General features: G+C 43.8%; 1 pseudogene; it reads left to right on the top strand.

The window, feature by feature from the left end:
* The first annotated feature begins 72,067 nt into the window (after positions 1-72,067).
* LOC126274496 (5S ribosomal RNA) lies at positions 72,068-72,185 on the top strand (annotated as a pseudogene).
* Positions 72,186-144,179: the final 71,994 nt, after the last annotated feature.

The raw sequence follows: 144,179 nt of genomic DNA, 5'->3' as shown, positions 1-144,179 counted from the left end.
GTGCCATTGGTTACACGTCTTGTTCGCATTGACGGTATTTCGAATAGTGGACGTTATATTTAAGATGTGTTATGACCCGTGGCTCTACCGTTCATTCGATCCCTGCGAAACCCTACATTTCAGCAAGATAATGCACGACCGCATGTTGCAGGTCCTGTACGGGTCTTTCTGGATGCAGAAAATGTTCGACTGCTGCCCTGGCCAGCACATTCTCAAGATATCTCACCAACTGAAAACGTCTGGTGGCCGAGCAACTGGCTCGTCACAAATCGCCAGTCACTGCTCTTGATGAACTGTGGTATCGTGTTGAAGCTGCATGGGCAGCTGTACCTGTACACGCCATCCAAGCTCTGTTTGGCTCAATGCCCAGGCGTATCAAGGCCGTTATTACAGCCAGAGGTGGTTGTTCTGACTGACTGCTGGAACCAATGTGTCTCTTATATATCAATGATCCAGCGTTTTTTAGATGGGGCTACCTAGAGTTGCATTTGCAAGAGGAAACACAGAAAATGTACAGTAGGAATAGTGCACAGTCCGAGTAGTCTGCTCCTGACAAAGTGGATAGTGAATGTCTTCGAAAGCTCGAATTTTTATTCCGACATGACTCGATTTGAACCCTGACGAATTTTTATACAGTGTGGGGTAACTTGCAAAATGAAACAGGGACTAGCCGCCTAGCAAATTTCTCAAATGTTTCAAGTGGCTCTGAGCACTATGTGACTTAACTTCTGAGGTCATCAGTCACCTAGAACTTAGAACTAATTAAACATAACTAACCTAAGGACATCACACACATCCATGCCCGAGGCAGGATTCGAACCTGTGACCGTAGCGGTCGCTCGGCTCCAGACTGTAGCGCCGAGCGCCGGCACCAAATTTCTCACATCATTTCTATTCCACGTAGCCCTGTTAACATTTTCGAGCAGACCGGAAGTCACCTTTCTCTTTTAGAACGGCATCGCATTGTCACCAAACCATTTCGACGATAGGAAGTTACAAGAGAACAACAAAGTATAGATGATAACTTGATTGCGTGGAGAAGGCGTTGCAAAAATGAGTTGTTTGTCATTCGTGATCATCGCACGGAGACCGTCGTAAATTTTACTGCCAGTTTTCCGGACACAAGATTTATTAGCAGGCCAGAGAGCTGTAAAGCAATTCTCATTTAGTGCGGCCGGGCAGTAAACGCAGGGAGTCACAGAGCATGGCGAGGCCGGACATGGCGTGAGCGACGCTGACAAGTAGCTACTGAACATGCTTGTTTACGCTTACGGCTGTCAGAAATTATTTCATTATTTTTATTTATTGTATCTACTAATTCAAGTATTGCTCAACTTCAGACAGCTGGGAGCATTTCACATATCAGTGCATACAGTGGTTCACACATAATTGCATACATTCCGTACGAAACACCAGAGACTGGGGTCGCATTACTCACAAATCTCAAACGCTAATATTCACACAGATGTAAATGTAGCCCACAATTCACACACCAAACGAGTATGAACAGTATCCGTGTCATACATGGCGAAAATTATTTAAACCGACAATCCCGGGAGATTGCACGGGACACCGAAACAAATAATTTTTCGAATTTCATCTTTTCCTATGATGCTTTTTTAAATCGGTAGAGGGAGTTTTCTTTGGATGAAAATTAATTCTGGAAGGTTTCATAGGACGTGTTTTCGTGAGAGGACAAGAAATAACACTAGCAGGATCTGATTCTTTATTTTCAAGACACAACAACACTAAGGCAACACAACTACTTCAATTACAGTAGAGGTTCAAAAATATTTCCATTGACTTGTAAACATAGGTTACACCGGTGTGTCATGTTCTGTCTAACACATTCAAAGACTGCAGGAGTGTCCTTAATGACTATTGTTGTCGCTACTATGCGGGCAACCAGATCCTCTTCAGATTCAGCTGGTGTCGTGTAAAATAGGTTACACATCTCTCATTATACTAAAGAGGAGAGAGGGATCAAATCAGAGAATCGAGTAAGGCATGGTACAGGACCACCACGAACAATCCACTTTCCTGGAAACTGCCAGTTCAAGAATCGATGCACCGTGTTACTGAAACATGGTGACGCCCCGTTATGCTGGAACATGTGTCGTCTTGTAGCGAGTGGCACGTCATCCACCACCTCTGGCAAAGAAATTGTAATAATGTCTGTCATTTAATGATCTAGATAGGAGATATGGCTCAGTAAAACAAATACCAACAACATCTGCCCACACATTTGCGCGGAACAGCAATTGATAAGCGTGAGTAAATGTTGCACGTGGGGTTACCTCATTGAGAACATGCTAATTGTGTATGCTGAAGATTTCATCACACCCGAACGTTGCTTCACCTGTAAGCCGCACACGGGGTGGAAATGTAGGCTGCATTTGACAGTTTTCCCGGTACTACTGCGGAAATAGTGAATGGGATAATCATCCGGGAGCAGCGTATGCTGTAAGTCAAATGGACTAGCATGAAGGATGTTCCTTACTTTTGTCTGATTCATTCGCATGTTACGCGCAATTGCACGAGTGCTGAGAGCGATTAAGCACTCTACCGGATTAAAAAATGCTCACGGGTAATTTTGACGTTAGAGAAAAATGTTTATTTTAGTGACTAGTGCAACTTCTCAGAGATCGTCGGCTTAAATAATTTTCACCCCGTACAGCCCACAAACAAAGAAAAAAAAAAACAAGATAAAAACGACGGCAACATATTTTCTCACGTTCGTGTTGTCCCACTTGACAGTTGAATAACATGTTAAACACATTGCCACGTATGTTGTGCAAGCGTCTTCAACTCCGAATAACTATTGCAACCAACATTCTTCTGAATCTGCTTATTGGTTTCATTTCTTGGTCTGCCGTTACAATTTCCACTCCCACGCTTCCATCCAATGCTAAATTCGTGATCCTTTGGTGTCTCAGAATCTGTCCTGTCAGCCGAACTCTTCTTTTGGTAAGCTGTGACACAAATTTCTTGTCGCTGCTATTCTATTCAGTACCTGCCCATGTAATCTTCAACATTCTTGTGCAGCTCCACATTTCACAAGCTTCTATTCCCTTCTTGTCTAAACGGTTTATCGTTCATGTTTCACTTCCATACATGGCTACACTTCAGACAAATAACCTTCAAAAATGACTTAAGTCTACAAACGATGTCAAAAAATTTCTTTTCTTCATAAATACTTTTCTTGTCTACATTTTATATCCTCCCTACTTCGGCCACCATCAGTTATTCTGCTGTCCAAATAGAAAAATCTATCTACTACTTTAAGAGCCTCGTTTCCTAATTCCCTCATCATCACCTGACTTAATCCACCTACATTTAATTACCCTTGTTTTGCTTTTGCTTATGCTCATCTTATATCTTCCTTTCAAGACACTGTACATTCCGTTCAACTGCTTCTGCAAGTCTTTTTCTATCTCTGACAGAATTACAGTGTCATTGGCGAACCTTAAGGTTTCTATTTCTTCTCCCTGAACTTTAATTAGTACTCAAAATTTTTCTTTGGTTTCCTTTACTGCTTGATCAATGAACAGACTGAAAAACATCGGGGACAGGCTACAATCGTGTCCCACTCCCTTCTGACCACTGCTTCCCTTTCATGCACCTCGACTCTTATAAATGCCATCTGATTTTTACACTAATAGTAAATAGTTTTTCACGCCCTGTATTTTACCCGTGCTATCTTCAGGATTTCAAAGAGAATATTCAAATCAACACTGTCAAAACGTTTCTGTAAGTATAAAATGCTATAAACGCAGATTTGCCTTTCCTTAAACTATCTTCTACGGTAGGTCGTAGTGGCATTATTGCCTCGCATTGTCTACATTTTTCCGTAGTCCAAACCGATCTTCCACAAGGTCGGCTTCGACCAGTTTTTCTACTCTTTCATGAAGAATTCGTGTTAGTATTTTGAAACTATGACTCATCAAACTGACAGTTCGGCGATTTTAACACCTCTCAGGAACTGCTTTGTTTGGAACTGGAATTATTACGTTCTTCTTGAAGTCTGGAGGTGTTTCGCCTGTCTAATGCATCTTGCACACCAGGTGGTAGAGTTCTTTCATGGCTGGCTCACCCAAAACTATCAGTAGTTTTGATGGAATGTTGTCCACTCTAGGGGTCTTGTTTCTACGTGGGTTTTGCAGCGCTGTGCCCAGTTCTTCTCGCAGTATCATCTTCCATTTGTATAATATTGTCTTCAGCTTCATCTCCCTTGTACCGACCCTCCGTATGTATGTATGTATGAATTAAATCGGGGACCTAGAGACGACGGAGACGCTTCGTCTCGCTATAGCCCTCAGTGGTTCACAACACCACAACAGGCCACAGCAGTCCACCACCCCATCGCCGCCCCACACCGAATCCAGTGTTATTGATTGGTTCGGCCCCCAGTGGACCACCCCCCCCTCCCCCCACCCCAAGACTTTCTCACACCAGACGAGTGTAATCCCAAATGTTCGCGTGATGGAGAGTTTATGGTGTACGCGTACGTGGTTCAGAATGACACTGAGCACTATGGGACTTAACAGCTGAGATCATCAGTCGCCTAGAACTTAGAACTACTTAAACCTAACTAACCTAAGGACATCAAACACATCCATGAACGAGGCAGGATTCGAACCAGCGACCGTAGCGGTCACGCGGTTCCAGACTGAAGCGCCTAGAACCGTTCGGCCACACCGGACGGCTCGGGTACGTGGTATCGGTGTTTGCACAGCTATCGCCGACACAGTGTAACTGATGCGGAATAAGGGGAACCAGCCTGCATTCCCATAGGTAGATGGAAAACCGCCTTAAAAACCATCCACAAGCTGGCCAGCACACTGGACCGGATTAGTGCCGGCGACCGGCACGCCTTCCCACTCTGCAAGCAGCGCGTTAGACAGCGGGCTAGCGACCCTCCATATACTGCATCCACATTTCAGATTTACCTTCGTTGCTTCGTACTGGTTGCGTTTAAAAATGTTTAAATGTATGTGAAATCTTATGTGACTTAACTGCTAAGGTCATCAGTCCCTAAGCTTACACACTACTTAACCTAAATTATCCTAAGGACAAACACACACACCCATGCCCGAGGGAGGACTCGAACCTCCGCCGGCATCATCCGCAAAGTCCATGACTGCAGCGCCCTTAGACCGCTGGGCTGATCCCGCGCGGCACTGGTTTCGTACTTGATATTCATACAGCTATTTATCTATTTTCCAAAAGTCTCTTTTATTGCACTGTAGTTGGTATCTATTTTTTCCTAGAGAAACATTATTCTAAATTCTTATATTTGTCGTGTAGCCATTCCTGTTTAGCCATTTCGCATTTCCTATCAATCTCATTTTTAAACATTTGTATTCCCTTTCGCCTGCTTCATATATTTCATTTTTATTTCTCCTTATTCAAGGATTTCTACTATTGTTTACCTTTTTAAATATTCGATCATCTGTTGCCTTTACTCTTTCATCTCCTAAAGTTGCCCATTCGGCTTCTAATCTATTCTTTTCCCTGTTCTAGTGAACAGTTGCTTAATGCTCCCCCTAAAACCCTCAACTTATCCAGGTCCCATCTCCTTAATTTCCTACACTTTTAAATTTCTTCAGTTTTAATCTACATTTCATAAGCAATAAGTTGTGGTCAGAGTCCACATTTGCACCTGGAAATGTCTAACTAAATAATAAAATTGTGATGATTATGGAAGAAATTTGAATGTTATCTTTGAAGCTACAAGGAGATGGGTGTTTTTGTCAGAAATGCGCTGCGTCTTATTGAAACAAAACATCGTCAATGGTCTGTGAGAAATTGCTTTCTTTCCAGATCGAAAAACAATTCGTTGCAAAAGATGTTCATTTTATTTACGATATTTTAGGCCTGATTTTAGCTCTCAACGGGAAACGCCAACTGCTTGCACGTTTTTGAGTCACTCCTTTGTGTTATTCAGGTAGTGTTATTCTGGACTAACGCCGTTTTACTTTCCAAAACTATGCATATCTTGATGTGAAACATACAGCAGTGTATCACCACTATTGGCTGTTTGTATATTTCTACCTACATTTGCTGCGTATGTTTTGTGTAGTGTTGCCAACTTTACATACCAATAAAACGAGGAAACGCAGGTTGTATATATACCGTTGGAAAATGAAGTCTTGTGAATCTTCGGTCAGCTGGGGGAAAAGCCATTGTGCCACCATGCAACTAGTGGTTAACAAACCAAAACTTTGGACCTTCCTCTTTCCTTCGGTATGTAGACTGTTCATGTCTCTTTTGTAGAAGGTGTTACAAAAAGGTACGGCCAAACTTTCAGGAAACATTCCTCACACACAAAGAAAATATGTAATGTGGACATGTGTCCGGAAACGCTTGCTTTCCATGTTAGAGCTCATTTTAACTTCTCTTCAAATCACATTAATCATTGAATGGAAACACACAGCAACAGAATGTACCAGCGTGACTTCAAACACTTTGTTATAGGAAATGTTCAAAATGTCCTCCCTTAGCGAGGATATATGCATCCACCGTCCGTCGCATGGAATCCCTGATGCGCTGGTGTAGCCCTGGAGAATGGCGTATTGTATCACAGCGGTCCACAATACGACCACGAAGAGTCTATACATTTGGTGCAGGGACTGCGTAGACAAGAGCTTTCAAATGCCCCCATAAATGGAAGTCAAGAGGGTTGCGGCCAGGAGAGCGTGGAGGCCATGGAATTGGTCCGCCTCTACCAATCCATCGGTCGCCAAATCTGTTGTTGAGAAGCGTACGAGCACTTCGACTGAAATGTGCAGGAGCTCCATCGTGCATGAACCACATATTGTGTCGCACTTGTAAAGGCACGTATTCTAGCAGCACAGGTAGAGTATCCCGTATGAAATCATGATAACGTGCTCCATTGTGCGTAGGTGGAAGAACATGGGGCCCAATCGAGACATCACCAACAATGCCTGCCCAAACGTTCACAGAAAATCTGTGTTGATGACATGATTGCACAATTTCGTGCGGATTCTCGTTAGCCCACACATGTTAACTGTAAAAATTTACAATTTGATCACGTTGGAATCAAGCCTCGCCCGTAAAGAGAACATTTGCACTGAAATGAGGATTGACACATTGTTGGATGAACCATTGGCAGAAGTGTACCCGTGGAGGCCAATCAGCTGCTGATAGGGCCTGCACACGCTGTACATGGTATGAAAACAACTGATCCTCCCGTAGCACTCTCCTTACCGTGACGTGGTCAACGTTACCTTGTACAGCAGCAACTTCTCTGACGCTGACATTAGGGTTATCGTCAACTGCACGAAGAATTGCCTCGTCCATTGCAGGTGTCCGCGTCGTTCTAGGTCTTCCCCAGTCGCGAGTCATAGGCTGGAATGTTCCGTCCTCCCTAAGACGCCGATCGATTGCTTCGAACGTCTTCCTGTCGGGACACCTTCGTTCTGGAAATCTGTCTCGGTACAAACGTACCGCGCCACGGCTATTGCCCCGTGCTAATCCATACATCAAAAGGGCATCTGCCAACTCCGCATTTGTAAACACTGCACTGACTGCAAAATCACGTTCGTGATGAACACTAACCTGTTGATGCTACGTCCTGATGTGCTTGATGCTAGTACTGTAGAGCAATGAGTCGCATGTCAACACAAGCACCGAAGTCAACATTACCTTCCTTCAATTGGGCCAACTGGCGGTGAATCGAGGAAGTTCAGTACATACTGACGAAACTAAAATGAACTCTAACATAGAAATTAAGTGTTTCCGGACACATGTCCAAGTAACATCTTTTCTTTATTTGTGTGTGAGGAATGTTTCCTGAAAGTTTCACCGTACCTTTTTGTAACACCCTGTATACTGTGAAATACAAATTAGTTACGTTTGCACCAGTTCTTTAAGTAACCCTGTATATAGGGCGCGCACTATCTCTGACACAGAGAGTCTACCCCAGGAATTGGAACATCTGAGAACTGTATTTCGAAAAAATGGGTACTCAGAGTGGCAGATCCAACGTGCTCTCCGCCCAACCACTGCATCACAACCTGTTGAGATGGATGAAGTCACGAGGGAGGAGGTAGGCACTGCATTTATTCCATACACAGGCGCAGTCTCGGGGAAAATCGCCCGCATTCTGAAGAAACACCGGATCGGAACTGTGTTTTGTCCTCCGAATAAAACTCGTGCACTGGTGGGGAGCGCCAAAGATGACCTCGGTTTGAGGAAGGCCGGCGTGTACCAGATTCCGTGTCAATGTGGCAAGTCGTATATTGGTCAGACGATGCGTACCGTCGAGGATCGATGGCGTGAACACCAGAGGCACACTCGACTGATGTATCCGAGCAATTCGGCGGTCGCTGAACATTGTTTGTCGGAAAATCACGCTATGGAGTATGACCGCACGAGGATTCTGGTACAGACGTCGAGATACTGGGACAGCGTTGTTAGAGAGGCCATCGAAATTCGCACCAATGACGACCTCATAAACAGTGACTGTGGCTATAATCTTAGCAAGTCTTGGGAACCAGCGATTGGGTTAATCAAGAGTAAATCGAGCAAACGCATAGTTGTGACTACCACGGCGGACAGAGCCATCACACCGACGTCATCTCAGACGCCGTCACAATCTGTTCCACCGCGCTACCGTGGCGCGGGGCGCGGACGGCGGAGGGAGCGCGCCGCGGGCGGAGGGTATTTAAATCTGCCGCCGCCGCGACCGAACCCAGTTCCCCCTGAGCAGCCATAGCGTACGGATCTCCGTGCCGGCGCGTTCAGAGGAGCTCAGTCCGTCAGTTCACCTGATGATGGCGACATGTTTGATCGCCGACACTATTGACCGGCAGTACACCCGTGGATATTTTGATTAACCCTGTATTGTTCAAGCAAGTAGTGGAGCAACGGAGTGTCCGATCATGTGCATCACTTTCTTCGTAAACAGCTTCCAGAAGGCTGTCTCTATTTTCTTCTCTGCAAAGCACAGCCCTGTGGCTTTGAACTATGGGAGCATGGGTTGAGGAACACTTAACTCCTCTCGCCCCCTCCTACTTCCCCCAATCCTGAACGCTTCCTCAGTTCACCACAAGTTAGTCCAATTGGGTACACTAAGGGCACCCACATATGAGCTTTGGATCGAGCTCTGACCAATATCTATGGGCAGGGGAGGCAGCCTGGCTGTCACGTACCTGGATAGCCCCGCAGGGCTTGTGATACTTTGTAGTGTCTTTAGATGCTCATGGCCCTCCTTTTTGAGGACGAGACTGTGATATTCAAAACCTGTAGCGACTGCTTAGTTTTTCTTCGTTGGTGTTCAGTGGCAAGTCCAACTTTCTAAACTTACTGAATCCACTATTACAAAACTGTCCGTTTAGACATTCAGTGTGTTACATCTTTTAAATGTCCGACCTGCTGAACATAAGAATTGCAAGCTCAGACCGGGCGAGATAGTGCAGTGGTTAGCACACTGGACTCACATTCGGGAGGACGACATTTCACGTCCGCTTCCTGCCATCCTGATTTAGGTTCCCCGCGATTTTCACAAATCGCTTAAGGCAAATGGCGCGATGGCTGCTTTGTAAGGGCATAGCCGATTTCCAGCCCCATCCTTCCACAATCCGAACTTGGGCTCCGTCTCTAATGATCTCGCTGTCGACGGGACATAAAGCATTCCTATCCTGCAACCGCAGGAAGAATAGAAAACAGAGAATTTTTTTCAGTATGGTACAGTAGAACTCTTTTAGTTGATTTTGTGTTGTACAGCGTGGGACTTGTAGTATATAGAGCTGTTACCTCTGACAACAATGACTCTTACCCGCCGGCCTCGGTGGCCATGCGGTTCTGGGCACTTCAGTCCGGAACCACGTGACTGCTAAGGTCGCAGGTTCGAATCCTGCCTCGGGCATGGATGTGTGTGATGCCCTTAGGTTAGTTAGGTTTAAGTAGTTCTAAGTTGTAGGGGACTAATGACCTCAGATGTTGAGTCCCATAGTGCTCAGAGCCATTTGAACCATTTGACTCTTACCCGACTGAGTATCGAGTCGAACTGACCTGGGTTACAGATAAGGGTTCATCACTCCATGCAGCTTCAACTCTGTGCCGATGTTCACCAGTTATAGTGCTTTGTGGGTTATGGCGTGCCAGTCACCTGGTATATAAAGTCCTGTTGAAAGCTGAGAATTTTTCCGGGTTGTATGGACGTGGTCCATGGAACTCTTCAATCCCTCGCGTTTCGTCCATGGCTACGTTGGACATCTTCGGAGGTGCTCCTGGTTGTGCTGAATCTTGCCAACCAGGAGCACCTCCGAAGATGTCCAACGTAGCCTTGGACGAAACGTCAGGGATTGAGATTTCCATGGACCACGGCCATAAAAACCCGGAAAAATTCTCAGCAGCTGAAACATGCGGTCGTGAAAGCCTTCATTGTCTGAGTCCTGTTGAAAGATAACATTGCGGAGTCACTGAAGAAGGTTAGGGTCACAGGCCTTCATTTGTCTGTCTATGCGAATGGAAAGACATCCCGTAGCATCACGCCAGGTGGAATCGTATGACGATGGTGATGCTGTACGCGGAAATGGAACTCGACTGAGAAATCAAACGTGGCATGCTACTCCTATGCACGCTCAACTACATATGTCTGCTTCCGTGTCAGGAGAAACCGCAACAATGGTCACCGTACCGACTTTCTGTATTGATCCAGCCGTCAGCACACTGTCCGAGTGGATATCTGTCTTTCTACAAACAAGCCTGATACCTGACTCAAGATAAATAACGTAGCTGTATGACCCTGAATTGCTGAGTGTACAATACGTCTGTCCTCTCTGGCGCTAGTCGAGTGGTGCTGTTGAGATTCTGCATGGCCAGTGTAGCCTTCCTGAACCCTTTGACTCCATATTCCTATCGGAGTATTGGGACCTCGTCCAACACGAGCACCAATGTCGAGGAAGGATATCGTTAGTCTCGACAGTACACGCTCCTACTGCTGGCGAATTACAACACGTGTCTTTGGGCGTTTCTCCGTCTTACTTGAGGTAAAAACTGATTTGCTCACAAACGACCAACATTCATATGCGATTTCTGAATGAGAAACTCGCTGCGTAATTTTTCATTATACACAAATGTTGATTGCACTGCTACTTTCTGCTTCGCAGTTACACTCAAATGCTAGTCACAAGTTTGTTGTGTGGCCACCATCTGCAAAAAGTACAAGTATATTCGTTTTATAAATTTAAACGCTTATTATCTCACTGCAATGTATTTTCTTTGGTCCAGATGTGTTTCACCTTTTGCTATGCATTTAATCTAAAATGATCCAGTTTTGTTATTATATGCCATATTTATTATTTAGAAACCCGTTCACGTGCTGTTCGTTTTTTTGGCTGAACTCTGTGTTACCTCTCATCTCGTCACAGTTTTGAGGTCACACTGTCAGTTCATTTAAGAAACATAGATACATTTTCACGTTACGATCTTTTTGTTTCACTATTTTGTTTGCTAATTTCTGCAGAACAACAGCGCGGTCTATTGCGCCATGTCACGGCTCGCCCCACCACCACCCCCCCACCACCACCCAGTCGGAGGTTCGTGTAAGTTAGATTAAGTAGTCTGTAAGCATAGGGACTAATGACCTCAGCAGTTTAGCATTTTTGTCCCATAAGACCTTACGACAAATTTCAATTTTTTTTTTTTTTGCGGAATACTTTATTAGTCTGGCACTATCTGCACATTTTCTTACGAGAACGGTTATTTGTATTCACCTGATGTCTTTTTTTTGTTTTGTTTATGTAAGTGTTGCCAACCTAGCGAAGTATATGATGAAACCTGTACATTTCTGTTCTCTTTTTATCTGTGTGGAAGTGAGTGGGTGAGTGAATGAGTGAGTGAGTGAGTGAGTGAGTAATTGAGTGTGTAAGTGCGCACCTGGAATGTATGTATGTATGTATGGAAGGTTGTTTTTTAAGATATTGTGGAGGTTGGGGTGTTATTAGTCAGAAAGGGTGGATACAGTAAGCTGAGCCTGGATGCAATTGCTGTTAGAGAGCGGTCGAAAGCTCTAGGTGTTCACATGATCAGACTCTAAAAAAAAAAAAAAAAAAATACGCACATATGCGCTTACTCACTTACTCACTCACTCACACACTCACTGAACCACACACTCACACACAGACAGAAAGAAAATAGAAATGAACAGTCGGTAGGTTGCTTCATATATTTCGTTACGTTTGTTTAGTAAACACAAAAAGATAAGAAAAGAAACAGCAATTGAACATAGTTGCGACTCAAAATCACAGTTCCATGTTAGAGTATCTGCAGCTAATGCTAGACTAGTAGTAGTGTTCTGCAACTGTTAGTTTACAAAGTATGAAAACAAAAAGATGGTAACGTGAAAATGTGTCTATGTTTCGCAAGTGAACTGATTGTGCGTCATCTATCCAGTGACCGACCAGAGGTAGCAGACTTCAGGCAGAAAAACGAGGCTGTGAACTGGTTTCTAATCTACAATTACCGCATATTAAAATAAAACTCTATCGTTCCAGATTAAAGCCACTGAAGAGGCCTTAATGCAATTGATGAAACGCTCCTAGAGCAAAAGAAATATACTGCAGCGAGACATAAACGATTAACTTTATAAAATGAATAGGAATGCCAATCGTTTGCTTATGAAAGGACAAGGTACGCTTGAAGCCAATGCGATTGTTGCACGTCGCCTTCATGAAGTAGCAATTTTATTCGTCAGCAGTGAAAAGTAAATAACTGTGGGCGAGATTTGTATTCGTAACAGACCGAAGATGCTTGTATTTCGTAAGAGTTACGGTCTCCTAAAGTCACCTTAAAGCGAGATATAAGGAAACGTCGCAACTGTTGAAGTGATGTGACAAATGATTGGTGGTCTCCCGGATGAGAGTGAGAGCGTGCGACACTGACTACATGGCTCGCCGTCGTTCAGCGGTGCTGCGAATCTCTGGACGCGGTGCAGCCTGCCGTGGTTTCTCCCGTGCCGCGGGGAAATCGTCTCGTGGAATCGATTAGAATGCGGGCCCGTCTGGTCGCTAGACGCAGAGGCAGCAGCCGTACCTCTCTGCCGTAGCTGACCACGTGACCGCCGCCCCGCGGATTTCGCCCACCGCATTCGTTTCGGAAAACCGCGCCATTGATCCCGAGTAAGAAATGTAAATTTAATCAGGGAGCACTCCTTACACACTGTGTCGGCCTATCTCGATGTTCAAATGGCTCTGAGCACTATGGGACTTAACATCTGTGGTCATCAGTCCCCTAGAGCATAGAACTACTTAAACCTAAGGACATCACAGACATCCCTGCCCGAGGCAGGATTCGAACCTGCAACCGTAGCAGTCGCGCGGTTCCGGACTGAGTGCCTAGAACCGCTAGACCACCGCGGCCGGCCTATCTCCATGTGACATTAACAAACCGCCTGTGACTCATTGATTACACTGATTACCATGTCTGACCAAAAGTATCCTGACAACCTATGTAACGCCGAATTGACTAGTGGATGTCACGGGGGCTTAACCGCCAGTACAAAAGGAGGAACGTTGTGTTTTCGGCAGAGAAGCAGTTACAGTAGAATGGATCGCTCAGAGAGGCCAGTGCCTTCGAATGTGGGCTGTCATTGGATATCACCTAACAAGTCCATCTGGAAAATGTCTGAAATCTGGTTTCGCAGGACAGAGCGGATCAGTTTATAGTTGTGGAAAGGGGCCAAAATCAGTTACTGTCTGTTGCACAAAACATACAAACTTTATTTTCCTAAAACACTTAATCACACGTGCTCTTAAAAGGATTCAAAAACAATACGGCTGAAGGCCCGAACACAAGTTATTAAATTTGCCTTAAGGTATACACACGAATGAAGGCCTTACTTAAAAGTACCCCCCCCCCCATGAGCCATGGACCTTGCCGTTGGTGGAGAGGCTTGCGTGCCTCAGCGATACAGATAGCCGTACCGTAGGTGCAACCACAACGGAGGGGTATCTGTTGAGAGGCCAGACAAACGTGTGGTACCTGAAGAGGGGCAGCAGCCTTTTCAGTAGTTGCAGGGGCAACAGTCTGGGTGATTGACTGATTTGGCCTTGTAACAATAACCAAAACAGCCTTGCTGTGCTGGTACTGCGAATGGCTGAAAGCAAGGGGAAACTAGAGCCGTAATTTTTCCCGAGGGCATGCAGCTTTACTGTATGATTAAATGATGATTGCATCCTCTTGAGTAAAATATTCCGGAGGTAAAATAGTCCCCCATTCGGATCTCCGGGCGGGGACTACTCAAGACGATGTCATTATCAGGAGAAAGAAAACTTGTGTTCTACGGGTCGAAGCGTGGAATGTCAGATCCCTTAATCGGGCAGGTAGGTTAGAAAATTTAAAAAGGGAAATGGATAGGTTAAAGTTAGATATAGTGGGAATTAGTGAAGTTCGGTGGCAGGAGGAACAAGACTTCTGGTCAGGTGACTACAGGGTTATAAACACAAAATTAAATAGGGATAATGCAGGAGTAGGTTTAATAATGAATAGGAAAATACGAATGCGGGTAAGCTACTACAAACAACATAGTGAACGCATTATTGTGGCCAAGATAGATACGAAGCCCACACCTACTACAGTAGTACAAGTTTATATGCCAACTAGCTCTGCAGATGACGAAGAAATTGAAGAAATGTATGATCAAATAAAAGAAATTATTCACATAGTGAAGGGTGACGAAAATTTAATAGTCATGGGTGACTGGAATGCGGCAGTAGGAAAAGGGAGAGAAGGAAACGTAGTAGGTGAATATGGACTGGGGCTAAGAAAATGAAAGAGGAAGCCGCCTGGTAGAATTTTGCATAGAGCAAAACTTAATCATAGGTAACACTTGGTTCAAGAATCATAAAAGAAGGCTGTATACATGGAAGAAGCCTGGAGATACTGGCAGGTTTCAGATAGATTATATAATGGTACGACAGAGATTCAGGAATCAGGTTTTAAATTGTAAGACATTTCTAGGGGCAGATGTGGACTCTGACCACAATCTGTTGGTTATGACCTGTAGATTAAAACTGAAGAAACTGCAAAAAGGTGGGAATTTAAGGAGATGGGACCTGGATAAACTAGAAGAACCAGAGGTTGTACGGAGTTTCAAGGAGAGCATAAGGGAGCAATTGACAGGAATGGGGGAAAGAAATACAATAGAAGAAGAATGGGTAGCCTTGAGGGATGAAGTACTAAAGGCAGCAGAGGATCAAGTAGGTAAAAAGACGAGGGCTAGTAGAAATCCCTGGGTAGCAGAAGAAATATTGAATTTAATTGATGAAAGGAGATAATATAAAAATGCAGTAAATGAAGCAGGCAAAAAGGAATACAAACGTCTCAAAAAATGACATTGACAGGAAGTGCAAAATGGCTAAGCAGGGATGGCTAGAGGAGAAATATAAGGATGTAGAGGCTCATCTCACTAGGGGTAAGATAGATACTGCCTACAGGAAAATTAAAGAGACCTTTGGAGAAAAGAGGACCACTTGTATGAATATTAAGAGCTCAGATGGAAACCCAGTTCTAACCAAAGAAGGGAAAGCAGAAAGGTGGAAGAAGTATATAGAGGGTCTATACAAGGGTGATGTACTTAAGGACAATATTATGGAAATGGAAGAGGATGTAGGTGAAGATGAAATGGGAGATACGATACTGCGTGAGGAGTTTGACAGAGCACTGGAAGACCTGAGTCGAAACAAGGCCCCTGGAGTACACAACATTCCATTGGAACTACTGCCGGCCTTGGGAGAGCCAATCCTGACAAAACTCTACCATCTGGTGAGCAGGATGTATGAGACAGGCGAAATACCCTCAGACTTCAAGAAGAATATAATAATTCCAATCCCAAAGAAAGCAGGTGTTGACAGATGGGAAAATCACCGAACTATCAGTTTAATAAGTCACAGCTGCAAAATACTGACGCGAATTCTTTACAGACGAATGGAAAAACTAGTAGAAGCCGACCTCGGGGAAGATCAGTTTGGATTCCGTAGAAATGTTGGAACACGTGAGGCAATACTGACCCTACGACTTATCTTAGAAGCTAGATTAAGGAAGGGCAAACCTACGTTTCTAGCATTTGTAGACTTAGAGAAAGCTTTTGAAAATGTTGACTGGAATACTCTCTTTCAAATTCTGAAGGTGGCAGGTGTAAAATACAGGGAGCGAAAGGCTATTTACAATTTGTACAGAAACCAGATGGCAGTTATAAGAGTCGAGGGACATGAAAGGAAAGCAGTGGTTGGGAAGGGAGTGAGACAGGGCTGTAGTCTATCCCCGATGTTATTCAATCTGTATATTGAACAAGCAGTAAAGGAAACAAAAGAAAAATTCGGAGTAGGTATTAAAGTCCATGGAGAAGAAATAAAACGTTTGAGGTTCGCCGATGACATCGTAATTCTGTCAGAGACAGCAAAGGACTTGAAAGAGCAGTTGAATGGAATGGACAGTGTCTTGAGAGGAGTATATAAGATGAACATCAACAAAAGCAAAACGAGGATAATGGAATGTAGTGGAATTAAGTCGGGTGATGCTGAGGAAATTAGATTAGGAAATGAGACACTTAAAGTAGTAAAGGAGTTTTGCTATTTGGGGAGCAAAATAACTGATGATGGTCGAAGTAGAGAGGATATAAAATGTAGACTGGCAATGGCAAGGAAAGCGTTTCTGAAGAAGAGAAATTTTTTAACATCGAGTATAGATTTAAGTGTCAAGAAGTATTTTCTGAAAGTATTTGTATGGAGTGTAGCCATGTATGGAAGTGAAACATGGACGATAAATAGTTTAGACAAGAAGAGAATAGAAGCTTTCGAAATGAGGAAGTATTGAATCGGATTGGGGAGAAGAGAAGTTTGTGGCACAACTTGACCAGAAGAAGGGATCGGTTGGTAGGCATCAAGGGATCACCAATTTAGTATTGGAGGGCAGTGTGGAGGGTAAAAATCGTAGAGGGAGACCAAGAGATGACTACACTAAGCAGATTCAGAAGGATGTAGGTTGCAGTAGGTACTGGGAGATGAAGAAGCTTGCACAGGATAGAGTAGCATGGAGAGCTGCATCAAACCAGTTTCAGGACTGAAGACCACAACAACTTAAAAGTATTTAACATAAAAGCCCGGCTGAAGGCCACATACTGAACATAGAACAACTGTCGGCCTGGCTTACAAGGATTTGCAATAGAGCAAAATTCCCCTTTTTTTCTTTTAAGAAAAAATTAGTGTAAACATCAGTCTTCAAAATTTTAACTTAAGACGGCTGAAGGCCTTATTTTAAAATTAAAAGAAACTAGGCGGCTGAAGACTTCGCACTGTACTTGAGACAAAAATGAGAATCTTCAAACTACAGAACAATGGTGCGCAGAAGTGTTCCAAGGGTCGGCCTGAGGAGGTAACTCTACCCTAAGGCGAGGTGAGACAGGCAGCCAAGAATAAGATTAAGTAACCAGATGGCAACCAGACCCATAGACGGCTGAAGCACCAACCAACAACCTAATGAAATTCCTCTGCGTCCACCAACGGCACGACAACGGAAAATATGAGCGGAGGAGGAACATACCATCAGCACTATGTCTTCAAAATTGGCGTCTAAAAACACCCAAGGCACAACAACCACTCAAAAATAAGAAGAAACGCCAAAGGCTGTCAAACTACACGCGGTACGGACAGTATCAACACGGCGAGGAAAAACACACTGCGGAACACTACGAAATCCCGTCGCCGTGGAGACTTCCTCTCTGCACTGTCCCAACCGACCGACTGCCTGCTCCAGTACGCAGACAGCATTAACGTAACTTCTCAGTCGAAATTACGTAAGCTAGACACAGTCCCACGAAAACACTTCCACAAGACCTCGAACAACCGTAAAAGCAGTCACTGTGGAACAACCAGGACGAATGACAAGTCGACACACACAGAGACCCCGAAGTTGTCGGCGACCAAATATACGTCGTCTGATGAGACGACCAAACGAACAACCAAGGTCGTCCCCAATCAAGTGAAGTGTGTCAGCAACGGTCGGGCGTGTTTTGGCCGTCCGGACGTCATTGCAGCTCCATTCCGCCTCAACTCCGTGTCCGCTCGGAGCTCGGAGACACGGCGACCCGGGCACACTGGCTCGGACCCAACCAGGCACAGGTAACACTTGCCCATTGGCCACCCGCCATCTCTGCACGAGGAAGGAACCGACCCACGTCCGGCAAGATGACCAACTGACGAGGCCCAGAAACGGTTAAAAGACCAAATACACGTCGCCCGATGAGACGACCGGACGAACGACCAACCATTGGTCGTTCCCGCTCCAGTGTCCTTCCGTCGAACAGTGCATGTGTGTCGCCAGCGGTCGGCGAGTAGTGGCTGTTCGGACCACACTGGTGCTGCGTCCCGACTGAACTCCCAACACATGACGACCACTAGCGGTCGCCCTAAAGATAATACGACAGTGCTCTTATCGATAAGCGTTGCTGCTGCCACTTACGGGCAGGTAAGCCAGCAACTTAGTGAAGCAAGTAAATCGGATAAGAAACGAGGAGGCAATACCGTAAAGACAAGGTGACAAGGAATAAACGGCATGAACACGATCCGGGCACGGCTCAGTGTCAAAAATGGTTCAAATGGCTTTGAGCTCTATGGGACTTAACTTCTGAGGTCATCCGTCCCCTAGAACTTGTTGTTGTTGTTGTTGTCTTCAGTCCTGAGACTGGTTTGATGCAGCTCTCCATGCTACTCTATCCTGTGCAAGCTGCTTCATCTCCCAGTACCTACTGCAACCTACATCCTTCTGAATCTGTTTAGTGTACTCATCTCTCGGTCTCCCTCTACGATTTTTACCCTCCGCGCTGCCCTCCAATGCTAAATTTGTGATCCCTTGATGCCTCAAAACATGTCCTACCCCTATTCAATACCTCCTCATTAGTTACGTGATCTACCCATCTAATCTTCAGTATTCTTCTGTAGCACCACATTTCGAAAGCTTCTATTCTCTTCTTGTCCAAACTAGTTGTCGTCCATGTTTCACTTCCCTACATGGCTACACTCCAAACAAATACTTACAGAAACGACTTCCTAATACATAAATCTATATTCGATGTTAACAAATTTCTCTTCTTCAGAAACGCTTTCCTTGCCATTGCCAGTCTACATTTTATATCCTCTCTACTTCGACCATCATCAGTTATTTTACTTCCTAAATAGCAAAACTCCTTTACTACTTTAAGTGTCTCATTTCCTAATCTAATTCCCTCAGCATCACCCGATTTAATTTGACTACATTCCATTATCCTCGTTTTGCTTTTGTTAATGTTCATCTTATATCCTCCTTTCAAGACACTGTCCATTCCGTTCAACTGCTCTTCCAAGTCCTTTGCCGTCTCTGACAGAATTACAATGTCATCGGCGAACATCAAAGTTTTTATTCCTTCTCCATGAATTTTAATACCTACTCCAAATTTTTCTTTTGTTTCCTTTACTGCTTGCTCAATATACAGATTGAATAACATCGGGGAGAGGCTGCAACCCTGTCTCACTCCTTTCCCAACCACTGCTTCCCTTTCATGCCCCTCGACTCTTAGAACTACTTAAACCTAACTAACCTAAGGACATCGCACACACCCTTGCCCGAGGCAGGAATCGAACCTGCGACACTGTAGCGCCTAGAACCGCTCGGGCTCAATGTCAGTCCTCCTAAAGATGTCCAGGTCGACTGTTTGTGATCAGATAGTGAAGTGTATACGCAAAGGAACAACCACAACTAAACAGAGTTGTACGTAGTAGTGGAAGGATTCATTCGTGAGTTCCAAAGTGGCAATTACAGTCCAGCTAACACAGCGACGTGAAGAGCGGCTTCACGGGTCATTAGATGCCTGGACACGAGTGGCCGATGTAACGTATATGCAACAAATATGTAATGTAGCTACAGCCAATATACCCAGTTTCGTCAGTGAAACTGGACTCGGCGCGGGATTAGGCGAGCGGTCTTGGGCGCTGCAGCCATGGACTGTACGGCTGGTCCCGGCGGAGTTTCGAGTCCTCCCTCGGGCATGGGTGTTTTTGTCCTTAGCATAATTTAGGTTAAGCAGTGTGTAAGTTTAGGGACTGATGACCTTAGCAGTTAAGTCCCATAAGATATCACACACATTTGAACATTTTTGAAACGCCTCGATAAGCAACCTGAGCTATCTGTAAACGGAATCTAATATGCATAACACTGTGTGCGTGCTGTATGAGTGCCAGTTTCACAGCCATTTCAGCCCTCAACAGATCGATACATGAAAAGCTTAAAACTACTAACATTTGGATAATCTATCTGACTGCGTAATTGAATAAGAATTTACAGTTTATACAGAATCTGACTTGCGCAACGGAATTTACTGGATTAGAGCACATGACATGTTGTGGTTTGTCAGTGTCTCTGCTTTGGCCCTGATTTTTGCACTCACCTCCTTATATGACTGCCTTTTTCTATGTGGTTTACAGCAATTCGCAGCAGCAGCGGCTAAAACTTACTGAGTATGAATTTAATAAAAAGGAGTTTCCTTGGGTCCTGTTAACTACTAAATAACGTGTGAGGAGGGATTTCATAAATTAAGTCTTTTTAAAACTTCAGAAATTCTAATGACCAATAATAGATTGTGACATTTACGTAAGTTTCAATAATGGCTGAGTGCCAGATTAACAGATTATTTCAATTTCAAAGTTAGATTAACATTTAATAACCACAGCAGTTATATATTAGTTAGATGTGGAGAACAACTACTATTATTTGGAGGGTAAGGAGGCTTCTTTAACTGACAAACAAAACATCGGATTATAGCAAACACGGACTAACAATCGCGAACCTAGCCTTGCAATTGCGCTTCACGCTATGCTTGCGAATTTATCCTTGAGTTTTATCTTCAAGCATAGTTAAGCCTTCTAAATCTCCCCTAGCTATATAAATGAAATCAGGCCTTGAGTGTGGTAAGATCTGCCATCGCCGACGTGTGGGCGGCATGACACGTCTTCTGTGACCGAGCTCTCGACCGACACTACTCTTCCACTCTCGCACACAGACATCGTCTCACAACAGTGCTTAGAATCGCGCTCCTATGTTTCGCCCCCCAGGTCTTTACTATTGATATCTGAGTGTTTATTTATTTCCAGTTTTGCACAATGCAAAGAATAACCTTAAGTTGGCTATATTGTTTTCGATACTCAATGTAATATTTGATCAGTATAATGGAGAGTTCTGACACACTCCTTAAAACGGCAGTGATAAGTAACGCTATATCTTAGGCAGTGAGAAGGAATGGTTTGAGTTTGGCAAGGTGGCAACATGTGTAGAGCCAATAGTGAGGGACAGACGAAGTGGTGTTACGGTACGGATGTATTTTCCGTGGTCAGGGTGTGTCCCTTTGATGCACTTAACGCAACGATAAGTGCGGAAAGAAATGAACATGTTTAACAAAATTGTGTGTTGCACACAATAGAGGAACAGCTCGGAGACAGTCCGCAGCTCGTGATCGTGCGGTAGCGTTCTCGCTTCCCGCGCCCGGGTTCTCGGGTTCGATTCCCGGCGGGGTCAGGGATTTTCTCTCCTTCGTGATGACTCGGTGTTGTGTGAGGTCCTTATGTTAGTTAGGTTTAAGTAGTTCTAAGTTCTAGGGGACTGATGACCATAGATGTTAAGTCTCATTGTGCTCAGAGCCATTTCACAATGAGACAATTCTATCAGCATGACAAGACGTTCTTTTATAAAAAAAGTATCTGAGAAGCAGCGGTTTGTCGAAAATAACAGCCGGCCGCTGTGGACGAGCTGTTCTAGGCGCTTCAGTCCGGAACCGCGTTGCTGCTACGGTCGCGCTGCTGCTACGGTTGCACGGGCATGGACGTGTGTCATGTCCTTTGGTTATTTAGGTTTAATTAGTACTAAGTCTAGGGGACTGATTACCTCAGATGTCAAGTCCCATACTGCTCAGAGCCAATTGAACCAATTTTTTGATAATGACATGCTTTAAATGGACTAGGTTGCCCAGAGGTCCCAGCTGAACCCAATGGAACACCTTTGGGATGAGGTCTAACATCAACTTCCCTCCGCACCCCAGCGTCCAACATGACTACCTTCTCTGTTTTCGGTTCCTGAGAAGGGGTGGGCTACTATATCTCCACAGACATTCAGAGGCCTTATTGAAAGATTTCAGGCCGACACGCAGGCAAAGTGAGGACATACCGCATGTTAATGTCACTGAAATGTGGCCAGAGACACCTAATGAGAGAGTGTACTCTCTGTGCCAGTAAGACTAGCTAAGGCAACTGAGAAAAATGATCTTGCCGTATTAATGTTAGTCAACATTTTCTCTGGAAGAGCAACTGATCGAAACAGAAAATGCTCTGGACCAAAGAGCATCGGTTCGCTCCTACTTGCAGGGTTGGGCAGTAACATTGTGACCATGTATCGATTCCAGAGCTACAACATAGGTGAGGGTAGCAACATACAATCTGCTATTTAGGCTACTCGTGCAAAAGAATTTGCGAACACAGGAAGCCTGCTAAAATACACAATTTTAATAAATCTCAGTGCACAGGCTCTATCGTGAACCGCACACAGAACTCCATCTATATGTTGGATATATATGTTGCTTAATGTAATGGCCTTTTGCGAGGTACCCGGCTCCACGCGGTTCCCTTCACCATGTTCGCTAGAACAATGCTTGATTCGAACTGCATTTACTGACACCAACGATTCCTGTCTCGTTTCAAACTGAATGTTATTGAGAAGACATGATTCTCGTCCATAGTCTCTTTCGGTTAGGATCTCTTTACGGCCACTATTCTGATGCCGTGTTACGAGAGGCATTCAATAAATAATGCAACGCCTTTCTTTCTCGGCCATTTTCGGTTGAAAAAAGGCAAAATTTTGCTGGAACTATACAATGCCATCTGTAACGAACGCGCCTTCCAAGCAGGGAGCCCTCATTGAGTTTCTTTTGCCTGATAATCAGAGCATCGCAGATACTCATAGGAGCTCGTAGAATGTCTACGGAGACCTGACAGGGAACAAAAGCATGATGAGTCGTTGGGCGAGACATCCGTCTTCATAGCAACAAGGTCGCTCAAATCTGCTCCATCTCACTCGTGTCGGACGGTCGCACACAGCTGTGAGTCCTGCATTGTTGCAACGTTCGGATACACTTACTCTAGGTGATCGACTCACAGTGAAACACGTCGCTGCACAACTGGACGTCTCTGTTGGTACTGCTGATACACCCGTTGGAGCACTTAAAGGTGTCTGGACGCTGGGGTTCTCGCCGCCTAACAGAACACCATATAGAGCAACAAAAGAATGCCTGTGTGGAATTGATTGTGCGTTACGAGGCTGACCGAGATTATTTTTTGTCGAACATCATTGCGGACAGTGAAGTTTAGGTTGATCATTTCGTACTGGAAACAAAACGGCAGTCCATCGAGTGGCGTCACACAACCACTCCTCAGAAGATAAAGTTCAAAACCCCACCCTCAGCTGCTAAAGTCATAGCAACGGTGTCCTGGGACTCTATAGGAGTTATTCTTCTTGATGTCCCCCTTCATGGTGCAACGATCATACTTACGACTTCCATCTGTTTGGCCCAATGAAGAACGCATACAGGGTGGTGAGGTAGAGATACAGCAAGACATTGACTCCGAATCGGCCAGTGGAGTGGTAGCATGGGGGCATACAGGCCCTCCTAGTAAGGTGGCGCAGGGCCGTCGCATTGAACGGAGATTATATAGAAAAATAGGGTAAAGTAGCCAAAAGAATGGGTAATAGTATGCTGCACTAAAATCCTGAATAAAACTAACCTGCTTTCAGAAAAAAATGTACTGCATTACTTACTGCACGCACGTTGTTATATAGCTGTCAGTGGTACACCATTCCTTGTATACACGATGTGGACATGCAAATACGATAGTTCCTTCCTGCCTTTCTCTCCCGCCCCTAAGTCGAACCATCTTACAGCGCTAATTCCATACAACAGACTGGTACATACACAACCTTCACTGCCATGACTTAGTCAGCTGTGAAGCCTCGCAGGACCGCCTGGCACCAGTTTTACGCCATTCAATCAGCGCCTCTGAGGATAGGGTGTGTTTCTAAGGGAGTCAGGTTTGTCGCAATGACCTGAATATTGCCTCCTAAAAATAGACTAGCACAGGTGTACCACAAATTTCTCGTCATTCTGTTTTTCCATTTAATATAATTATAGAGAGTGCAACAGAAACAAAATCCGTACCAACAGGAATAAAAATTAGTGCTGAAAAGTAAATGGCTGTAATTTCCAGATGATGTAAATATCTGTGTAATTCAGAAAAGAACTTGAATTATACGTTTAATGTGTTGATCTTTCTGCTAGCCAAGTTTAAACAGAGGAAAAATAGACAAAAAATGATGATACATAATTTGGGCTGCAATATGACAGCAAATACTGAGATAATAAGTATGTTACACTGTCCATTCCATTTAACTGACCATGTATTTCTGCGTCACTTTCACTGAAAATTGTAATGTCGTCAGCGAATCTCATAACTGAAATCCTTTCCTCCTGAATTTCACTCCCTTTGCTCAGCCTTTACGTTAATTCCGTCATTACTCCTGCAATTCATAGATTAAACCTAGCGGTAGTCATGGACTGTTCATGCCATTAAGCAAATCCTGTAATTCTCTTTTACTTTCTCTGAGGGTAGCAACCTCATCAGTGAATCTTATCATTGATATCCTTTCTTTCTGAATTTTAACTCCACTCTTGAACCTTTCTTTTCTTTACGTCATTGCTTCTTCGACGTACAGACTGAGCAGTAGGGGCGAAAGACTACGTCCTTGTCTGACACCCTTTTTTGACGCGAGCTTTTCGTTCTTGGTCTTCCATTCTCATTATTTCCTCTTACCCGCCTTTCCCTATAGCTTACCGCTGTTTCTCTCAGAATTTCGAGCACCTTGTCCCCACTCTACTTTGACGAACGCTGTTTCTGAATCGATAAAATTCACTGAACGTGTCTTGATTTTCCTTCAGTCTTGCTTCCATTATCAAGTGCAACGTCAGATTTCCTCTGTATTGCCTTTATCTTTGCCAAAGCCAAACATCGTCATATAACAGATCCTCAATTTTCTTTTCCATTCCACTTTATATTATTCTTTTTAGCAACATAATCTTGCACTCTTGTAAAAAATGTGCATGATGTTTTTCCGAAAGTCAAATGGCATATCGGCAGACACGCACCTCCTGCATACTAACGGGATACGTCGTTTTGTTGCCACTTGCCGCAATAATTAAGAAATTTTGGTGGAATGTTACCTAACCCTCCTGCGTTGCTCAATCTGAAGTCTTCCAAAGCTCTTTTAAGTTCTGATTTTAATATTAGATCCCATACCTCTTCTATACCGATTCCTGTGTCCTCTTCTGTCACATCATCAGACAAGTCTTCCCCTTCATAGAGGCTTTCAATGTACTCCTACCTATCCGTTCTCTCCTCTGCGTCTAGTTAATGTCATCATCCTAGCTTTTAATTTCGCCTAAGATTATTTGACTTTGCTGTATGCTGAGTCATTCATTCCAGCAATCATTTCCTTTCTGATTTCTTCACCATTTTCATATAGCCATTTCGCCTTAGCTTACCACCAGTTCCTGTTTATATCATTCCTAATTGACTTGTATTTCTGTATTCCTGGATTTTTCCTGAACTTTTTTTGTGCTGAAGTATTCTTCTGTTACCCACAGTTTCTTCGCACTTACTTTCTTTGTACCAATGTTTTTCTTTCTAACATCTGTGATTGCCCTTTTTAAGGATGTACATTCGTCTTCAGCTGTTCCGTACTGCAGCATCTATAGCCTCAAAGTACTTCAAGAGTATATCTTCATTCCTTGGTACTTCTCTGTACATTCCTTCTTCCTGACTAGTCTCTTAAACTTCAGCTTACTCTACATCACTACTACATTGAGATCTGCGTCCATATATGCTCCTGGGTACCACCTTACAATCCAGTATCTGATTTCGGAATCTCTGCCTCACCATGATGTAATATATCTGAAATCTTCCCGTATCTCCCGACCTTTTCCAAGTACGCGTCCTCCTCTGGTGATTCGTGGACAGAGTATTGGATATTAGCTGAAATTTATTACAGATCTCAGTCTTTCGTTTCTCTCATTCCTGCTACAAAGCCTATATTCTCCCGTAACCCTTCTTCTGCTCATTTCCCTACAACTGCATTCTAGTACCCCATGACTATAAGATTTTCACCTCTCTTTACATGCTGTACTACCTATTCAGTAACCTCATATACTTTCTCTGTCTCTTCGTCTTCAGCTTGCGACGTCGGAATGTGTACCTGAACTATCGTCGTCGGTGTTGGTTTGCTATAGATTCTGATAAGAACTATTCTATCACTGAACTCTTCACAGTAACATACTCTCTGCAATGCCTTGCTATTCATAACGTATCCCACTCCCGTCATATCCATTTTCTGATGCTGTTGATATTACCCTATGCTCATCTAACCAGAAATCCTTGTCTTCTTTCCATTTCACTTCACTGACCCCTATTACATTTAGATTGATCCTTTGCATTTCCCTGTTCAAATCTTCTACCTCCCGTATCACGTTAAAACTTCTGACATTCCACGCCCCGACTTGCAGAACATCGTTCTTTCGTTGTTTATTTGATCTTTTACTCATGGTCACCTCCCCCTTGGCAGTCCCATCCCGGAGATCCGAATGGAGGACTATTCCGGAATCTTTTGCCAATGGAGAGATCATCATGACACTTTTCCTATTAGAGGCCAGAAACAATTTTCGTTACTAGGCGCTTAATGTTCACGGTAGAGAATATTCAACGTTTTCCGGTTTACTACACAGATTCTCCCTGGTTAACTCATTAGGGTTGCATTTAAACAGACTACAAGTCCTGTACGTCCTGCGTTGCAGGACAATGCCGCTATTGTGCTAGCGGCTTTTCCGAGTCGTTGCCAGTTCCTCGCCGCTAACTGCGATGCAACACGACTGGCGTCCAGCTGCGGCACATTACAGAAGAGGGGGAAATTGTTTCCTGCGTTATCCGAGGCGCGGTGCAGCAAACAACTCGTGACTGGGTGAGGGCGTCCGCGCTGGCATGTTCGCGGTTTTCCTCGTGCGCGTGTGACCTACAGATGCCAGCAAAACAAAGGACGTTCTCATGCGAGACTTCGTCACCTCACAGCACGTGCGAGGTCTAAATGGCTAGGGAAGGTTCATAACTATAACCGTAATTCACGCCAATTTTGCAGACTGAGTAGCACAGGAAATTGGAGACGAGATGCAATGACCACATGAAAAAGAAGTAAAATATTAAACGAGGAAATATGAATAGTGAGATTAATGTAGGTTACTTCTTTCAGAGAAGAAAACAGCAACCTGCCACTATTAATACTGCTATTTATTTAGGTAAACAGCGCCGTTACCAGTTTCGAACTGGAAAGGTCATCATCAGACGGCTGATCACATGATTTCCAAGATACACTTTACATTATTGTCCGTTTTCGATTTTCATTATTCCACTGTGGCTAAGTATTTTTGGTGTGTTGATGCCCTACGGTAGAAAAACAGTGTTAGAAGCGCCCTATGAGAGTTTGTAAATATATTCGCTTGACGATAGAATAGTTTCACATTTAAGTGAAAAGCACACAAATTTCATTTCATTGCTATTTATTAACTACTTATCAATTTCTGGTTTGTTGAGTGATCATCGTGCAAACAGGAGGAGGTCATATGACATTGTTGCTTGGCAGGCCCATAGTGTTGCCGGCCGAAGTGGCCGTGCGGTTCTAGGCCCTGCAGTCTGGAACTGCGAGACCGCTACGGTCGCAGGTTCGAATTCTGCCTCGAGTATGGATGTGTGTGATGTCCTTAGGTTAGTTAGGTTTAAGTAGTTCTAAGTTCTAGGGGACTGATGACCTCAGAAGTTAAGTCCCATAGTGCTCAGAGCCATTTGAACCAAGACCCATGGTGGTACGTTCTTTCTTCGGCAGAATGGCTTACTTCCTTCGCAGAACGCGGGTGTTACATCATAGCAGTGCCTACTGAGTGAAGATCATGGTAGTGAGTGCATGCAAGTTTTAGTGTTTTGTCTATGTTGATGATGAGAAACGGAAAGGGAGAAACCGTGTGCCGGCACACGTTCTACACTTCCCGTACCAATCTGTCGGACGTATCAAATCAAATCAGTGCTCTTTAAATGTTCAGTACTTCTCCTAAACTAAAGGACGCAAAACTAAAAATTAGGTATTGCTTTTATGTTGGCAAGAAACTGTTAAAACACAAGATAAACAAGTTGTGCGAAAAGATTACTGATAGGTGAATGAAACGTTCTGGAAATATCCCCTGGGTTTTGGCAAAGGCACGTCTCCGCTGTATTCTTTCTTCCTGGAGTTCTAGTTCTGCAGTTTCGCAGGAGAATATCTGTGAAGTTTTGAAGGTAAGAGACGAGGTACTGGAGGAAGTACAGCTGTGAGGAGGGGGCTAGATTCCTGCTTGGGTAGGTCGGATGGTAGAGCACTTGCGCGCGAAAGGCAAAGATGTCGAGTTCGATTCTCGATCCGGAATACAGTTTTAATCTGCCAGGAAGTTTCATTACTGACACCTATCCTGTTGTATTGCTGGATTAATTTTCTAATGTTTGCTTGATTAACATTGAGAAATTTTGACTCAAAGTAGAACTGTGCCATTTCGTGGAGGGTTAGTTATCTTGAGGTAAAAAGATTGCGTTTATACCGACTTAAGTTATTGATGCATTATGTTGCAGATCATGTTTTATGGTTTATGTTTCTTATATATTTTTCCAGTGTTTTAAAAATCCAAATAACATTATTGCATCGACATTACTGAAAATTGAGCTTTGGAATTCCGAACTGTAAGAAATTAATATGCCTCGTAATGTTAGCAAGCCAATGTTATGAGGTTCTACATAACTCGTATCGTGTGTACAGAATGTAACTGTGATTAATTTTCTATTATTCTCTGTTTTAAAGCGAAGTAAGGGGTGTATCCTCCCACTTGTCACTCTTGCCTAACGTCTAGTAGAAGGTAAGCACACCATTGTCTTGCTCTTTGTAGTCCTGTCTTTAATTGTGGAAGTAATTAACCTAAGCTATTTTTCGTATTTGTAAGAAAATGCGCCAGTATCCTTTACTAATACTTTGTAAAGCCTCTTTTTTATGTTTCATTTTGTAATAATGTTGGGAACGATTGGTTTTGTGATCTTTCGATTAGGCGCCATATGCGCACCACTGCTTACACATTTGTATTTTTTATTATCTGAGCCTTGCAATGTAAATTTCTTGTCAGGAAGTCCGATTACTGTTTCGTCTTTGTGTAATGCACGTTATTCCGCTCATTATACATCATTTTATGACGGCCCGCCGTGACCGAATTTCCGTGCTCCCCAATAACGACTCTCCGTCTGACTGCAAAGGAAAGAATGTTACCAGCAGGTAACTGCCATTTCCACCAATTAGGGGGTTTAATTTCAATGAAAATTGAAATTCTGATGTTATACACTCGGCTGACAAAAGTCATGCACATATATACGTAGATGGCGGTAGTACCAAGCACATAAGGTATCAAAGGGCAGTGCATTGGAGGAGCTGTCATTTGTACTCACGTAATTCAAGAAAAGGTATCAGACGTGATTGTGGCCGCACGACGGGTACTAACACACGTTGAAAGTGGAATGGTAGTTGGAGCGAACAGCGTGGGACATTCCATTTCGGATATCGTTAGGGAATTCGATATTCGAGACCCAAAATGTCAAGACTGTGGCGAGAATACCAAATTTCAGCCATTACTTCTCATCATGGGCAACGCAGTAGCCAAAGGTCATCATTTAATGACTGAGAGCAGCGGCGTTTGCACAGAGTTGTCAGTGCTAACAGACAAGCAACACTGTGTGAATTAACCGCAGAAATCAACGTGGGACGTACGACGAGCGTATCTATTAGGACAGTGCGAAGAAATTTGGCTTTAATGGGCTATGGCAGCAACGACTGACGCGAGTGCCTTTGCTAACAACACGACATGCCATCAGCGTATCTCCTGGGCTCATCACCATATCGGTTGCATCCTAGGCAACTGGAAAAGAATGGCCAGGTCAGATGAGTCCCTCTTTTAGCTGCTAAGAGCTGATGATAGGTTTCAAGTGTGGCTAAGACGCAACGAAGCCATCGTGCTAAGTTGTCAACAAGGCGCTGTGCAAGCTGGTGGTGGCTCCACAATTGTGTTCCCTGGTCCCACTGAACGGATCGTTGACTAGAAATGCTTGTTTTGGCTACTTGGAGACCATTTGCAGCCATTCAGAGACTTCATATACCCAAACAACGATGGAAAAATGGTTCAAATGGCTCTGAGCTCCATGGGACTTAACATCTATGGTCATGTCCCCTAGAACTTAGAACTACACTCCTGGAAATTGAAATAAGAACACCGAGAATTCATTGTCCCAGGAAGGGGAAACTTTATTGACACATTCCTGGGGTCAGATACATCACATGATCACACTGACAGAACCACAGGCACATAGACACAGGCAACAGAGCATGCACAATGTCGGCACTAGTACAGTGTATATCCACCTTTCGCAGCAATGCAGGCTGCTATTCACCCATGGAGACGATCGTAGAGATGCTGGATGTAGTCCTGTGGAACGGCTTGCCATGCCATTTCCACCTGGCGCCTCAGTTGGACCAGCGTTCGTGCTGGACGTGCAGACCGCGTGAGACGACGCTTCATCCAGTCCCAAACATGCTCAATGGGGGACAGATCCGGAGATCTTGCTGGCCAGGGTAGTTGACTTACACCTTCTAGAGCACGTTGGGTGGCACGGGATACATGAGGACGTGCATTGTCCTGTTGGAACAGCAAGTTCCCTTGCCGGTCTAGGAATGGTAGAACGATGGATTCGATGACGGTTTGGATGTACCGTGCGCTATTCAGTGTCCCCTCGACGATCACCAGAGGTGTACCGCCAGTGTAGGAGATCGCTCCCCACACCATGATGCCTCGTGTTGGCCCTGTGTGCCTCGGTCGTATGCAGTCCTGACTGTGGCGCTCACCTGCACGGCGCCAAACACGCATACGACCATCATTGGCACCAAGGCAGAAGCGACTCTCATCGCTGAAGACGACACGTCTCCATTCGTCCCTCCATTCACGCCTGTCGCGACACCACTGGAGGCGGGCTGCACTATGTTGGGGCGTGAGCGGAAGGCAGCCTAACGATGTGCGGGACCGTAGGCCAGCTTCATGGAGACGGTTGTGAATGGTCCTCGCCGATACCCCAGGAGCAACAGTGTCCCTAATTTGCTGGGAAGTGGCGCTGTGGTCCGACTACGGCACTGCGTAGGATCCTACGGTCTTGGCGTGCATCCATGCGTCGCTGCGGTCCGGTCCCAGGTCGACGGGCACGTGCACCTTCCGCCGACCACTGGCGACAACATCGATGTACTGTGGAGACCTCACGCCCCACGTGTTGAGCAATTCGGCGGTACGTCCACCCGGCCTCCCGCATGCCCACTATACGCCCTCGCTCAAAGTCCGTCAACTGCACATACGGTTCACGTCCACGCTGTCGCGGCATGCTACCAGTGTTAAAGACTGCGATGGAGCTCCGTATGTCACGGCAAACTGGCTGACACTGAAGGCGGCGGTGCCCAAATGCTGCGCAGCTAGCGCCATTCGACGGCCAACACCGCGATTCCTGGTGTGTCCGCTGTGCCGTGCGTGTGATCATTGCTTGTATAGCCCTCTCGCAGTGTCCGGAGCAAGTATGGTGGGTCTGACACACCGGTGTCAATGTGTTCTTTTTTCCATTTCCAGCAGTGTACTTAAACTTAACTAACCTAAGGACATCACACAACACCCAGTCATCACGAGGCAGAGAAAATCCCTGACCCTGCCGGGAATCGAACGATGGAATTTTTATGGATAAAAATGCGTCATATCATCGGCCCACAGTTGTTTGCGATTGGTTCGAAGAACATTCTGGACAATTCAAGCGAATGATATGCCCACCCAGATCGCTCGACATTAGTTCCATCGTTATAGGACACGATCGAGAGGCACAAAATCCTGCAACCGCAACACTTTCGGAGTTATGGGCGGCTATAGATGCAGCATGGTTCGTTATTTCTGCAGAGGACTTCCAACGACTTCTTGACTCCACGACGCACCACGCCGGCGAAAGGAGGTCCGCACTTTTGTAAACTTCGTCGTTAGTTTTGTAAAGGCCACGTCGCTACCGCTGAGGAGGCCGGATTGCCACTGTACTTAACGGCAGGTCGAGCTTGTGGGTTCGTGAAACGGCTTCTGGTGCCGTACACCGGAAGGATAATTTCTCCCTGCCACTGTTACAAACCTGTGCCCCAGGGCCAGGTAACAGAATAGGACAACGAAGTTCCTACAACACTCCAATAAATTTTTAACAAAGGGACACAAATGAGTTAAAAGGTTTACTTATCTTTGTGACTAGTTGAATCATGAAGTCGGCAATAATGCTTGTAATATAACACAAAGAAGACCCTCAATGGCTAAGTGCAAAAAATCGTAGGGAACCTGCAAAGTACATAGGAAATGCAATTTACAACAACTGTTGTTCACTTCTAAGGTTCACTATGTTGTTATTGGCAAGAGAGCCAACACCGTGTTACTAGAGAAGGCCGAAACGCACACGATTTAGCTCACGCAGGCTGGCGTGAGGTCAGGAACAGGACAAGGAAATTAGAATTTAGAAAAACGGACGTAGCTGGTGGAATACTTAACTTTAATCCATTAATGACGAACATCGGTCTGGACGGCACACGATTCACAATATCAATAGTAACTGATAATGGCGCCTTGCTAGGTCGTAGCAAATAACGTAGCTGAAGGCTAGTATCGTCTCGGCAAATGAGAGCGTATTTTGTCAGTGAACCATCGCTAGCAAAGTCGTCTGTACAACTGGGGCGAGTGCTAGGAAGTCTCTCTAGACCTGTCGTGTGGTGGCGCTCGGTCTGCAATCACTGATAGTGGCGACACGCAGGTCCGACGTATACTACCGGACCGCGGCCGATTTAAAGGCTACCACCTAGCAAGTGTGGTGTCTGGCGGTGACACCACACACTAAACGACATTCTCTGTCTAAGTCATCCCCGGACGATGATTTATAACCAAATGTGCGAGAGGTGCTCTCCTATCTTCCGAGTAGACTTCTGTACGTTGTCGTCTTGTCATTGGCGAATTATACTCGGCCAGAAATTGGCCAGAGTCGTCGTCGATATCTTCATCCTCAGCGCCGCCGGTGGTGCTGGTGGAACTCGCGCAAGTGGCGAGTTCATGGCACTGGCAACAGCTCGCATCTTTGCGCCTGTGGTGTTTATGTCCTAGCTGTGTCTTGTTCGGACGACATAGCACGCGCGATATTAGGACGTATCCCATGACTTTTGTCACTTCAGTGTATATTTCTTTGTCATACTGGTGGTGTGGTCAATAAAGCAACAAAGAATACAAAGCTTTATGCCTCGCCTAGGCCCGTCAACTACCACATTGGACTGTTGATGACTGGAAATATGTTGCATGGTGGGACGAGTCCCGCTTAAAATTGTATCAAGCTGATGGACCTGTACGGGTATGGAGCCAACCTCAAGAATCCATGGCCCCTGCATGTCAGCAAGAACTATTCAAGCTGTTGGAGGCTCAGTAATGCTGTGGGGCATCTGCAGTTGTAGTTATAAGGGTGAAGTGCTTGACCTTGCAGGACAGAGCGGATTAGGTTGTGGAAAGGGGCCAAAGTAAGTTACTGTCAGTTTCACTCAACATACAAACTTTATTTGTCATCACACAATATTACAACAAGGATGAAAAACACTCAAAACTTTAATCGACCTCCCTTAATTAACTTCAGATCGTCTGAAGGGCACACTCAAAATCCAAGACACAAGGCCAAAGCAAGAAATGGAAATACAAGGTTCTTCTGGGCTTTTCCCCCAAAAATACTTTCTAAATGTTCAATCTAAACAGGCTGAAGGCCTTAGCCAATTTAATTTTAATGGAACTTGGCTGGAGGCCACATATTAAGCAATAAGAAGAGTTACACTCAAAAGGCAGAAGGCCTTATTTTGAAACATTTCACGAAAAATTAATTTAAGAGATGTTGATACTTGGCTGAAGGCCACACATCAACCAAGTAACTAAAACCCTAACAGGGAAATTACTATGTAACACACAAGGAACGGCACTCAGAAGTTTCCACGGGTCGGCCTGAGATTGTAACACTAATGCCAGTTTATGTGAGACAGGCAGCCTGTACAATGACTTCTTAATCTGAAGGCAACCCAACCGGCAGACAGCCGACCGACCAATCAACAAGATCAGTACCGCTCCACGCAACCAGCAAAACGACCACAAGATTTCAATACAACGACACATAGAACGTTGGCGTCCACAAAGACCATCAACACCTCAGCTGTCGAACTACATGCCGCGCTGGACAGCAACAACACAACGAGGAAAATACACTGCCGAAAATTACGTCAACGATCAGGGCAGGTAACCGGAACGTCAACGGCCACAAGGCAGAAAATACAGCTGGTTAACTTCAATAACCTGGAATAAATTAAGTTAAACTCCACAGCGGGACGGCTGGAATCTTGGCCGACTTTAATACACACATGTTGTTGCTCGCGGGAATGTCCCAAAAGCGACAACCAGGATCACAAGAAAAAATGTAAACAGCTGAAGCTCGATAGAAGGTTAAGTGAGGACTCAACTTTCATGTCCAAGACCAGTGGGTGACGAACTTGGTAGCACTCGGAAGCAGCACGTTACCCTCCTATCGCAGGCGCCAACACCAGTGGACCCGGCCAAAGGACGAACGACGGAGACTTCCTTACTGCTCTACGCCAACCAACAAACTGCCCAGGCCTGGAAACGGTGAAAGGACCAAATATACGTCGGCCTATGAGACGTCCAAACGAACGACCAACCAACGGTCGTCCCACTCCAATCTCCCTCCGTCGGACAGTTCATGTGTGCCGCCAGCGATCGGCGAGCGCTGGCTCTCCGCGCCTCACCGACGTTCCGTCCCGGACGACTTCACTGGTGCTGCATCCCGACTGCACAGCTGGTCCGCCTCCAACTGACTGCCAGACACATGACGACCCGGAAACACTATCGGTCCCTCCAGAGATGGTACGACAGTGCACTTATCGATACGCGCTGCTGCTGCCGCTCACGGGCAAGCTAGGCAGGAAGTTAATGACGCCAGTAAATTGAATAAGAAAACGTGGCGGCATTACCGTAATAGATGACAAACCATAAATGGCATGAACGCCAGCCGTGCACAGCTCAATGGGACCCCAGATATGTTTAGATATGTGACACGTACGTAAGCATCCTGTCTGATCACCTGGATCCACTCATGACCATTGTGCATTCCGACGGACTTGGGCAATTCCAGCAGGACAGTGCGACACCCACTAGTCGAGAATTGCTACAGAGCGGCTCCAGGAACAGTTTTCTCGGTTTAAACACTTCCGCTGGCCACCAAACTCGCGAGACACGAACATTATTGAGCATATCTGGAATGCCTTGCAACGTGCAGTTCAGAAAGAGATCTCCATCCCTCGTACTCTTACGAATTTACGGACAGCCCTGAGGTATTCATGGTGTAAATTCCCTCCAGAACCATTACAGACGTTAGTCGAGTCCATGCCACGTCGTGTTGAGACACTTCTGCGTGCTCGCGGCGGTCGTACATGATATTAGGAAAGCGTACCAGTTTCTTTGGCTCTCCAGGGGATGAGTCAACGTTTCCACGAGGCTGCTAGTGGAGGAGGCGGTTGGTTCAGCAGGCAGCCTCCAGCAGCTGTGGGAGCGTCGCTTCTGGGCGGGGGCGCGGCCCACGGCAGCGCAAAAAGCGGCGCGCCGCGTCGCACCCAGGCGCGTCCTCGCTCAGCTGCCGCTGCCTGAGTCAGCGCGCTGACAGCTCGTGGGAGCAGCGACCGCCGCACCGCGTGTCGTTCGGATCCCAGGCACCACCACCAGGGGCAAAAACTCCGACACGGCTTCGAGGATCCGCGGGCCGTCACTCTACTCGCACGACGCTAATAATACAGCAGTGCGCGCCAATGCCTCAGCAGCAGGTCGCCGTTCTCAGTCAAGTTTCGAATTAACCTAAGCTAGATTTTCTCACTCTCGGATGGCTTTTACGGGTGATACGAGACGCGTAAACAGCACCGGGAGTCAGCTCGCCGGCAGTAGTCTAGAGTGGGGCAAGATCTCAGATAGTCGCGCGCTGAGAGTTTGGATCTCTCGAGAGTTGCTCGCCGTAGCTCTCAGGCGAGAAAAATTGTACCGCCATTGTCGAGACAGCTGAGAGTACTGTAGTCCGATCCACGAACGATGGAAATTCGCATAAGTCGAGAAATGGACGGGGTTGCATTGTTGCCGGTACTGATCGACAGTTGCGGTACGCCCATACACGTGCTTTGCAGTTGATGTAAGAGTGTATCCTGCTTGTGCAGAAACAGTCGCTTACCACCACCATCAACCAGGGCAACTCGAAACAAATGGAAGAGATTCAATTAATAACTCGCTACGACCTCGTTTGAAGATCGTATTGGGTACGACATTCACAGCAGAGCGCTCAGAACACCACTCTACGCTTATCTCAACGTTCATTGGCTGTCGGAAAATGCATGCCGTACGTGCACAGAACGAGCCTAAACTTGGCCGCCATTATGAGATTTTCACTCTGCAGCGGGGTGTGCCCTGATATGAAACTTCCTGGAAGATTAAAATTGTGTGCCGGACCGAGACTTGAACTCGTGTACCTCATCTCCTACATTCCAAACTTCACAAAAGCTCTCCTGCAGAACTAGCAGTCCTGGAAATGTAGGAGTGAGGTACTGGTAGAAGTAGAGCTGTGATGATGGGGCGTGAGTTGTGCTTGTGTAGCTCAGATGGTTGAACACTTGCCCGCGAAAGGCAAAGGTCCCGAGATCGAGTTTTGGTCCGGCACACAGTTTTAATCTGCCAGGAAGTTTCATATCAGCGCACACTCCGCTGTAGAGTGAAAATCTCATTCTGGAAACATCCCCCAGGCTGTGGCAAAGCCATGTCTCCGCAATATTCTTTCTTCCAGGAGTGTTAGTTCTGCAAGTTTCGCAGAAGAGCTTCCGTGAAGTTTGGAATCGAGGGGATGAGGTACTGGCAGAAGTACAGCTGTGAGGGTGGGGTGTGAGTTGTGCTAGGATAGCTCAGATGGTAGAAAACGCGTAGCGGAAGGGAAAGGTCCCGAGTTCTAGTCTTGGTCCTGCACACAGTTTTAATTTGCCAGGAAGTTTCTTGACCACCATTATTTGTGAGAATGCTAAGCGGTCATACTGCGTCGCAGACATGTGCCGTATTTCACATTTTGTACACTATCACATCCTAGTAATATACAGGGTGTATCAAAAAGAATCATCCGATTTAAAAGATAATCATAAATATTGTGTTATTTGAGATATGTGCGTGAACAACATCCTAAGGGAAAGGACACACTCTCGAGTTTTACGAGGTTCCCGCTCGGTAGTAGCAGTGTGCTTCCACTTCAGCTGTAATAAAAATGGTGTCGGGACAACGAAAAGCTTTTTGTGTTCTACATTTTGCGCAGTGCGGGTCAGTAACAACTGTTCAGCGTTGACTTTCGTATTAGGTATGGTGTGGATCCTCATACAGCACAGAGCATTAGACGATGGCTTGAATAATTCTGAGAAACAGGTTGTTTGCATAAAGCCAAACTGCCAAGCCGTCCCCGAGTATGTGACATAGACGTCGAACGCGTTCGCCATAGTTTCGCAAAGAGTCAGGCAGAAATCAGTTTGCCTTGCAGCTCGACAGCTCGACGTGCCCCCGATGTCCGCCTGGCGTGTGTCGCGTCGAACATGAAACCATATAAAATTCAGATACTGCAAGCTCTTCGTGAAGGTAACAAATAACAGCTTGTGGAGTTCTGTAATTTCGTTCTTGGCAAGATAGAGGACGGCAGTTTCTTCTACACTTAGTTTTTAGTCACGAGGCAACATTCCATTTAAACTGAAAGGTGAACAGTCATAATGTGAGAATATGAGGTACAGAGCAACCACATGAAGTTGTACAACAAGAGAGTGGCCCTACAAAATTTAATGTGTTTTGTGCAGTTTCACGGGAAAAGGTGTATGGTCCATTTTTGTATCCCAAGAATACTGTTACAGGAAGCTTATACAGTATTTGGATATGCTTGAGAAGTTTCTTTTTCCACAATTGGTGACCGATTCGAACGACTTCATTTATCAACAGGATGGGCCATTGCCACACTGGCATCTGGAAGTTTGGGAATTTTTAAATCACAGACTGAACGATGGATCGGTCGCACTGGAATAAATGATTCAAGCTTACATTACTGTACTCCAGGGTCACCGGACCTGTCTGTATGTGACTATTTCTTGTGGAGTTTATAAAAGACTGTTTAATGTGTCGCCGTTATCATCAACAATGAATTAACTGAGACATCGCATAATAGCGGCCGTGGGAGATGTAACTCGAGACATGCTCGCTGCAGTGTGGCAGCACACTTTATGAATACCGCATTGACATAGCCGTGCTTCTCAATGGGACATATTGAACACCTATGAAAAGGCATGAAAAAAAAAAGTTTTTGTGTTTCCCGTTCATCAGAAAACAAAATTCATAGTATATGTTTATTGGTTTAGGAAATATATACATGCCAAATCGGATGATCCTTTTAGATACAACCTGTATTTTGGCGCATTCAAGGACAAATTAAACGAAAGTGTCTACGAAACTACATGTTTTGCGACATAATACGTGGCCATGGCATATTTCTGATCTAAAAATTCGCACGTTTTACCTCCTAAACGAACAACCTGTTTAGAAAGTTCTAGACTTCCACAATCCTAAGCAGCTAGTAACATATAAAAATCTCATGACGTATTATATAGAATTAAGAAACAAAAGTAAAGAAGTTGCCACTACAGACTCAATCTCATGGTAATAACGCAAAGTGAAAGCAACACTAGCGCGATACTCACTGCGCCACAACAACATTGCCGCAAGCCGCTGTGTAAACGGGTACTGGCATTGTCAGAACGTGAGACCACTGCCGCAGTAGGTACTCGCTTAGTGAACGCTAGCCATGTGGCGGCATAAAAAGGAAGGAAGAAAGCTGCCAGGAAGTGGACTCAGGACGAAGTTGCGCATTTAACTGGGAACGTGGAAATTGCCGTTTAACTTCCATTAATACAATTGTATCAACAGTTTTATGTGATGTGGTATTTATTGATTATATTATCATATTGGGTGTTGAAGAACATCCCTTCGGGAATTACCAGTGGTTTCTTGAGCCGATACAAGATAAAAGTTCAGATAAATGTATATTTATAAATTCTTTCTTTATCAGGTATCCTACTTAGCTTTTGAACGTCTGTTGGTACAAGATGAAATTGGTCTAATGTTATTTCATCGTAACTGTTACTTTACGTAATACTAAAGAGAATAAATGTAGTTGACGCTAGAAATATTAATGTCACAAGCATTCTTTCTTTAACAGTAACGGATCTGCACACAATAGTGTGTATGTTGGCAATTTTTTTTCCAATTGCAATGAGCATTTTTTCCATCTCCATCGCTGTCACTCTCGTAAACGTTGGTATTGTTGTGGAATTTCCATGACAAGCGGTGCAATGAGACTCTTGCTTGCTCCAAAATCATCCCGCCGCCTAATCCGCCCTCTTGTCCAGCACACACACCGTCGTTTAATTATTTCTTTGCCACCACAAGTATTAAAAATGCTGCTGCCGCCCGGCGCTATTCCATGGCAATCAGTTCCTTTACGCAAAGAATTCAGAACTAGGAGAGAAAAATCTTGCGGAGAGTGATTTCTCAGCTCTCACAGACATTCTCACCCTGTTGTGTAGAAAGGGCGTTCAAAAATTTTTGCACAGCCGTCTCTAATTCTTTTATGTTTTGCAGGAGGTGAATGAAATGTTTTGTGAACGTACTTGGAACATTTAGCTATACATTGAGCCTACTCAATGTGGTCTCCATCAGCTGTGGCACATCTGGCCCAACGTTCTTTCCGTGATGTAAATGCACTTCTGTAAAATTCTGGGGATTGACTTTTACACCATCGCTTGACACAGGAAATAAGGTCTTTCTCACTATCAAATGTTTTACCGCGCAGGTGGGCCTTCAGGCTACCAAAGAGGTAAAAATCAGACGGAGCTAAGTCCGGACCGTAGGGAGGATGAGGAACAATTTTCCAACCTATTTTCCTGATTTTCTTCTGCTTCCTAACGGCTGTATGGGGTTTGGCATTGTCATGGTGTAGTCTGATGAACTGACCCTGAAGCTATGCTCTGTGGGTGTTGATGGCACGTCGCAACTTGTCCAATGCCAAACAGTAACGGTCACGGTTAATTGTGGAGTCAGGTTCCAAAAAGACAATGAAAATGACACCACACTGATCCTAGAAGAAGTAGACCATCAGCTTTCGTCCTGTTGTTCGTGAAAGTGTTGGTTTCTTCTTCCGAGGGGAACCCAGGTGATGCCATTCCATGGATTGGGTTTTGTTCTCAGGCAAAACCACCATGTTTCGTCCTAGGTAATGACGCCGTCAAAACACTGTTTCCACTCTTCAGTGAAGGTCTTCATGAGACCCATGCACACATTCTTCTTCATCGTTTTCATTTCTCTTGTCAGTAGTCTAGGCACCCAACGAACACAAATTTTTCTGTATCCTAGTGACTGTACCAGTGATACCACACTACACAATGACAAACGAGTCATTTCAGCAAGCTGTCGTGTCGTCAAACATCTGTCATCTTGGATAATTTGATCAATGGTCTCCTTATTCACATCACTCACTGCCGTCGATGGTCTACCGCATCGTAGATTGTCCAGTAGAGAAAAATCACCTTCTTTAAACCTCTGCAACCAGTGATGGATACTGCTGCGGTCCACTTTGTCCTCCCGATAAACAGGGAGCAACTTCCTGTGAATCGATGTGGCAGAGTCATCGCCGATCCTGAAGAGGAACTCCATCAGCGACCGTTTCGCAACCTGACATCTACTTCACGGTCCATTATGACTCACCTGTGAATAAAAGAAAATACTTTCATGTACCAACTTTTAACTCGATGTTCCAAGTATGCTCACAAAAAATTTTATTCTCCTCCTGCAGAAAATAAAACAATTAGATACGACTGTGCAAAACTTTTTGAACGCCCTTGGTATAAACGCATCCAATATCTGCTGTCGCAAGACTCTAAGACACTTACAGAAAGTGTTCGCAAGGAACTATAAGACAGTAACTATCAGGGAAAATTCGCCTCTAGTGTGAACGTTTCTGCGTCTACTGTCTGATAGTACGAAACCGTCTGAGAGATCTCACGTGTATCCCAGCCCTTAACGGCGCCTTCTGGTATCTGGTCAGTAAGTGTCACCTGCAGAGTAGTAGCGTACGAGCCGTTACGCTAACGAGGAATGTGAACAAGCTGGCTTTCCTGCTTACAATTTCGTCAATTACGGTTTCTAGAAAAAAGATAGTTCCAGCAATCGTTTGGACCTTGACAGAAAAACAAGTAACGAAGAATCTAGAATGGTTCAAATGGCTCTGAGCACTATGGGACACAACTGCTGTGGTCATTGGTCCCCTAGAACTTAGAACTACTTAAACCTAACTAACCTAAGGACATCACACACATCCATGCCCGAGGCAGGATTCGAACCTGCGACCGTAGCAGTCGCACGGTTCCGGACTGCGCGCCTAGAACCACGAGACCAAGTGCAAACAGATTTGAAACATAATAACTGAAACGCATCAGGTATGACATCTATATCCTAGAATGAGCTTTAGTAGATATCTAAAAATATGGTACAATAACATATAAACAGGCAAATGTTGCAGAGAAAGACCACAAAAGAATGTAAAGACCGATATTTGGATCCTGAACAGAATAGCGTCACTACGATTAAACTTTGATGTCAATGATGATCTTGATGAATAAATAAATGCACCTCAGCCACGGCTGCAGTATTAAATATTTCTTGAGCTATGCAACTAGTATACCCTCATTAGATAACGCTGTGTAACACGTACCGCATGATGGGGTAATCCGTTTCACAGACTACCCCAGCACAGTCACAGCACCTCATCTTTACGGTCGCCACTACTCAGCTTCAACAGACAGCAATGCAGTATACGACGAAATGGCTGCGCTAGACGGGTACTGTTCTCTTAAAACAGGTAACAACAAATCAAAAGCAGTTTGGTACGGCCCGAGGTGGATACTAAAGCTTCAAGATAATTATTATCTTAGAATTAAAATGACATTTATCTTCATCTCATTAGGTACACTAGTGACCATTAAAATTACTGCACCAAGAAGAAATGCAGACGATAAACGGGTAATCATTGGACAAATATATTATACTAGAACCGACATGTGATTACATTTTCACGCAATTTGGGAGCATAGATCCTGAGAAATCAGTACCCAATCAGCCGTAATAACGGCCTTCATACGCCTGGGCAATGAGTCAGACAGAGCTTGGATGGCGTGTACAGGTATAGCTGCTCATGCAGCTTCAACACGATACCACAGTTCCTCAAGAGTAGTGGCTGGCATATTGTGACAAGCCAGTTGCTCGGCCACAATTGACCAGACGTCTTCAGTTGGTGAGAGATATGGAGAATGTGCTGGCCAGCGTAGCAGTCGAACATTTTCTGAATCACGAAAGACCCGTACAGGACCTGCAATGTGGTCGTGCATTATCCTGCTGAAATGCGGGGTTTTAAATGGTCTAAATGGCTCTTAGCACTATGCGACTTAACTTCTGAGGTCATCAGTCGCCTAGAACTTAGAACTAATTAAACCTAACTAACGTAAGGACAGCACACACATCCATGTCCGAGGCAAGATTCGAACCAGCGACCGTAGCGGTCGCTCGGCTCCAGACTGTAGCGCCTAGAACCGTACGGCCACTCCGGCCGGCTGTAGGGTTTCGCAGGGATCGAATGAAGGGTAGAGCCACGGGTCGTAACACATCTGAAATGTAACGTACACTGTTCAATGTGCCGTCAATGCGAACAAGAGGTGACAGAGCAGTGTAACCAGTGGCACCCCATACCATCACGCCGGGTGATACGCCAGTATGGCGAAGACGAATACACGCTTCCAACGTTCGTTCACCGCGATGTCACCAAACACGGATGCGACCATCATGATGCTGTAAACAGAACTTGGATTCACCCGAAAAAATTACGTTTTGCCATTCGTGCACCCAGGTTCGTCGTTGAGTAGACCATCGGAGGCGCTCCTGACTGTGATGCAGCGTCAAGGGTAACCGAGCTGATAGTCCATGCTGCTGCAAACGTCGTCGAACTGTTCGTGCAGATGGTTGTTGTCTTGCAAACGTCCCCATCTGTTGACTCAGGGACCGAGACGTGGCTGCACGATCCGTTACAGCCATGCGGATAAGATTCCTGTCATCTAGACTGCTAGTGATACGAGGCGGTTGGGATCCAGCACGGCATTCCATATTACCCTCCTGAACCCACCGATTCCATATTCTGCTAAAAGTCATTGGATCTCGACCAACGCGAGCAGCAATGTCGCGGTACGATAAACCGCAATCGCGGTAGGCTACTATCCGACCCTTATCAAATTCGGAAACGTAATAGTACGCATTTCTCCTTCTTACACGAGACATCACAGCAACGTTTCACCAGGCAACGCCGGTCAACTGCTGTTTGTGTATGAGAAATCGGTTGGAAGCTTTCCTCATGTCAGCACGTTGTAGGTGTCGCCACAGGCGCCAGCCTCGTGTGAATACTCTGAAAAGCTAATCATTTGCATATCACAGCATCTTCTTCCCGTCGGTTAAATTTCGAGTCTGTAGCACGTCATCTTCGAGGTGTAGCAATTTTAATGGCCAGTAGTGTATTTCTTGCGGTTATCTTCTGAACTATTCTCTAGCAGCTCTTTCTATATACGGTCCACGTTTCAGCAAGCTATGTTTCTTGGGAGTGGCACTTAATACGGAAATTTCTTTCGTCCTGAATATTTGTACACGAATGTAGTATACTAATGGGACTAGGCAGCGCTGCCGCTCATCAGAAACGTGTAGCTTCACCACGGGTTGATACTCGCTTCTGGTCTTAGTCTTCGACTACTCTCTCATAAATACGGCACCTACAAAACAGAGTGGGTTGTAATGGCTGTCAGCTAATCTCGCGACTGCGGCGACGATGTGCCGTGGCAAGTGTGTGGCCAGGCAGCGCTGATGTGTGAATCCCGGTGAGACGAGCGGGCGAATCTAGAAGCTGGCAGCGCGCCGGGCCCGCCGGTGTGTGTGCGTGGCGCGTGCGTGTGCAAACACGACTTTCAGCGCCAGCGCCAGCGCCAGCGGTAAACAAACACACGTCGCCTTGCGCAACTGGCCAGCGTCTCGTCCGAGCACGATGCGCGTCCCCGCGGCGCCGAACCCACGCTCTGCTCTCGGACGAATACATTGCAACGGCTCCGTCTAGCGTCTCACAACGCTCAGTACGTCGTTCATTTTTCCCGATAGTTTTGTGAGCTCTCTCGTTTGTAGAGGGTTACATATGTGAAGGAACCAAACAAACAATAAGTGAAGACTAAGAGGAGCGTTCAATAAGTAACTTCTTCACCGCCACTTTCGGTTGAAAATATCGAAATCGTATAGTAGCCTCGTTCAGCCCCTATAGTTTCATGAAGTTATGATGGATGTAGAAGCTTAGATAGATACTGCCTACAGGAATTAAAGAGACCTTTGGAGAGAAGAGAACCACGTGTATGAATATCAAGAGCTCAGACGGCAACCCAGTTCTAAGCAAAGAAGGGAAGGCAGAAAGGTGGAAGGAGTATATAGAAGGTTTATACAAGGGCGATATACTTGAGGACAATATTATGGAAATGGAAGAGGATGTAGATGAAGACGAAATGGGAGGTAAGATACCGCGTGAAGAGTTTGACAGAGCACTGAAAGATCTGAGTCGAAACAAGGCCCCCGGAGTAGACAACATTCCATTAGAACTACTGACGGCCTTGGGAGAACCAGTCATGACAAAACTGTACCATCTGTTGAGCAAGATGTATGAGACAGGCGAAATACCCTCAGACTTCAAGAAGAATATAATAATTCCATTCCCAAAAAAAGCAAGTGCTGACAGATGTGAAAATTACCGAACTATCAGTTTAATAAGTCACAGCTACTTCTTTACAGACGAATGGAAAAACTGGTAGATGCGCACCTCGGGGAGGATCAGTTTGGATTCCGTGGAAATGTTGGAACACGTGAGGCATTACTGACCTTACGACTTATCTTAGAAGAATGATTAAGGAAAGGCAAACCTATTTTTCTAGCATTTTTAGACTTATAGAAAGCTTTTGACAATGTTGACTGGAATACTCTCTTTCGAATTCTGAAGGTGGCTGGGGTAAAATACAGGGAGCGAAAGGCTATTTACAATTTGTACAGAAACCAGATGGCAGTTATTAGAGTCGAGGGGCATGAAAGGGAAGCAGTGGTTGGGAAAGGAGTGAGACAGGGTTGTTGCCTCTCCCCGATGATATTCAATCTGCATATTGAGCAAGCAGTAAAGGAAACAAAAGAAAAATTCGGAGTAGGTATTAAAATTCATGGAGAAGATATAAAAACTTTGAGGTTCGCTGATCACATTGTAATTCTGTCAGAGACGGCAAAGGACTTGGAAGAGCAGTTGAACGGAATGGACAGTGTCTTGAAAAGAGGATATAAGATGAACATCAACAAAAGCAAAACAAGGATAATGGAATGTAGTCAAATTAAATCAGGTGATGCTGAGGGAATTAGATTAGGAAATGAGACACTTAAAGTAGTAAAGGAGTTTTGCTATTTAGGAAGTAAAATAACTGATGGTGGTCGAAGTAGAGAGGATATAAAATGTAGACTGGCAATGGCAAGGAAAGCGTTTCTCAAGAACACAAATTTGTTAACATCGAATATAGATTCATGTATCAGGAAGTCGTTTATGAAAGTATTTGTTTGGAGTGTAGCCATGTATGGAAGTGAAACATGGACGATAAATAGTTTGGACAAGAAGAGAATAGAAGCTTTCGAAATGTGGTGCTACAGAAGAATGCTGAAGATTAGATGGGTAGATAACGTAACTAATGAGGAGGTATTGAATAGGATTGGGGAGAAGAGAAGTTTGTGGCACAACTTGACCAGAAGAAGGGATCGGTTGGTAGGACATGTTCTGAGGCATCAAGGGATCACCAATTTAGCATTGGAGGGCAGTGTGGAGGGTAAAAATCGTAGAGGGAGACCAAGAGATGAATACACTAAGCAGATTCAGAAGGATGTAGGTTGCAGTAGGTAATGGGAGATGAAGCAGCTTGCACAGGATAGAGTAGCATGGAGAGCTGCATCAAACCAGTCTCAGGACTGAAGACAACAACAACAACAATGATAGGTAGCGGCGCTTTTGTAGCACTCTAGATGGTCTTTGTAAGGGAGGTGCTTTCCAAGCAGAGAACTGTCATTGCTTTTCTTTTGACGCAAAACAAAGAGCATCGCACACATTCATAGGCCCTTGCAGAATGTTTACGGAGACCTGGTAGTGAACAAAAGCACGGCGAGACCTCTGTTATAATCGTAACAAGGTCGCGCTAAAGTGTCCGTTATTCGGAATGCCGGCCGGTCGCACAACCTACGAATCCTGCAGAACGTGCGGAAACACTCATGGGAGGTGATCGGCGCATCACAGTTAAACACATCGCTGCACAGTTGGACGTCTTTGATGGTAGTTATGGCACATACCTCCACGAGTTGGGGTAGTCAGAGGTATATGTCGGCAGGGTTCCTCACCACCTATGAGAAGACAATAAACTGCTCGCGCATTGCGAGGCTGATCGTCACATGGATTCATCACTTCGAACAGGAAACCAAACGACAATCCATGGAGCGGCGTCATATCACCAATCCTGCGAATAAAAAGTTCAAAGCCGCACCCTAAGACGGTAAGGTCATGGAGACTATTTTCTGAGACTCTGCAGTTTTCTGTTTGGTGTGTTCCGTCACGATGCAACCATCACCTTGGGGGTGGATTGTGTTACCTTCAGGAAGTTGAAGACAGCACTTCAGCATGTTCGTTGCCACAAAAATGCAACCGAAATTCTCCTTATCCTTGACAAAACTAAGCCTCACACAAGTCCGTGCACCCGAGAAGAGCTCACAAACTTTTATTGGTCATTTCTTCGAATCCTGCCTCGGGCATGGATGTGTGTAATGTCCTTAGGTTAGTCAGGTTTAAGTAGTACTAAGTCTAGGGGACTGATGACTTCAGATGTTAAGTCCCATAGTGCTCAGAGCCATTTGAACCATTTTTTGGTCTGTTCTTCCTCATGGGATGCTATAGTTTGGTACTTATTTTCTGACAGCGGCTATCGAGCTGAATCCAATGATGTGACAATTCTCTCTCGTGTATCGTGCAAATAGTAAATATTCGCCGAATACGGCGTATCCATCTAACGTGTCATTGACATGTAAACACCATTTGACGGTTTCGCAATACAGCACTGATAGGAACTGTAGGACTAGTATCGTCGAATCAAGCGAATGTGAATGTTGTATTTTTCGAAGAACAAGTCGATATGCTTCTCATTTATGGAGAATGCCAACGAAATTCAGTGGGAACTAGAGACTTATACGATGACGGATCTCCTCAACGTACTTACCCTACTCGTCATACATTTAAATATGTGTGTGATAAATTGAGAACAACTGGATCTGTAACGCATCGGACACATATCCGGCAAGAAAAGTCACTATCGAGGAAACGGAAATTGGTGTTCTTGCGACTGTGTTTCGAGATCATTGTGTTAGTTCACGTCAAATCGCAAGGGAATGTGGCATGAGTCAGAGCAGTCTCCACCAAGAGTTAACTGGTACAGATTGTAAGCGTCGCATTAAATTCCTTTGATGTGCTCAACTTCAGATTCTGAGGGGTAACAAGTTTATTAATTTGATTTTTTTTACTGAAGAGGCTACGTTCACGAACCATGGAAATGTTAATCTGCATAACATGCAACTGAAAATTCATGTTGGCTGCGGAAAGTTGCACATTAAAAACCGTGGTCGGTGAATGTACGGTGTGGGATTCTGGAGCGCAGACTTATAGGCCCCTATTTAATCGAAGGAAATCTTAATGGTAAGAAGTACACTACATTCCTGCAAGAAAATTAGGTCTGTTATTGGAAGAAATACCTTCAGGAACATGGAACAGAATGCGGTATCAACAGGATGGGTGTCCGGCACATTTTTCGCTGATGGCTAGAAATGAGTTGCAGACACAATTTTCAAATCATTGGATTGGACGCGGAAGAGATTTGTCGTGGAGGCTCGTTCGCCAGACTTGAGGCCTCTGGATTTTTTCTTGTGGGGATTCGTTAAAGACTTTGTTTGTAAAGACGATCCAACTACACCTGAAGATATGGGAGAGACAATTGTCAGAGCACGTGCTTCGATAAGTGGCAATGTGATAAGGAATACCACTCAATCCATAATAAGAAGACTGCAGCACTGCATTGATACGAAAGGTCATCACTTCGGACACCTCCTGTAAATGGACGTTCATTTCACCTTTGTGACCTTCGTTGACTTACAAAGACCTTACTGTTAGATATCGTTGGATTCGTCTCGACAGTCACTATCAGAAAATAAGGACCAAACTATAGCAACCCACTTAAAAAAACAAAGTTGACCTTCATATCTCTGACAAGACCCCACCTACCATCAAAAAACCAACGTCATATTATGGTCCCCGTTGGCCCATGCAACGTTTGTCCCACAAACTTTTCAGCTACTATCATACTTTCGGAGTTATTCTCGGTGGCAATAGTTAGTAACTCGCCCCATATAGTAACTAGTAACATAAAATATTTTTATTTCTTTATTTTTATTACCAAGGAGGAACAATAATAGAAAGGAAAACAAATCTTTACATGAATTTTATCCATAGTGGATGCTGTCGTACTCCGTGACTGTACCTTTATGGGGCTGTAGAAAAATATCCGCTGCCAGTCACAATAAAAGGTTGTTTATTCGTCACACGACCGATTTCGGGCTTGCGCTCATTTTCAGGTGTTTATACATTCATTTACATGTTTGTACTGTTGAAGATCACTGTATAAATACAACAAATTATTTGCTGGTGACTACACAAATACAAGTGGGACAATTGTAAGTGGTAAGGCAGCATTTGACGAAAATATATCTGTACTTACGAAAAGGTGAAGCACCATTATTAAAGTTATGCTGTGATGATAGTTTTGCCATTTAGTTACACACTTATGGTCAATTTCACGTCCATATATCAGGTATAGCTCCGTATTACACTATTACGGTGTGTACTCGTGAAATACACTATGTTTATATACAAACATGTGGGCTGTGGTCAAAGAACTTCGATGTAGCAGATGTAAAGATGTTGCTCACACAGAAACTCGTAGGTTCTGGTCAAAGAACTCAGCCACAGCAAGTGCAAAGGTGTTGCATATATAGAAATTTAAAAAGCTGTTATAGACTGCGACGTTTCTTGACACACATGAATTTTTTTGGTTCACATTTTTGACGGAAAACTTAGATCTAGGAAGTACAATGTTCTTACATATTTGAAATTGCTCAAAGCTTTAATAAATTAAAAAATTAAAAAATGGCAGCTAGAACTGTTTTGAGCCACACTGTTGTCAGAAAACTTAGATCTAGGAGGTACAGTAATGTTACATAGATGATTTTTTAAAGCTATTACACATTATAGAACGCCAGTTACAGCTTGTGTTTACAATGTGACTATTACAAATTATGATAATGGCCCTTGGACTGTTGTATGACTGATGCAGATATATTTTCGTCAAATGCTGCCTTACCACTTACAATTGTCTCACTTGTATATGTATAGTCACCAGCAAACATTTTTTTTTTGTGTTTATACAGTGATCTCCAACAGTACAAACATGTTAATGAATGTATAAACACCTGAAGATGGGCGCAAGCCCGAAACCGGTCGTGTGACGAATAAACAACCTTTTATTGTGATTGGTAGCGGATATTTTTCTACAACCCCAAACCAATCTTTCTCGATGGACATCTGCTAGGTAGCTCCTTTAAAAAATGTGTCCCAACGCACGTTTTGCAAGAAACGGTCCGTTCAGTAAATTATTTTAGATGAAAATGTATGGTTCCCGAGAACTTTTCAAGTCGGGATTCTAACCCAATTCTCCTGTTCTGTAGGCAAACGAGTTAACTACTACACCACACTGACAGAATTGCTTTGTACGCACACACTACTATGCCCCCTCCCCCCTCCCCCCCCCCCCATATCAGTCCAGGTTCCCATTCAACCCCAAGCCAACTGGTATTCCTCCTGAATTCAAACAGCTGTGCAGAGGCTCTGAAACGATGTTTGAGTTTAGGGTTAATTCCAAATGGGCTGATGACTGAATGGCAAATTGGATTGAGTTGGGAGATGTGCTACGGTGGCGCGTGCAGTTGTGCAAAGCCGCTGTGCCAGTATGGTGTAGTGGTTAACTCGTTTGCCTACAGAACAGGATATTTGGGTTAGAACCCCAACCTTGATGTATATGTGTTTAGATGTCCCTTACACGCCTGTGCTTATCTAGGATACGTATTCACCTTTACATGGGTCCCATTTGGGAAAAAATTCGGTATGCAGAGGTGCGTCCCACCTGTAATCTGGCGTCACTTGTTTTGGGAGGTAAAGGTGCGCGTAATGATGTCACGGTGCATGTCGACACAGCTCCCCCCCCCCCCCCCCTGCTGCTCCCCCTCCCCCACCCCCGCTGGCGCCTCGTGCCGGGCCTCAGCGCTGATTGGGAGGCGGCGGGCGTTCAAAGAGTTAACCAACCGGTGTGCAGGCAGCCATTTACATACAATGGCCGCGGCCGCAGATTCCGGTCGAGGTCGAGAGTCGAACCGGCGCAATGCGACCCGACCGCTGCAGCGCGGACCGTGCCACTTGGCGGTTTTATCGCAGCTGCCAGGACGACCGCCAGCTGCCTCTGCGCAGGAATCTGGAGACAGCCGATGGAATGCGTTCCTCCACCGTCTTAAATGTCCGGCGATAAATCGCCGTCACTTAGCATTCCCCTCTCACACGTATCGAAGAGCATCGCCTGCCTGACGACATCAGCTGATTTAAGCTGCATCGAAGGTACGAAATGGGGTAACGCCAAACGGTACGGAAATATAACACGACAAAACGTGAATGCGGTTTACGGCCACCTGCACGCAACGCCTCTTGGACACTCGTAACAGAACGACCACTGCGAATCTCGACTCGTGGTCTAAGGTGCTGAAGTCGTGGACTGTGCGGCTGGTCCCGGCGGAGATTCGAGCCCTCCCTGGGGCATGGGTGTGGTTAAGTAGTGTGTAAGCTTACGAACTGATGACCTTAGCAGTTAAGTCACATAAGATTTCTCACATATTCGAACGTTTCACGCCTCGTGTCACGAGGTGCAGTATGCGCTCGCGAGAAGCCTGCGGCGAAGAAAGAACCCCGAATAAGAAATGATCGAAAAATATCGTTGCAGTTTATCGACAAATTTTTAATGATCGACTCACTTGTGAAATTATTGTCTGGTTATCGATTTTATTTCTAGGTTCACTAACCTTTAAATGCCGCCTAATCTGTTATTAAAAATACAGAGAGAAAGGTTACCAGAATAGGGTTTGTCGACATGAAACCTCCCCGATTCCCAAATATAATAAAAAAACCTATAAGGCATAGATACCTGCTATTCTGGCAGCGCGTAAAGTATCTTGTGTTTTGTATAGATTTTTATCTCGACGTGTTGTCTGCCCTCTTTTGGAGTACTCGCCTGCCGTGTGGAATCCGCATCAGTTATAGACCCTTTGCTGTTCATTGTCTACATAAACGATTTAGGAGACAATATGAGCAGCCGTCTTAGGTTGTTTGCAGATGAAGCTGTCGTTTATCGACTAGTAAATTCATCAGAAGATCAAAATAAACTGCAAAACGATTTAGGAAAGGTATCTGTATGGCGACAAAATTAGCAATTCACCTTAAATAACGAAAGGTGTGAGTGAGGTCACCCACATGAGTGCTAAAGGGATCCGTTAAACTTCGATTACACGATAAATCAGTCAGATCTAAAAGCAGTAAATTCAACTAAATACCTATGAATTACAGTTACGAACATAAAAAAATATTGTGGGGAAGGCTGACCAAAGACTGCGTTTTGTTGCCAGGATACACAGAAAATGCAACAGACCTACTAAAGAGACTCCCTACACTACGCTTGTCCGTCGCCCTTTTAGAATACTGCTGCGCGCTATGGGATCCTTACCAAATAAGACCGACAGAGTACATCGATAAAGTTCCTAGAAGGGCAGCACGGTTTGTATTATCGTGAAATAGGTGACAGAATGTCACTGAAATGATACAAGATTTGGAGTGGACATAATGAAAACAAATGTGTTTTTCGTTGCGGCGCAATCTTCTAACGAAATTTCAATCACCAACTTTCACCTCCGAATGTGAAAATATTTTGTTGACGCCGACCTACATGGGGAGAAACGATCGCCGTAATGAAATAAGGGAAATCAGAGGTCGCACGGAAAGATATAGGTGTTCCTTTTTCCCCACGCGATGTACGAGATGGGAATAATATAGAATTATTGTGAAGGTGGTTCGATGAACCCTGTACATGCAAAAATATGTTGATGCAGGATTGACGGAGGACATCGAGAAAGTTCGTTTTGTATTATCATGTAATAAGGAAGAGAGTGCCACGGATATAATATGCGATATAAGGAGGAAACCAGGAAAACAAAGGCGTTTCTCGTGGCGACAGGATCTTCTCACGAAATTTCAATCACCAGCTTTCTCCTCAGGGAGTGAAAATATGTTTTTGGTGCCCACATACATAGAAAGAAACGATCATCTTAATATAATAAGAGAAATCAGAGCTTGCACGGAAAAATTTAAGAGTTTGTTTTCCCCTCGCGCAGTTCGAGAGTGGAACGGTGGAGAAACAACTTGAAGGCGGTAGGATGAACCCTGTGCCAATCGCTTAATTGTGAATTGCAAAGTATTCCTGTAGACTTAGATGTATATTTTCGGTTTCAGATGCTAAATAATTACCAGAAATGACGACACCTCAACAGGGATCGTAATCCGTGGGGTGGCACGTGGAAATGAAAGTAATTATAGACGTGAATTTCAAAGGGAGGAACCAACCGTAGCATGATTATAGCTAGACATGAAAGTCTAGCTATAATCATGCGCGACAAGTTCCTATGTACTAGAAGTGTACACACACAAGCAGCGTCTGGCAGAAAACGCACATCTCAGGAAGTGGTAGAGAGACCTTTCAGAGAAGTCCAACAAAATAAGTTCGCCGTGTATCACTAGGGCTAACATTCCTCGTCCAACAGCTCACACCGTTCTGCATAAACGACTTCACTTGCGCGTTTACAGAGTACACATTATGCAAGCATTCGAATTATGCGAGCATTGTAACGAAACAGCTTGCAGCTCCTCCACGTATTTGCTATTAAGATGTTGTACCAGATCGTGGAAAACGCCATCTACGTAGGAAATGTCGCATTCTCTGAGGAAGCAACCTTCGACGCCTATTCGAAGGTTAATCGGCACAGCATTCGCATCCGGGCTTCGGAAGACCTCGACACTTTCCAGCCGGCCGTTGTGGTCGAGTGGTTCTAGACGTTGCAATCTGGAACCGCGCGACCGCTACGGTCGCAGATTGGAATCAGGCCTCGGGCATGGATGTGTGTGATGACCTGGATGTGTGTGATGTCGTTAGGTTAGTTACGTTTAAGTAGTTCTTAGTTCTGGGGGACTGATGACCTCAGATGTTAAGTCCCATAGTGCTCAGAGCCATTTTAACCATTTGATACTTCTTCTGAAATAGAGAAAAGGTGCATGCGTGGTGCGCGCTGATGAAAGACAGCATAGTTCCTTCTCAGATCAAAAACTGAGCAAGACAACTGTGACTATGCTCTCGGCACTTTCCGCCTTGTGTCATATTAGAGACTACCTGCTCATTGCTGTGAGCAAAGCAGATTAATTTCGATAGCGTATATGCATCATCGTTTTCAGTCGGCGCGTGTGACAACCGATGTGTATTCATGAAGCAACGTCTTCCACCATGTGGTAAGAAGCCGTGGCAACTTGTTCCTTTGTCACCCCAAACACTATTTCATGTCTTCAGTTCTCTCTTTAGTATGTTATCTTTCTAGTATGTTAGGACTCACATGCATTCAACGCTCTCCAGCACGTTATTAGTGCAGGTGACCTTTGAAGTCATTTTGGAGCGTTTTTTTCATTGATTAAGGTATTTGTCGATGTCTCCCTTGTACGTAAGTTTCATTACTGCAACAGTGAAGACTACTCTCGTCTATATTTATGAATTCAATGTATCTCGTAGTAAATGAATATACCTTGCCAAAAAAAAAAAAAAAATTAAATAACGCCACTCTGCAACTAATGGATTGGATAAAATTCCTATATTTATATAAAATAATTTGACCAGTTAAAAATGGGGGTTGAAGTTTATGAAGAGATGATGACGCTGTGGTACATGTCCTATTCATTCAGAAACTGAAATAATGGGGGCTTCTGGTATTTACGGGTGGTGACTTAGATGTAGGAAGTATTGGAGGGGATGTGGCAGTGGCATATCTATGTAGAAAGGAAACGGATGAGGCGTAGGTCTCAGAAAATAACAGGGATACCAGTGGTAATCCAATGATAGTTCTGGATAAGATAAGTAGACTAGGTTATGGCAGAAAAAGTGGTAAGTTTCAAGCATTAGTTCTTGAGAGGGGAAGTCGATTGAAATTACGCTGGTGTCAGTGTGTAACTTGCCATTCATTTTTACACTACTGGCCATTAAAATCGCTACACCACGAAGATGACGCGCTACAGACGCGAAACTTGACCGACAGAAAGAAGATTCTGTGATACGCAAATGATTAGTTTCCCAGAGCATTCACACAAAGTTGGCGCCGGTGGCGACACCTGAAACGTGGTGACATGAGGAAAGTTTCCAACCGATTCCTCATACACAAACAGCAGTTGACCGGCGTTGCCTGGTGAAACGTTGTTGTGATGCCTCGTGTAAGAAGGAGAAATGTGTACCATCAAGTTTCCTACTTTGACAAAGATCGGATTGTAGCCTATCGCGATTGCGGTTTAACGTATCGCGACATTGCTGCTCGCGTTGGTCGAGATGCAATGACTGTTAGCATAATACGGAATCGATGGGTTCAGGAGGGTAATACGGAACTCCGTGCTGGATCCCAATGACCTCGTATCACTAGTAGTCGAGATGACAGGCATCTTATCCGCATGGCTGTAATGGATCGTGTAGCTACTTCTCGATCCTTCAGTCAACAGATAGGGACGTTTGCAAGACAACAACCATCTGCACGAAGAATTCGACGACGTTTGCAGCAGCATGGACTATCAGCTCGGAGACCATGGCTGCAGATACTTTTGACGCTGGATCACAGACAGGAGCTCCTGCGATGGTGTAATCAACGACGAACCAGGGTGCACAATGGCAAAACGTCTATTTTTCGGATGAATCCAGGTTCTGTTTACAGCATCATGATGGTCGCACCCGTGTTTGGCGACATCGCGGTGAACGCACGTTGGAAGCGTGTTTTTGTCATCGTCATACAGGCGTATCATCCGGCGTGATGGTATGGAGTGCCACTGGTTACACATCTCGGTCACCTCTTGTTCGCATTGTCGGCGCTTTGAACAGTTGACGTTATATTTCAGATGTGTTACGACCCGTGGCTCTTCCCTACATTCGATCCCTGCGAAACTCTACATTTCAGCAGGATAACGCCGACCGCATGTTGCAGGTCCTGTACGGGCCTTTCTGGACAGCACATTCTCCAGATCTGTCACCAAATAAAACGTCTGGTCAATGGTGGCCGAGCAATTGGCTCGTCACAATACGCCAGTCACTACTCTTGATCAACTGTGGTATCGTGTTGAAGCTGCATGGGCAGCTGTACCTGTACTCGCCATCCAAGCTCTGGTTGACTCAATGCCCAGGCGTATCAAGGCCGTTATTACGGCTAGAGGTGATTGTTGTGGGTACTGATTTCTCAGGATCTATGCACCCAAATTGCGTGAAAATGTAATCACGTATCAATTCTAGTATAATATATTTGTACAGTGAATACCCGTTTATCATCTGCGTTTCTTTTTGGTGTAGCAATTTTAATGGCCAGTAGTGTATGGTGTGTCAGACTAAGGACAGACAGCAAAACACAAAAAAAAAAGTGAAAAAGTTTCGGCAACAGTTGGCAACACTGTATAAAGTAGACAAACACAACGAACACACAATGAAAGTGAAGTGTTGTAACTGAAATGTGTTTTAAAACGGAGAGAAACACAAACATAGCACGAACGAAAACCAAACAGCGACAGTTGGCAACATTATATGCAGTACACACACACACACACACACACACACACACACACACACACACAACCAGTACACAGTGAAAGTGAAAGTGAAGTGCTGAAGTGAAACATGTTTTATAACGCCAGAAATCTGACGTCCTGGTATACATAGACTAACTATAACTCTATGATGACACATATAAGGTAATAAGATCACGAAATCGTAAGTAGAACCAAATAGCAATTTAACTTTAGGGAAGTTGCGTCCAGAATGTCAGAATGTATAAGGCCATTGCTGCTACTTCGTAAATGAAATGAAGCGAAGCGTATGTGGTGCTAAATAAAGACACGCAGGGTTTTAGGGGTATAAGTGCAGGCATTGTGATCATCGATACCTTAATATGTACCCACTTCAGTGTTGTTTTTTTTCCCTGTATCTAATAGTCTTCCTGCAAGCAAGTCATATAATTTACTACCTGATGTTTTCTGCACGGTCGTAGCTGCACCACTGAGTGGACTACGTCTGTCAGTATAGACTAACCGTTTTACGTCCACATGTTCATCCTACAACAATTGACCTGCTGTACAGGGGAAAATTAGCATAAATGGTTTGCTCTTGCCACGTGTACTTGGAGGTACTAACCAATCTAAAAACTAAATACTCCTAAAAGCTGTAACTATAAAGTAAGTACTAATGTGATGTTGTTCGGTACACTATCCTAAGTCACCAGTAAGGACATCTGCACTAATTTCCACAACACCATGCACAGCAGAAAAATGTCACATATCTTGGGAAAAATGACCTTTGCACAGCTGTAAACTCTCGCTAATGTCGTGTGGACTATCTGTTTAGTCTAAGTTGTCGCAAGACGACCTACAAAGACGAAAGCTTGTTCATAAGTAACTATAAAATAAATATTATTATGAAACATCAGTACTGTGTATTTAAGTTATCAGTGTCGAGTATTAAAACTTTTAATAAGATTATGTTCCTCCCTGTACTGACGGAATTGTTCATCAACAGCCTTTCATTTAGTTGCATATATGGACTACATTTCCACGAACATAGGAGTAACCAAAGAACGACGGAAAACGTTAAAAATGACAACAATTAAGGGTTTATCCTTGACTGCTTTCCACACCAGAGAGACCCTTCCCTGGATTGTCCACGTTGCTTTTGGCTTTTGTTGTTATGGTATTTAATCGGAAGGCTGATTTGATGCCGGTCGCCACGATATTCTGTTCTGTCCAAACCTCTTCATCTCTGCGTAACTACTGCAAGTTGCAACCATCTGAAACTGCTTGCTGTGTTCATACCTTGGTCTCCCTCTACAATTCTTACCCTCACATTTGTGTCCGTTACCAGACTGTTGATCCCTTGATATATCAGGATGAGTAATATCAACCGATCACGTTGTGACATAACTTTTTTTCCCCCAATTGGATTCAGTACTTCCTCACTAGTTACTTGATACCCCCTTCTAATCTTCAGCATTCTTCTGTAGTACCAAATTCAAAAAGCTTCTATTGCCTTTGTGTCTGAACTGCTTATCGTCCACCTTTTACTTTAGTACCTTCACAAAAGACACTCAAATTTATATCACGTACTAGGGAATCCAGCAATGCTTCGCAGTCGCTAAATATGCATAGGAGTTGGATGTACGTACTGCTCTCCGTCTGCCCTTTGCCTCTGTTCATCTTAAATCCCCCCCCCCCCCTCTTTCTTTGTCCATCTCCTCCTCCTCGTCTCTATCACAGTCCATCAACCCCTCCCTCTCTCTGTCGTTCTCCTGTTCCCCCTCTCTCTGCCCACTTCCTCCTTCCCCCCTTCTTGTGTCCCCTCCCTGAGCATCTCCTCTTCCCCCTTCTCACTGACCTTCATCCTTGTTTATTGATATTGCAAATGAAAGAATGACTTGGAGCTGAAATCACTTCTAATGAATGGGTAAATCAGTTGGGAACATTCGTATACGAGATATGAGAGAAATCTCGCCAGCTGCTGGATTTGTTAGGATAGTAGCTTAAATAACACTATTTCACACAGTTTTATACTGCCAGTGGGTAGGATCAGCAAGTTTCGGACAATTCAGATTCCGTAGTACTATTCTAGTACAAAGCTGATAAGCTATAAATAAACTTCCCGTTTTGTGTAAAATTTACGGCGAGGTATACAATTATTGTTTAAAATTTCATTTAACGAGAAAGAATGCATGTGACAGAAACTGATTTTTTAAATGTCCTAATATCGAAGTTAAAAACTGACTATGGGAAAGAAAACTAAATCACACATTGCGCAGTCGGTTTTAAGAGAATATCTTTATAGCAGCAGCACTCAGTCTGGTCCACGTTGGGCCTAGGCAGTAAGAGATTTGAAAAGATTTTCATTAGTTTTACATAATATTAGGTTATAAAAATTTAGTAAATAATTATTATTACAGTACTGGCCATTAAAATTGCTACGCCAAGAAGAAATGTAGATGATAAATGGGTATTCATTGGACAAATATATTACACTAGAACTGAGATGTGATTACATTTTCACGCAATTTGGGTGCATAGATCCTGAGAAATCAGTACCCAGAACAACCACCTCTGGCCGTAATAAAGGGCTTGATACTCCTGGGCATCGAGTCAAACAGAGCTTGGATAGCGTGTACAGGTGCAGCTGACCATGTAGCTTCAACACGATACCACAATTCATCAAGAGTAGTGACTGGCATACTGTGCCAAGCCAGTTGCTCGGCCATCATTGACCAGACGTTTTCAGTTGGTGAGAGATCTGGAGAATGTGCTGGCCAAGGCAGCATCGAACATTTTCTGTATCCAGAAAGGCCCGTACAGGACCTGCAACACACGGTCGTGCATTATCCTGCTGAAATGTAGGGTTTCGCAGGGATCGAACGAAGGGTAGAGCCACGGGTCGTAACACGTCTCAAATGTAACGTCCACTGTTCAAAGTGCCGTCAATGCGAACAAGAGGTGACCGAGACGTGTAACCAATGGCACTCCATACCATCACGCCGTGTGAAACGCCAGTATGGCAATGACGAGTACACGTTTCCAATGTGCGTTCACCGCGATGTCGTCAAACACGTATGCGGTCATCATGATACTGTAAACAGAGCCTGGATTCATCCGAAAAAATTACGTTTTGCTATTCGTGCACCCAGGTTCGTCGTTAAGTACACCATCGCATTAGCTCCTGTCTGTGATGCGTAGTCAAGTGTAACCGCAGCCATGGTCTCCGAGCTGATAGTCCATGCTGCTGCAAACATCGTCGAACTGTTGGTGCAGATTCTTGTTGTCTTGCAAACGTACCCATCTGTTGACTCAGGGATCGAGACGTGGCTGCACGATCCGTTACAGCCATGCAGATAAGATACCTATCATCTCGACTGCTAGTGATACCGAGGCCGTTGGGATCCAGCACGGCGTTCCGTATTACCCTCCTGAACCCACCGATTCCGTATTCTGCTAACAGTCGTTGTATCTCAACATCGCGAGGAGCAATGTCGTGATACGATAAACCGCATCGCGATAGGCTACAATCCGACCTTTATCGAAGTCGGAAACGTGATGGTACGCAATTCTCCTCCTTACATGAGGCATCACAACAACGTTTCACCAGGCAACGCTGGTCAACTGCTGTTTGTGAATGAGAAATCGGTTGGAAACTTTCCTCATGTCAGCACGTTCTAGGTGTCGCCACGGGCGCCAACTTTGTGTGAATGCTCTGAAAAGCTAAACATTTGCATATCACAGCATTTTCTTCCTGTCGGTTAAATTTCGCGTCTGTAGTACGTTACCTTCGTGGTGTAGCAATTTTAACGGCCAGTAGTGTATATACTTTAACTTTCTGTAAGTCTGCTTTACAAATATTATAAATGCAGTCACTTCTCTAGTTTATAAAACACTATTATTGTTGAACTGGTGGGCAGTTTGAAAATCTTACTATTCACAACAGATACAAAAGTGGCGATAGGTAGAAAAGTTTGACCACCCCTGCTGTACAGTGTCGTTTAATAGAATACGTAGCTTTTATGAGTCGTTTATTAGCTTAATATGCAAAATTTTGAAGTATATCGATCAAGAACTTTTAGAAATTTTTGCTAAAAACATTTGTCTGTTATAGCTTATATATATTTATGTAGTATGAACATAAAAAATACGTAGTCTATGCCTCTACAAATGTTTATCAGAGTAGCGTATACAAATTAGAAATAAATCGGTCAAGAACTTTCAAGATTTTTACTAACAACGGTTCCCCTTTATATTTTGTACGCATATTTATAAACGATGTACGTTTTAAAATATATTTAGCCTATGTCTGTCTGGATATTTAGTAGTATATTGTGTAAAAATCTGAAGTAAATCGGTCAAGAATTTTTCGAGAGTTTTGTTAACAACGTTAAACAACGCCTCTAGTTTACGTAGTTGTAAAAGGCACGTATCTTAGTATATTACATATATTAAAATATAAGTATAACTTACGCCTGACCAAATGTTTAGTAACATTACCGTGTAAAAAGTTGAAGCACATCGGCTAAGAACTTTTCAAGTTTTTTGCTAACTACGTTCTCCCTTTATAGAGTATATAAATGCATATTTATTTGTATACCACATAAATTAAAATAATACGTAGCCTATGTCTGTCCAAACGATCATTATAGTAGAATGTAGTGTAATAATTTGAAGTAAATCGACTAAGAACATTTGGAGATTTTTTTTTCTAATAACAGATCTGCGTTGTACTATTGTATATATATTAAACAGGATGTATATTAAAAAAGACATTATGTGAGTCCAAATGTTTGTCAGAGTACCACGTAAATTTTTTTTGAGTGACGTACTTCAATCAGCTGGGATCATTCATATACAGGGTATGAGAGATATCTCGCCAACTGCTGGATTTGTGAGGATAGCAGCTCAATGACAGTATTTCACGCAGTTTTAAACTGCGAACGGGTAGGATCAGTTCAGATTCCGTAGTACTATTCTAGTTACAAGCTTATAAGCCATAAATGAACTTCCCATTTTCTGTAAAATTTACGGCGAGGAAGAACGCCACGTCCGTCCAAACGCTTGTTAGAGTGTTGTGTAAAAATTTGAAGAAAATCAGTCAAGAATTTTACGAGATTTTTGCTAACAATCTTCCTCATTTGTGTAGTATATCCGCAGCTCGTGGTCTCGCGGTAGCGTTCTCGCTTCCCGAGCACAGGGTCTCGGCTTCGATTCCCGGCGGTGTTAGGAATTTTCACCCGTCCCGAGATGACTGGGTGTTGTTGTGTCGTCTTCATCATCATCATTCATCTCCATTACGGTCGGAGGAAGGCAACGGAAAATCACCTTGCCTAGTGCGGCGGTGCGGGTCTCCCGCAATGATCCCATACGCTCTGTCAAGAAGCATGGGACTTCATCATCATACGTACTTATATGTTATATATATTACAAATATTTTTCCTGTGTCTGTCCGAATGTTTATCAGAGTATCGTGTAAAAATTTGAAGTAAACTAGTCTAGAACTTTTCGAGATTTTCTTGCTATAGTCGTCCCACATTTTACATCCGTTTTATTTCAGCCGTCATCAGTTATTTTGCTGCTCAGATAGCAAAACACATCTACTACTTTTAGTGTCTCACTTGCTAATCTAATTCCCTCAGTATCGTCTCATTTAATTCGACTACATTCCACTATTGATATTCATCATATGTGGTTTCCGTCGGCAGACCTTCACTGCAGTACACTGCAATAAAATGCACATCTTTGACTTGCTTTCACAACAAAGAGACGTCACTCTGCGGGTTGCGTGTACTGCAATGATGGAATGTGTTCGCGGGTGGTGGCCGTGGCGTGCCTGCACCGTGTTGGAGTACAGAACGGGTTGCCGGCCCGTGCGCTGCAGAGACGGGGCCACTTGCACGGAGAACCGGGTCGAGCCGACCAGTTTGAAAGTGGCCGGCGTTGCAGAACGCGAGCAGGCCGCGCTTTTTATTCGCCTCCGCTTAACGATTCTTTGTGCCGAGATAGACATCTTATTTACGGGACAATTAAGCATCAGAGCGAGGCGTTACCGCGGCCGCTTGCATCACACCGCCGCTGCGCGACGGCAGCTTCCAGTTTATGTGCGACTTGGCTTGCGAGAGGCGCGCGTTTTGTCTCGCATCAAAGCTGTGAGCCGATTCCAGAGCGAGGAGCTTTCAGGGGCAGAGATGAAAGCCGGCTGCCGCAAACACGCGCTCTAGAGTACCACTCTGTGCGAGTAAACGGGAACTGTCTTCCTGATTTGCACCGAGTTCAAAGCATGCTCGAGAACATATTCTACGAATAATGCAGCATAAACACAACACAGTGCGTTAAAAATGTAATAGGTTGGTGCACAGGTTAGTAGCGTTTTTGTATTTCATGTTGGGTTTCCTGTGGCTACGGGTTTCTTTATCCACTAGGGGCCGAACCGAACAATAACCCTGGGTTCCGCGTGACCGGCGGTGGGGTGGTTGGCCTGCTTTGGCCTGTTGTGGGGTTGTGAACCACTGAGGGCTACGACGGGACGAAGCCTCTCCGTAGTTTCTAGGTCCCCGGTTTAATACATACATACATATCAAGCTAATATTAACGATTTGCTGTGGTAACACCGGAATACAAAACCATTACAACAAAACTGACATTTTCCCAGTACTGAAAACGGCAATTTTCCTTAGTTGCCAATTGCTTCTCTTTCAAAATGATTTAACTGTCGTTAATTTGATTTTACTAACTGATTATTGGTTCGTTGTAGAACAATAATGTAACACATAGACTATTAGACACAGTACTGAGAAGATTTTCCGATTAAAAAACTTTTTAATTTGAATAGAATGTTCGTCCCTAGGTACGTGACGATGTTTCTCACATTTGGCAAAACAGCGGCACATTAAAAGTAAATGCCGCTATTTAGAAACGGAACACGAATATATATTAAACTTCTGTTACAGGATTGGCTAGAGGCGGAAATCTGAAAAGTGTTCGAAGGTACAATACTCCCCAGCCATTAACATAAATACCGCCAGTTCATTTTCTGTTAATACAGGTGAAGTTATTAATTTCGGAAGAAACGTAAAATCTGTAGCAACTCTCCTGTTTAATTTCTCAATATACATCTAAAAGCAGTTCAAAAAATACATTAATACGGAAAATGTTGTGCAAGAAAAACTTAAAACAGTTTATATCGGTACATGAAATATGTTTCTGTTGATACTAAACGTTCCCTGTCATAATCGGCCTTTATATCAACATACTACACTAACGAAAAAAACGCAGCATAAAAAAATAATCAATGGAGAGTAATGAAATTTCGGGAATACATTTACCTCGGTAATACATTTAAGTGACTAACACTGAAAGATCACAGGTCAATTTAAGGGCGAGATAAGCCGTTGCAAATGTGAAATGCTAATACATTAATAACCAGTGTAACCACCAGAATATTGGATGCAAGCACGCAGGCGTTGTGTTGTCCAGATGCCGGATGTCAATTTGTGGGATGGAGTTCCATGGCTGTTGCATTTGGTCGGTCAACACAGGGACACTTAATGCTGTTCGTAGATGACGCTGGAGCAATCCTTAGATGATATCTCGTATGTGCTTGATTGGAGATAGATCTGGTGATCGAGCAGGCCATGGCAACATGTCGACACTATAGAGCATGTTGCGTTACAACAGCAGTATGTGGGCGAGCGTTATCCTGTTGGAAAACATCCTCGGGACTGCTCTTCAAGAATGGCAGCACAACAAGTGGAATGACCAGATTGACGTACAAATTTGCAACATCGGTGCGTGATATAACCACGAAAGTGGACGTGCTATCATACGAAATCGCACCTCAGACCATAACTGCAAGTGTAGATCCAGTGTGTCTAGCATACAGACAGCTTGTTTACAGGCCCTCAACCGCCCTCCTCCTAACCAACCCTCGGCAATCACTGGCACTGGGGCAAAACCAGCTTGCATCACAAAATTCGATTACTCGATAAATAGTACAATTCTCAAGCCTGTCAATTCAACTAAGTACCTGGGTGTTAAAATTACTAACAGCTTCAGTTGGAAAGACCACATAGATAATATTGTGGGGAAGGCGAGCCAAAGGTTGCGTTTCATTGGCAGGACACTTAGAAGATGCAACAAGTCCACTAGAGAGACAGCTTACACTACACTCGTTCGTCCTCTGTTAGAATATTGCTGCGCGGTGTGGGATCCTTACCAGGTGGGATTGACGGAGAACATTGGAAGGGTGCAAAAAATGGCAGCTCGTAATAGGGGAGAGAGTGTGGCAAATATGACGCGAATTGGGATGGAAGTCATAACAGCAAAGACGTTTTTCGTCGCGGCAAGATCTTTTTACGAAATTTCAGTCACCACCTTTCTCTTCCGAATGCGAAAATATTTTGTTGAGCCCAGCCTACATAGGTAGGAATGATCATCAAAATAAAAAAAAAGAGAAATCGGAGCTCGAACAGAAAGGTTTAGGTATTCGATTTTCCCGCGCCCTGTTAGGGAGTGGAATGGTATAGAGATAGTATGATAGTAGTTCGATGAACCCTCTGCCAAGCACTTAAATGTGAATTGCAGAGTAGTAATGTAGATGTAGATGTAGACAACTGACCTTCCCCTATCCTCCAATGAGCTTTCTCTTGACACCACTGAAGCTGCTAATGGCGGTGGTTTGGAGTCAGTGGAGTGCACTCTACAGGGCGTCTGGCTCAGAGGTGTCCTTGAAGTGCCCGATTTGTAACAGTTCGGAACTCACTGCGGTGTCAGCTGCTGCTCAGATTGCTGCTGCAGATGCAGGATTATGCGACAGAGCCATACGCCGAACACGATGGTCTTCGTTCTCGGATCTGCCAGCAATCCCTTACAGTAGCTACATTCCTGCCTAGTCTTTCTGCAATATCCCAGAAGGAACGGCCAGCTTCTCGTGGGCCTATTAGATGGCGTCATTCATACTGAGTGGGGTGCTGACAATAGTGTCTTCGTTGTCTTAAAGGCATTCTTCACCAACATCAAATCCCCACAGCCAATCTCAAAGGTAAGTAACGCTGATGACCGTTACAGCGGGTATTTAAAGCAGGCCTTTCTTGCATCCTCATAGTGGTGCTAACAGCGTCACACTAACAGTGCTGGCGCGAAATTTGAATAGACATCATCTTACAGATGTAGGGACACACATACCAGCTTTCGTTTGTGTCGCACAACTCCTTCTTGGTGTTCCGATTTCTTTCCGTTACTGTATTATTTTCTTTAATTCCTTGTTCAACATAAATAATTTGGACATACTGATGATACGCTGTACATTAACTCTTTAAGACCGTGTAATTTTTGAATTGCAGTTCGACACAAAAGTATGAAAGAAAAAGAAGAATGCTTATCACAGAGTTTTTATTATCACGCGGAAAAACAGGTTACATAAATAACTTTTTGTTTATTTGCAGGTACAAGCTCGCTGACTTGGCACATAATCAAATGCTCGCGCCACATTAGCATGGAAGGCCGTGGAGAATCCAAACAAAATAACGCAACCCCGTGATAATGCAGAGAATCGCGCGATACTTCGGTTTCGGTATCAATGGAAACATTGCACCTGGGTCAGGCCAATGCAGATGACTTTAGTCGTGTGACTAGCCAGCGTTTGCCGAACCATTTCTACTGCTGCCGAAAGCCCACGATACTCGACTGTTTAATTTTGTTTTGGATGATCTAGTGGCGTGCTTAGGAACTGTGATTTCAATGTGTACCAGGTCCCCATACCGTAATCATTTTTATTTATTCGAGATGATAACTGCAGCTTTATGACTCCTTCTTGAGAAGCTTTTATTTTTATGTGTTCGATACTCTTTCTTCCTGCTTCATAATTTTTGTTTAATATTTACTTCACTCTCTGTTACTCAAATAAATTGATATTCTGTGATTTTTGAAAGCGACGACAGCGTGATATTGCATTTCGATACGATACGTGGCGGTGAAAGCTCTTACACCGAACGTCAGATTTTACTCAAAATTTGTATCCCAGCATTATCATAGTCGAAAATCAAGAATTTCAGAAAATATCAAAATGAAAGATTGCTTTTTTAAAAAAAATTCATTACAAATGTCGTCTTTTAAATTTTTTGCCTTTTAATACCCTCTATTACTTTCAGCTGGAATTATGTGCAAACAGTATTATAATTCATGTAACACTAAAAACAATACTACAAAAGTATAACTATTACGAAACGTCCCCTTAGAAAAATTATGCAACACTGTGCTTAAACTGACACACAATATTTTTTTTAGCGCAACGCAATCTGACTTTCAGTAATCCCTACAAGAGAATGGCCCTGACTAACATTAACCTATATGTTTCACAAATCACTTACCTCACAAAAACCTTCGTTACTCAAGCTACTGCAATACAGCGAGCGCCATTGCTGCCAGTTACATAAAAGATTCGAACTACTGAAGGCACTAACTACTGATAGGCATAGTTAGCAAATGAAAGATTTTGATAGAGAACAAACAATGTATTTACCTCAATAGTGTTCAAAAGTGATAATATATCTATATTAATATAGCAGTTCATGACATCCAGTCTTACAAATTTCAAAAATCTACCATCTCTCTCCCCACATCCACCATTGCTGGCGGCTCACCTCCAACTGCGCAACGCTACGCGCTGTTAACATCCAGCTGCCCAACACTACAATGGCGAGTATTACAACAATGCCAACCAGCCACAGACTGCACACAGCACAGCCAGTGATCTTCATACAGAGTGCTACGTGGCGTTACCAATAAAAAAACCTAAACAGCCTACTTACACTATGACTTCAGTTACTAGAACAAAAAACAGTATAAACCGGAAGAAAAAATAATGAACCTTTTGAAACACATTTTATGAAGAAAACAGAAGCTTTAATTGGATGGGTGTGACTGTTTTCATTAGAAGTTAAGAATCTAGGTGGTGCCTTTCTCATTTTACTTGATCTTAGTTCATTGGCTGTGTCTGACCGTGAACGATGTTTGTATTTCAAAGAAGGAAAGTACAACGCTTTTGAAAGAGCAACAATAAACCTCACTGCACTTAGATTCAAAGTCGGGAACTAAATAACTAGATTAAATTAAACAACGAGTTTAGTATATTTGAAATGTTAAATTTTACATACACGAACGAATAAGATACTACAGAAAACAGCGGGAAGATGTTCCATGTACAAAGAATACAAAAAAAAAAAGCTCTCAATGGCATATTTCAGCTATAAAACGTGGAACAATACTTTCGAGAAACGATAACAGGAGTTTGTTTACACCATTACGAATGAAACAAAACTATTCTTAAATTTTTCGAGAGGATTTGAAAAGATACAATGGTAACTCGTTAAAAAAATCAATTGAAAACAATTAATAAAGAAAACAAAAAAGAATCTTATGATTTAAGGTGGCAGAGTGGATAGTAATTAACAACAGAGAAAAATTAGTACAAGAATGCGAATATTTCTTTAAATGTTCGTGTAGTTCAAGCTGTCAATAAGAAACGCAGACAGTTAATGAGGAGAATACCATTCCAGAAGTAATGACAGGAGAGACGTAAAAAGTCGTTTGAGGTACGTTTTGGGTAGCGTAAGTTCGTAGCGTTTTCCCATAAATTTCGCAACTGGTACATATAACAGAGACTTAAGTCATCAGTAATATATATAGTCTTTCATTGTTTACAACAGTCTGACAACCCTGGGGTAAATTTTTGATTCCGCAATTGTAGAAATGACGTGGATTTGAGGCGAAGATCTCGACGAGCCATGTTCCAAGCGAATTTTCATCCCGAAAGGAAGTTACTTGAAGAACGTTCGACAGAGAGCAGAAAAGATCTGGGGGTATATATATATATATATATATATATATATATATATATATATATATATATATATATATATATATATAGGTGGCAACACCATACACACTGTGATATGTTGCTCCCTTAAGATCGTAGCAATGGAACCTACCTCTTTCACGCAGGTATTCCAAAACTCCTTTTGGAACGTGTTTTTCCTGGATTATAAATATGTCAATATAGTTATTTACAAGTTGTTTAAATAGATACTTGCTTTTAGCTCGTCTAATGCCTTCTGTGCTTATATGGCCTACTCGGACTGAAGGTGGTGGTGGTAGTTAGTGTTTAACGTCCCGTCGACAACGAGGTCATTAGAGACGGAGCGCATGCTCGGGCTGGGGAAGGATTGGGAAGGAAATCGGCCGTGCGCTTTCAAACGAACCATCCCGGCAATTGCCTGAAACGATTTAGGGAAATCACGGAAAACCTTAATCACGATGGCTGGAGACGGGATTGAACCGTCGTCCTCCCGAATGCGAGTCCAGTGTTCTAACAGCTGCGCCACCTCGCTCGGTCGGACTGAAGAGCCAAGTCTTTTAATCAGTTGGCCCTGAAAAGATCCGTTTTAAAGGGTTTTTGATTTTTATTTCTCTGCGTGTTTGTAGCGAGGAAATCCAACAATTGGCCTGGCTGCCGATTCGTTCTAGCTCATTTAGCGTTTCTACGGACGCCAGCTAGTTTACACCCAGCAAATGGAGCAGTCCACTAACATAAGCAACTTTGATAAATCACAGATGGTCATGCACCACCAGTGCCTGGAAACAACCATCTCGGAACCGACGAAGTTGGTCGGCTGTTCGCGTGCTGTTGTCCTCAAAATCTGAGGAAAGTGGTTCAAAGACGGTAAAACCACGATTAGGCGGCGAGGTTGTGGAAGTCCACACCTGGTCAGAGAACGTGGAGGGTGATGACTACGTAAAGCGAGCTAGGCAGCTATCTGTGGCTGATCTGACAGTAGGTCGAGGCGAACGGCTGCTCGAAACACGTACCGCAAGCCGGACGCAGACAGGTGGGGTAGGGCAGTGTTTGCTGGGGGAGACCTCCACCTGGTTTTTCACGAGACCTGTGGCAGAAATCGAAGGTACAGTAACAGCTGCGGACTAAGTGAACTTTATTGCGGAACACACGCATCCCTCCTGCCACATGTCTTCCTCGACTGTGATGACATGTCCGGGCACACAGGGCCAAAACCGTGAAACAGTGGTCTGAGAAGCATTATAGTGCACTCACGTTGATTCTTGACAACCAAATTCGCCATATCTGAAACCGATGAAGCACGTCTGAGGCGCTATCGGACGCGAGCTTGCGCCCACAAACCAGCGGTCGCTAGTCTAACGGAACAGCGTGATCAACGCGTAGACATCAGGTGCTGCGTACTTCCAGAAACTTACCAAGGGTTATTCAAATCCAAGACTCGCAGAATTGTGCTGTCATGCATTCCAGAGGTGTACAAACACGATATTAAGCAGTAAAGAAAACGTACCACCCTGGCGTAACATCAAAGAAATTTGTTTCAAACGACTAATTTAGGCGCAACATTTACGCCATCTTTAGCTCTAAGGAATTATTATGGCTTCCACGATACACTGGCCAAGGAATGACAGTACTCTGTTAGTTATAATGGACCTGAAGAGAGTGTTTTCCGGAAACTAGTCGTTTGAAATAAATTTCTTTGATGATACTTATATCATCAGCAGCTGTCTCACGTTCACGAGAACGATAGTGTTTCACAAGTTGACATTAAACAGGTGGTCATAATGTTTTGGAATGTGTAGAAATGTAGCCGGACCAACGGATAGAAAATGGAGCAATGAAGTTCTTTGTTGGGTTCTAGGAGATTAATGATAGAGGCTACAACCTAAGGAAAGTTGGACAGATCTTCTTACAAAACCTGCGGGAACAGCACGGCAGACGATAAAGCATGGAAAAGTCTGTAGGAGGGCTTTATCATGTAATGGATGTTAAACGGCTGATGATGTCCTATCAACTGTAATTTTTTATCAGTTTAGAGGACCTGATAGTCTATTTCAACATCTTTGTTTTTAAACGGCTCGTCACCACTCAGACATTTTTCACAGAGTTTAAAACGTCAGTTTGTATATGTCACATATAATAAAAATAGTAGGCGACTTTAATAGAAGAGCGACGTAACGAAGAGAGTTAGTTGTTTCCTACAGCTGGCCGGGTCGTGGGTTCGAATCCTGCCTCGGGCATGGATGTGTGTGATGTCCTTAGGTTAGTTAGGTTTAAGTAGTTCTAAGTTCTAGGGGACTGATGGCCTCAGATGTTAAGTCCCATAGTGCTCAGAGTCATTTGAACCATTTTTTGTTTCCTACATCATACGTCTGCTTCAGTAGCAAACTTAGGAAAAAATTCTAACCTTTTGGATTCTTTTACGTTTGGACAAAGGAGACTTTCGTCAACAAGGGGAGGAAGGAGCACAGAAAGTCCGCTGGAGACGCTACACTACTCGACTCCTACCCACGTTCATGGGCGTCAACTAGACCACAAGTCTCCTGGTCCGTTTTCTAATTCAATTACATAGTTAATTAATTTCATATATCCTGGTTTCTCATTAAGCTGCCATATTTCTCACAGAGTATTCATTTTCAGCTGGTAGCTTGGCTCCACTAAGGCAGCTCTAAGGCAAATTAATTTCCTCTTTGCTATCTGTTGTATGACTATAACAAACAGTCTGAACAGAAGTGTCATGTAATTACACATTTTGACAAAGCACTGTGATTACAGAGTCGTTCAAAAAGATTCATCAGGTTTCACAGAACTAGATCTTCTACAAGAATGAAGATAGAAACGTGGGATACATTTTAACTAACACTACAATTTTTTTCAAGCAAACAATCCTATTTTACTAGCGTTTATGTTTTAGATGCATACATCTTGTTGCACCACCCCTCTGTGATGTCGAGGTTTGTGCGACAGTCCGTGACATGTTGTAATACAGCCTCAGGTATTTAAATCGCAGAGTAACCAAAATAAATTTGGTAAAAAATTGCTAATTACAGCATAGAGTTGCTGTTCTACGTACAGTTGAAGATTTTTTTATGCCTAGTGGCTCGTGTTCCATACGTAACATCTAAGAACGGCTGTAGTGGATATCACATGAAGTAAATTAGTCTGTAAGCTTTAACAAATGTGCAAAACCATGCATTTGTTGAGATGAAACTGAAAATGATCTGAGTCGACCAACTTTGAAATCACATACGTACAGCTTTTGTGACTTTCTCAGAGCCTGTGTTTCTCTTGAGCAATATTTGTGGCGTTAGGACTTGTTCCTAATAGTTTGCGATTGGTCTCATAACTACGTTACCACGAAAGAGAAAAATGCTGTACGGCTAGTTTTATTTTGACTAGTCTGTAGCTGATGACATTTTGGACAGTCGCTTTACCGATTTAAATACGTATAGTACCATTACTTTTACTTGTATAGAACAGTAAACACTGAATTGTTTCAATGAGGTTTTCTGCCTTATTCAAGTAACTCCTTTCGTTTTTGATCTCTGTTCCTGCGTGTAAGATACTGATGTCAAAAAGTGAATAGTTACTATATAAATCCTCTTTTACGATTCCAGATATATTATACAGTAGAAGTGGAAATGGCAACGGCCTTGCCGCAGCGGTAACACCGGTTCCCGTCAGATCACCGAAGTTAAGCGCTATTGGGCCGGGCTAGCACTTGGATGGGTGACCACCCGGTCTACAGAGCGCTGTTGGCAAGCGGGGTGCACTGAACCCATGTGAGACATACTGAGGAGCTACTTTATTGAGAAGTAGCGGCTCCGGTCTCGGAAACGGGCATATGGCCGAGAGAGTGGTGTGCTGACCACATGCCCCTCCATCTGCATCCAGTGACAACTGTGGGTGAGGATGACACGGCGGCCGGCCGGTAACGTTGGGCCTTCATGGCCTGTTCGGGGGGAGTTTAGTTTTAGATCTTTTAGTAATGGAAGTGTCAGCTGTTGTTGTACTAGTAGCAGTAATTTTATTGTGCTGTTTGAGACTTTCCCGAGGCAATATAACTGCATCATTTGCTCACAGGCGTCGCGTCGGATCATGTGGAAGCTGCACAATCTTTCAATGGGCAGGCTGTGGTGCTTACGGCAGAGCACGTGCACTTTAGGTCTTACGAGTGCCAGCAGCCGTCTCTGGCAGGGAGGGAGTAACTATTTTAGACGAATTTAGTAATTCTTGACTGCGTGTTTAAATGCTGGGATAGTTCTCGATACCACAGGAGGAAATTAGGACCTTTACGTGGTACCTTTTCAATTAAATACTGATTTACCTAGGGCCTTGCACGGAGCCGAGTTTTAACGAAGTGTGGCGTATAAGCCGACTAGTGTGACGTCACAAGTGAGACAACGAGGACGACGGGAAAGACAGGCCGCGGCGCGTACATCACGGAGGTAGTCCTGAACTCGCTCGCTCGATCAGCTCAGCAAATAAAATGCGTTTCTGAACCTGTTAACTCGCAGCTGGGCGTGTAAGTACTAACGAGAATTGCATCTTCTACTGGAATCTGCTATTGTGAAGTCTTACTCAACATTACCATAGCAAAATTTAATTTAAGATCAGTACTCGATATAAATGGTACACTTCTGGCCATTAAAATTGCTGCACCAAGAAGAAATGCAGATGATAAAAGGGCATTCATTGGACAAATATATTATACTAGAACTGACATGTGAATACATTTTCACGCAATTTGGGTCGATAGATCCTGAGAAATCAGTACCCAGAACCACCAACTCTGGCCGTAATAACAGCCTTGATACGTCTGGGCATTGAGTCAAACACAGCTTGGATGGTGTGTACAGGTACAGCTGCCCATGCAGCTTCAACACGATACCACAGTTCCTCAAGAGTAGTGGCTGGCATATTGTGACAAGCCAGTTGCTCGGCTACCATTGACCAGACGTTTGCAATTGGTGACAGATCTGGAGAATGTGCTGGCCAGGGCAGCAGTCGAACATTTTCTGTATGCAGAAAGGCCCGCACAGGACCTTCAACATGCGGTCGTGCATTATCCTGCTGAAATGTAGGTTTTCGCAAAGATCGAATGAAGGGTAGAGTCACGGGTCGCAACACATCTGAAATATAACGTCCACTGTTCAAAGGGCCGTCAATGCGAACAAGAGGTGACCGAGACGTGTAACCAATGGTACCCCATACCATCACGCCGGGTGATACGCCAGTATGACGATGACGAATACACGCTTCCAATGTGCGGTCATCGCGATGTCGCCAAACACGGATGCGACCATCACGATGGTGTAAACAGAATCTGGATTCATCCGAAAAAATGGCGTTTTTCCATTAGTGCAGCGAGGTTCGTCGTTGAGTACACCATCGTAGACGCTCCTGTCTGTGATGCAGCGTCAAGGGTAAACGTACCCATGGTCTCCGAGCTGATAGTCCATGCTGCTGCAAACGTCGTCGAACTGTTCGTGCAGATGGTTGTTCTCTTGCAAACATCCCCATCTGTTGACTCAGGGATCGAGACGTGGCTGCACGATCAGGTACAGCCATGCGGATAAGATGCCTGTCATCTCGACTGCTAGTGATACGAGGCCGTTGGGATCCAGCAAGACGTTCCGTATCACCCTCCTGAACCCACCGATTCCATATTCTGCTAACAGTCATTGGAGCTCGACCAACGCGAGCAGCAATGTCGCGATACGATAAACCGCAATCGCGATAGGCTACAATCCGACCTTTATTAAAGTCGGAACCGTGAGGGTACGCATTTCTCCTCCTTACACGAGGCATCGCAACAACGTTTTACCAGGCAACGCCGGTTAATTGCTGATTGTGTATGAGAAATCTGTTGAAAACGTTCCTCATGTCAGCACGTTGTAGGTGTCACCACCGGCGCCAACGTCGTGTGAATGGTCTGAAAAGCTAACCATTTGCATACCACAGCATCTTCTTCCTGTCGGTTAAATTTCGAGTCTGTAGCACGTCATCTTCGTGGTGTAGCAGTTTTAATGGTGACTAGTGTATAACGGCTTATTTATTAGCATTTAGTCTCTTTTGATTAAGAGTACTCATTACATGCTGGAAGTGGTGCCTCATGTAACTGGTGATCATTTTAGCATGATTTTATTTTATTGTACGCCAGTACAGCCGTAACAATTTATAAGTAGGCCCATAGACGTCTCATAATTATAGGACTAATAACAGTAAGATTCCATAATAGCGGATTCCAGTAGAAGATTCAGTTTTCGTTTGGACGGACACGCCTAGTTACGAGTTAACACGTGTAGAAAGGTAGTTTGTGTGCTGATTCGAGCGAGCGCAGGACTACCTTCGTGACGTGGGCACCGTGGCCTCTCTTTCTCGTAGTCCTTGTGAGAAAAGTGCAGGCGCCAAGGGGCTATACCTTCAAATGGCTCTGATCACTATGGGACTTAACTTCTGAGGTCATCAGTCCCCTAGAACTTAGAAATACTTTAACCTAACTAACCTAAGGTCGTCACACACATCCATGCCCAAGGCAGGATTCGAACCTGCGACCGTAACGGTCGCACGGTTCCAGACTGTAGCCCTAGAACCGCTCAGGCATTCCGGCCGGCGGCAATACCTTCATCTTAGACGAATCACAGTGCACGGCGACACCCAATGCCCCTACTGGAGAACCGTGCCACGACCTCCTCATGCGCGACTTGGGAAAAGGCGCGCATCGGCAGTGTCTTGCCGCCCAGTTTAAGTGTGCGGACTCAGATTCTCCGCCTGTGTTGGCTCATATTCGTTCGAATGCGGCCGACGATGTCTTAGTACAGCCAGTGCTGATCCCCATGCCTTGCTGAGTGAAATCTCGAAATCGCGTGTCTCTCTTCATCGGCTCCTTACTTATCAGCATTTCGACTGCTTCCTTAACGATGGAGTTCCAGTAGGTGGAAGCTGACGAAAGGATCTTTGTGCCCCGTAGTTCATGCCACGTCGCGTGTCAAGACAAAGTTCAGCCACAGCAGATTTTTCCACACGTGTCGCACTGTTAATCGTAGATGCGCTAAACACTGACGTCACACCAGACTAGGTCAGCAAGGAAAGTCTGCTGTGGCTGAACACTTTCTTGACACGGCATAAACTACGGAGAGACAAAGATCCTTTCGTCCGTTTCCGCTGGCTTTCAGTGTCGCTACGAAAGCAAAGCAGTGAAATTCTCGTACTAAAACCTATACATCAAATGGAACACGTAGTGTTGCTTACTTGACAATGGGGTGGTTATCAAACTTGAAACCCTAAGACTGAGGCTTTTATTTCTGGATGATCACTTTCTCTTGTCACCTAAAGTATACAAATAATGCCAAGTTGCACCGTAATTCGTAATTTGCTTTAAAAGGGAAGGAAGAATGTGAGGTTTTACTCGATGGCAAGATCGTTAGATATGGAGTACAGACACAGTTGCCAACTATAAGGAAAAAAATAGCCGTGTTTGTTTTAAATGAACCATTCCAGCATTTGCCTGAAACAATTTAGGAAAACCGTAAATCAGGATTGGTGGAAAGGATTTCAGCCCCGCTTGTTCCAGTCTCAGCAATGAGCCAACTCGCTCAGCCGGCCGGGGTGGTTGAGCGGTTCTAGGCGCTACTGTCTGGAACCGCGCGACTACTATGGTCGAAGGTTCGAATCCTGCCTCGGGCATGGGTGTGTGTGATGTCCTTAGGTTAGTTAGGATTAAGTATTTCTAAGTTCTAGGGGACTGATGACCTCAGAAGGTAAGTCCCATAGTGCTCATTTGAACCATTTTTGAACCAACTCGCTCAACGTCCCACTAAGGTCTATGTTCTTCTAGAACTGACCGGGCGGGCCAGTTCTCTTTTTAGAGGATGGCATCTGCTCCTATAATTTGAACTGCGTTCACGCAGACTAAAAGACACTTAAGATACCGTTATCCACTCACAATTATCCGGTGGCTCAAATGCCAGGTAATGTACCCCAGTTACACTGCCGTTTCAGCAGCTTAACGTGGAATACGAACCACATGTACTCTTTACTTCATTGAAATGTCAAGCCTAGATTAAGGACAGACCGAAAAATTTCCATGGTCCGAGCGAGGTTCTATTCAACGACATCTTGTTTTCCGGGTAAGCGCCTCATCTTTTCTTTGATCTTCTTTCTTTCGATCCGTCTTTTCGTCTTTTTCGTCAATAGTTCTGTCCGGATGTCACGTGTTATGCTTGAAATTCGTACTACAGTGAATGATACACAAGCTGAGTTACCGTGCCGGCTGTGTGCCGGAGCGAGACCTGAACACCACCAGATCCGACTACACGTTTCTAACAAGGAACACCAGCGATGTCTGCCGTTACGTTCTACTGCCTCTGTCGATGTGCAGTACTGGCGTAAAAATGTACTAATGATACACGTGATCTCGTGAGAGCCATACCAAACGTCGTGAAACGTCTCAGACATACCTTGTACACTATTAGAGTAAAGTTCTGGGGACGGATCGCTAAAGGCTACCTGTTGAGCAATCGCACATCTTTCCAGAGATCTGCTTCCGAGCAAATTCCGTCGCTGTGTTATTGCGCTGCAGCGCTGGCTTCTACCGAGTCAGGTAAACCAACCACGTAGCGGCGCAGCAGCGCGGCAAGCATTTACACAAGTGCCATGGGAAGTCGGTTGCGTTTTGCTGCGTTTCCCCAGCCACCGCACGTAGCACGCACGGGCGTGTCACGGACTCCGGAGAAGTGTTGCCGCTACGCACGCCGCATTTAGCTCTCGCTGTGCTAACACTCACCTCTCCTTTGTTCCCCTTTTGGCAAGAAATGTTCTCGGACGACACTGTTAACGATTTCCGCAAGGAAAAATAGTGCTGTTGAATAAATTAAACCTAATGTTTTATTTATGTTTTCCTTTACATAAACAGTACTTCTACGTATCCTCATAAGAGCATAGCAAGAGGGAAAAAATTGTCCAGGTGCGGGAAGGACTTGCTCTCTGAGGTACAAATAAAATAAAGCTTGTAGACAGTTCATCCATTCTGGGAATCGAGAATCGCAACGACATTGATACTGGCAAAACATCGGTCCCCTGGATTCCAAGACTTTCGAAAAAGTTTTAATTTCAAGTTTGACGTCGACTAACAAAGACAAAATAAGTATTTTTTGTGTGACATAATTACAAATTAACAGATTTTTGGATTTTTCCTTTACTTGTGCCCTGAAACCTCGATTCTTACAAAATTTCAGGGTATAAGCCGATAGGAAGTATTGTATAGCTTTCAAAGAGCGATTTTTGGATTATCAAAGTATGTGACCTAAACGGCCATACTTTTTCATTGCTTTCACTTAGAAGCTTCCCTTTTTTTCACCACCCGCTTGGTTCGTCTACCCGTCCCTGAGAAAGAAAGGGCTTAAAAGACGGTCGCAGTGTCAGACAAAGAGCAAATAACAAAAAAAAATTTTCGTGTGATGTAATTAAAAATTAACAATTCCCGGATTTTTTCTCTTTGGTTATTCTGTAAAAGCTTGTTTGTTGTCAAATTTCGTGATTCTAGGTCAACAGGAAGTACCCTGTAGGTTCTGATGAGTGATATGACTGCACTAGCCTGTAAGAGAACGTCTGTTATATTTCCAAGGGACCATAGATCCTAGTATGTGACATAAATTTCAGTTTGATATGTCTCCCCGTTCCTGAGGAAAAAAGATCTTAACAAACGAACGGACAGACATATGGTCTGATAGTAAATGGCCAAAAGATCTTTTTCATGTGATATATTGACAAATTAATAATTGTCGGATTTTTTTCCTTTGGTTGTACTGTGAATCTTTCCTTCTTGCCAGATTTCCCGACTCTACCCAGGAAAGGCAAAGGTCCCGAGTTCGAGCCTCGGTCTGGCACACAGTTTTAATCTGTCAGCAAGTTTAATGAGAGAGTTTTCGAGTAGCACAATAGGTGAAATAAGTGTGCGTATCTTTTGATTGCATTCCCTTAGAACCTTCCACTTTTTACATCGCCAAGGGACAGTAGCCTTACTCTCTGACATAGGTTTCAGCAAGTCGCGTCTACCCGTTCCTGAGAAAAACGGCTTTTAACAGTCGGACAGACAGGCAGGCAGACGAACAACAAAGTGATCCAATAAGGGTTATGCTTCTACCGATTGAGGTCCGGAAGCCTGAAAAGATTAAATCTTACAGTGTTATTAGCATGTTAGCTGAACGTAGCGTTTGATACGAATTTGAAGGAGCACGAACTAAAGTTTATGACTGACAGTGAGGAGAACTATTTTACGAGTTTATGATGGAAAAGTCCGAAAGAAACAAGGGAATAAGCAGGTTATGATCGTACCCTCGGTCTGAGATATGAGAGAGAGGGAGCGCATTTTATCGATGATTTTTAGTCTTCCGCACCTCAGTCTACAAAAACGGAACCCTTAAGGGACCACTTTGTTGTCCATCTGTCTGTCCAACAGTTAAAAGCTCCTTTTCTGAGAAACAGATAGACGCATGAAGTTGAAATTTATGTCACATAGCAAGGTCTATGGTCCCTTGGAGGTGTAAAAAACTGAAGTTTCTAAGTCAATACAATCAAAAGATACAGACATTTACGTCATGTAGTTTGATACTCGAAAACTCACTCATTTAAACTAACAGGCTACATTCAGTTGACCTAGAATCATGAAATTTGGCAATTAGCAAGGTTTTATAGTACAAGCACAAGCAAAAATCCTAAAACTGTGAATTCGCAATTCTATCACATGAAAAAATATTTCTCTGAGATTTGTTCTCCGAATGTCTGTCGGTCAGTCCGTTAAAGCCATTTTCTCTCCGAAAAGGATAGACATATCAAGGTGAAACCTGTACCACATACCAAGGTCTATGGTTCCCAGGAGGTGTAAAAACGTAAGCTTGTAAGTCAAAGAAACCAAAAGATACAGCTGTTTATGTCACATATTTTGATAATCACGTACTCGCTCACCAACATGTATAGTAGGGTACTTTCAGTTGATGTAGATGGCAAGAAGCAAGGTGTCACAAAGGAGATTAAGGGAAAAAATCCAAAAACTGTTAATTTTTAATTATGTAACAAGGAAAAATTTTCCTTTTGTCACTCGTTATCCACCTTCAAACTTAAAATTAAAACACTCTGAAAGTCTTGGAGTTCCTGGGCCAGTATCACTGCCGATAAAAGGCAAAAATTGTCAAGATTCTGAACTCTGAGAATGAATAAACTGTCTACATACACTATTAAGGTAGTGTTGTACTCATAGAAGTACGAGTCCTAGGCACATCTGGCCAATGTCTTTAATAAAAACCAGTCTAAGTCGCAAAAAATCGTTATTTCTAATTCTGGTTAGCGGTTTCTGTCTTTATGATAATCCTCAGGCCTAGGCTCCAGATGATGTAAGCAATCAGGTCAGGGATCTACTGTGTAGTACCCTGACTGTACTTGTCGCCAACTGCATTTGATGACAGGTACCAGTCGGTACTACACAGCAATTCCTTGGCGTGACTGTTCACATAATCTGGAACCTAAGCCTGAGAATGGTCTTAGAGACAGAAACTGCTAACCAGAACTAAGAAATAAAGATTTACTGCAATCTGGACTGATTTTTATTAAAATATGAAGTGCGATAACTGTGTTCCATAATAATGCCAAAAGTAACTATCGATGAATGACGAAATACAGCATAGTTTGCAACAGATTATAATTTTAAAACAGTAGTGTATTATGTAGTACTAGCATGGAGAGCTGCATCAAACCAGTCTCAGGACTGAAGACCACAACAACAACAACAACAGCTAGTTTCGAGAGTTGTTCGTTGTCAGGTGTGTAACTGATGCAGACATCTGTAAGGTGGCAGCTTGAATGATTGTTAATTTGGCACCTTACTTGAGATTTTATATGTCATAACAAGTAAATGGATATGTCACCTGACACCCTTCGGTGATAGTGAGCAGATTTGCTTATCAAAACGTACAGCATCTAATGCAGAAACGTATGACACTCAAACCCAAATCCTGCATGTCAATGAGGAAAAGTTGAAAAAGTTGCTGGAAGAAACGCTTTAGTTTGGGACAGAGTCGGGTAGCGCAACCATGGCCCGCATACAACGAAAGGCTTCTAACAGGGGTCTCTGACCCACGGTGAGAGAGACAACGAACGCACCAGGCGAAACGTCGAAGGGAGCAGGTAACGGCCCAGTGCTGTCTGCAACGGAGAAATTCTTTAGAAAATTGCGTTGCGGAATTTCCAGATGGATACAAAAAAAAAAAAAAAAACAGAGACACAGTTAAAAGATAATCGCATTTACTGGTCATGTGAAAGGTCTGTGGTGCTCTCGTGGTGTACACGTGTAACTTCCAGCCGTCAGGAGCGGGCACGAAATGTCCGATTGGCTGAAATAAACTCGGATGGAGTAGAAATGGCGAGAGTACGGCGCAGTTTAAAGGTACGCCCTTTGCGATTGGTGGTGGTAGTTTCCACAAGATGAAAGGAACGCTCTCATTGGTCTGGTAAGGCTGTGATGCGAAACACGAAAGGACACAGGTGGAGGGAGACAGTTTTTGCTACGAAAGACAAAATACCGAAATCTTTGAGGACTCTCCTCCGAACCAGCTTCACGTGTAGAACAGGACGTGTCAGGCTCTGTATGACGCCGAAAGAGGAATGTTGTGTGAACAGTGCGTTCATTTTGGCTGACATTCAGCTATAAATTAGCTGAAGTGTCGTTGAGTTCCGATAGTGGAGAAACGAAACAGCCAGGTAGTTAATTCTTCTTGCGAGAACTCAGAGGGTATTGAAGCATACACGCTGCTCCATCTATGAACGTGTGTATCGCCATATTTTCCAGACTAGGGATGGGTGCATGTTTCCTCAGTTTCAGCTGATAAAATCAGTAAAGGTTTGTAGCTTTTTGTAGGATTTTCAGAGGGTGAGAACAGCCATGCAGCCGACAACACGTCGCAGCTTGAGGTAAAAGCCGCTGGTAGAAGCGCAAAATTACTGGATTACCAGGTTGTGTCCACTGTGAATATGAGCAACCTTGAGTAATCTTTTGCATATCTTGTCACAAAAACTAACCATACTCCAAAGACTTGATTGTCATTCTAAATAATACCGAACTTAGAACGGGAAACTGATGATTTGACATATTGGCCAACTCAGTCAGTGCTTCACTTCTAGGTGTAAGAAAAATCTTGTAGAGAACCTTCTATTTAAATTTAATATTGTTGCGTTCAGTGTTATTTCTGCTAATCAGGACGTAATACGTTATCTTGACAGTTGGCCTGAAATTGTCATGTCACAACCTATGTAAACCAGTGTGTTTCATTGACAACAATACACCAATTAAACAAATTTTGTACAGATAAACACCGATGTGCTCTGTCGTAGAATAAAGAGTATAGTTCTAACCCCCGTAATTTATTCTAGTGACGCTAACACACTCACAGAGCGTTTCTGCCGATGTTTGACGATTGTGAAAAGGAATAGAGTATCATACATCACTGTCGTGAGTGGTGCAAAACAAATCAGGTGCCATGCACTGCTATGCTCAGTATAGACGTCAGTGCACACCATCTCATAATAGAGATCCATAAGTAGTTATGTGTGTGTGTTATGAAAGAGGCTTTGTAGTAGTATTATCGCAACACGATCTGCAAAGCGAAATGTTCGTCGTTGGTGTCTCACCAGTTAGCATTCCATTAAGAGAATGAGCAGATAAAAAATAGGTGAACAACTTATTCCTTCCCCTTGCACGATTTTGTGCATTCTACTTGCATCTGTAAACACAGAAACGTGGCGCATCAGGGAGACCAGGCAGGCGACACACACTGCGCTGTACATGCAGTACAGCGCAGTAACGCCTCCTCAGCCGGGACATTTACTGTATTTACCGGCCCCCGTAGGGACTACTCGCCACTGTTTACAGTCGTTCTGCCTCCACTTAGGCAGTCCTCTGCGATGTTTACTTTCCGCTTCTCAGCGCCGAGTGGAACGTCTATGCTGCCGTAGTGGTCATCGAAACATGTCGGCTTCAATTTGTGAAAGTTGTATACGCGTTCAGCTGCGTTCTCTGTTTGGGGACCACAAGTTGTTCAGCTGCGTTCCCTGTTTGGATACCATAAGTTGTGACTCCTGATCCCTTGTAGTGCCTACTAACAATAAGTAGGTAGCGCAATAGTACACTGATGACGGTACTATCATGTAGTTTCATGTAAAAGCCATTATGCAGCAGCTTAAACCAAATGCAGTCATGGGTGTTTACAACACAGAAGGCACAGCTGGAAAAAGACCTATTTCTTAGCCTGAAAAATATTATGACCATTTCAGTTTTCCTCCTTCGGAGACTAACCCTTTGGAATGTAACAGCCGGCGGCTTACACTATAAAGGTGGTAGGGAATGCTGGACATAGCGTTATATAAGTTAGCCATGAAATATATGTATACATTACCCCCATGTATTTCATAGACGTCTGAAGTTCGAAATAGAAACATACCATTGGAAGCATATTAATACTGCGATAAGTGTTGAATTTCTGTTTTCGATTTTCTGTGTAAAATACGTTTTTGTAATTAAAATAATAATAAAAACGTTTGGACAGAAATTGCTAAATAGGTCAAACGGAAACGCATTCCGTATATCATTTGCTGTAAACAAATGATATGACCATTTCTCCTTGCCATACTGTGGCGACTGCTTTTTGTCTGGCTGTTGTAGATTAACCACACGTTTCTCCTCATCTTTAGGTAAAATAAAAGATCTTTTTTTTTTTTTTTGGAAAAGTGTAAATGGAAATTAATTAAAGTACGAGGCCTTATCATATACCATGATAACAATCGTAACATTGTATGAATATTTCTGCCTTTCTTTTCAGAGGCGAATTTTTTTAGTGTAGAATGACAGAACACATCACGCTTTCTTTCGTTATCTATTCAATATCGCCAAGCAGAACCACTCTGAGAGAGAGTTGCCGATCGTTTACTTTCCTCCCTTACGTATGTCTTTTTACGTAAGAATCATTTGAGGTTGACTGGTGAAACTCCTTCGAACAATGACGTCGACATTCTCTTCATTAATTGATACTAGTAGGCGGTAACCTGATAATTACTTGAATATGTAATTTACATCTCTAGACAGTTGTCATTAATTTTATATAGGTATTGCTATCTCAGAACGTTTCTCTCGCCCTTCATGGAATTGCGTAATAACGAGCATCTTTATTTCCCACGGGGAACTGCGAAAACTTTTCAAAATAGTAATATCCCCGGCCTTTCTCTTTTGTTTAAATTACAGAGGGAAATGTTCCAAGGAGTAGTGATTAAACGAGCTAATGTGGTACAACTGCAACCATGTCGAATCCTGGCTGATCGTTGGCAGTAATTTTCTAACTCGGGTGGAAAAAGTGATTTACTCCTGGAGACTGCCTTCAGCGGGCAACGTGTTAGCTATAATCCTTAGGTTTTGTTAGTCAGGTGTGCGGTCGCCTCACAATACTTCTGTAAAACATATCCCAGTGGAAGAATGCTCCCGTTCACTACAGTCGGCCATAACTGATAGTCTCTCTTTACGCTTCACAGATGTCTGTAACTTAATTCAGAGGGTCATTGCCCTTTATTTGCCCCTTTGAACGAATGGTGGCATATAAGTGATGACACTACGAGACTGCTACCATGCACGCACTAACTTCAGTAATCGTGATACTTCGATAAGAAAATACCAGCCGGTTCGGCGTTACTTTCCACTCTGCCAAGTGGGGAAAGGAGCAGACTCAGTAGATCCTATGCAACTTGTAATTACCAAGTAACACTGATACCATCTCTTCTAAATCATTATGTTTGCAACACAACATATTGGGATTTTTTTTCAGCCAAATTCTACATTTGGAGCCTTACTAAGCCCCTCCTAAATACAATAGAAAGAGGATATTAAAATTGCTACACCAAGAAGAAATGCAGATGATAAACGGGCATTCATTGGACAAATATATTATACTAGAACTGACATATGATTACATTTTCACACAATTTGGGTGCATAGATCCTGAGAAATCTGTACCCAGAACAACCACCTCTGGCCGTAATAACGGCCTTGAAACGCCTGGGCATTGAGTAAAACAGAGCTTGGATGACGTGAAAGGTACAGCTGCCCATGCAGCTTCAACACGATACCACAGTTCATCAAGAGTAGTGACTGGCGTATTGTGATGTGCCAGTTGCTCGGCCACCATAGACCAGACGTTTTCTGTTGGTGAGAAGTCTGGAGAATGTTCTGGCCAGTGCAGGAGTCGAACATTTTCTGTATCCAGAAAGGCCCGTACAGACCCTGCAACATGCGGTCGTGCATTATCCTGCTGAAATGTAGGTTTTCGCAAGGATCGAATGAAGGGTAGAGCCACGGGCAGTAACACATCTGAAATGTAACGTCCACTGTTCAAAGTGCCGTCAATGTGAACAAGAGGTGACGGAGACGTGTAACCAATGGTACCCCATACCATCACGCCGGGTGATACGCCAGTTTGGAGATGACGAATACACACTTCCAATGTGCGTTCACCGCGATGCCGCCAAACACGGATGCAACCATCATGATGCTGTAAACAGAACCTGGATTCACCCGAAAAAAATACGTTTTCCCATTAGTGCACCCAGGTTCGTCGTTGAGTCTCCGAGCTGATAGCCCATTGCTGCTGCAAACGTCATCGAACTGTTCGTGCAGATGGTTGTTTTCTTGCAAACGTCCCCATCTGTTGACCCAGGGATCGAGACGTGGTTGCACGATCCATTACAGCCATGCGGATAAGATTCCTGTCATCTCGACTGCTACTGATACCGAGGCCGTTGGGGTCCAGCACGGTGTTCCGTACAGTTATTGGATCTCGACCAACGCGAACAGCATTGTCGCGATACGATAAACCGCAATCGCGGTAGGCTACAATCCGACCTTTATTAAAGTCGGAAACGTGGTGGTGCGCATTTCTCCTCCTTATACGAGGAACCACAACAACGTTTCACCAGGCAACGCCGGTCAACTGCTGTTTCTGTATGAGAAATCGGTTGGAAACTTCCCTCATGACAGCACGTTGTAGGTGTCGCCACCGGCTGCAACCTTGTGTGAATGCTCTGAAAAGCTTATCATTTGCATATCACCGCATCTTGTTCCTGTCGGTTAAATTTCGCGTCTGTATCACGTCATCTTCGTGGTGTAGCAATTTTAATGGCCAGTAGTGTAGTATGGGTCTGGTTGAGAGCAAGGGGATGAATCAAATCATAATAGCGTGTGGACCTACATTTGGAAAGCAACATAGCAGCGTGGCATGGATTCGACAAATGACTGGTAGGTTTTCAGGGCTATATGGAACGTCATTTCCGTAAATTACGGGCCAGTGGTTGGTGGGCGAGCTGTTGGATCTCGATAGATGTGCCCCATAGGGTTCATATCAAGCAAATTTAGCGGGAAAAAACATCAACGTGATTTCCCTGTTACTCTTGAACAACTGCAGCACAACTTTGGCCTTGTGACACGGACAGACATCCTGCTAGAAGACGTCCCCACAGGGGATGACATCAGGCATGAAGAGGTGGTCAGCAATAATATTCACAGCTGTTTAAGATGTATTCAATTACTACCAAAGGTTGCACGGAAGCCCAAGTAAATGTCCTTCATACTATAATACTGCCTTAACTGGCCTCTGAACGTGACGAGGTGCATGTTTAAGGCTGCCATTCGTGTGGATGACGGTGTTCAGACCTGACTATCGGCCTGGTGTAACACCAAACGTGTTTTCCATGACTAGATGGTACATTTATTTGCGTCTGCAATCAGACATCGATGATTCCGTGCCCACTGCAATGGTAAATGACGATGTTGTTGGGTCAACATGAGAGTACGTGGGGCTAGTCAACCACGGAACCTCCTAGTCAACAGTGTGCGCTGATCGGTTTGGTCCGAAGGACTTGTGTCTGCACCAGCATTGTACTCTGTCGTTAGGTCTGCACACATCGTCCTCAGTCCTGCTTGACATAGCGAGCAAGCCGCCGACCTCCACGTTCTGTAACGGAGCACAGATGTCCTTGCTGCCTACTCGTTGTTCCAACCTCTTTAAGCGTTCTCAGGCACCAAGCCCTAACCATCTACCTTTGTCAGAATCGCTTGTAGAAGTGATGTCTTCCTTTGCGGTCCGTATCGTCGCTAGAGCGACTCCGCATTCGTCTCTGCTCTGTTTACATACTTTTCTTTGCGTCTCACATGCCCACAACGTCACCGGTTGCCATTGAATCTCTCTGCATGCAACGTTCAAAATGGGTTGGTCCATCACTGGATACAGAATAAGTCAGGACGAAAGGTACATGCTCTGAGTGGTAATACTATTGGTGTTCTGAACAAAAAACTTCAAATGTACACATGCCCTTTTCTTAACCGTATCCGACACACAGCTGTTTGAAAATCACGGGCGTCAGCCGCTTGTCCTTCACCAGCATTCGCATGCGAATACAAACAAAGCGGCTTTAGACTATGTAGTGTTGTCTTTACTGACCATTTTAATTAGCACTTCACACGGTACTCTACTGCGTGCGTCGGGTCGGCCGCCGTGGAATCATTCCTTGGCCACGGAGGTCACCCGATCTTACCCGATCAGGTCACTGTTTTTTGGGTTGGCTTGAGACCGAAGTCTACAAGTGCAGAGTGGCAACAAGGTAGCAACTTTTAGCTCGTATTTTATTTTCGTCCTCTAGTAAAGGACCGTACGAATGAACTCAGATCAGCAACTCAGCAGCTGTGTACAAGAGTTGCAAAATGCATTGCAGTCGACGCAGGACTTTTCCATCACCTTTTGTCACGAAGTGCAAACAATTAAATAAAACATTAGATCAGAATACAGGATGTCAAATTAAACACTTTTCAGCCGGATACTTTCCAAATTTATCTTAATTGGTTACGCCACCTTCAGGTCCCTGACCGATAAGTTGGGAGAGTCCACGTCGGTTCTGATCAAGACAGGGGCCAGCAATACTGGTATTAATAGATTTCTACTTGCTATAGCGATCACTTCAACCATTACCTGCAGACTGTTAGCTCTAACAGTCGGCAGATAATGGTTGAAGTAATCGCTATACCAAGTAGAAATCTATTAATACCAGTATTGCTGGCCCCTGTTTCGATCGGAACCGACGTGGAATCTTCCTGCACGACAGTCAGGGTCCTGAAGATGACGTAGTAAAACACCGGAACTGGTAGCCAAATAAAACAAGTTTGGAAACTAGACGGCTGAAAGGCGTTCAATTTGACGTCCTGTATCGAACAGCCGAGTCCCGCAATCATCTTTAAGAAGATGTATATACAGAGATTGGATCACAATGTTTCATTTACTGTGACCTTCATTTCTCCTGTTCCTCACTGTTTTCATTACCTTCCCCGGAAGCTATTAAGAACAGGACACATATTCATGTGAAGTTTTTTTGTTAAGAATCATCATTGGATACACGAAAGGAGCCTCCGAGAAGATTGCGATGATCTGCGATCAGGATGATAAAAGCAGTCGGGTGTACCCTGGCCAACGTCAGAATATGATAAAAAAAAAATCTGACAACTGATCCTTTCACTCCAGAAACATATATACCTTAGCCATTTTCAGGGCCACAGTTGACGATTATATCTATTAACACAGAAGGCATAATACCACCCAACGAAGAACTGCTACGAGAACTATGCAGTCAGCACCAGTGCTGTATACTGTACATACAGGAGACAAACAGAAGTTGTGACCTGTGCAGCCCAAACGTAGACGGAATGCGTTTCGCCATCGAAAGACCACATGATAAATATGGAAGTGCTATGTTTGTTTATTCAAGTATCCAGATCTTATCCACAGTATTCACGGAGGAAAACTACACTGAAATTCTCACTCTATAAACAGTTAATTGCACCATTACATCGCTTTTTAAACCACTTGGTCCTGAATTCGTTGTTAACAAACCAGCAAATTTTCCAAATAAATATCTGCAGATTGTGATCGGCGATTTCAACAGCCACAGTACCGTTTGGGGTTACGATCATGAGGATTAGAATGGGGCAGCAGTACAAGTCTGGGCAGAAGCAAGTCACCTGACTTTAATCCAGGCAGTTTTGCCTGGATCATTTAACAGTGGCAGGTGGGAGCGAGCTTACAATCCTGACCTAATTTTTGGCAGCAGCATTATTACCCAACGATATATAAACTCTGTTTGCTCCCCAATACCCAACTCGCAGCATAGACCAATAATGTGTCAACTATTTGCTGCTATAAGACCACAGAAAGTATCTTTTCGGAAAAGGTTTAATTTTAAGAATTTTGGTCAAATTTGCGGAATTACTGGACATCGAAGTATCTTATATAGAACCCATTCCCGAATGCTATGACACCTTCACGGTGGCTGTAAAGAGATGTTCTAGAATGTCTATCCTTCGCGACTGTCTTACGTCTTATACCCCCGGGCTTACTTCAGACCAAGCCACCCTACTAGTGGAAGACAGCTACTTATTTCAAGTAAACCCTTTTAGTGAAGCTATTGTAGAAGCAGGGAACAAGCTTATTCCCTCTTTAAGGGAGACAAAAAGGTATAAGTAGATAAAAACTATGGAAAACTTGGATCTGAAAAGAAACAGCAATAAAGCTTGGAGACTTCTGAGACACCTAAACAATGATCCGACTAAGACCATTGCACATCACTGCCAATCAAATAGCACATCAGTTACTGATGAACGGGAAGCCAACACACAAATCACAAAAACCCAAACTGCAAAGAGAAGAGCAAGAGGGGAGTAATGTCCTTACATCATACTTCAGCATAGAAGAATTACAGGCTATCAAACAAAGTAAAAATGGCAAATCTGCTGGCTTGGATGATATACAAACAGACCAAATTAAACACTTCAGCTTAAATACAAAGAAATGGACTCTCCAACTTGTCGATAAGTGTGTAAGCAGAAACGAAATTCCAAAGATATTTTACGTTTTTTTCCTGGACTTATACTGTATGTCATTCTGGATTTGGCTTCGTTAGTGTTAGAGAGTAGCCAGATGTTCTTTCTCTGGCTCTTCCCGAGGCGCAATTTGTGTACTCCTCTGCATGTATGTGATTTTGTGAGAATGTATACGGAAAACTTGCGATCGTGTAATTTAGGCGGGAATTGGGTACCAGACTGGTGTTCACTAACTCGGATGTGGGAAAGAGCCAAAAATCAAAAAATTTAAGTTGCGTTTTATTTGTCAGGAAGTTTCTAAGCCATTGACAAAACCGGTACGATATTCCGCATGTTCGTAATTTGTTCATTAGTTGACAGTGTGTGGAGCTGCGTCGAATAATACACTGGCCAGTGATAGAAGCACTACTGAAGCTGATTCCATCAGCGAGGCCGGAGGTGGAGGTGGAGAAAACGTGAGGAATGCGGGCGTCTTGATCTCCGCGACAAAAGGCCGCGGTGGCGAGTGAGCGGGTCCGCTTATCCGCGTGGGCGGCGGCGCATCCGAAAGGCTGTGTGGTGTGTCGGTGCGCGGAGTGCCAGCTGAAAGCGGAACCCGAGCCTTACTTTCTCCCGGTCCTTGCTCCCGGACCGCCGCTGGTCGGCTTTCTCGCCTCGCCACGGCGCGGGCTCGGCGCCATCACCTGGGTCTGCCACACAGGAGGCAGATCTGTTCCTCTCGGAAAAATGGTTCAATTGGCTCTAAGCACTACTGGACTTTACATCTGAGGTGATCAGTCCCCTAGAACTTAGAACTATTTAAACCTAACTAACCTAAGGACATCACACACATCCATGGCCGAGGCAGAATTCGAACCTGCGGCCGTAGCAGCCGCACGGTTCTGGACTGAAGCGCCTAGAACCACTCGACCACAGCGGCCGTCTGTTCCTCTCCAGTGGACCACTACTGACCACTTGTTGATCAGGGTAACTTGCGTTTCGGACGCACGAAGAAAACGCACGTACGAACGCAGGACCTGATCCAGAATTTGTTTCTGATAATGGCAGGGAGAGGGGGGCAGGGGCGGTGGGGAGCTGGTTAAAAATGTACTACCGCCCCTCCTTCAAAAACAACTTGCCCATCACAAGAACAAAATATAGAACGTAAACATCAATCACGAATTAGCCGTTAGACCCACTCAGCCTTGACGACTGCTGCCTGCAAGGTAATACAAGGAGCGATCCACGATCACTGGACATCTGCTCAACATTTCGTCAGTTCCTCGGGCCTTATTGACGGCGGATGAATCCTGGTGACGCCGCTCTTCTTTACTCAAGCAGGTCCCCATTTGGCCTCGCGAGGCCCGTTCCAGACGTTCCTACGTTCCAGACGTTCAGAAAAATCGGAGGAGGTACCGGGATTCGAACCTGGTTCCTTCCACACCGAAGACGGCGACACTAAATTTTTCTCATTTTTTTGAATATCTTTTGTCCAACCGAGATTCGATCCCGCGACCTGTTGGTTTCTAGTCAAGCGCTTTTTTCACTTGTTCGTCATTGTTCTCGCCATTTGGTCTGAGCGGACGTCGCATGACATCCCTCCAAGTCTGTTGTTGAATACTTCACACAGCTTTTTTTTGATTTTTTTATTTATTTATTACAGAGAGCATTCTGACAGCAGACAGCGCTCTGACCGAACACGCTGTGCAACTTTAACGAGGGCAACAGATAAAATATAATATAAAATGTTGAGATGAGCACTTAGTGCATGGTTTCGGTATAACTTCCAAGAAACTGCAATTCACTGAAATTTCGAAAGAATTCACAAGAAAATCTGAGAAGTAAATGTGTCATGTAATAAATTTCATAAATATAACAGCAACGAACTCAGAACTTCGATAATACCAAAATTTACACCACATAAAATCGAAATGTACACCCACCATTATTAATATTTCAATTAACATTCCGATTTTGATTGCGGGTCTACAGATTATTGCTGGGAAGGATAAAAATCTTGTTCCTAAATATAGTCCCCCGATCCCTTTATTTAGCAATCCACAATGGCGACCACGCAGCTACCGAGGCGGACTATGCAGTAGTTCTCGCTAGTTTATTCTGTGTAAGCTTCTAATCTCTGCATAACTAGAGCAACCTACACCTATTTGCATCTGATTACAGTATTGAAGCTTTGATTTCTCACTGCAGTTTTTAGCTTCCGCACTTCCCTCCATTATCAAAACAAAGATACCTTGATGGCTCAGGTTACGTCGCATCACTCAGCCCCTCTCTTCTAGTCAGGTTGTGCATAAATATCTTTTTTTTTCCAGTTAGAGTCAGTGTCTCTTTTTAGTTATTCAGTTTACACATTTAATCTTCATGCGTCTGTAGCTACATATTTAAAAAGCTTCTCTTCTTGTATGAGCCTCCGCACAAAGCTGCACTCTAGACAGATAACTTCAGAAAAATCTTTTCAACATACTAACAAATTTCTATTTTTCAGAAACACTTTTCTTGCTATTGCCAATCTGCATTTTATATCCTATTTAATTCGGCCACAGCCATTATGATTTATCTCGTTGCACAAATAGCATACCAATCTACTACTTCCATTTTCTCATGTCCTAATCTAATTGCTTCAGAATCAACTGAATTAATTAGACTAATTCGACTGCGCGTGTTTTATTTTTCCAGTTTATTACTCTACAGTACACTCCACCATATCCGGCTCGTACACAAATGAGTAACTTCAAGGCCTACATTTTAATATGACACGTCTCACACTAATTATAAGGTCATTCCATAATTCTTTCAAAAAAAGAATTTCAGGTAGAAAAAGTTTAATGATGATTTTAATTATTTTAAGTTGTAACCTGAATGTTACGCTTATAAATATCTACAGGTTTCCAATAGGAAAGTAATAAAAATGTTCATCTCTTTAACCAACACCTCCCCCAAATACCTGTGCAGTCCGCGATGTAAAACGTGGCCTGCAAGCGGCCGACCACATGCACTCTTACTAGAAATTCGAGGAAAAACTGCTTAGTTGATAAAGAATTTTCTAAATCGGAAACATTTGACCCTTTTAATCGACCCTTCCACACTAGAGGGACTACGACTCACTTCCTACATCCAAAACGTCCGCCTGTTTACTTATTCTCGGTGTGCAGAATGATTGGCTTTTCACTCAAATTGGGGCATCCTCGTTGATGCAATTCTCTGTTAAGTGCCATCTCCTGGCAGGACCTCTTAAGTACGAATATTTGACGTCACCTCAAAGTCTCTCACCTTTAAAACTACGTACCAGATTTTGATGCTAACTTTCAACGTGCATTGTCAATCTCTCCAACACACTTCATGTACATAAGGGAAAACTAACCTATCAACTCCCAGCTGAAAAAAATAACTAGAAACCTTAACCCATTGGTGTCAGGTAAGACGGCTGACGCCGACCACCTTAGACAGGGCCATCTGTAAGGTGCAATATCTTTTTGGTTTACTTATTTTAGGACTGAAGACAACTGTGCAAGTTGAAATGACATGTTTAATGTCGCAATATTAGCACAAAAATACACGCTTTTGCATAATTTTCAATGTGAAAAAACAGTTGTCAGGATAACGCATCTCGTCAACATCAAAAAGTGAAATAATTCTAAACACAACAATATTGAATATTAACTTTCAGAAGGTTAAATTTGCCTAAACACGACAACATTAAGGTTTAACTAGAAATTTGTTTACGAAGTTGTTCCTACACTTACGTTATGATGTTAGTCAGTACTACGAAAATCGGCCGATTTCGGTTCAAAGTTCGGTACTATTTTTAGGATGACAATCAAGTCTGAGCAAAAGATTTCCTGAAGTCGCTCGAGTTTACAGTGGATGCAAGCTGGAGAACATCTACATCTACATGTACATTTATACTCCGCAAGCCACCCAACGGTGTGCGGCGAAGGGCACTTTACGTGCTACTGTCATTCCCTCCCTTTCCTGTTCCAGTCGCATATGGTTCACGGGAAGAACGACTGCCGGAAATCCTCCGTCAGTGCTCGAATCTCTAATTTTTCAATCGTGGTCTCCTCGGGAGGTATAAGCAGGGGGAAGCAATATATTCGATACCTTATCCAGAAACGCACCCTCTCGAAACCTGAACAGCAAGCTACACCTCGGTGTAGAGCGCCTCTCTTGCAGAGTACCGAGCGAGGTGGCGCAGTGGTTAGCACACTGGACTCGCATTCGGGAGGACGACGGTTCAATCCCGTCTCCGGCCATCCTGACTTATGTTTTCCGTAATTTCCCTAAATCGTTTCAGGCAAATGCCGGGATGGTTCCTTTGAAAGGGCACGGCCGATTTCCTTCCCAATCCTTCCCTAACCCGAGCTTGCGCTCCGTCTCTAATGACCTCGTTGTCGACGGGACGTTAAACACTAACCACCACCACCATCTTGCAGAGTCTGCCACTTGAGTTTGCTAAACATCTCCGTAACGCTATCACGCTCACCAAATAATCCTGTGACGAAACGCGCCGCTCTTCTTGGGATCTTCTCTATTTAACCTGTCAACACAACAACAAGTTTACACCTTTGCACGCAGTATTTACTGCGATGAGCTGTCGTCTGCTAGACCGCTCTCTTCCGTTGAAATTCCTATCAAACTAATTACACCTTTGCTGAATTTTCCAGCAGGAACTTTCCCTTTGGTTCTCGTTATGCGAAAACATGTACTCATCCCTAGTCTTAGAATGTGGCGATAAACACATGCGTGCTTGGAACAGCATGCATATTATAATGCCCTCTCAGTTCTAGCAAGAACAATTAACTAATTGGGTGGTTCGTTTCTCCACAGTTGGAGCTAAAGGATGCCACAGCTAATTTCTAGCTGGATATCAGCCTCTGTGAATGCAGTGTTCACACAAATTACTCCTCTGCATCGTACAGAGCATTGTGCGCTCCGTTCTGCACTTGACGCCAGTTCAGTGAAGCGTCCTCGAAAATTTATGTCTTGTCTTACTCATAGCAGAACTGTCTCCCCAAATGGGTTCTTTTGTTCTTCACTTCACGGCTTTTTTCGAGTAATAGGAGCATTCCTCTTATTTTGTGAAAACTCTCTCTACCAATCGCAATGTTCCTACCATTAAATTGCGTTTTTTCCTTGCAAGCGCGATTCCTCCAATCAGACGTTCTGTGCCTTTCCAGATACGTAAATGCGTACATTGATTCTCTCATGTGTGTACCACTCGCTGGGCATGTGATCGAAAATGTGTCACTGGTCTTGTTTCACATCCATTTGGCCGGCCGCGGTGGTCTAGCGGTTCTAGGCGCTCAGTCCGGAACCGCGCGACTGCTACGGTCGCAGGTTCGAATCCTGCATCGGCCATGGATGTGTGTGATGTCCTTAGGTTAGTTATGTTTAAGCAGTTCTAAGTTCTAGAGGACTGATGACCGCAGATATTAAGTCCCATAGAGCTCAGAGCCATTTGAACCATTTGAATACCCATTTGGAATTCCGAAACGCAGTTTTATGAAAGCTTTCTTTCGTTTCCTCCCTCAGATGAGCCGTTATATCCGCTCTCCCCGTCTGAGTCACCTGGTCGGTCGTTGACTTTCTGCATGGGACACCCCTTTAAGTGGTTTCAATGGTACCACCTGCAGTGCGGCCTTGCCTCTGCGTCGTCCCTCTGAATTCCAAACTGAAACACATCTCGCTACTTCTTTCACCTTCTACTCAAACATGCATTATAGGAACAGTGTGTTAATTACCGTTGATTGAATGTCATCCATTTTTGCATTACATACTGCTAGGCAAATTTGCTCGTTACCGCCGAATTAAATTAGGTGCCATATTCACCTTCCAATTGCAGTGTATAAAGCTCTCATGTAAGGTGCAAATCTGACCTTCATTTATTCTGCCACCTTGCATGTCTAACAAATCAAATGAGCGTGAGTTCATTCCAAGTAAAATCCATATACGAGAGGAGATCGATTGGATTTTAAGAAGCTGTTGATAAAGAAGTCAACAGAGATGGCAATCAAGTTGAGACTGGGGAAGGATGAGGGCAAATTTACCCGCACTCTTTTCAAGCGAGCCATCCCAGCATCTGCTTAACTGATGTAGGGAAGCCGCCGCAAACATAAGGTAAAATGACTAGACGAGTATTCAAACTGCTATCGATACGAGTCCAGTGCGCTAATCATCAGAATCGGTCTGAAATACGGTATCTACTCTTCCAAGTGCTATTCCCTATAAAATTAGAAACGATGTTACGTGGCGTAATGGACTCTTCACCCTCAACGACTCGCAAACCAGATAATTTTGGCTTTCTGATTTGCTGAAACATGTCTACTGGAAGCAGTATTGTCATCAACCCTGTACTTCCACTTCAGATATTCTGACAGACGTGCCACTGCCAGTATCCCCCACGAATATAGAGAAGTATGGTGCGACTGCTCAAGATTTAAGTACAGATATGACCAGGTAGCCGTCCAGTGAGAGCAGCTGTTCGTAGAGTTCTTGTCCCGGCACGCTATTGAAGCCTATGGCTTTGTACACGAAGCACTTTCCCGACCAACTCTGCACATTTAAAGTCATACATATTTATCTTCAAGTGGCACTGTCGGAAAGAAATTCAAGATTAGAGGAGAACACATCTGAGGGCTCAGATGGAAAACCAGGAGGTAATTTAATTGTGCTGACAACAGCCAGTAATATGAGTCTATGCCAACGTATTCTTTACAAAAACGATACACATTTAGATTATTCGAATTTTCAGTAATTATCAGAGCTGGAGAGAACATGAACTCTGTAACAAGTCACTGGAGACCAAGTGTTTCTAACATCATAACACTCAATAACAAAACAGAAATATCTCTGGAAATTTCTCAGTAAGATGAGCACTCACCTTGTAGCTACAAGTGATATATATAGCCTTTGTTTCAGGAGTATGTTCAGCACCCAAGATATGAATTATTCGTGTGAAGTCATCGAAGTGAAGCCGGTAGAGATTCATTTGCACAGAGACCAAACCTTTAAATCTTCATGCATAATTCCTGGCGCTTAATTCGATGGCGCCAAGGTAGGACAAGTTGAGATATGGACGTCGAGAACAGCGAGCTATAAATTGTCGACCGTTGCGCTTCTATGGTCTTTGTGAATAACCCGTCGCGAGTGATGAAAAGTACGAGTGGCGATTTGCCAAAGTGTCGAATTAACGCTCGGCGGTGCCAAGCTGCTGTTGAAAACCAGTATTAATCGCGTAAGCGTGTTTACGTGGTCTCCAGTAGCGCCTCTCTCTCTTCTCTTTCCTCTCTCTCTCTCTCTCTCTCTGCCTCTCTTTATTAACGAACAGCAACCATGAAGCCAAACTAGCGCCAGATAAACTACATGAAATCCCCTGTAAAACCGGACTCCACATGTCCTTTGAAAAAAAAAAAAAAAAACCCTCAGTATATGGACACCAAATCAACTAGAAAATTTCTAGTGAAACCAGAGTATGGAAAAATCTCACGGGCCACTCAGTTAAAGCACTTAGGAGGAAGTATCCAACCCACAGGGCTGAACACAAGCTCCAACGCAGGAAGAATACTCAGGCTGCAAAAAAATCGTTCAAATGGCTATTAGCACTATGGGACTTAATATCTGAGGTCATTAGTCCCCTAGAACTTAGAACTACTTAAAGATAGCTAACTTAAGAACATGACACACACCCATGCCCGAGACAGGATTCTAACCTGCGACCGTTGCGGTCGATCGGTTCCAGACTAAAGCGCCTAGAACCGCTCGGCCACACCGGCTGGCCAATTGGGACACTGCGGGCCATAGATGACAGGAGTGAACGACTTCTGCGGCGATATATATATGATCGAATAGACGTGCAACTGTTGAGAAACTGACAGCGCAGATGAACCAAGGGGCTGCCAACAGTGTCTGCTCGATGTGAGTGTAGGCCTGCGCAACAGGCACCTGGTCCGTGCATCCATGCGACGAAGACTGGACTTTGCACGCAAATACCGCAACTTTGCGTCCACTATGTAGTGACAGGTGGCCTTTTAGGTGAATCGTGTTTCATGATCCAACGGACAGATGGCCGTTGGCATGTACGGTGTGAGAGTCCGGAAGCAGACACCATATGACGAAGTAGGAAGCTTTATGGCCTGGAGAATGTTTTCATGCGTGCTCTCGTCATTCTCGAAGGCAAAATTGATCAACACAAGTATGCATCTATCCTTGGTGACCCCTAAATGCAGCTTGTTTTTCCACGGCACGATGGCGTCTACCAACAGGAAAATGCAACGTGTCATACAGCTTGCAGTGTACGTGCGTGGCTCGGAGAGCATCAGGATGAGTCTACCGTGCTCCTCTGGCAACCGAACACTCCGGATTTAAACCCAATGGAAAATCTGTGGAACAATATCGATCGGCCTGTTCGCGCAGTGGATCCTCATCCATAGAAACCCACAGCACCTGGCCACGACAGTGGGGTCGGCATGGCTGCAGAACCTCATTGACGCTCTTCCTGCACATCTTGCAATGGTCCACCCGGCAAAATATAGCCCGGCCGGTGTGGCCGAGCGGTTCTGGGCGCTTTAGTCTGGAACCGCCTGACCGATACGGTCGCAGGTTCGAACCCTGCCTCGGCCATGGATGTGTGTGATGTCCTTAGGTTAGTTAGGTTTAAGTAGTTCTAAGTTCTAGGGGACTGATGACCTCAGATGTTAAGTCCCATAGTGCTCAGAGCCATTTCAACCATTTTTTGCAAAATTGAATTACTCAGGCTTTTGATAACTGGATACATTAATGTGACTGTATTTGGTACAGGTCCCATACACCTGAGGAATATTCTGGGATAGGTCCACACGAGTGTTTTCTAAGAAATCTCCTTTTTAGACTATCTGCATTTTGGTACAGGTCCCATACACCTGAGGAATATTCTAGCGTTTTGTAAGGAATCTCCTTTTTAGACTAATTACACTCCCCTAATGTTATACCAATGATCAGTTCACATGCTGTATCTACTACTGAGCGTTTGTGATCATTTCATTTCATATCTTTACAAAGATGTAGCAGATTGTTCCCCATGTATTTGTATGAGCTGACAGATTCCAGCTGTGACACAATATTGTGCTCGTAGGTAAGTACGTTTTCTTCATTTTTTGAAGTACACAAATTTACATTTCTCAAGATTTAAATAAAGTTCCAGTCTTTGCAACACTCTGAAGTCTTATGAAAATTCTACTCAAATATCTGTATGTCTTCAAACAGCTCTTCATTACAGTTAAGTGCATCACCTGCGAAAAATTTGGGATACTAGTAACAACCAAGATGGAACAATAAGACTGGAAGAGCAGAACGAAATGCTCGGATTAAAAACGGTCTTTCAGACCCACTGTTCTATCCGTATGTCGAAGAAGCAATTATGGAAATGAAAACAAAGGTACAGGTGTGGGATTAAAATTCAGGAAGAAGGGATAGAAATGATAAGAATCGCTGAAGACGTTCTTCAGTGAAATACATGGAATGAGCAGTCTGATGAGCAGAGAATATAGACTGAGAGAAAACAAAGACGACATTAATGAGAAGCAGCAGAAATGAGAATAACGAGAAACTTAACATCAAACTTGGTGATCACGAAATAGATGAAGTTATAGAATTCTACTACCATGGAAGCAAAATAACCCATGACGGATGAAGCAAGGTACAAAAGTCTCCCACTCGTACTAAACCTCCATAAATATCTCAGTTTATCCGCCGAGTCCGTAGACGGTGACATAAGGAGCATGTAGTATATCTGGCCACGCTTTCCCACCCTAATTTTGAGATAATTAAGCCAGTGCGCCCTTGAACTGACTTAGTGAGCCGCCTCTTAGGGATTCTTCCTACCTGTTACGTTGAGATGCTCTCGTAGTTTTATGTCCCGTTGCAGAGCCGTGGCAACGTCGTCGACTCTCAAACTGCAATACTACTCTGTATGTTTTACCTAATGAAACGGGAAGAAGTTTATTTTCTGCAAATAATTTTTGCATGTGATGTCATTGGGGATCATTTATTTAAGAAACACCATAAAACAAACCTGTTCTCACTGATTATAAGCTAACTACACTCCTGGAAATTGAAATAAGAACACCGTGAATTCATTGTCCCAGGAAGGGGAAACTTTATTGACACATTCCTGGGGTCAGATACATCACATGATCACACTGACAGAACCACAGGCACATAGACACAGGCAACAGTGCATGCACAATGTCGGCACTAGTACAGTGTATATCCACCTTTCGCAGCAATGCAGGCTGCTATTCTCCCATGGAGACGATCGTAGAGATGCTGGATGTAGTCCTGTGGAACGGCTTGCCATGCCATTTCCACCTGGCGCCTCAGTTGGACCAGCGTTCGTGCTGGACGTGCAGACCGCGTGAGATGACGCTTCATCCAGTCCCAAACATGCTCAATGGGGGACAGATCTGGAGATCTTGCTGGCCAGGGTAGTTGACTTACACCTTCTAGAGCACGTTGGGTGGCACGGGATACATGCGGACGTGCATTGTCCTGTTGGAACAGCAAGTTCCCTTGCCGGTCTAGGAATGGTAGAACGATGGGTTCGATGACGGTTTGGATGTACCGTGCACTATTCAGTGTCCCCTCGACGATCACCAGAGGTGTACGGCCAGTGTAGGAGATCGCTCCCCACTCCATGAGGCCGGGTGTTGGCCCTGTGTGCCTCGGTCGTATGCAGTACTGATTGTGGCGCTCACCGGCACGGCGCCAAACACGCATACGATCATCATTGGCACCAAGGCAGAAGCAACTCTCATCGCTGAAGACGACACGTCTCCATTCGTCCCTCCATTCACGCCTGTCGCGACACCACTGGAGGCGGGCTGCACGATGTTGGGGCGTGAGCGGAAGACGGCCTAACGGTGTGCGGGAGCGGAGCCCAGCTTCATGGAGACGGTTGCGAATGGTCCTCGCCGATACTCCAGGAGCAACAGTGTCCCTAATTTGCTGGGAAGTGGCGGTGCGGTCCCCTACGGCACTGCGTAGGATCCTACGGTCTTGGCGTGCATCCGTGCGTCGCTGCGGTCCGGTCCCAGGTCGACGGGCACGTACACCTTCCGCCGACCACTGGCGACAACATCGATGTACTGTGGAGACCTCACGCCCCACGTGTTGAGCAATTCGTCGGTACGTCCACCCGGCCTCCCGCATGCCTACTATACGCCCTCGCTCAAAGTCCGTCAACTGCACATACGGTTCACGTCCACGCTGTCGCGGCATGCTACCAGTGTTAAAGACTGCGATGGAGCTCCGTATGCCACGGCAAACTGGCGTGCGTGTGATCATTGCTTGTGCAGCCCTCTCGCAGTGTCCGGAGCAAGTATGGTGGGTCTGACACACCGGTGTCAATGTGTTCTTTTTTCCATTTCCAGGAGTGTATTAGCGGTACGAGAGCACGGTCTATCGCATGACTAGATCTAAAGGCATGCTGTGTAAGACTGCCAACTACGGCGCGTACAGTCCATATAGTTCGTATAAGATCGTACATCTTAGGTTATGCGAAAGTAGCTCATTAAATTATTAATATCATCACTTCCTGGCATTGTAAAACTACTGAAAGTGGTATTTATGACCCGTAGACTACTCCTAATATTTGGGTGACAAAATACAATTTTTGTTGGCAAATATTTATTAATAACAATTACTTGATTCGCGTCAGAATTCGTATCTCTTTGCTGTCGTCACGAACGATTTCTGCATCGGTACCTCATCCCACTGGTTCTTAAAGGGCCAATTGGCCAATCACCTTCGACAGCCTGCTTATTTCGTACGTACTGAGCGTTGATACATTCACTTCACATTTGCGAAAGAGCAAAACAGAAAATAAAGTAAAATGCGCTCTTCTCTGCAAATAAGGGGTATCTTACAAATTGAGAGATTAAAAGCAAACTAATAAAGACAGAAATTGTGTTCCTGGCCAAAAATATTAAAAACAGGCGTTAATTTGAAGAAGAAATTTCTGAGACACAGAGCATTTTATGGTAGACAATCATAGAATGTGGGAAAACAGGAAAAGAGGAGAATCGAATCGTTTGAGAAGTATTGCTGTGGAAGGACGTTGAAAATTAGGTGGAAAGGTCAGGAATGAAGTTCTCTACTGAACCGGCAAAGAAAGGAAGATACGAAAACTACTGACAAGAAGAAGAGAGAAGATGATAGGGTATGTGCTAACTCCACAGAATCGGCAAAGAAAGGACCATACGGAGACTACAGACAAGAAGAAGACACAAGATGATAGCGCATGTGCTAAGATACCAGAGAAGAACTTCCATGGTATTAGAGGGAGCTGGAGAGGGTAAACACTGTACAGGAAGGCACAGTCTGGAATATATCCAGCAGATAATTAAGGATGTTGGGAACACTTAGGTGAAGAGGTTGGCACGTGAGAGAAATATTTGGCAAGTCTGATGACAAAAAAGGAGAAAATATATATGCAACGTCATTAATTCACAGTATAAACTGTAAGGTCCCAACACACATCCCTGGGGCACCCCCGAAGGTGTATCTGTGGATGACTCTCCATCCAAGATAACATGCTGCGTCCTCCATATCAAGAAATCCTCAATCTAGTCAAAAAACTTTGCTTGATATTCTATATTATCGTAATTTCAATAATAAGCGTAGGTGTGTTACTGTGTCAAATGTTTTTCGGAAATCAGGAAATATTGTATGTACCTGACTGTCTTGATACATGGCTTTCAGGATGTCATGTGAGAACACTGCAAATTGTATTTCGCATGACTGACGTTTTCTGTTCAAGATACCTCATTAAGTTTGAGCTCGGAATAAGTATTAAGATCCTCGATTAAATAAATGTGAAGGATACTGGAGGGTAGTTTTGTAGATCGTTTCTCCTTTCTTTCTTGTATTGGAGTTGCCTGTGCTTTCTTCCCAATGTGAAGTGTCGGTGGAGCTGTTTAGCATGCCGCTAACATGCTATAATTTCGATCGCTGGTGACCTACAGGGAACGGAAATTCCCCATAAGATCAAGAAAATTTAAGGAAAAAAAAAGTTCCACAGCTGGGAACGTCTGGCTGAAGAAAAACTACTAGGAGCTGGAGAGGGTAAAAAGCGTATAGCAAGACACAGTTTGGAATACATCCAGCAAATAATTAGGAGTGGCCCAACCAACCATGCACCACACCACACATGGATATATTAATAAAGGACTCATCAAAACCACAAGAAAACTAAGTCACTACGGCACCTTGTTTTATTGCTACAAAGCGATGAGCAAATGAATTGCCCTCTCATGGAAGTATAAAATATTTAACAAATGCTACAATAGTAACACCAGTTCTCGCCGGATAACCGTGGTGAAGTGCTGTAGGGCTTGGCCAGCACTTTGATGGGTGATCATCTTGGTCTGCCAAGCACTTTTGGCAAGCGGGGCACACTCAGCCCTTCTGAGACCTAACTGAAGAGCCACTTGCTTGAGAAGCAGCGGTTCCAGTCACGAAAACAGACAATGACCTCGTCATGGAGACCGAAGTGCTCACCACATGCCCCTCCGCATCTGCCTATTGGCTGAGGATGACATGGTGGTTCGTCAGTACCACTGGGCCATCCAAGGCCTGTTCGGACGAAGTTTAGTTTTTAATAAGGAACAAAGGGTTATAGTTACGCAAACTAGCCTTGGCTCAGGTGGGTTGACACATGAAAGTACACAACTGGTCATTAAAATTGCTACACCAAGAAGAAATGCAGATAATAAACGGGTATTCATCGGACAAATATATTATACTAGAACTGATATGTGATTATATTTTCACGCAAGTATGGTGCATAGATCCTGAGAAATCAGTACCCATAACAACCACCTCTGGCCGTAATAACGGCCTTGAAATGCCTGGGCATTGAGCCAAACAGAGCTTGGATGGCGTGTACAGGTACAGCTGCCCACTGCAGCTTAACACGATGCCACAGTTCATCAATAGTAGTGACTGGCGTATTGTGACGAGCCAGTTGTTCGGCCACCATTGACCAGACGTTTGCAATTGGTGAGAAATCTGGAGACTGTGCTGGCCAGGGCAGCAGTCGAACGTTTTCTGTATCCAGAAAGGCCCGTACAGGACCTGCAACATGCGGTCGTGCATTATCCTGCTGAAATGTAGGGTTTCGCAGGGATCGAATGAAGGGTAGATCCACGGGTCGTAACACATCTGAAATGTAACGCTAACTGTTCAAAGTGCCGTCAGTACGAACAAGAGGTGACCGAGACGTGTAACTAATGGCACCCCGTTCCATCACGCCGGGAGATACGCCAGTATGGCGATGACGAATACACACTTCCAATGTAAGTTCACCGCGATGTCGCGAAACACAGATGCAACCATCAGGATTCTGTAAACAGAACCTGGATTCATCCGAAAAAATTACGTTTTGCCATTCGTGCACCCAGGTTTGTCCTTGAGTACACCATCGCAGTCACTCCTGTCTGTGATGCAGCGTCAAGGGTAACCGCAGCCATGGTCTCCGAGCTGATAGCCATACTGCTCCAAACGTCGTCGAACTGTTCGTGCAGATGGTTGTTCTCTTGCAAACGTCCACATCTATTGACTCAGGGATCTAGACGTGGCTGCACGATCCGTTACAGCCATGCGGATAAGATGCCTGTCATCTCGACTGCTAGTGATACGAGGCCGTTGAGATCCAGCAAGACGTTCTGTATTACCCTCCTGAACCCTCCGATTCCATATTCTGCTAACAGTTATTGGATCTCGACCAACGCGAGCTACAATCCGACCTTTATAAAAGTCGGTAACGTGATGGTAGCCATTTCTCCTCCTTACACGAGGCATCACAACAACGTTTCACCAGGCAACGCCGGTCAATTTCTGTTTGTGTATAAGAAATCGGTTGGAAACTTTCTTCATGTCAGTACGCTGTAGGTGTCGCCACCGGCGGCAACCTTGTGTGAATGCTCTGAAAAGCTTATCATTTGCATAACACATCATCTTATTCCTGCCGGTTAAATTTCGCTTCTGTAGTACGTCATCTTCGTGGTGTAGCAATTTTAGTGGCCGGTAGTGTATAATGTAAAACTATCATGGATTTGACCAAGGGTTGTACGAATGGGTAATGGTTTAAAGAAATAACGCAGAAGAATAATTCTGATCACCAGTAGAATCGCCAAAGTGTATAGTGGAAACAGCTAGCTGGCTGAACATTAAAACTTTGTAGCTAAACGCTAATGTAACTTAACTAGCTTCACATACTCCTCAATTTGATGACTGCATCATCGGTTCATTTTTACGATCCCTGTGCGGTGAGAATGTGCAAGACGTCAGCAGTAACGGCTAGAAATTCTGAATCCAGCTTGCCTTCTGTACTTAGCTCTAATACGGAGATATGTTTCTGTGTGACGCCTTTGCAGCAAGCGTGTACGTGAAAATCTCCCAACAGAAAGTCTACTCTCTTCCCTCGCATGGCAGCTAACGTCATCTGACATACTCTTCGAAACTTGCTTTTCTGCCAGTGTAAGAATCTCGCTAACCAATTACAGTAGAGCTAGCGATTTCCGACCAATAATAATTTTCTAAATAAATTTAACAGACTCCTGCTCTCGCGGATTTTATCATGGTTAACTAGTTACGGTTTGGCACGGAGAAATTTCTCCCCCTTCATGACAGTTTTCTCACCCCAGTGAACTGAACGGATTACACATACACACATACTCTACAGAAAAAAAATTTGTGAGCCAATCAGAGTTTCCATTGCTACCACTTTAAATGATGGTTCTTTCATGGCGTTAGTGTAGAGAAACGGCGGACCTCATGCCTCCCCCTTTCTCGGGCTACACTGGCTTCACATCTTATCTTTCCAAAAGTATCTCTGCTCCATTTTGCACAACAGAGTTTTATGTCAGATAGGCCGTCCCAAAGTGCCTGCTGCGCTGAAACGGAATATAGTGAATTCTTCATTTCCCACTTGCTCGGATGGACAGCTTTCCGGTCTGAACACGTTCATGGTCCTCTCTGGCCCTTTTAAGTAAACTTCCATGACGCACGAGCCAGCCAGAAAGAGCTCTCAAGGCTACACATAAAAACAGGCCCTCCTCACTGTAAAAAAAGGAAAGGAGGAGAAGTAATTAGCTGAGCAGTCAATGCTACGATGTGCTTATTACATCATAAAATATGTTTTGTGATAGTTTGGGGATAAACTACCACAGTATAATATCTCTCTCATCTTTGCAGTTATGTCAAGATTGAACTGGAGCAATACGACGAGATTTTCCTTTGTTCATTAATGTTTGAAAATGGAGTTCAGAGAAATCTGTCAATAATATTCTTCCACAACAGTCACTGATGGCTTCACGCCCAGCCCTTTTGACACCAAATGCGTTTCATTCAGCATCTTATTTACAGCCCCATGCTTTGTTTGTATCTATTACGCAGTAGTTTTTGTTTCTTCAGGAATTACTTTACTATGAATGTATACTATGGAGGTTCCGTCCCACCAGGAACTTCTTTGTTAGGTATCTTTGTTAGGTATATATCTATCAAGTGCATGAATTATCCTTCTAAACCTGAGCCATAGTTGTTCTGCATGCTTCTCTCCAGAGCTAATTATTTTGAGTTCGTAATTGAGATATAACGACATTAATGTTCTTTATCTAGTTTGCAGAGCATGTAAACCTTCCATTTCTATTAAGTTCCCTTTGTTCTTTGATAATAATTGTTAGCACAACTGCCTCATGCTCTCTGATACCACTTTCAGTGTGGATATGCTCAAAGCGATAATGAATATTCACGTAAAATATGATTAATAACGACACTTTCTAGCAAAGCACAGTAATCAGAGTAAAACCTTTGTCTTCGCCCAAATGAATACAAAAATTGTGTTCTGCTACAAAGCCGGCCCTGTTTATAATGTACAATGAGGGGTGCCCATAACCCTGTCGTCAACAGCATCGATTTTCATATTTTCTAAATGGCGAACCACATGTAATTACGGAAGTTTAGCCATGACTTCAACATCCCACATAAAAGCATATCGTTCACCTGGAGATTGAGTTCAGTGGCGCAGTTCGCTTATTGATAGTTAAATTTTACAGAACACTAAGTGACAGGCTGGGATGTACATTTATGGGAAACCTATGAACACAAGTATACATCTGATGCAATGAGTCGCACTTTCTTTTACGTACACTGAAAGACCGATGTTTATGATCTACAATGTGAACAGAACGGACTCCAAATAACATTACGTTGCACCTTGCCTACAAATGAACTTTATACAGAATTCTGAACACAGCGAAGAAAGGGGCCCTTCAGAAAAGGTGGATGAATAACCTATCAAAGTCGCCAGCCAACAACACCATACGGGTCTCTTTCTGACCACGCGACAAGCAGCTTGGTGCAGAGGTTAGCACACTGGACTCACATCCGGAAGGATGACGGTTCAAGTTCGGGTCCGACTATCCAAATTTACGTTTTCCGTGATTCTGCTAAATTTTTCCAAGCAAATGACAGGGCTGTTTATTGAGAAGCGCACAGCCGATTTGCTTCCACATCCACAGCTTGTGCTCTAACGAACTCGATGCTGATGGGGTGTTAAACGCCTCATTTCCCTTCCTTCTTACTAGCTAATTTTGATGTCTATATCTGTGTGCCATATGTTTCACTTTTCAGTACGAAATGGTTTGAAGCAGTTTTTCACGCTACTCCTCCGGTGCATGCCTCTTCATCACGGAATAACTTTTTCAATCTATATCCATTTGAGTCTCCTTACTGTATTCATCCCCTGGTGTCCTAGAATTTTTATCACCAAACTTCCCTCCCTTGCCAAACTGCCTAATTTCTTCATGCATCGGGACATGTCTTACCAATATACCCCTTCTTTTAGTCAAGTTGTGCCACAAATTTCTTGTTTCCCGAATTCGACTCGGTATCTTCTCATTAATTACTCGATTTATGCATCTTATCTTCAGCATTCTTATGTAGCGCCACATTTCAGAAGCCTTTATTATCTTCTTCTCTGAACTATTCGTCGTCCACGTTTCACTTAAATACATATCAGAACAAATGCCACTTCAGAAACAGTGTTAGTGCTACAGCCGGTCTGCATTTTATACCCTCTGTACTTCATCCATCGTCAGTTATTTTACTGCCCACACACCAATATTCATCTGTTTCTTTTAGTGTCTCATTTCTTAATCTAAGCCGGCCGCGGTGGCCGAGCATTTCTAGGTGCTTCAGTCTGGAACCGCGCGACTGCTACGGTCGCAGGTTCAAATCCTGCCTCGGGCATGGATGTGTGTGATGTCCTTAGGTTAGTTAGGTTTACGTAGTTCTAGGTTCTACGGGACTGATGACCTCAGATGTTAAGTCCCATAGTGCTCAGAGGCATTTGAACCATCTTAATCTAATACTTCAGCATCTCCTGATTAGATTACACCCCATTAGCTTCATTTTAGTTTTATTGATGTTCATCTATAACCTCCTTTCAACGCACCATCCATTCATTTCAACCGCTACTTCATTCGTTTGCTGTCTCTGGCAGAGTTACAGTTCCTCGAGAAACGTCACGTACTTCGGCCGTAATCTGCTTTGAGTACAAGTTGGAAATAACCTTTCGGTCCATGTGTTTTATCTTGCTACCTTCAGAATTTCAGGACGTATTCCAGTCAACAGCTTTCTCTTACTGAACACAGGATTGTCTTTCCACAATCTGACGAGAAGAAGAATGTAATAATCCCAATTCTAATTGGGGCTATGAAACAAGAATTAAACATGCAACAATCTGTTTTATAAAACACTTAACACGACTCCTCAGAAAAGCGCTAGGTTACTATTCGTTACTGCAGAATTAGTTATCATTACTGTGGGGAGTGGTCAACTGGGATTAAACAGGAGTGCTGCGGAACTTGCCTCCGGCCTTAAGGGGGGTACACGTTACACCAACGAAGACCAACGAACGACATCAAGCCGCTTCATTGGCCGAGATTTGCTGAATGCGTATGGCGGTAAATCGGAGCTAACGAAGCGGTTGGCCTCGGTGGCGGTTCGGACTGCCCGCGCTAATGTCGACGCGATGGTGGGAAGTTGGGCTTCTAGTACGGATGCCGGATCGAAAGTTCGTTGCTTTAGTAGTGATTTGTTATGTTGATAAACGGGTATCTAAAAAATTGGGAATATTGAGTGGAATACGGAGAACAGCATTAAAGCTGACAGATTTATCGCGTATGAGAATGTTTATTGGATCCGACGAATTGGGATTGTAAATACAAACTGAAAAGATAAGGAGCTTGGAGGGAAATGAGTGAGCTGTTAGAAAATAATGTGCACAGCGTGAAAAAGAAAATGGAATCTTTATGGGCACATTTTACTACAGGTCCATCTTTCCTAAAAGAGGTGTCACCTTTGGAATTCGCAGTGTCTACAAAATTCAATGCCAATTCGAAATCTGTAGCTCTAATTCACAAAAAATATGAAATGGCGCATATTCCAATTCAGATTTAAAGTCAGACATTTTGCCGAAACACATTGATCTCAACTTTTTAAGATAGAGGTCGTCCACCAGCATAGTTTCTTCTTCTCTTTCTGATGATCAGTTTCTTGCAGCAAAATAATAGCTGCACATGCGAAAAGTCCAAAAAGTCTGACCTTTCCTCATAATATCGCCCAGTGAAACTGTTATTAAAACGCTACTTTATAACAGTAACGAAACGGGAGCAACCACGACATACGAGGGTAATCCCAAAAGTAAGATCTCCTATTTTTGTATAAGTACCTAGACCTGTTTATTTCTACAATGGTTTACGACAGTTTACAGCTTGAACATTTAGCTATTTTTCGACATAATCACCATTTCTGTCGATGCATTTTTGTAGACGCAGTGGCAGTTTCTGTATGCCCATGTCATACCAGCTCGCCGCCATGCTGTTCAGAAAGTTATGAACCTCTTCTTTCACATGGTCGTCGCAGCTGAATCACTTTCCAGCCAAATGTTCTTTTAACTTAGGGAACAGGTGATAGTCATTGGGCGTCAAGTCAGGACTGTAGGTTGGGTGGGTGATTATGTTTCACTGAAACTGTTGCAGGAGAGCAACGGTTTGGTGAGCGATGTGTGGGCGAGTGTTGTCGTGGAGAATGTGTACGCCCTTGTTCAACATTCCTCTTCTGAGGTTCTAAATTGCCCGTTTGAGTTTTTTCAGAGTCTCACAGTACCTGTCAGCGTTAATTGTGGTCCCAGTGGGCATAAAGTCGACCAACAATATCCCTTTCAGATCCCAAACAACGGTTGTCATGACTTTACCGGCAGACTGTCTTTGTTCGAATTTCCGCTGCTTTGGCGAAGAAGGATGTCGCCACTGGCGTGATAGTTGCTTGGTCTCAGGTGTAAAGTGGTATGCCCACGTTCGTCACCCGTCACAACTGAGTCCAGGAAGTTGTCCTGTTCGGCTGCAAGGCGGTGAAGAAATGAGGGGGAAGCATGTGGTCCTCAGTCAGCATGCTTGGCACCTATCTTGCGCACACCTTCCGGTAGTTCAATGTTTCCGTTAAAATACTGTGAGCGGTGCTTCGGGAAACCTCAGGAACCAACGCGAAGAGATCATCCAGGGCGATCCGCCGATCTTCACGCATGCTTTGCTCAACCTTCAACACTGTCTCCTCAGAAATTGACGGTCTCCCGCTCCTTTGTTCGTCGTGAATTTCGATCCGACTAGCTGCAAACACTCTACACCACTTACGAACATTTTTGATATCAAAATGGTTCAAATGGCTCTGAGCACTATGGGACTCAATTGCTGTGGTCATCAGTCCCCTAGAACTTAGAACTACTTAAACCTAACTAACCTAAGGACATCACACACATCCATGCCCGAGGCAGGATTCGAACCTGCGACCGTAGCAGTCGCACGGTTCCGGACTGCGCGCCTAGAACCGCGAGACCACCGCGGCCGGCTTTTTACATATATGCACGATTCACCATACACTTTCGTCAATTGGCGAAGGATTTCAGTCGGCGCAGTGCGCTTTGCGTTCAAAAACCGGATAACTGTGCGCAATTCGCACTTGGCGGTAACATCCAACGCAAGCTCCATTCTCAACGGCTGCCGAGCCCAGACTGAGCGCCTTAGCGCGGCGTGCGCATGTTTACATCTACATCTACATCTACATTATTACTCTGCAATTCACATTGAAGTGCTTGGCAGAGGGTTCATCGAACCACTATCATACTATCTCTCTACCATTCCACTCCCAAACAGCGCACTGGAAAAACGAACACCTAAGCCTTTTTGTTCGAGCTCTGATTTCTCTTATTTTATTTTGATGATCATTCCTACCTATGTAGGCTGGGCTCAACAAAATATTTTCGCATTCGGAAGAGAAAGTTGGTGACTGAAATTTCGTAAACAGATCTCGCCGCGACGAAAAACGTCTTTGCTTTAATGACTTCCATCCCAACTCGAGTATCATATCTGCCACACTCTCTCCCCTATTACGTGATAATATAAAACGAGCTGCCCTTTTTTCACCCTTTCGATGTCCTCCGTCAATCCCACCTGGTAAGGATCCCACACCGCGCAGCAATATTCTAACAGAGGACGAACGAGTGTAGTGTAAGCTGTCTCTTTAGTGGACTTGTTGCATCTTCTAAGTGTTCTGCCAATGCAACGCAACCTTTGGTTCGCCTTCCCCACAATATTATCTATGTGGTCTTTGCAACTGAAGTAATTAGTTGAATTGACAGCCTTGACAATTGTACTATTTATCGAGTAATCGAATTCCAACGGATTTCTTTTGGAACTCATGTGGATCACCTCACACTTTTCGTTATTTAGCGTCGACTGCCACCTGCCACACCATACAGCAATCTTTTCTAAATCAGTTTACAACTGATACTGGTCTTTGGGTGACCTTACTAGACGTGAAGCACTCTTCATAACAGTGTGACCAAGTGCCACACAAACAGAGTTATGTACATATAAATAAACAGAAGACCTTACTCTTGAGATTACCCTCGTATTATCAGACCCAACTGGGATTCCACATGGCCAGATCTCTTGGCCATAACTACTTGGCTCGGTGAGGATAAGAGCCCGAAAGCCAATGCGTTGCCGATCGACGTTCGGCCCAATCCAGTGACTATCGTTCAATGGCCTTCTTTGGGCTAGTGCACGCGCACCTTAACGCACAGAGCGCGTCGGACCAGCTGAAGGCATCGCCTGGGACACTACGCAGTGAATCACCGCGAGCAGCCGTTGTAAAGACGCTCCAGGACACGCCTCGGCCCTGCGTTGTGCACCGCGGTCACGCCAGGGCACGGGGAAGGAAGCGACGTCGGCCGCACACGCGGTGTACAAACACCGGCTGGGCTTTCCCCTGTGGACAATGCCAGCCAGCTGCCTGATTAGGAGGACGCGATGCTCGCCGCTGCAATACCAAGCAGCAGCGCCCCTTCCTTCCTGCACACAGCTCTGGAAGCCGCCGAGCGCAAGCATTACCATTCAGTGAAAATTATAAAACTCATCATTGCTATAGTTTCAGTATTGTTTCATGGATGGATTCCTGCAATTACTTCCGAAGACATCTTCATCTTAATTCTCTATACACTGTATTTTCAGCAGACACGAAAAAAATTTTAAAAAATGGTTCTAATGGCTCTGAGCACTGTGGGACTTAACTTCTGAGGTCATCAGTCCCCTAGAACTTAGAAGGACTTAAACCCAACTAACCTAAGGATATTGCACACATCCATGCCCGAGGCAGGATGTGACAGTAGCGGTCGCGCGGTTCCAGACTGTAGTGCCTAGAACCGCTCGGTCGCCAAGGCCGGCGCACGATAAGGCGAGAGTGTACAGTATACTAGCGACTGCCGGCCGGAGTGGACGAGCGGTTCTAGGCACTACAGTCTGGAACCGCGCGACTGCTATGGTCATAGGTTCGAATCCTGCCTCGGGCTTGGATGTTTGTGATGTCCTTAGGTTAGTTAGTTAGGTGTAAGTAGTTCTAAGTTCTAGGGGACTGATGACCTCAGAAGTTAAGTCCCATAGTGCTCAGAGCCATTTGAACCATTTTTTTTTTTTTTTTTACCGTACACTCCAGTTGTTCTTCTGGTAGCCTTGGTCAGTTCCGATCGTGTCTGCGTTAGCTATACATTAGTTGAGCTACATACATGTCGGGTATTATCACATTTCGACTGCTTCGTTTGCGTATATAAAGGGCTGCGTAACCTGGGCAACGTTTTTGTTTTACAATGATATCCTCATCTATACTCTGCCTGGCAGAGGGTTCAATGAACCGACTTCAAGTTGTCTCTCTACCGTTACACTCTCGGAGGCCACGCGGGAAAAACGAGCACTTAAATTTTTCTATGCGAGCCCTGATTTCTCTTATTTTATCGTGATGATCATTTCTCCCTATGTAGGTGAGTGCCAACAGATTATTTTCCCAATCGCAGGGGAAAACCTGTGATTGAAATTTCATGACAAGATCCCGTCGAAATGAAAAACGCCTTCGTTTTAATGACTGCCACTGCAAGTAACGTATAATGTCTGTGACAGTATCTCCCCCATTTCGCGATAATACAAAACGAGCTACCTTTCTTTGTGCTTTTTCGATGTCTGTTACTAAAAAATAAACAGTATTTACAGCAAAAATTGGAAAATTTCAGTTTTTAATTCAGATCCCGTCGAAACGAAAAACGCCTTTGTTTTAATGACTGCCACTGCAAGTAACGTATAATGTCTGTGACAGTATCTCCCCTATTTCGCGATAATACAAAACGAGCTACCTTTCTTTGTGCTTTTTCGATGTCTGTTACTAAAATATAAACAGTATTTACTGCAAAAATTGGAAAATTTCACTTTTTAATTCAGATTTTATTCAAAATTTGTTGATGTTTAGCGCAAAACAGAGTAATGGCGCAGAAAAATAATAAAAAATACCAATTCATTATACAATGCTAGAAAACGCTGTCGCTTCAAAGAGACTATAAAATTTAACAAAAAATAGACGCAGTACATAAAACCATCACTTCAGTACTTCGTCGAGCTTATATAAGACATCTTTCTATTATTCATTGATAACTTTCGCACTTATCAGTAACAACAGGAAACTCTTGAATTTGATCATGATGAAGAATATTCTATTGAGTACAAAACAACAGCTACGAGTATAATTTTCCAGACTTTTGATGGTTGTGCATGTAATGTGCACTTACATAAAAAGTAATTGCTTTGATTACATAAAATGCAATGTATATTTTTAAGGATATAAATTTCTCAGTGGACTGACACTTATCGATTTGCAGTTCTAATCACGTGCAAAATAAACAAACGAAAATAGATAGAAGTCATCGCCTGTCACTTTCTCTCACAAACATTCATTTATGTTTGTTTCCCTATTAATGCTGCCAGTGCTACTGGTAACTCTGCTATTTACTACGTCATTTAAGTATCGTACCAAAACATCTTAAGCAGAAAAAAAGTTCAAATGTGTGTGAATTCCTAAGGGACCAAACTGCTGAGGCCATCAATCTCTAGACTTACACACTACTTAAACTAACTTAATGCTAAGAACGACCAACACACCTATGCCTGAGGGAGAACTAGAACCTCCACCGGGAGGAGCCGCGCTATTCGTGACATGGCGCCTCAAACCACGCGACCACTCCGCACGGCACTTAAGTAGAGAAAGGATTGTAATTACATCTTAGTTTTGGCAGAAAGCAACTCTGCTAACAACGCATGGTCTCTCAGTCCTGGCCTATCACTGTCTAAATGCTCTCTTACGTTCGTATTTGGCTGAAACCTAGATTACTAAACTCTCGTAAAATTTACAACTGTGGTAGAGTATAAAATAGGGGATTTTGTACGTAATTTGGTGTGCAACATATCACTGGAAATCTAATAATTGTAATAACTAATGCAAAACCAAAAATTATGACTTTCCTCAAATAAATTTGGACTAGTACTAAGTTCAAATGGTTGAAATGGCTCTGAGCACTATGGGACTTAACTTCTGAGGTCATCAGTCCCCTATAACTTAGAACTACTTAAACCTAACTAACCTAAGGACATCACACACATCCATGCCCGAGGCAGGATTCAACCTGCGACCGTAGCGGTCGCGCGGTGCCAGATCGAAGCGCCTAGAACCGCTCGACCACAGCGGCCGGCAACTAGTATTACTCCGATGGCTTAGTAGCAATGTAACACTCCCCCCACCCCACCCCCTTATTTAGTGTTTTAGATTTAAAGAAAACTGACACGTATGATAGCATACGGTAGTAGGAGCATAAACGTTCTAGTGAACGTGCCAACGAGCCATTTCCGAGATGGTTAACAATGTGTATTTTACGAGCAGGCACAGTCTTTAGTGTGAAATATTGTTCTGGTTCGTATAAGTTGATTTAAAACAAACTTTTCTATTAAATGGAAAATTCACAAATACTGTGTGAAAAAAGTGCATTCATAAATGGCGAAAAATTTCGAAAAGTGAATGTACAACCACTTTTTTTCTGTTTCAGCCTCCACAAAGAATGACGGACAAAGCACAGGCCTTTAGAACATGAACAAGGAGACATAACACTGTGTGTAAACTGTGGGTTAATTTTATAAGTAAATACTATTTTCAAACTACAAACATCTTAATGTAGAGACGTTTTATATATCCGTGTTTGCAGAATGACCACAAAAGATGCTTTATAACTAAAAATGAAGTGAGTCTGGTGAAAAATTCTCCTTAACTGCAGTTAGCTTGTAACGGAGAAACAAATAATAATTATTGTGGACTTGATTATTGTTGATGACTTCATAATTTTCCCAATTCATTTTACTTATTTTGTTCATTGTTACATGAAACACACTTTAGACAAATAACACCATGGAAGACCTCCAAACAATTAACTTCGTTTTATATGTTAAAATACTTCTATTTTTCATAAATTCTTTTCTTGTTCAAAGTACAGTTAGAATAGTATCAAGGGTAGGCGTCAACACTGTTCCACTCACCTCTCAACTCTTGGCTCCCTTTCATGTACTTTCACTTTCGTAACCGTATTCTGGTTTCTGTACTTGCTGTAGATAACTTTTCGTTCTTTGCGTTTGACTTCTATTACCTTTATAACCCAATGCATTACGTTGTGTTCAATACATGAAACTGAGTGGAAGTAAACAGACACTAATGGTGAATGTCCCAATAGTTTAACTTTTATATTGCTCTTTATGCTGTATACTTATCACCTGACAGAGAATACTAATTGTGACGACAGATTTTTTTGTAGATTAAGAACTTACTTCTAATGAAGTTCTCTCTGAATAAAGCTTCACAAATATTGTCAGATCTTGATACCATATCTAAATGGTACATCCAAATGGCAGGTTGCTCTAACTCAGGAACGGCCGAGAATTCGGCATGCGGGCCATTCTCTGGCTCGAGTGCTCAGTGTGCTCGAGTACTCAGCCAGGCGGCACATTTCCCCCACCACCATGGCATCCTGTGAGGAAGTGGAAGAGGGGGTAAATGCGAAATGCACCAAATTTAGATAACACTGAGGTCCCACTGCGTACGACTTGGTTTTATATTTCAAATTTCTCAACAACATCGATCACAAAAAAACATATTTTCAGTACTATTTAATTATTCGTGGCGCGTATAAGAGATAATATAATATTTATTTTGCACCGATTGTCTGCATATGAACAGAAGCAGACGATTTCATAGATTTTTGTACTCTGGTAGCCATGTAATGGTGAGTTCCTTATTGTCATAATCGAAAAAATTCTATCACACACGCATGTTGTTGTTGCGGTCTTCAGTCCAGAGACTGGATTAATGCAGCTCTCCATGTATTCATCTCTTGGTCTCCCTCTACGATTTTTATCATCAACGCTGACCTCCAATACTAAAATGGTGATTCCTTGGTGCCTCAGGCCATGTCCTACCAACCGATCCCTTCTTCTAGTCAAGCTCTGCCACAAATTTCTCTTTTCTCAAGTTCTATTCAATACATCCTCATTAGTTATGTGATCTATCCATCTAATCTTCATTCAGCATTCTCCTGTAGCACAACATTTCGAAAGCTTCTATTCTCTTCTTGTCTAAACTATTTACCGTCCACGTTTCACTTCCATACATGACTACACTCCACACAAATACTTTCAGCAATGACTTTCTGACACTTAAATCTATACTCGATGTTAACAATTTTCTCTTCTTCAGAAACGCTTTCCTTGCCATCGCTAGTCTACATTTTATATCCGACCATCATAAGGTATTTTGCTCCTCAAATAGCAAAACTCATTTACTGCTCTAAGTGCCTCATTTCCTAATCTAATACTGCAGCATTACCAGATTTAATTCGACTACATTCCATTATCCTCGTTTTGCTTTTGTTCATGATTATCTTACATCCCCCTTTCAAGACACTGCCCATTCCGTTCAGCTGCTCTTCCAGATCCTTTGCTGTCTCTGACAGAATTACAATGTCATCGGCGAACCTCAAAGTTTTTATTTCTTCTCCATGGATTTTAATCCCTACTCCGAATTTTTCTTTTGTTTCCTTTACTGCTTGCTCAATATACAGATTGAATAACATCGGATAGAGGCTACAACCCTGTCTCATTCACTTCCCAACCACTGCTTGCCTTTCATGCCCCTCGACTCTTATAACTGTCACCTGGTTTCTGTACAAATTGTAAAATAGCCTTTCGCTCGCTGTATTTTACCCCTGAAAGAGAGTATTTCAGTCAACATTGTCAAAAGCTTTCTCTAAGTCTACAGACGCTAGAAATGTAGGTTTGCCTTTCCTTAATCTCTTTTCTAAGATAAGTCGTGTTCCAAAATTTCTACGGAATCCAAACTGATCTTCCCCGAGGTCGGCTTCTACTAGTTTTTCCATTCGTCTGTAAAGAATTCGTGTTAGTATTTTGCAGCCGTGGCTTATAAAACTGATAGATCAGTAATTTTCACATCTGTCAACACCTGCTTTCTTTGAGATTGGAATTATTATATTCTTCTTGAAGTCTGAGGGTATTTTGCCTGTCTCATACATCTTGCTCACTAGATGGTAGAGTTCTGCTAGGCCTAGCTCTCCCAAGGCTGTCAGTAGTTCTAATGAAATGGTCTACTCCCGGCGCCTTGTTTCGAATTAGGTCTTTTAGTGCTCTGTCAAACTCTTCACATTGTATCATATCTCCTATTTCATCTAAATCCTCTTCCATTCCTTCCTCAAGAACATCGCCCTTGTATAGACCCCCTATTGACCCCTTCCACCTTTCTGCTTTCCCTTGTTTCTTAGAACTGGGTTTCCATCTGAGCTCTTGATATTCATGCAAGTGGTTCTCTTGTCTCCAAAGATCTCTTTAATTTTCCTCGCCTCTACATTTTTACATATGTCCTCTGGCCATCCCTGCTTAGCCATTTTGCACTTCCTGTCGATGTCATTTTTGAGACGTTTGTATTCCTTTCTGCCCACTTCATTTACTGCCTTTTTATATTTTCTCCTTTCATCAGTTAAATTCAATCTCTCTTCTGTTACCCTAGGATTTCTATTAGCCCTTGTCTTTTTACCTACTTGATCCTCTGTTACCTTCAATATTTCATCTCTCAAAGTTACCCATCCTTCTTCTATTGTATTTCTTTCCCTCATTCTTGTCAGTCGTTCCCTAATGCTCTCCCTGAAGCTCTCGACAACCTCTGGCTCTTTCAGTTTATCCAGGTCCCATCTCCTCAGTTCTTCAGTTTTAATCTACAGTTCATAGCCAATAGATTGTGGTCAGAGTCCACATCTGCCCCTGGAAATGTCTTACAATTTAAAACCTGAATGCTGAATCTCTGTCTTTTCCATTACATAATCTATGCGAGACCTTGCAGTATCTTCAGGCTTCTTCCATATGTACAACCTTCTTTTATGATTCTTGAACCAAGTGTTAGTTGTGATCAAGCTATGCTCTGTGCAAAATTCTGCCAGGTAGCTTCCTCTTTCATTCTTTACTCCCATTCCATATTCACCTACTATGTTTCCTTCTCTTCCTTTTCCTACTATCGAGTTCCAGTCACCCATGACCATTAAATTTTCGTCTCCCTTCTCTATCTGAATAATTTCTTTTATGTTATCATACATTTCATCAATCTCTTCGTCATCTGCGGAGCTAGTTGGCAAAAAACTTGTACAACTGTGGTAGGCGTGGGCTTCGTATCTATCTTGGCCACCATAATGCGTTCACTATGCTGTTTGTAGTAGCTTACCAGCACTCCTATTTTCCTATTCATTATTAAACCTACTCCTGCATTACCCCTATTTGATTTTGTGTTTATAATCCTGTAGTCACCTGACCAGAAGTCTTGTTCCTCCTGCCACCGATCTTCACTAATTCCCATTATATCTAACTTCAACCTATCCATTTCCCTTTTTAAATTTTCTAACCTGCCTGCCCGATTAAGGGATCTGACATTCCACGCTCCGACCCGTAGAACGCAAGTTTTCTTTCTCCTGATAACTACGTCCTCCCGAGTATTTCCCGCCCGGAAATCCGAATGGGGGACTATTTTACCTCCAGAATATTTTACCCAAGAGGACGCCATCATCATTTCACCATACAGTAAAGCTGCGTGCCCTCGGGGAAAATTACGGCTGTAGTTTCCCCTTGCTTTCAGCCGTCACACACGCAAATATTTCACACACGCATATGCTGATCGAAATATTTTATCACGTTTTGAGCCTCATTATGGAGACGTGGTAACTCTTCCTAAGGAAAACAATGTGGTTCTCCTCGATAGTTATAATGTAAGAGAATTTGGCTTTGAAATGGTATCTACTAGGGAAGTTAATGTATTCGATCTGCACATGTGCAGGGAATCTTTCAGCTGAAACGGTAAACGGTCTCGAAGACAGCTCGAAAATAGATGTGAGACTGGCAGTGTCATCAAAACGTTTACAAAACTATCCTTGTAATTCCTTCAGGACTAAAACGATATCTTCAAACATCGAGTTTTCTTTAGCATCAGTGATTTTAGGGAAATGGACCGCGTTTTTTACCAGAATTTGTCCGTTCCATAATACGATTTTCAGTTTAAATGAATCCGTATGAAATCAGAAATAACTAGTTTCTCAACTTGCATTATCTTACTGTGAGCGCTGTGGGGACAAGTCCACATAAAATGGGAGGTCTGCCACCCATTCCGGATTATCTAATATTCGCTCCTGCTGTCCTTTCTCCTCCATAACTTCAACAATAGCAGTTTTTAAATTGAAAAATCGTTCCAGGCATTATTGTTGACTTAACCAGTGTACTTTGCAGTGATAGATAAAGTTTCTGTACCCGTCGTTCAACAACACACAAAAAATTGTCCCACCTGACTGTAGAATAATGCGTGCGACAACAAAAAATGGAGATACTACTCGTATCACCAATTTAATCACATGCTGCATGAGTGCTCCTTGATGTAGAGAACAGCGAATCCGGTTCAAGTGGTTCAAATGACTCTGAGCACTATGGGACTTAACATCTGAGGTCATCAGTCCCCTAGAACTTAGATATACTTAAACCTAACTAACGTAAGGACATCACACACACCCATACCCGAGGCAGGATTCGAACCTGCGACCATAGCAGCGGTTCTAGACTGAAGCGCCCAGAGCAGCTCGGTCACAGCGGCCGGCGCGAATCCCGTCTGACAATAGTTGTCAACTAATTCCGTAAGTTCTTTCTTAAAGGTGTTGCAATGTCGTTTCATGGCAAATTTACATATCCGTAGCTTATGCGACAGCTTCATATCCGCTGCTGGGAAAAAAATTATTGAACATGGAAAGACGTTTAGTTTGATCCGAAGACGGCATATTCCATTTAGGGGATAGTAGTTGTACTGATAATGGTTTCAACGTCGTACGCCAAATGACAACGTAATGGCATTGCTACCAAAGTGCAATCTGTTCTATTCTTTAATTGGTGATACAGCCAGAAGGCTCAGTGTGATCCGAATGTGCTAAGCAACCGTGCCACAAACACGCGCTCGTTCTTCAAAAAAAAAAAAAAAAAAAAAAAAAAATGGTTCAAATGGCTCTGAGCACTATGGGACTCAACTGCTGTGGTCAGTAGTCCCCTAGAACTTAGAACTACTTAAACCTAACTAACCTAAGGACTTCACACACATCCATGCCCGAGGCAGGATTCGAACCTGCGACCGTAGCAGTCGCACGGTTCCCGACTGCGCGCCTAGAACCGCGAGACCACCGCGGCCGGCGCTCGTTCTTCCCACAGCCAACTGGGCGAGTTAAAAAGGGGTCAAATTTTGGCCTTCCGAGTGGCAGTATGACCTTTTGGAGAATTGCCACACATGTTGCACGTGCTTCATCAGCTGTGCAACGATGCTCGTATCAGTGGTCACGTGAACATTCTCACACCCGTAAACGAGGTTCTGGACGTCCAAGCAGTACAGGCGCCTCCAGGATCGTCATACTGTAAGGGCAGCACTGGCTAATCGTACAGCATGTCATTCTCAATGGAGAGAAGTGACTTCAGGTGTGCCGCAGGGGAGTGTCGTAGGACAGTTGCTATTTACAATATACATAAATGACCTTGTGGATGACATAGGAAGTTCACTGAGGCTTTTTACGGATGATGCTGTGGTATATCAAGAGGTTGTAACGATGGAAAATTGTACTGAAATGCAGGAGGATCTGCAGCGAATTGACGCAAGGTTCAGGGATTGGCAATTGAATCTCAATGTAGACAAGTGTAATGTGCTGCGAATAGATAGAAAGAAAGATCCCTTATCATTTAGCTACAATATAGCAGGTCAGCAACTGGAAGCAGTTAATTCAATAAATTATCTGGGAGTACGCATTAGGAGTAATTTAAAATAGAATGATCCTATAAAGTTGATTATCGGTAAAGCAGATGCCAGACAGAGATTCACTGGAAGAATCCTAAGGAAATGCAATCCGAAAACAAAGGAAGTATGTTACAGTACACTTGGCCGGCCGTTGTGGCCGTGCGGTTCTAGGCGCTTCAGTCTGGAACCGCGTGACCGCTACGGTCACAGGTTCGAATCCTGCCTCGGGCATGGATGTGTGTGATGTCCTTAGGTTAGTTAGGTTTAAGTAGTTCTAAGTTCTAGGCGACTGATGACCTCGGAAGTTATGTCCCATAGTACTCAGAGCCATTTGAACAATTTTTTGAACAGTACACTTGTTCGCCCACTGCTTGAATACTCTTCAGCAGTGTGCGATCCGTACCAGATAGGGTTGATAGAAGAGATAGTTAGAGCCCATACACAGGCATACCGACAATCCTTCTTTCCACGAACAATACCAGACTGGAATAGGATGGAGAACCGATAGAGGTACTCAAGGTACCCTCCGCCACACACCGTAAGGTGGCTTGCGGAGTATGGATGTAGATGTAGATGTACCACAGCACAGATAAGAGGGCTTGTGAGCCCAGATGTGTTAACACGAACGTTTGCGAACTGGTTACCAGCAGTGGGTTTACGGACATACACACTTCCAGCGTCTCTTCCTCTCACCCTACAACATCGACTGGTGCCGTCAGAGAATCGAAGATGGAATGGTGCACTGTGGTCTTCAGCGATGAAAACAGATTCCGCATACACACAAGTGATGGTTGTTTGCGCGCACATTGTAGACTTGGTGAACACTCAGAGAGTGCAATCTTCCAAACACACTAGCCCCATCCCAGGCTTTATGGTCTAGAGTGAGATAAGCTAGAACTCTCGTCCACCTTAGGTGTTTCTGTATGGGAAGCTAACTAATGCTCGGTATGTGCAGGATGTTGAGGTAGCGATGCGCTGTTCCATCAGGATAACGCAAGACGAGCAACAGTTTCGCTGGCCAGCACGATCTCTGGACTTGTCTCCAATCGAGCACGTGTGGAAACGATGGCACGAGAAGTGATTAGTCCGACTCGTCAACCAGCAGTTGTTACAGAACTACGTGGACACATCGAGAAGGCAGTGTTCTCCATCTGTACTATCGACTGGGTGCCAGAGTCGATATAAAAAATGGCGCCCTTGTGGCCAACACTAAGTACTAATATGGGTGCTTCAGCATAAATCGAAGTTTGGTGCCTCAGAACCGCTTGTGCTATTGATCTGTAAAAGTAATCATTTCGTGTACTCCATAAATACTGTTGCAATAATAAATCTTGAGTGAACTGGAAACCTCTAAAAGTGTGTACCAATTTTTTCCGGTAGTATATAGAGGATTCTCATCCCTCTATTCCTTCATTCCCGTACATTTTCAAGGCTCATGACGGCAGATGGCTAGACTGTCTCTTTTCGTGCCAACAGGCACTGGATCCGTGAACTTCTTTTACGTCACAAAAAGTAGTGAAGGGGGAAAATCCCTGACACCACGACCTTGCCGAATTGAAGATAGTCGTGCCGAAGGAAAATTGCCCCACCGCAATGCCAAATGCAACGTCGCGCTAGCCAATACTGAGAAGCAACGAAAAATGCTACACCGCAATGCTAATGAAAAGTCGCGCTACCGAGTACTTCCAAGAACTACCGAGCTAAGCCGAGACACGCCGAGCCTTGGACTGCAAGCGATCCACATTTTTCTCGTGTGCAGGTGCTTGCATGTAGTTCGGCACACCTTGGCCGACACTGCTGTAATTGAACAGAAATATAAAACTGCGCACTTTATGAAACACAGAAACATGGTATCTGTTGTGTTGGCAGAAGAGCCAACACCGTGTTACGAGAGGAGGCCGAACTGCACACGTTTTAGTTCACGCAGGCTGGTGTGAGGAGGGAAGAACTATACTGTCGTGAGGTCTGGAACATGACAAGGAATTAGATTTCAGAAAGCGGACGTAATTAGTTTGATACTTAACTTTAATCTATTAATGATGAACGTCGCTCTTGACGGTACATGATTCACAATATTATCTGTTCAGAATACATTCTTGAGGAATATGGCGCCTTGCTAGGTCGTAGCAAATGACGTAGCTGAAGGCTATGCTAAACTGTCGTATCTGCAAATGAGAGCGTATGTAGACAGTGAACCATCGCTAGCAAAGTCGGCTGTCCAACTGGGGCGAGTGCTAGGGAGTCTCTCTAGACCTGCCGTGTGGCGGCGCTCGGTCTGCAAGCACTGATAGTGGCGACACGCGGGTCCGTATGCTAACGGACCGCGGCCGATTTAAAGGCTACCACCTAGCAAGTGTGGTGTCTGGCGGTGACACCACAGTATCCTATCCAGAATGAGATTTTCGCTGTACAGGTGAGTGTTCGCTGATATGAAACTTCATGGCAGATTAAAGCCGTGTGCCGGACCGAGACTCGATCTCGGGACATTTACCTTTCGCGGGAGAGTGCTCTGCCGGAAGAGCTTCCGTGAAGTTTGTAAGATAGGAGACGAGGTACTGGCAGAATTGAAGTTGTGAGGATGGGTCGTGAGTCGTGCTTGGGTAGCTCAGTCGGTAGAGCACTTGCCCGCGAAAGGCGAGTTCGAATCTGGGTCCGGCACACAGTTTTAATTTGACAGGAAGTTTCGTGATATCCTATGACTACGGTATCAATGATTGATAATTAGAATTAGACTATTCGTACAAATACCTGTCGTAACAACTTGTACGGTAACGAAATGCAACTGCAATTAGGTAAAGAATGTGGTAGATTTCGGTTCGTTGGTACTATACTGGGAAAATGTAATCAGTCTGGGAATGAGATTGCCGACAAGACACCCACGTCGTTCATTCTGGAATATTGCTCAAATGCGTGGAACCTATACCAAGTAGGAGTGACAGGACATTTTGAACGTATACGAAGAATGGCAGTACAAATTATCACATGTTTGTTTGAAATGCATTACGTAGTTGCTGACAATCTAAGCGTGCAGACGCCTGAGAATAGACGCCAGCCTACTTACAATATTACAAGAGCCAGCTTTAACTAAGGAAATTAGGGATACGCTACTCTTCTCCACGTTTGGTTAATGTTGGGCCCACTAAGACGATATTAAAAGAATTATAATGCACACTGAGGCGTTTATGCGATCATTCTTTTTGCGCTTGTAATCTTATCCTCCCACACATCACCAGTAAATTATCAGTCTCTTCATTAGTTTCAAAAACTTCGACACGCGTAAGATATACATAATTTTTTTTTTTTTTTTACTTATCTTCATTTTCTCATTGTTGGCTGCAGTACGTCTAGATGTAGATTCTTGAGGGTGCAGTTTTGATGTTGTGGGTTCCAGTTGTCATAATAATTGATGTAGTACTTTCTGTTTCTATGACTTTTTTTATATTTTATCCCATTCTCCTATATCACACTGACTTCACAATCTCCATTTTCATAAAACCAAAAATTACGGTATTATTGTCAAAATTAAAAACACGTCCGTTTCCATCGCAGGCATGGCCCCTACTGCTAACTAATTCTGCGGTACAAAAGCATTTCAAAGAGTTTACGAAACAAAAGTGTTTACAATCTTTATTGAGAAAATAAGAATCGGTTGTGGTGGCAGGAGAGCCAACCGTGTTTTGCTAAAGGAGGCCGAAATGCACGCGCCTCATCTCACGCAGGCTGGCGTGAGGTCTGGAACATGACAAGGGAATTAGAATTGAGAAAAACGGGCGTAGCTGGTGGAATACTTAACTTTAATCCATTAATGGAGAACGTCGCTCTTTATGGTACATGATTCACAATATCAATAGTACGGATACTGGCGCCTTGCTAGGTCGTAGCAAATGACGTAGCTGAAGGCTATGCTAACTATCGTCTCGGCAAATGAGAGCGTAGAAGTCAGTGAACCATCGCTAGCAAAGTCGGCTGTACAACTGGGGCGAGTGCTAAGAAGTCTCTCTAGACCTGCCGTGTGGCGGCGCTCGGTCTGCAATGACTGATAGTGTCGACACGCGGGTCCGACGTATACTACCGGACCGCGGCCGATTTAAAGGCTACCACCTAGCAAGTGTGGTGTCTGGCGGTGACACCACAGAATCATCGCCAAATTATATAATTATTTTTGAAATGAGTCCAGAAATAATTTTAATAATTAGCGTTAGATTGTGCAATTAATAATATGAATTTTAAGTATGCCAGATATTTCGTAATTTCAAATATTTCTAAAACAAGACTAAGCTTTTTATACATTTTTGCCTGAAATACAAGACATCGTATATAAAATCATATACAATTATTTCAGTGAAACAGCCGAGATAGTGTTCAGCTACACAAGATTCGAAAATACTCCTGGTATCGGCTATTTCCATAACAAAAGATAATGTTAGAGGAGTGTGTGCCATTACACGCTCGATACGTGAATGGAACGGGAAGAAGTCCTGATCACAGATACAGTGGGAACTACCCTCTGCTACGCACTACTACACTGTAGTTTGCAGAGGACACTTGCAGACACCGACAGGAGGCAACCCGGCGGACGCGGCGCTCTGACTGGAGAGTCGCGGGCCGCGGGCTGGTAAGGCTTGTTCGGCTCGGCAGCGGCGCTTTGCCTTATCCTGTAAGTTATTAGCACTCTGCCGGAGAAACTCCTAATGGCCGCAGCCGACATTATCCTCGCCTTCCGCTGGCGAACGGATAGCGACAGGTGCCATGTTCTGCGCAGAAGCTTCTTGATGTTCATCGTTTTTTACTCGCTTACACTCATGCTTCGTGTAACACTGGAGGTACTTAACGCCGCTAGGGCTCAGTGAGATAGTGTGGTGATTATATGCAGGTTACATAACACAAATCACTTTAATAAGTAATATAATTTCCTTCACGGAAGTGACTAATGTGGGACTAGTTATAAAGGACGTCCTATTTAACATGGGCTCCTAATATCTTGAAAACGACCCAAATACAATGACAATCATTTCGAGAAGTTACAGTATGGAGTGCGCTTAAAATCCATTCATGTATCTTTAGGAAAGCTAGCCTTACTTGTACTCTATTTATTTATTTAATCGTATGGCTAGGGCCCCCCGTCAGGCAGACCGTTCGCCGGGTGCCGGTCTTTCAATTTGACGCCACTTCGGCCACCTGCAGTCTATGAGGATGATAGGATGATGATGAGGACAGGACAACCCCCAGTCCCTGGGCGGAGAAAATTCCCCGACCCAGTCGGGAATCTAACCCTGGCCCAGAGGACTGTAATTCGTCACGCTGACCATTCAGCTACCGGGGGCGGACTTGTACTTTACTTCTTCGTTATGCTGACAGAACACGTGGGCAGGACGTCAGGACTAAAGATTAAACTTACGTCACCTCCTGATTTGTACAGTAGTGCTCGTGTGCGCCAAACTCACTGAAAGGCTTTCTCCCCTTTTAAGGCTCCGATTCGGCTAATTCACACAAAACTTTCGCGATTTTTTCTTGATTTTTCTTTCGTAGAAGTAACTCCAATATGAATTACCCCACCTGCAATACGTACATATTAAATGTGAGTTATGTGTTTAGTTATGTGTTTCTCCCAGTACCTCCATCTATGCCTAAGATGAGGTTCCGTTTCGAATTTCCTCCACATTTTTTGCGTGTGATGCTCATGAAGTACAACACGAGCAACGAAGTAGTTCAGTCCAGGCTAGCACAAACAACTGTGAACACACGTAGATGTTTCCGTATAAAGTCCACTGACCACATGCGTCCGGAAGCTACAAAGTAAAGTAATGCAACAATAAATGAATAGAGATTTGTAGACGAAAGTCCGGGCATACCGTTTAAGTACCCATACATGTCAATGGCTCGAAGCCTTTTTAAGTAATAGAACCCAGTACGTGGTCCTCGACGACGAGTGTTCATCAAAGACAAGGGTATCGACAGGAGTGCTCCAGGGAAGTGTGGAAGCACCCCTTTTATTGTATGTATGCTCTGGTAGAAAAAAAAGAATGAATATTTATTACCACTGCCTGTTAGTAGAGTCATTTAATGTGATGATTGAAGGTTGTGAGTTAAAATTCATCTATGCTAATCGTCTGCATCTGTTTTCAATCAAGTAGTTGAAATCCCAATTAATTTTATGTTCACATTTGCATCTGGTGTTCAATAGCTGAATATAACATCAATGTGTACCCCTTTTTAAATAAAAAGGGATGAATTCTGAACCTATTAATGTCAACACTGCCACCGCAGTTCAATCAGGAGTCATAGGGCCATATTACTTTTTTGCGTTATCCGATATTGCGGCAGTTTTGCATTCTCTGTTGATCTGTTAGTCAATTAGTTGGAGTGAACACACGCCAACACCAACTAACTGACAGGATACCATACTTCGGGATTTGCTAGGAAGTTGTCTTAAAAAAAAGGTAAATTTTTCCACGTCGACCATTGCTTAGCCATTTTTTACTGAAAAACGGGTAGCATTAGTTACAATAAGTTACACTGTCTTCTTCATGTGCTGTCCTTTCGGGTTGACATTTATAGGTGCTTGTGTATTGTATTTGTTGCAGTACTTATGATGTGCAGTGACGTAATCAGCCGATGCTGAGCACACAGAACACAGTCATTGGTACCAGCCCTTTGGGGGGAATGCTTCATGAACTGTTTGTCGTGTCACTGCTCACACCCAGTGTATCAGTTTGTGTCCTGATATATGTTTTGCGTCGTCTAATTGTTGAGTGTAAGAGGTACTTGGGTTTTGAGTTTTCGTGTAACATAAAAGTGTAAATCATAACAAGGGGAAAAGCCAAGACAACGGCAGAATATAATCAGACTGTTAATCGGGAGAACATGGATGATAGTAGGGAAAGCTCTACCGGTGAGCGTGACGAACGCGAGTTGCAGCTTCCTGAAACTGCGTCTCACGACTGGTTTAGTCCGCTGAATGGCAAGCACGTTGATTCAGGCAGTGATACTGAGGGCTCGGGGGACGCAGGGAGTACAGGATTAATCCATAAGTATGGAAGATCCAGCCCAAGAAGCCAGAGTTGGTTGGAACAAAACGGTGTCCGACCATTATCAAACGATTCATTCACAAGTGACCCGACGGGGGCGCGGAGACAGTACTTGTCTAGATATCGAAGGGTTCCTCAGAACAGAGGAGAAGAGTCGCATTCTCAACCACAAAAGGACGAGGATCAAAATGCGGCTACTCTCAAAAACATTACGGAACTGTTGCAACAGATGCAAACGGTGAACTTAGAGCAGAGCGCCGCCCTTAATGCCGAAATTAAAAAGGCGAATTCGGAGCTGAAAGAGAAGAGCGCCAACCGTAATGCCGAAATTAAAAAGGCGACTTCGGAACTGAACTATAGGCTCACAGAAGTTCATAGGGAAGTAAAAGAGGAGGTTAAGAATCTCGGCGTCAAAATAGAGAAAGAGATTGCCATCATCAAACAAACGGCAATTGAAGCCAAATTAATTGCGAAAGGTACAAGGAAAATAGCTAGAGAAACTCGGGACTCCACGCAAAGCACGGCAAAAGTACGAAAGGTCATGTTATCAAGGCTACAAAGCCGGATAAAACGTGTCGAAGAAAAGCAACAAGAGCAACCGGACATAGGGCCTAACGAGATGTTGAAAGAGGAGGTGGCGATATTAAAAAGAAATTTAGGGGACGAGATAAAACGTCTCATTACAGAGACATCAGAAAGGAGAAGGGTGTAATTATTGTGTCGACTGAACCGTCACTTGCCGGAACACAGATAACCGCTTCACGGTGTGACTAAGTTGACACTATAAGCAACGGGAGCCACGCCTTGATTCACAGCTCTGAGGCAACGACCGAGGTAAATACGGTCAGCGCGCAGCTGTCCAGTGAGCACAATTGCTGTCGGCTGATTAGATGTACCGAACAACTGTCGAACATACAGAGCGGGAGAGATGACGATTACGTGTCGGAACGGATTAGTCCACGTCCCGAAGTTCATACGAGAACGCGCGAAATGATAACTGGAATGATGACCGGTTTGACTACAAGCATTTTGTATCAGTCCGAAAGTTCCATCACTATAAGGACGAAGGTAATAGCTTTCATCCAAACCCTTTTATGGGACAATTCGAGTTACCTTTGCCCCCACACTGACCATTGATGTACGAGCTGGATTTTGTGCGCTCCTATACGGAGGGCGCGACCGCTGAGTACATGAGGAATGTAGCGAAGACGAGTGTCTCGTTCGAAGAATTCAAAAATGCCTTCTTGGGCAAGTATTGGTCTAAAGAAGCCCAAGAAAGGATCAAACAAGAAATTATGATGTCCAGAGATATGGAAGGGCAGGGTACCGGAGTCCGGTCAATTTTTTTGAAAATATGACAAAAAGGAACCAGTACCTAGACAACCCATGTAGCGCAGCGGAAACCATCAGATTATGCTACATGAAACTTCCCATCTCGTATCAACAATCACTTGCCGGTCGTTGTGGTAACGATACTGAGGTATTTAAAGGCATTTTGAGAGAACTGGAAGTCGCATTTCAAGAGGAACAGGCGCGGGAGAAACGCCGACAGCGTGAACAAAATAACAACCGTCGCAATAATGGACCTCAGTGAGATAGTAGGCCAGTGCCGAACTACAACGGCCACAATCAAGATAAGAGTAATGGCAACTCGAAAAGAAGATACACGGAAGAAGAGCGACACTCTCCGGTGCAACATAATAAATTACAAAGTACTTGGGTCGGTAATCAGCAAACGTGAAGGAACAGGAATAATGGTTACCAAAATAACTACCAGGAAGAGGTCGAAGTCCGCCCTCCGAAGCCTGGTCCATACCACCTTAACGGACAGGTTTACGAATGACTAGACCAGAGCGCGGACGTAGTAAATATAGGCTTAGAATAAGGATTTTGTTAAAGTGTCTGTTTGTGTATATACTGATCTTAGTGGTAGAATGTCTCGTTTATCTGTGCCCATGTTTTGTGTTTTATTATTAATAATGATATCTCGCCTCTCGATGTTGTGAAAGTGAAGCACTACATTATTTTGTAAAAACACATGATTAAAGAATGAAATACAAGTATTTTTGGGCGTACCCCTAGAAAAAGATAGCTTAGGAACTCTGTAAATTACAGTAAAGTTCCCGTAATTGTATCTCCGTCATTGGAGAACATATTTAAGGTGGCCAGTCCCGTATGTCGTTACGAGGACGCACCGACGCACCTGGTATGCCCCTGAATACGTAAGAGGTGGACAGCTGTGCGCAGTTGCGTGAATTAGCGCACCCAGTGTATGTCAAAATGAACCGGATGTAATCATCTACAGAGCGAACAGCAGCATTGATACGCCAGAAATAATTGTTGATACCAAGATAGGGTTACAACTGCGAGTGTGAGCAGTGAGATATATTTATGTTGTGCCATTGTGACATTGCTGATCCGAAACATGTTCACAGGCCTTATAAAACCATTCGTGTCAAAAGGAGAAAACAGGAAGAAAATAGACGAGAGAAGAAGTAACGCAATTTAACACGATAAAGTACGCTATCCAAACTTCCAACAAAAAATCTTGGTAATCTTGTTAGTCGTAGGAATTGGTGATGGGATCCTGTCCAGATAATATTGATTCCCTATCCCTTGATTGGGGGTGTGTGTGAACGACTGTGAAGCAAGTTGTCTTGTACATTTTAATGTTTATGTATTTAAAAAAATGTATGGTACTGATGGTTAAAGATCAGCACTTTCCATGTACTAAAATTAGTTATCTTAGTTTGTTAAGGTGGCGTAACTGAACGAGAGGGAGTTGATGCTACGACAACTGGCACACCACACACGAGCTGACAAGGAAAGAGGACGACAGCAATGAAGGGAGCACACAGCTGACGATGATGATGGCATGCAGACCACGCCCTGAATCGACGGGCCGGTGGTCAACTCAGCAGCCAAGGAGAGGTGAGATCCAGCACCTCTGTGTACAACAAAGAGGTCGGTCCTGGTCTCTGTACACAGTGCGGATCGGGGGCAGCAATGAAGAGGCCCAAGAAGGTTTCTATATTTGTTGCTCGCCACGTCAGGTGGAGCGACAGCCCAGCTGACCTTTCTTGCCTAATGACACCAACTTTGAGGGCCTGAGCAAAAAACTAGGCTCTTGTCTTGTGTCACGGTTCCTCCCTTGCCCTCCCTGCGTCTATAGAAGCAGCAATGACCTGTGGCGGAGCTGCGAGAGGTCACCGATCGTAGATGCACCGATGGGATCGTGGGCCGGTCAGACAAGATGTCAGCAACGAGCCCTTAGGTGAGAGTCATCCTGCCTCAAGAAGTAATCGACGTTGCTCTCTTCTGAGCCGTTAGCCATCCCTCAACTTGCTAGTCAGAACTAATGTCACTTCCGTTCCTGCAAGAAACTTGTGCCGTGTGTGTGAGTGTGTCAGTGTGGATTCAAATGAATGACATGCCCCAAAACGAACGTACTCATTTGTTCTGTTTATGAATTATATTATAAGAAGGTTATGATTTTATAAATGTGCCATTTGTTAAAACGTCATATATTTGTCATGCCACGTCTGTTTGTGTTAGAATAATATTTCTTTCTTATACAGACACTGGACTGGGCCAGACCTTGTTGAATTGTGTAAAGATGACACTTACACCATGCACAATATAAACGTCCAGAGACAGACACACAAAAATAACCTTTATTTATAAAATGTCAAAGGGGGGTTCAAATATAATTTAATGAGAGCAACTACAATCAACTTCACAAAATGTTACACGAATAGTGTTCATGTATATTTAAGTCGAGTAGGAATGGATAACTGAGAGTGAATGGACCTTAAGTTATAACTGTGGGTCTTGCCATTCAAATGACAAGCACAAAGGTCCTTAAACATGTGTATTTGCCCTTTGTGACGTGTGTCCTTGTAATACAATTGTAGTTTTCTATTGAGTACTCTGACCAATAATTATCTCAGGAATTGGCAGAGATAAAAGTAAAATTAGACTAAATAATGACCACGTCTTTAGCAGTAAATCCAGTCATTGAAGGCAGATACCCTAGGAATGAGTGGGAGTTTGCATAAGAGAGGAGGCAGTGGTAATCAATCGCCCGTAACTAACGACGCGAATGGATTAGATATGAATTTTGTACCACAGGTGGTAACACCAAAGGAGTCATCACCTGTACTACAAAATTGATTTGAAGAGAGTGGCTATGTAAGATTGCAAGAACTATGTCCCTTACATGAAGTCATTAAAGATCACCTAACTCACGTTGAGCGAACAGTAGGTCTGAACAAAATGACTGACAAGGCACAATGCATCTTGTAGAGGGTATAATATGGACGTATTGGAATAATTAATGTCGGGTGATTGTTTTAAAGTAATTCACACGACATGAAAACTTTGTGGAAATGCGTTGATTTACTGGAGGCTAGTTTACCCCAGGGAAGTATTCGAGTTGACCACCATGGCCGGTGGGGGAGCGGCGAAGGGAAGCGACAATAGGCAGCTTAGGGCGGCTCAAACTCCTGAGAAAAGCGGTAATGGTGCGCTGCCTCCAGCGCCGTAAGATGAGTGACAGTGAGAGGATGGTTGACCCCAACTCCATGCTGGTGTACCGGGAAACAGACGGAGAACTTGTACGCCTGTTGATAAATGTCTGTCATCCCGTTTCCTGTGAAACATGCGAGAAAGCCGCGCAAAGCTATGGTGGAGCAGTCAACAGAGGCCAAAATATGCGTGTTCGTGACTATAGCAACTTCACGTTGAATTCACGGTCCGCAGAGTCTTAAGTAAATCAGGTGAAGAGCGACAGAATGAAATACGCTGGACTCCGATAGCAATTTAGGACCAAGGAATTTGGAGTACTCTCCTGGCAATCAGAATTCCAGAAACTTGGTGTTTGTGCAGACGCTAACCCTGATGGGTGGCCTGGGGGGAGCTAATTAGAAGAAGTTGAGAAGAAGGGAAATTTTGTGGGAATTTGTTCACTTCCCAGAGCAGGCACTGATCGGCGCTAGGAAGCAACGCATAATTAAGGCTACTTGCGGTGCAATTGGCGTAAGTGATTTTGCTGGAGGGAAAACTCAGGTGAAGAGCGGACTGGCAGAAGTCTCGGTAGAGGTCTTCCATTCCCAGCTTGCCTAGAGTGTGGACGTGGCGTTCTTTACTCAGCTTGCCTGAGAAAGAGTGAGCATCTCTGCAGTTTAGGCCTTAGCAAATGGAACGATTGAGCTTGGAGATAGAAAGTTTTGGTTCAGCTATGTACTGTCAAGGTAACTAGGACTGAATAGACTATCGCAGCTTTGCAGCACCACGAGGTCGGCCGACGTCCACACGACGACGACGCTCCGCTACACTTCATTCGGTGATATTGGGCACGCTCCAGCCACTGATTAATTTGTTGGATCATGTTGGCGAAGTTTCCACGAGGGTTTCATGGGCCGTGTATAGTAGAATTCTTCTCGTACTTCGCATTACGCTTGGGTCAGTCGATAGGAATTACTTTTAATTTATCACGCTTTACTCCACGCAAACGCAATTTATTAGCACTGCCTGTTAGGAGAGTCATGTAATGTGATGATTGAAGGTCGTGAGTTAAAATAAATCTGTACTAATGCACTACATCTGTTTTCAATCAAGTAGTTGAAATCCCAAGTCACTTTCTTAATTAATTTTATGTTCACATTTGCATCTGGTGTCAATAGCTGAATGTAGCATCAATGTGTACCCCTTTTTAATTAAAAAGGGATCAATTCTGAACCAGTTAATGTCAACACTGCCACCGCAGTTCAATCAGGAGTCACAGGGCCATATTACGTTTTTGCGTTATCCGATATTGCGGCAGTTTTGCACTCTCTGTTGATCTGTTAGTCAATTAGTTGGGGTGAACACGCGCCAAAACCAGCTAAGTGACGGGTTGGGTGTTACACATTCTGCCACGTAATTTCGGCCCAGAGACGTCCGGCCATCCTCAGGTGAGTAGACGAAGTACTGAAGAGACCTGATGCAGTTATGGTATTTATAGCGAAGTCCGCGAGTGCGAATCGTATTGGCGTTTTACGGTACATGTGTTAGGAGGTGACATGCGCGAGGCAGCCAAGTTGCGTGTGCTGCCCCCAGTGGTGAAGTAAGAACAATCTAATCGCTGAGTATCGACTGAGCATGTCGATTCCATTGTGAACGCATAATTTCAATAATTGGATTCCAATTTTTATCCAACTGAAAGCCGTTAACACATTTCATTAAATTATCGGCAATACGTATTTCCATCGATTATTTAATTACGGAGACCCAGAAGCTGGAAACAAGTGCAAAAATTTTGGTATTATTGTATTCGATTGAATCTTCCATGGAAATGCAATGCTAATTTTAAAGGTTGCCGCAGACGGGTGTGTCTTTCGTGTTCTAAGCAGCATTCCTGAACCGTTCGTGTCGCCTGACCTATCTATGCAGAGCCACACTCACAGGGAATTTTGTAAACACCCGCCTTCCTTAATTGTAAATCGTCTTTAACGGATCCGACTAAGGCCCTGCTCTTTGCTGGTGAACGGAAGATGACATTAATATTATTCTTCCTAAGCAATCTGCCTATTTTAGAAGACACATTCTCGGCATAGGGAAGGAACGCAGTTGATTTATAGTCGTCATCAGTCTCCTCAGAGCGTGGCTTCCTGTTATTTTAATTGTGCATGGCCTTCCGTATTTGACGCGAAGTATAGCCATTCTCTTTGTAAATCTTCTCCAGATGTACTAATTCTTGGTGAAGGCTATCAGAATACAATATTACTTGCGCCCGATGAATTAATGTGCTTAGAACACCGGCGGTATGTGCTGGGTGATGGCAGCTGGACGCCTGAAGATATAGATCTGTATGTGTGAGTTTTCTGTACACCGAATGCTCCAAAGAACCATCATTCTTACGGCGTGCTAATACGTCTAGAAAGGGTAAAGTCCCATCTCTCTCAATCTCCATAGTAAACTTGATGTTCTCATGTACAGAATTTAAATGACAAAGGAATTTTTCCACTTGTTTTCTGTCATGAGGCCATACCACGAAAGCATCATCTATGTACCGCCAGAAAACCGTAGGCTTTAAGACGAAGGACTCAAGAGCTTTCTCTACAAAGTCTTCCATAAAAAGATAAATAATTACTTGAAAGAAATCGGGAACTTTCATTTTTACTACGAAGGGAGGAGATCAGAACAATTGTAAACTGCCTTGGCCATCACGTGACGAGGGAGCCTGGAAGTTTGTTTCCAAACGAAACAGAGTTCTATTTTCAACATCCTGTACTACCCAGAAGCAGTGGTCCTTTCATTCTTTTGTCGATGCAGAGTAAAAGGTGTATGACAGGCTTGTCATTTGTAGACCAAAAATATTTATCTTTCGCAGGAAGTTCGGTGGCTTCTGAAAGGGGCTTCTGTAAAAGGCTTTTGAGAGATTTGTGTCGTCTTTGATACTGTTTCTGATGAAGGGGTCAACTTACAGATACCACGTTATAAAACGAGTATTTATGAACAGATTGGGCAATAAATATTTGCCAACAGATTAATTCATTATTAAAATTTTAACTATTTCCGTGTAATTGTTTGTTGTATATTTTGCCTACTATCTGCATAGTTTGTTTGCATTTCCTGAAACAGCTTTTTTTGCCGGTAAAAGTCAAATCAAGTTTCTCATTCGAAATAATTACAGAAAAAGAAAGCTACAAATTTTACACGAATGCTTATTATTCATGTGCCGTTTCTATGAAATAATAAAAGAGGAAATCAGTTATGGCAATAAAAATTTAACAATTCGTTTATATGTTGTAATAAAAGCAGGAAAAAACAGATCTGTTACCTGTATCCAGGGTTCTCCAACCTCAGTTTTCACCCTGTACCACTAGGCATTCGTAACTTCGAGAAAAGCAGCGGACGATGGAAGAAAAGTAATGAGGGATGACTCTTACAAAAAATCGACAGTACTCTCCCACTAATTTTAACTTTTAGAATCTCTGCTCAAAAATAAAGTTTGAATTGAGGATTTCTGAACATAATTTCAAAAAATTAGAAACACTAGGAGAATACTAGTGATTTTTCATAGGATTCAACCTCTTTACTTTTCGAGAAAGTTGCGAACGGTGAATGAACTAAACTTTCTTTTATTTAGCTATTTTATTTGATATTTTAATTCTAAATATCTTGAAACGTCCAAGGGAACAGCCTGAGGAGTCTTTATATTAATGTTTGTTACTGTAAATATCCCCCCCATGAACCATGGACCTTGCCGTTGGTGGGGAGGCTTGCGTGCCTCAGCGATACAGATAGCCGTACCGTAGGTTCAACCAAAACGGAGGGGTATCTGTTGAGAGGCCAGACAAACGTGTGGTTCCTGAAGAGGGGCAGCAGCCTTTTCAGTAGTTGCAGGGGCAACAGTCTGGATGATTCACTGATCTGGCCTTGTAACCATTACCAAAACGGCCTTGCTGTGCTGGTACTGCGAACGGCTGAAAGCAAGGGGAAACTACAGCCGTCATTTTTCCCGAGGGCATGCAGCTTTACTGTATGATTAAATGATGATGGCATTCTCTTGGGTAAAATATTCCGGGGGTAAAATATTCCGGAGGTAAAATAGTCCCCCATTCGGATCTCCGGGCGGGGACTACTCAAGAGGATCTCGTTATCAAGAGAAAGAAAACTGGCATTCTACGGATCGGAGCGTGGAATGTCAGATCCCTTAATCGGACAGGTAGGTTAGAAAATTTAAAAAGGGAAATGGATAAGTTAAAGTTAGATATAGTGGGAATTAGTGAAGTTCGGTGACAGGAGGAACAAGACTTTTGGTCAGGTGACTGCAGGGTTATAAACACAAAATCAAATAGGGGTAATGCAGGAGTAGGTTTAATAATGAATAGGAAAATAGGAATGCGGGTAAGCTACTACAAACAGCATACTGAACGCATTACTGTGGCCAAGATAGATACGAAGTCCACACCTACTACAGTAGTACAAGTTTATATGCCAACTAGCTCGGCAGATGACGAAGAAATTGAAGAAATGTATGATCAAATAAAAGAAATTATTCAGATAGTGAAGGGAGATGAAAATTTAATAGTCATGGATGACTGGAATTCGGTAGTAGGAAAAGGGAGAGAAGGAAACGTAGTAGGAGAATATGGACTGGGGCAAAGAAATGAAAGAGGAAGCCGCCTGGTAGAATTTTGCACAGAGCACAACTTAATCATAGGTAACACTTGGTTCAAGAATCATAAAAGAAGGCTGTATACATGGAAGAAGCCTGGAGATACTGACAGGTTTCAGATAGATTATATAATGGTAAGACAGAGATTTAGGAACCAGGTTTTAAATTGTAAGTCATTTCCAGGGGCAGATGGTTATGATTTGTACATTAAAACTGAAGAAACTGCAAAAAGGTGGAAATTTAAGGAGATGGGACCTGGATAAACTGAAAGAACCAGAGGTTGTACAGAGTTTCAGGGAGAGCATAAGGGAGCAATTGACAGGAATTGGGGAAAGAAATACAGTAGAAGAAGAATGGGTAGCTTTGAGGAATGAAGTAGTGAAGGCAGCAGAGGATCAAGTAGGTAAAAAGACGAGGGCTAGTAGAAATCCTTGGGTAACAGAAGAAATATTGAATTTAATTAATGAAAGGAGAAAATATAAAAATGCAGTAAATGAAGCAGGCAAAAAGGAATACAGACACCTCAAAAATGAGATCGACAGGAAGTGCAAAATGGCTAAGCAGGGATGGCTAGAGGACAAATGTAAGGATGTGGAGGCTTATCTCACTAGGGATAAGATAGATAATGCCTACAGGAAAATTAAAGAGACCTTTGGAGATAAGAGAACCACTTGTATGAACATCAAGAGCTCAGATGCAAACCCAGTTCTAAGCAAAAAAGGAAAGCAGAACGGTGGAAGGAGTATATTGAGGGTCTATACAAGGGCGATGTACTTGAGGACAATATTATGGAAATGGAAGAGGATGTAGATGAAGATGAAATGGGAGATGCGTTACTGCGTGGAGAGATTGACAGAGCACTGAAAGACCTCAGTCGAAACAAGGCCCCCGGAATAGACAACATTCCATTGGAACTACTGACGGCTTTAGGAAACCCAGTCCTGACAAGACTCTACCATCTGGTGAGCAAGATGTATAAAACAGGCGAATTACCCTCAGACTTCAAGAAGAATATAATAATTCCAATCCCAAAGAAAGCAGGTGTTGACAGATGTGAAAATTACCGAACTGTCAGCTTAATAAGTCACAGCTGCAAAATACTAACGCGAATTCTTTACAGACGAATGGAAAACTAGTAGAAGCCGACCTCGGGGAAGATCAGTTTGGATTCCTTAGAAATGTTGGAACACGTGAGGCAATACTGACCCTACGACTTATCTTAGAAGCTAAATTAAGGAAGAGCAAACCTACGTTTCTAGCATTTGTAGACTTTCAGAAAGCTTTTGACAGTGTTGACTGGAATTCTTTCAAATTCTGAAGGTGGCAGGGGTAAAATACAGGGAGCGAAAGGCTATTTACAATTTGTACAGAAACCAGATGGCAGTCATAAGAGTCGAGGGGCATGAAAGGGAAGCAGTGGTGGGGATGGGAGTGAGACAGGGTTGTAGACTCTCCCCGATGTTATTCAATCTATATACTGAACAAGCAGTGAAAGAAACAAAAGAAAAGTTCGGAGTAGGTAATAAAATCCATGGAGAAAAAATAAAAACTTTGAGGTTCGCCGATGACATTGTAATTCTGTCAGAGACAGCAAAGGACTTGGAAGAGCAGTTGAATGGAATGGATAGTGTCTTGAAAGGAGGATATAAGATGAACATCAACAAAAGCAAAACGACGATAATGGAATGTAGTAGAATTAAGTCGGGTGATGCTGAGGGAATTAGATTAGGGATTGTGACACTTAAAGCAGTAAAGGAGTTTTGCTATTTGGGGAGCAAAATAACTGATGATGGTACGAAGTAGAGATGATATAAAATGTAGACTGGCAATGGCAAGAAAAGCGTTTCTGAAGAAGAGAAACTTGTTAACATCGAGTATAGATTTAAGTGTCAGGAAGCCTTTTCTGAAAGCATTTGTATGGAGTGTAGCCATGTATGGGAGTGAAACATGGACGATAAATGGTTTGGACAAGAAGAGAATAGAAGCTTTCGAAATGTGGTGCTACAGAAGAATACTGAAGATTAGATGGGTAGATCACATAACTAATGAGGAAGTATTGAATAGGATTGGGGAGAAGAGAAGTTTGTGGCACAACTTGACCAGAAGAAGGGATCGGTTGGTAGGACATGTTCTGAGGCATCAAGGTATCACCAATTTAGTATTGGAGGGCAGAGTGGAGGGTAAAACTCGTAGAGGGAGACCAAGAGATGACTACACTACGCAAATTCAGAAGGATGTAGGTTGCAGTGGGTACTGGGAGATGAAGAGGCTTGCACAGGATAGAGTAGCGTGGAGAGCTGCATCAAACCAGTCTCAGGACTGAAGAACACAACAACAAGAACTGTATATATTAACTGTAACGAGGTTATTTCAAAAACTAGTCCTTTTGAGCTGTTTTAACAGTCTGGTTACACTGGAGATGAAAAACACGGTGTAACCGAATGCCAGAATTTTTTGTTTTTGTTTTTTTCAGCAGGCCGGGGTTGCCGAGCGGTTCTAGGCTCTACAGTCTGGAACCGCGCGACCGCTACGGTCGCAGGTTCGAATCGTGCCTCGGGCATGGATGTGTGTGATGTCCTTAGATTAGTTAGGTTTAAGTAGTTCTAGGGGACTAATGACCTCAGCAGTTAAGTCCCATAGTGCTCAAGCCATTTGAACCTTTTTTTCCAGCGTTAACCGTCATCCCTATACTGACTGCAGGGTCGAAAAGAATGGAGTCGCTTTTAACGACGCCAAACGTATGAAATAATTCACACCTAAAAAGATTTAAGAAGGTTACTTTCAAAAGGGGTGGTCAACGGGAACTATCCACCTTTAAATGAGACATTCTGTAGCGTGCAGAGAAAGACTGCAATTGAGTCTAGGATCCACCGTTTGCCACGACCGGCGACAACTCACTCAAGTCAGCAAGTGTCTTTGAACTGTAACTGCGGCACTCACCTGCGAGAGGATTCTAGTTGGAAGTTCAGCGGTCCCAGCGTGAGGCCATAGTATAGCATACGTTGTGATTTATAGTGCACTGCTTCCTTTTCTACTCACAAGTAAAACCCCAGACATATAAATGAGCTACAAGCTTGCTATCTTCAACGCCTAAGTTTTCATTTAATCGATTATAGTGGCTGACAGCCTTCACCCTAGATGGTGACTGCCCTAGCTGACCTCACATTCTTGTCTTAGCACCGTTATCAGATTCCCGTATCTGCGTCAGTGTTTAACCTGCTTATAGAGGTTGCATTCAAGTAGAAAGGCCAAGGAACGCTCTTCCGGAGCACTATGATGTGCTATTTTCAAGATGTATGACTCTGCAACTTCGCTTGCAACACGCAACAGAATACCGCAGTAATTCAAGTGCCTCAATGTATCTCCAGCATTAGTCATTTGTTTCCCGAGGACGTCCACCCACAGTAGCTACCTAAAGGAGGAAGGCGATCTTTGTCTACGCGGAAACAACGTGCCTGTATGTAAGAAATAAGTAGACAGAAAGGTAGAGAAAGACACATAGAGAGGGAGAGTTTTTTTAACGTGTGGTCTAACTCGGGCTCAGAAAGATTGCACAAAGACGGAGGAATAAAAGCGGGCACAGTGTTTAGAAAAAAAAAATCATTCCAGCATTTCCTTCTATGAGGTAAACATATTATTTTGGTCACCCTGAAAAGTCTGTTTCTTACGTAAATATCGATATGCATAACTCACACAGAGTAGAAACCATGTAGCCGAAGGCTCAGTCGATTTTGAAATTGAACTGTATTGTCCATGAAATAACTTCGAGAAAACGAATAAATCATATGTCATTTGAATTGTGTCAGAAGTCATATCTTATTAGTTAAAATTTCCACGCTTTATTCCATTTATTATCCACGTACGCAGTTTGCAGTGGTACGAATTTTTCAGTCGTAGTTTTTATGTTGCTTTGCTGCTGTAAGCTGTGCGCTGTTTTCCAGAAATCTGCAAAAATATTAGTCAAGACGCGAGGTAAGTGAAAATAAAGCTTTGGGCCAGGAATTTTTATAGAAACAGTTTGTGGACAGTGGTGGGCAAAAATACACACAACAAAAAAAGTTTTGCATCACCTCGGTTCCAAGAGTTCCGGAACCTGTACGGAAAATTGGAATAGAAATTAACATAAATATCATGTAGGCCCTTTTTGTTTCTGAAGAAAACCTCACATTGTATGCTGTACCACCATACAGCAAGACTTCCAGAGGTGGTGGTCCAGATTGCTCTACACTCCGGTACCTGTTATACCCAGTCGCACGTCCTCTTGTATTGCTGCATGCCTGTATTCGTCGTGGCATACTATCCACAAGTTCATCAAGGCCCTGTTGGTCCACATTGTCCCACTCCTCTACGGCGATTCGGCGTAGATGCCTCAAAGTGGTTCGTGGATCACATCGTCCATAAACAGCCCTTTTCAATCTATCCCAGGAATGTTCGATAGGGTTCTTGTCTAGAGAACATGCTCGCCACTCTAGTCGAGCTATGTCTTTATCCTGAAGGAAGTCATTCACAAGATGTGCACGATGCGGGCACGAATGCCTCGCCGCTATGGTTGCACTATCGGTCGGAGACTGGCATTCACGTGTCGTACAGTCATTACGGCGCCTTCCATGACCACCAGCGGCGTACGTCGGCCCCACATATTGCCACCCCAAAACAGCAGGGAACCTCCACCTTGCTGCACTCGCTGGACAGTGGGTCTAAGACGTTCAGCCTGACCGGGTTGCCTCCAAATGTGTCTCCGACTGCGCACAGCTTGAGTTCTAACAGGACGTCCTGTGGCTGCACGACAAGCATTATTCAACATTGTGGAGTTGCTGTCAGGGTTCCTCCGAGCCATAATCCGTAGCTAGCCGTCATCCACTGCAGTAGTAGCCCTTGGGCGGCCTGAGCGACGCATGTCATCGCCGGTTCCAATTTCTCTGTATCTCCTCCATGTCCGAACAACATCGTGTTGGTTCACTCCGAGACGCCTGGACACTTCCCTTGTTGAGAGCCCTTTCTGGTACAAAGTAACAAAGCGGATACGATGGAACCGCGGTATTGATCGTTAGGCATGGTTGAACTACAGACAACACGAGCTGTGTACCTCCTTCCTAGTGGAATGACTGGAACTGATCGGCTGTCGGACCGCCTCCGACTAATAGGCGCTGCTCATGTATGGTTGTTTACTTATTTAGGCGGGTTTAGTGACATCTCTGAAGACATCTGTGAAAAGTCAAAGGTACTATGTCTGTGATGCAATATCCGCAGTCAACGTCTATCTTCAGGAGTTCTGGGAACCGATGTGATACATTTTTTTTTTTTTTTTTGATTTGTGTATATTAAATCCTCGTATAATTCAATACTGTTAGAGTTTCTCAGGGTACACAAGTTTAAGACTTAGTTTATTTGGTGTACCTTTTTGAGAAGTTTTGTCTGACAGTTTTAGGAAGGTTCAGTCAGACAGAGAGAAGCAGACACTCTGTTAAGCTAGACTTCTACTGATGTGGGAAAACAACGAACAATCTAAATGACGGGAATTTGAAACTAACGTCTCCGTAAAAGGACTGGAGTGTCTTACCCATGTTTGTCCTTCGTAATAAAGATATATCGGTTTCAAATACTGCGGTGCAGTATGGTATCTGATACACGGTGTTGACGATCAACAGTCGCATTCAGTTAAGAATGAACTAGCAAAATGCAATTATGATCCGCATCAGCTGTAGAATATTTCAGATCAAATTCAGATATACGAAGGTCGTTCAACAAATAATGCCCCACATTTTTTGAAAAGCTATTAATATACATAGACCAACGTTCTTGTTGGTGCTTCACATTCGATGTTTGTTCTGTGCGCCAAGGAAGTTTCGAACCTTTCTGGAAGATCGTAGAACCGTAGCCCAGCGTCAAAATAGCGTCTACATGCGACTCGCGTCACAAGCCATGATCAGCCACGCTCGGGACGTCCTGTCACAGCCACTGCTCCAGACATGCCGAATCTTGCGGATGCCATTCTTCGTGCCGACCGGCGCACCACAACTCGACAATTGGCTGTACAGTTGTTGGTCAACGTTGAAAGTGCGTCTGCAATGATCGGGACACTCGGATATTCAAAGAGGTGCTCACGTGGGATCCATGAATGCTCACAGCGAACCACAAAATTCAAAGAAAGGCCATTTCAAATGAATTGTCGGAGCGTTTTGAGACCGACAGAGAGGCATTTCTGTCACGGATCGTTACGGGGGACGGAAGTTGGGTGCACTACTTTGCGCCAGAAACAAAAAGGCAGTATATAGAATGGCATCGTCCTCATTCACTACAAAAAAAGAAATTCAAAACAACCTCCTTTGCTGGAAAAGTGATGCTGACAGTCTCCTGGGATTGTGATGGCACCATTCTCGTGGATGTGACGCCAAGAGGATCAACCATCAAGTCAAAGGCGTACGTGAACTGAAGAATCTGTTCGATCGGACAAAAATGCAGCAGAAATCTTACTCCAACACGATAATGCATGCTCACACACAATTCTGAGAACCCGGGAACGCAAAGCCAAATTGGGTTGGACATCATTGCCTCATCCAGTCCAGAACTGGCATCATCGGACTTCCATCTCTTTGGCTCGCTTAAAAATTCTCTACGGAGAACACACTTTGAAGATGGCGAGAGTGTCAGTCATGCAGTGAAAACAAGACTACGCCCACAGGACAAGCAGGGAACACACGCTCTTTCAAGACGTTGGCGTACGGCCATTGAACGTGATGGAGGCTACGTCGAAAAATGGGATATGGACAACACTTGTTGATGTATATTG

Source organism: Schistocerca gregaria, chromosome 5 (genome assembly GCF_023897955.1).
Source record: "Schistocerca gregaria isolate iqSchGreg1 chromosome 5, iqSchGreg1.2, whole genome shotgun sequence".
In the NCBI taxonomy this organism is placed as follows: domain Eukaryota; kingdom Metazoa; phylum Arthropoda; class Insecta; order Orthoptera; family Acrididae; genus Schistocerca; species Schistocerca gregaria.
The sequence above is the reverse complement of the archived record's forward strand: the minus strand, read 5'-3'. Positions and strand labels throughout refer to the sequence as shown.